The 144,179-nt window shown below is 39.7% G+C and overlaps 2 protein-coding genes across 3 annotated transcripts; one reads left to right on the plus strand and one right to left on the minus strand.

Moving 5' to 3' along the window:
• Positions 1–8,187: 8,187 nt before the first annotated feature.
• On the minus strand, positions 8,188–19,043 carry MMGT1 (membrane magnesium transporter 1). Its single transcript, XM_036919148.2, has 4 exons — positions 18,706–19,043; positions 14,848–14,900; positions 12,755–12,858; positions 8,188–11,200 (listed from the first exon to the last, which is right to left on the minus strand). The coding sequence occupies exons 1-4, from the start codon at positions 18,782–18,784 to the stop codon at positions 11,041–11,043; spliced, it is 396 nt and encodes a 131-aa protein (XP_036775043.1). The 5' UTR covers positions 18,785–19,043; the 3' UTR covers positions 8,188–11,040.
• A 10,148-nt stretch (positions 19,044–29,191) lies between these two features.
• SLC9A6 (solute carrier family 9 member A6) lies at positions 29,192–99,331 on the plus strand. 2 transcript variants are annotated; one of them, XM_057495745.1, is made up of 16 exons: positions 29,192–29,584; positions 38,593–38,696; positions 41,017–41,094; positions 41,370–41,446; positions 42,077–42,189; positions 49,222–49,327; positions 55,412–55,553; positions 57,033–57,138; positions 57,434–57,522; positions 65,889–66,002; positions 70,914–71,025; positions 71,963–72,116; positions 77,521–77,551; positions 79,794–79,873; positions 84,978–85,083; positions 96,629–99,331. In XM_057495745.1, exons 1-16 carry the CDS (start codon positions 29,257–29,259, stop codon positions 96,899–96,901), a joined length of 2,013 nt encoding a protein of 670 aa, XP_057351728.1. In that variant the 5' UTR covers positions 29,192–29,256; the 3' UTR covers positions 96,902–99,331. The 2 variants fall into 2 exon arrangements, with proteins under 2 accessions (XP_057351728.1, XP_036775040.1); XM_036919145.2 differs by having other exon boundaries at positions 29,193–29,584; positions 38,593–38,792.
• Positions 99,332–144,179: the final 44,848 nt, after the last annotated feature.

Genomic DNA, 144,179 nt, shown 5'->3' on the forward strand with positions numbered 1-144,179 from the left:
AGGAATAGTCCTCCCCACCCCGTGGCTGATTTATAGTACCCAAGAAAGAGTGCCACTTCAGGGTTGAGCAGATCATCCAAGGAATAGCACCATCCCCTGGACTGAGAACACCCAAGGACGAGTCTCCTTCCAGGGCAGAGTACCCAAGGAAAAGCACTCCCACCCCAGGGGACTGAAATCCAGGACCTTATTGGAGGCAAGAAGCAACTCACAAAAGGGCAGTAAAATTATGGTGCCTCACTGCTGGAACTTTCTAGAAACACGCCCTCCGGGAGCCTCTGGGAATACGCCCCCTAGGACGTCTGGGGGCCACCTACAGGAGGAAGTGTCTTACCAGAGGCCAGCTGATGGATCACTGCCTGAGAGAGGCTTGAGGGAAGCTGCGGGCCAAAGAGCGCGTCTGGACACACCGCCCTGCAGCAGCCGGGCACCGGAGAGGCTGTGGGAGGGGCCCAGCCTCCTGCTAGAGCAGCCTCCTGCCCAGCAGGAGCCTCCTGGGCTAGCAACCCAGAACCGGGAGGCAAATATTTCCCCCTGCAATGTCTCTGGTACCCTCTACAGACAAACTTCAGTGACAAGTGCCACAAGGAAAAAATTACAGGAATCTTTTTCATAGGGCAACGCAAACAGGTAAATTTGGAGCTGAGAGGCAAGAAATCTATAACCAGCACAATGTGTTAATATAAGAGGAAAATCATACAATTATCCTAACCAATTCCGAAAACAAGCAATAAAATACAACTATTCATGAGGACAAAATTAAAAGCATTTGCTGAGAAGTGAATCTAGCAGAAATCTACAATGCACATCATTCCTAGTGGTGAAAAATGAGGAGTATTCTTTGTAAGATCAAGAACAAGACAAGGATGCCCACTATCACCACTTCTATACAACACTGCACTACAAGAATCCCTAACTGGCACCCTAAGACAATAAAAGATAAAAAAAGTTATTTGTCCAAACCAAAAATGCAGAATAGTCTGTAAATAAATAAAGAATTTAACAGGGAGGCTAGATATAAAGTCAACTCATAAAAATTAATTGTATTTCTATATAACAGTAATAAAAAATAAGGAAATAAAGTTTTTAAGCTGTTGTTAAAATTAGCGAAACTATATAAAGAACAAATATATAAACATATAGGAATATATATTGTATATGTGTAATATATATACACACTGTTCAGAATATATATATATGTATATATATACACATAAAGAGAGACTATATGTGTGTGTGTGTGTATGGAATGAATATAACTAAACATGTGCAAAACCAGTATGCAGACAATTATAAAATTGTATTGAAAGACATCAGAGAAGACTTAAAGAGAGGACTACACCATATACAGGAAGAGGTAGTGTTCCCTCCCTCCATCCCTCAATTTAATGTATAAAACTAGCGCAGTTACAATAAAAATCCCAACAGGGTTTTTCATGGAACTTGACAAGCTGATTCTAAAATTACTGTGGAAAAGTAAATGCCCAAAATAGCCAAGACAAACATGAAGAACAAAAAATTAAGGGGCTCTACTGTCTTATTTCAGGACTTATTAACCTTTAATAGTAAAGACAGTGTGATACAAATGCAGACATACAACAACTGAACACCGATACAGAATAGTAGGGCCCAGAAACAGTCTCATGCATATATGGAAATTTGGTACATTTCAGAGGTATCATTGAGGACCACTTGGGAAAGAACTTACACTTTCTTTCCACAGTATATTGTCCCATGGCACTGGGACAATTGTCAATCTATGTGAAAAATAATGCAACTGGATCTCTCCTTCACACCACATGAAAAAACTTTCAGACTGATTAAGTACTTAAGTATGAAAGAAAATTAAGACTTTAGAACAAATCATAGAAGAATATCTTTAATATTTCAAAACAGGAAAAGATTTCCTAAAGAGGACACAAAAATGCTAAACATAATATAAAAGGTTGATGCAACAATATTGGTCATACTCTCATGTTTAAGTTTGATAGCAAATTTACAGAAATTCCTTTTATTCAGTTTCATCTTACATATAAGCTCCATGTATTTTTGTGTGAACCAAATATTACACTATAAAATGACTGCAAAAAGAAAGGCATATAAATTATAGCAGAGAAAGAGGTCAGTGCCCTTAATAACCATGGAAGTAGACCCAACTTATGGCAGAACTCTAGTCTTTACCAGTGAACCTGTGGTTTGAAGAAATTATTATAAAAGCAGGGTTAACATTAAAGGCAATCAAAACCAAAAATCCTAGCAAGCTGTTACTTTTAAAGAATACTTGCTTCATCCCATGAATGCAAAGATGTGTCAGCATTTGAACACCTATTTGCATAATTCACCATTTTAATACATAAAAGAAGAAAGTAAAACCATGATTATCTCAATAGACAGCAAAAATGCATTTGACAAAATTCAAGATGTATTCCTAAATTTAAAAAATAATGACAAGGAGTAAGATACAAGATTAATCAACTAAAGTCAATTGCTTTCCTAAATACCAACAATGATAATTGGAATTTGAAATTTAAAAGACAGTACCATTAAATAGCACCAAAATAATGAAATATGTACAAATCAAACCAAATATGTACAGAATATCTATGTGGACAACTACAAGATCTATATAAATGTAGAGATATTCCATGTTCACAGATTGGAAGATTCAGTATTACTAAGATGACAATTATTTCCAACATGATCATAGATTCTAAGCAATCCCATCCAAAATCCCAGCAAACTATTTTGGAGTTATTGACAAACTGATTCTAAAGATTATAGGGAAAGATGAAAGACCTTGAATAGTCAATGCAACACTGAAAAATAGGAACAAAGATGGAGGACTCATACTACCCAATTTCAACACTGACTATAAAGCTATAGTAATTAAGGAAGTATGGTATATACAAAAGTTTAGACATGTAGATCAATGGAATAGACAGCTCAGAAAAAGACCCATACATACACAGTCAACTGATTTTTGACAGAGGAGCAAAGGCAATTCAACGGAGAAAGTTTAGTCTTTTCAACAGTGTTGGAACAATTGGATGTCCATATGGGGAAAAAATGAACCTAGACACATATCTTTTGCAAAAGTCAACTCAAAATGGCTCATAGACCTAAATGTAAACTGAAAAACAAAATGTAAAACTTCTGTAAGTAAGTGTAGGAGGAAACCTAAAAGACCTTGGGCTTGGAAATGAACTTTTAAATTCAATACCAAAAGCATGATCCATGAAAGAGAAAGTTGATAAGTTGGACTTCACCAAAATTAAAAACTTCTCTGTGATAGATGGTGTTATGAGAATGAAAAGAAAAAGAATAGCCTGGGAGAAAATATTTGCAAAACACATATGCAAAGGACCTGTATTCAAAATATGAGAACTCTTAAAATTCAACAATAAGAAAACAAACAACCCAATTTGAAATTGAGCAAAAGATCTGAACAGATACTTCACCAAAAGAGAAATACGGGTGGCAAATAAGCATATAAGATGCTCGACATCATTTGTCATTAGGGAACTGCAAATTAAAACAAGATATCACTATACACCTATTAGAATAGCTAAAATTTTAAACCTGACAATGCCAATTACTGGTGAGGATGCAGACAACAGGAACTCTCATTCATTGCTGATGGGAATGCAAAATGGTACAGCCACTTTGGAAGAAAGCTTGGCAGTTTCTTATAAAGCTGAACGTAACCTTACCATATGGTCCAGAAATCATGCACCTTGGTATTTCTAACTAATTTGAAAAATTATATCCAAACAAAAGTGTGCAATTATATTTCAATTAAAAACTTCCTTACCAACACACACACACACACACACACACACACACACATGCACACACTCACTCACACAAAACTCCCTGCATACAAGTGTTTAGAGCAGTTTCATTCATAACCATGAAAAAATGGAGATGTCCTTCAATAGGAGATGGATAAACAAACCGTGGGATATCCATACAATGGACTATTATTCAGAGATTTTAAAAATGGCTTATGAAGTCACAGAGAGATACAGAGGAATCCTAAATAGAAATTGTTAAGCATGATTCCAATTATAAGACATTCTGAAAAAGGCAAAACTATAGAGACAGTAAAAAGATCAGTGGTTACCAGGGGCTCAGGGGAAGAGGACAGAGTTGAACAGGTGAAACACAATGGATTTTTAGGGCTGTGAAATTATTCTATATGATAATGCAGTTGTGGATATGTCACATTATGGATTTGTCAAAACCCGTTGAACTTAAGGGCACAAAAAATGAACCTTGATGTCTCTTTTTAAAGATACAAATCTTTAAAAAACCGTTTAGGAGATCAGGTGAAACCCAGGATAGAATGCAGAATGTGACAAAACAATCTACTGTATTTAAAAATCTATGAAACGAACAGCCCTGGAGGTGGAGGTGCAGGAGGTGCTGAGCTAAGTAACTTTGGAAATGAGTGGAGTCTGTAAAACTAATGACAAAAAAAACAACTATATAATCACTGTGCTCTAGCTGAAAGTTGTTTCCCATGGGAGTGTGGGTTAACAATTCTGAAACCATGTAGAGTATACTGGAATTAAACAATTCAAGTAAATGGGTAGCAGGGGTGGGAACGAGGATCCTTAGTGTTGGAGTGTGAGTTTACAGATAAACAAGGGGAGGAGTTTAGAACAATTTATAGTAGCGATGGATCAAACATAGGCATAAACTCGTATCACTTAATAGAAATATCGGTTACATATAGAAATATCTACACATATGTGGATATGCACAGGATAGTATACACACATCAATTTCCTTGCTCTGTCAGCTGAAAGGGCCTCAAATCAACATAAGCTCAGCAGCACTGAGCCCAAAGAGGCCCCAAATCTTGGTTTCTAATGCAATTCTTCAAGCAAAGGAGCCAGGTTCTTTAGAGAAAAGGCTGATCCTAGGACTAGGGAGGAAACATACAGGATGAGGCCAGAACGGCTTGTAGTGCCAGAAAGGAAGTGCTCCCCCCTCAAAAGAAAATCCACAGTAATGGGAGTATGTCAAAGTGCACAGAAGCCAAATGAAAGAGCCACTGATGTCCACAACTGACACAATTCCAACAACAAAATAAAGTATATTGCATGACAACCCAAAGTATAAAACAAATATCCATGAGCTTGAATTCATATAAACAAATTATTGAATAAATAAGTAGGGGAGAAGAAACTTATCTCCCCTGCAGAAATCCAAATAATTGATGTAGATACTCTATCTCCAAGGGGGTGGAGCATAACTCCCCACTCCTTAAGTGTGAGCTATGTGTAGTGGCTTCCTTCCAAAGAGTACAATGTGGAAAGGGATGAAAAAAAGTCACTTAAAAGTAGAGAAACCTGACAAACACTACTTAGGTGATCAAGAATAACATCAACAGTGGTTAAGTGCATGTTAATAAATATGCACCCTTGATATAACCATGGCACAGGTAATCCTGGTCTAATAATGGTAAAAGCATCAGACAAAATCCCAATGAGGAACATTCTACAAAATACCTGACCAGTATTCCTCAAAACTGTCAAGGTCATCAGAAACAAGGAAAGTCTAAGGAACTGTCACAGCCAAGAAAAGCCTAAGAAGACATCACAAGTAAATGTGATGCCATATGGATGGAATCCTGGAACACAAAAAGGACATTAGGTAAAAATGAAGGGAATCCAAACTGCAGTTAAAAATATGCATCAATATTGGTTCATTGATTTTATCAAATGTATCATGCTAACATAAGATGTTAATAACAGGGGAAAGCAAGTGTGGAGTATATGGGAGCTCTGTACTTTCTTCCAGTTTTTCTATACATCTGAAACAGTTGTAAAAAAGTTGGCTTAGAAAATGCCATTTTAAAAAGAAGGTAGAGTGACTGTTTAAAAGAGACCAGAGAGACACGCTAACCAGTGTCATTTGAACCTTGATAGGGGAAGCTATAAAAGTCATTATAGGGACATGTGGGGAAATCTGAATAGGAAATAATATTGGATGGTTCATCATTTTGTTAAGTGTGAGAATGGAACTGTGGTTAAATGGGAGAATGTCCTCACCGTTATTTAGAGATGTCGTGAAGTGCAATGATGACGTCTGCAACTTACCACAGACAGTTCAGGAAGGGAAAAAGCACATTTGGAGAGAAAAGCAGAAGTGGCAAAATGTTAGGAATGGTGAATCTAAATGAAAAGTGTACTGGCATTCATTATAGGATTCTTTCACTATTTTCTGTAAGTTTGAAATTTTTCAAAATAAGATTTTAGAGAAAATATCAATACAATTTTAGAATTGCACAAGATGATACTAAGGTTCCTCTGGAAATATAAACATTCAAGAATGACTAGGAAAAATCCTGAAAATAATCATGAGGTATGAAATAGCAATGCCAAATACAAAAATGTCTAACAACTTAAAATATTAAAAGACTGGTAACTTTTGCAACAGACTGTAGAGCTCAGAAACAGATCTAAATATATATATATGGAAATTCAATGTATGAATGAGGATGGCTTTTCAAATCAGTGTGGAAAAGTCAATAAATGAGTTGGGAATAACCAGATAGCTATCGAGGAGAAAAATTCTAAGTCCTTACCTCACTCCCTCTACCTAAACAAATTCCAAATGAATCAAAGATTTAAAGGTTAAAAAAAAACTTTAAAGTTCTGGAAAAATACATTCAATTTATTCTTAAATGTAACGAAGGCCTTTGTAAGCAAGGCACAAATCCCAGAAGCCATAAAGACAGAAAGTTTAACTACATAAGTAAGTAAATAAATAAATGAAACTCAGGAAAATATTATTAAACATATAACAATTGACCAATTTTCTTAGCTTACAAAGAGTTCATACAAATAAATAAAAAACAAATCATCTGATAGAAAACAGAACATGACCATACAAGTTCACAGCAAATGAAATATAGGTAACCACTGAACATGAAAATATGTTCCATCTCCTTCAGTAAAATGCATAACTTCATTAAGATGCAAGATAACCATTTATTCACTGCCAGATGATAAATTTTCAAAACTTTCATACCCAGTACTGGCATGGACCTCATAAATAATTTTTCTTATACATATATGTGGGAGTATAACTGGATAAGTATTTCTAAAGAACAATTTGGCAATAATAACTGAACTGAAAATGAAAAATGTCCTTGGACCCAGCAATTTTATTGCTAGGAATTAACCCTGTTAGTATAATCTCATCATATGTACAAATATGTTTACTGCAATATGGTTTAGCAACAGTAAAATACTGGAAATAACCTGAAAGCTCATCAACATTTGAACATTTATAACACAGTCATACATTGGAATACCATGCAGTCATTAAAAAGAATGAGGTATTTCTGTATATACTGATACAGAAAGATCTTATAAGACACAGGTAGCAAAAAAAGCAAGGTACAGAAAAGTGTATACGTCTGATTCCATTAATGTAAAAAATTTTTAAGTATATATTTGTTGGCAAATAATTTTTTTCCTGAAATACAGAAGACACTTTAAGCTGGTTACTGTTAGAGAGAGGTATTAGGAACAGGAGGGAAGGAGGCATGTTTTAATTTCATGTCATTCTGTTCTATCTGATTTTTTTTTTGCCATGTGCATATATTATCTTTCTTTGTTCCTTTTAAAAAAATACTTAATTAGTAGGTTATTTTGAGATATTCCTATGTAGATATGAATACCAGGAGTGCTATTTTTCAAAATACTGCAGTTAAGTGCCAACTTTTGCAAAGCAGAACCTCCTCTTGGATTTATATTAAACTTAAGATTTGCCTCCCTGATGCTTTATTCATAATGGTTTTCTGCTAAGTATAAGGTGACATTTTGTAATGGCAGTTTGGCTATATAACAAATTTGTGAAGGAATGATCAAACACTGCTACTTAAGGACTGAAATTCTTTTACCCAAAGGGTATTTGAAAATTTATAAATATAAATGAGATTACACATTGCATTTTGACTCTTAAAAAATGGAAAATTGCAGTAAGACTTTATATGTACAATAAAAAGTAAAGGATTATATTATATTAACAGAAAAGGAATTTAGTAAACTAGTATCACACTGGAAAAAATACAGTCATAAAATTAACTTACATTTTTCTAGTGACAAAGAAGCAGAAGAAAATGAAATTAAAAGTAAAAAACAAAAACAAAAGCAAAAAACCACTACCAAAAAACTGGGTGAGACAATCATTTATTTATTGGACAGGGCAAGGTCATTTAAAGAGAGGAAACATGTCCAAAAGAAGGTGTTTAGCTTGGTGATACAGGCATCAAAGCTCACAACAAACAACACTACTCAATACATCATGGAAATAGGCCACATACAACCAGGAAGGTGCTGTCATGCCTCTCAGAAATAAGCCACAGTGCTTAGGAACCAATCATGAGGGAGTTACACAGCATCAGTCTCCAATTTGCCCATCTGCGTTCTCTGCATTAGCCCTTAGCATTTGGCTGGTTCCCTGATTATTAAGAAGTGTCTTCCTGTATTCTAGAGAGCCTCCAACAGTACACACTTCTGAATGTCACTGAACTCATAGTCAACTGCAGGCTTAACTAGCCTACATCACCACATGTTTTTGGACTATCCTAGGTAGTCATTGACTCATAGTGTTACAAATAAAATTCTGAACTTAATCCATTTAGCACTGTTATGATGCATCTAAATCACCTTTAGTCCTATGCTACATACTTGAAAAAGTCAGGAATTCGCGGGAAGAAATTAAAAGAAATTTGAGAAGCTCACCTAGCCCTAGCTTTATAAGCTGCTAGCAAAGTTAAACATGCCTGAAAACTGAAATGCCAACTATTTGCCAAATTATTTAGCATCATTTTTAGCAGGACCTTCCTGACTTGGCAGGCAAAGATTTCAATATCCATTCTAGAAACTAGCCAAAATGTTATAAGCAGTAGTAGATCATGAGTGCTTGGTTATAAGGGAAAACTATTCAGCATTAAGATTGACTGAGAAACCTGTTAGGTATCTGACCCTCCCTGCTTATATCTACTGATTTTACCAACCACTTCCTTCCATAGCAATCACAGATCTCAAGATGAGAAGTTCTCACTCCATGTAGAACAAAACCGTATTTAGGAAGCCAGTCAATAAAGACCAGATATTGTATGAATCCATTCATATTAAATGACCAGAATAGGTAAATCTGTAGAGATAGAAAGTAGATTAGTGGTGCCTGGGGCCAGGAGGCTTTGGGGAGAACGAGAGGTGTCTGCTAAAGGGTACAGAGTGTCTTTTTGGGGTGATGGAAATGTTCTAAATTGATGGAAATGTCATGGTTGCACAACAATATTACAAAACCACTGAACTGTACCCCTTAAATAGGTGAATTGCAAGATATGTGAATTATTTCTCAATAAAGTTGTTACAAAGACATATCAGGAAAGGAAGAGAGCCCCAAAAGAGAAGAAAACAAGTCTCTTGCAAATCAAGTCATTCCTGAGGAAAGTAGACAAGCCTGACGTAAGAAGCTTGTTTTTCACACAATACTTGATTTAATTTTTAACACTTTAACCCCTGACCTCACATTTCTAACTCATTTCTAAATTATTTTAGATTCTCAGGTTTCTAACTTTATTCTCCTTAGAAAGCAGAGTCAGTGTTTCACAGACAGACTGGGTTGGCCAAAGCTAAACACTAAAACCCCAATGTGAAAATAATCTCGTGCTTTGGGGCCATGTGTTACCAGGCAGAATAGAAGAGCTGAGGTTCCTTTCTAATGGGAACGATGCCATCAAGCAAAAGGGCATCTTAGGACTCTGGCCTACAGCACATTTCCTTTTCACATCTGCATAGTTATTCCGTTTACACCTATACAATTCAACAAAGGCAATCTTTTCAAACCTGTGCAATTCAACAAAAGCAGCATAAATGTTTAGCTTCCTGCAGATCAAGCAGCTAGCCAAATTCCCCTAAAACTTAGAATAACTGTTTCTAGAAAAATTCTACTCTGTACCCTCATCTTCACCTTCAGCAACACGTAATGAAGATGGAAAAACTCTAAGCCTGCTACAAATCAGAAGCTAAGAAACAATTTCTTAAATGACCTTAATTTTTAAAAAAATTAAATATATTAGTTCCAAATATTTAGAACATATTTGGCCCAATTTCTTTGAAGTCTACCTTTAACAAGAAGTTTCCTTTATTTTTACTAATCCACTAGCTTAATATGCAATAAAATAAGAGATTTCAAATAAGTTAAACTGCCTAATGATAAGTAATCAGTTCTCCTTAGTGATTACCATTCTTCTACATAGGCAGGATCATTGAATCATGAATGGCCTTTTTGGTCTATCTTCAACTATTCTTACACTAATAACCAATTAAGGAAACTACAGATAAATGAAGAGAACACAAGTTGGGTCTATTAAATACATTTGTGACAAACTCTGACACAAAAATTGCTCACTGCATACCCAGAAAAGTGATGGAACCAGACAGCTGATGTTAGAAGGTATATGGGAGCCGGGTGGTAAAAGAAGTCATGGATAAATTAAAAACTGGCCAGTATCTCCTGAAGCAGAGCCACTTTTTTAGGGATTATAAGAAAAACTTGTAAGTCACCATTTTGGTCTCTTTAGAGAAGTCCATTTGTTGTTAGAACTGAAGACCATTTTACTATCGTTCATGCTGCAAACTGCAGTAGTCACACTAGTTCCAAAATGACCCTAAAAACTCTAGTGCAAAAGAAATCTAAGAAAATAAATAATTACAAAACCATCAACATTTTTAAAGAAACATGATCAAAAGAGTGACTTTTACAAAAGATGTGAATTTGTTTTAAATGAAGAAAAGAATTCTCTATGAAAGATCATCAAAGACTCATTTCATACATAATTTACACTACATTAAGAATTTGATTAACAGTGCACAAACAAGGGCCATAGACTTTTTAAAATTAGGTCCAAAAGATCAATATAATATAAATACTGATGGGGGGGAGTGTTTTATATCCCAAACTCCAATATCCAGCTCTGTGTCCTGTCCTGTTATTATAATTGTAAAAATCTTAACGACGCAGTGACTCAAGTTTTCGTAACTTCAATGATGTGTTAGAGGACAATGCATCTTGGTTTGAAGAATTTGTTGTATCCGAAGGCCGGAACAGTACTCGACCACGATGATTAAATACGTAAAATGATGGGTGATTCCTTAATGTGTCAAATGTCCTTAAAAGAAAAAAAGCATCAATTTTAGAGAAACCTTTATAAAAGTTTATTTGAAAATAAGCAGGCTTCTAATGAATTATGAATTTGATATGGGTTATATTTTTAACTAAATTTAAATCCAGAAAATCAGATTACAAATGGTAATCATACTGTATCTCATTTTTCTCCTGTAAAAGGAAAATAAGAAATGTGGAAATGAAACATAAAGCCCTTGAACTTTTATTTTTATTCAGCCATTCCTTCCAGGATGCCTATGAATGCTAACAAATAATCGCTCAACCTAATCACTTCTATAACTCTAACATGAGCACATGCCAATCTTTAAAAAATAGTACATGGACTATATCTTTGGTTACTTTCGTTTGGCCCTCACTACTCCAGCCATATGATCATTTCACGGACCATTTTCCAAGAATCTTTCAAGCATATGAAAAATGCCTTTTGGCCCTTCTGTACCTGCTCTTGTCCACACTCATATATTTTGCTACCGCCTACAGAATTCATACATTTTGCTACTGCCTACTTAATCCCACTCTGTTTTCTTTCTTTCTTTCCTGGCCCCTTGCCTGTGATTCTTGGTAGACTCTGAAGGAGCAGTAGTGGGTGGTGATAGTAGAGAATCCTTTCTTCTTTTCCAGTCTAAAAAAAGCTCACAAACACCTAAGTGTATCGCTTTTAGTGTTGGTTTGTTTTTAAGTATCATTTTCCTGGAAAAAAAAATTCTTCCTTTCATAAAAACTCAAATCTCAAAGTCAGCCAACCTAAAAAATCCAAGCATACGCCCACATAAACAAGAAGCTTGAGATGTGACTATTTAAAATGCAAATTAAAAAGCAAAAGTAAAAAGGGGGTGAATTTCCTCTAACACAAATGTTTATTGGAATCCTTCTAAGGAAATATTGCAAAGGGTTAAAATTTCTAGGATCAAGAAGGTGGGTAAAGTCCAGAAATGGCATTGAAAAAAGCTAAAGGCTGACTATATGAAAATAAGAAGTATGGGAAAGAAAAGTGAGCAAAGCTCATGAAAGTAGCTTAAAAATAAAGGAGATAAAAGAAAGCAGAATAACAAATATACTTTAGTCCAGGGATTTTTTTAAAAATGGCCTGAGAGCACAGTTTACATCACAGACTAGGTTCAAGTGATAGAGGAAACAGAAAACCCTTTATTCTTCCAAGGACTAAGCTGGGACAAGAGGATAAAAAGAAAAAAGAAAGGCAGGGAGGGAGGGAGAGAGGGAAGGAAGGAAAAAAGTTCTGAGGGAATATCTTCCTATGTATCTATTTCTATCCGTCCACCCATCCAACCAACCAACAAATAATTTTAAGCAACCATAACATAACATCTTACTCTTAACGTCAATGATGTTTCATTCAACTTCCATTTTTCGCATAATATCAAACACTGCCTCAGTATTTTTACCTCATTACTCAAACACCATAATCAAAATGTAAAGATAAAACCAACTTTTATGTACCAGAAAACATACATCTTAACTTATATAAATGAAGCAAAACCCCATGAAATTAAATGCCTATGTAAAGGGAAAGACTTACTTATTTTTTAGTTCTGAAGTGGCATCCATGTCTTTAAACTCCCCTGCAATATGAACTATACCGTAACAGGTAACTGCAAAGGCCAGAAGTGTCTGAAGAACTATCTGTGAGTATAAAGATTGAGATTACTAAATAACACACAAATATTATAATAAAATTTTTCAATTTTCTCTTTATCTCTTTTTAGCCTCTAACAGGTATTTCTCCCAGATCCTATGAAGCAATCAATCCTCACTTTAAATTATTTGGACTCAGCCACAATAAAATCTTCTATAAATTCTGTGGATTGGCTGCAAAAATATTTCTGGGTTTTGCTCAAATAGCAAAAACAAGTACTAAGCCATTAAGAACTCAATTATCAACTATTCCCTGCTTCCAAGAGCAACTAAGAACTTTTAACATATTGTTGTTAAAGATTATAGAGTATAAAAAGAATACCCCTTGCCCACCACCCAGTTTAAGAAACAGAACATTACTTGTATATCAATTAAAAAAAAAGAAATAGGATATTACCAGTAACTTCAAGTCCTATGTGTCCCTCTCCAATTATATCCTTCACCCTCCCTCTCAAAGTTAACTATTGTCTCAAATTGTGTATTTATCAGTTCCTTGATCTTCGTTATAATTTTACCAGCTATGTCTGTACCTCTAAAACACATATTACTTACTTTTTCCAATTTCAAACTTTTTGGGGAGATTTATCCCTATTGTAGTATACGGCTGTCTCTTCATTTTCATTGTGTTTTATATTTCATTATATGAGAATGCCACAATTTATCCATTCCCCTGTTGATGGCTTTGTGGGATGTTTCCTGTGTTTTACTTTTACAATGCCAATATGGATATCCTTGTGTATGTCTCCTGGTGCATGCAAGTAGCATCACTGGTGTAGAGTATATACATATTTAACTTTATTAGGTTAATACCAAACAGCTTTCCAAAGAGACTGTGCAAGCAAATACAGTGTTTGGTATTAACCAATATGGGATTACAGGCATATTTTATTTTTTGATTGTGATTTTCTGTATTTTTCAAAATTCTCAATTTGTAAACAGAAGAAAGTTATTTTAAATAGATATAAATGAATGTGTGTGTGTGTGTGTGTGTTTATCAACCACAAAGCAAACATGATGGAAGAATGAGTTAACAGCCACATCTGCCATAACTCTATGGACAACTAAAGTCAAAATTAGCCACGTTATTACTCTAACTTTCTACATTAAAACCTAATATCATATGTTATACCAGTTTATATTCCTGCCACCAGTGTACCAGGAGCTATTTCATACAATGCAATCATAGGCACTATTAACAAGAATGTTGTACATCTATGAGTTGTCATGAAAATCTGTGAAAATAAGTTATTAAATAATAAAAAGCTAATCACAACACTATACATTAATATACATGCATAATAACCTTCTTAAAGAAAAGCTGTGTGTATTTTAACTAGGTAAAACTATAATATATAAACAAAGACAATGCCATGTCTACATAGGAAGAAAACTGAACTACTGATACATTCTAAACTGTTGGGAGTAGAAGTCGAATTGCTGAGCAGTGGGGTTGGGCTTTTTTTTTTATTGCATGGGGACAGTTTTATTTTTTACACACTGATTCTTCTACAAAGAACTTACTATTCTTAAATTTAAAATCCAATAAAGATAAAAATTGTGAGTGAAGCTCACGTATCATTTCAGCTTAAAAAAGCACTTCCTGTTTTTCTTTAGTTTTACCACTTAAGCATACGTCCCTAAACAATGTTTTGCTAGTTTTACTTGTTGCTAAAATTTATATAAAAAGGAACTTTCTAAAAAATAAAGTCAAATAACCAACTTTTAAAGTCCATCTCAGACTATGGACAGAGCAACTTCTAAAAAGACTATTTGAAAGTACAATTCTAGAAACCAAACAGAGAAATCTTTTGTTTGAAAATCCTTGCATTTTACGAGTAACAAAAAGTAAAGTGTAGAAGAGATGTTATTTCATGCCTGGAAATTTTTAAGAGAACAAAAACCAGTGAAAATTATTATAAGCTAGTTACGTGGATAATTTTTAAAAATATTTTAATGGAATATAAATGACCAACTTACATCTATTGGCAGTGATTCATCTTCCTTTTCTGTTAATCGCATATAAGAACGATCTATAAACCAGAAGCATACATTAAGGAAATTGTAGCCCATTTTTCTTTCTTAAAATGCAAGCAAATCAATACACCAAAGAAGTGGCTGACTTACATGCTACATAAAGTAATACTAATCCCGGATTCCTCAATAACCTCTATCTTCTAAGGCAGTCAGTCTGATCTTGAACTATTTTGTTCTCATCATGACCTGCTCTGTCACCTTATAAAACAGAGTTAAGAGTGACAGATGAGCAAGTATGAGGAAGAAACAGCTGGACATAATTTTTCTTTCATTACTACAGGAAAATTAGAATCCTCTGAAACTGTGAAGAACAGTTTCTGAATTGTGAATAAATCACAATTATTTAAAAATTGTTTGACAGAAAATCTCAACTCTGAAATAGCACCACCGTCACATAGTATGGACAAGTAACACTGGTACAGAAATGTTTTTCCTGAGAGAATATGACAGGGCAGTGGTGGAATGGCAAAAATTCCACAACATCAATGTCTGTATCTATGATTAAATTATAATTCTGCTGCTGCCTTAGCCTCAGGAAGCAGCAAGGTATGAAGGAAAAGGATCAGGATTTGGAAGATGATAATCCTGGATCATAAAACCAGCTCTTCAATTTACTGCATTTGACTTTATCTCATTCATTGTAAGACATCCTCATGAATAGTAACATGTCTCAGTTTCCAAGTGCTAAAACGTAGGAGTGGGGCAGCGGGGGTTGGGGGAGAGGGGAGAATATCTTAGAATCAGAGAGGCACGGTATCTTTTCACTACCTACATTTTTGCAACCAAAAACCGAGAATGTGAGGCTTAACTGAGATACATGATAGGCGGCAGTCTGCCATAACAAAGTTCACTACTGAGAAGGGGAGCACGCCACCGCACCACAGGGTGCTATCTGCTGCCACAATCTGACCTGACACAATTAGCCCCAAAGGTAAATGTTAGTCTCTTTCCATGAGCATTACAAAGAGGTCCCACTGCACTGACAAATGCAAGAAGGCATTCTCATCTCACTGGAAACATAAAAAGACAAAATCCTAATTCTAGAGGAATTTTACAAAATCCCTCTTTAATAACGGACTACTGACTAAAAACACCAAATTGTTGTGAGGTACATGTACTGACCTTAAAAGAGAATGTGTTTAGAGACACTTCTGAAGTTTTATCTTAGAAGGTTTATCATGAGGACAGGTGTAAAAGAAAAGGCAAACCAATATCAAAAATAGGTTTGGGATGACTTCCTATTGTCTGTTCAATTCCCGGCTAGCTTTCTTCTTTGCAGAAAGCCTAATTTTACTCTAGCACTGCCTTTAACCAGGCATTTCCTCAACTGTAAAATGAAAGGGTTGGACTTACGCTATCACCTTGCTCTAGCGCTGTAAAATTTTACAGTTGAAGCCTATTGTAGAAAATGACTCAGGACTCCACAATATCCTAATCTCCTCTAGGGTGGTGCTTTTCTAACAAATTTGCATACAAATCCCCTGGGGGATCTTATTAAAATGCAGATTTGCGTTCTACAGATCTGGGGCGGGGCCTGACTTTTTGCATTTCTAAGTATCTCTGGGGGATTCCCACGGTGCTGGTCTGTTGGCCACACTTGAGCAGCAAGGCTCTTACCCCCTTGCCCGCCAGAAAAACAACTGTCCCCGTATCCATGCATCCTTACATACTTTAAGCACATATATCACTTCACTGTGATTATTTCTTGATACACTTGTTTCTCCACTTTTAACTCCCTCACGGCATCACTGTACCTCTAGCACCCAGGCACAGAGCCATTTCAACCCATCACCCAAGGCTGAGTTCTAAAAGCAGCATAGCACATAAGCTCTAGAGTCAAACTGCTTGCCTTTGGAGGCTGGCCCCACCACTTACCACCTCTGTAATTTTGTGCAAATTTCCTAGCTGTGTATGCCTCCATTTCCTTCCATTTCAGAGGTGATAACAACAATAACAGCTACCTGACAGGGCTTTTGGTAGGACTGAATTCTATAATACATGTAAAGTGCTTAGTTTAGCGCCTGGCAGATGGTAAGCACTTAATAAACGCTAGCTATTATTATTTTTATCATTAAAGATTGGAGCTTTGGAGAAACAGAACATAGAAGACTGGGTAAACATGACAACTAAATATGATACAATATCCTAGACTGATTCCTGAAACAGAAAAAGGTATTCATGGAAAAACTGGTGAAACCCAAATAAAAGCTAGACTTGAGTTAATAGTAATATACTACTGCCAGTTTCGTAGCTGTGACAACACACCATGGTAATGTAAGATGCTACCAATGGGGAAAACTGGGTGAGGGGTATACAGTAACTCTCTGTACTATCTTTTCAACTTCTCTGTGAATCTAAAATTTCAACATAAGGAATTTAAGAAATAAAGCTAAATTATTGTCAAATGTTAAAATACATATATGTAACAAGTAGTTAAAATAACTGGATCATTTTACCTATATAAAAACAAAGATTTGATCTTGAAAAAGAAACTGGAGCTTTCAAGGAATTCACATTTCATTTTCTACTTTATTCCTTAAGATGGAAAGTAATCTAGCAAATAAAGGAATAAAGTTCAACTCTGAATTCATTTCCTTCATTCAACAAGTTTGTTGAGTACCAACTGAGGGGAACATTGTGCTAGGCACAAAGTTTACAGCACTGAACAAAATATACATAGTCCCTGCCCTCATGGGCACTATGGGCTTAGACAGGGGTCAGCAAACTTTTCCTGTAAAGGACCGGGTGATAAATATTTAAGGCTTTGCAGGCCATACTACCTCTATCACAACTACTCAACTCTGTCCTTGGACAGCAACCAGACAATACCTACTGAATGGGCGTCGCGGTGTGCCACTAAAATTTCACTGATGGACACTGAAACTTGGATTTTATATAACTGTCATGGATCATAAAATGACATTCTTTTACTTTTTTACCCCAGCGGATTAGAATGTAAAAACATTCTTAGCTTCCTACAAAGACAGGAGGGAGGCTGCATTTGACTCACATGCCAGAGTTTGCTGACCCCTGCTCTAGGAGAGAAGGAAGACCTCAAAACACATCAGCTGTCTCAAGACAGCACTGCATCCTCTGCTGCACTCCAAGTTTCTTTTTAAAAATACAGTTATATTTGTATGATAAACTACTTTTACTTTTTAAATTTTCATTTAAACTTCTCAAACACTCTGTGACATAGAAAGGGCAAGGATTAAAATCCACCTCAGTGAAGCCTCAGAGAAGGGGCATGACTTGCCCAAGGTCACACCGACTTAGCAGTAAAGCAAGTTTTTAAGAACCAGCCTTCCAGACTCCCAGCCCAGTGCTCTGTCCCCTGTACCACAGTGCCTCCCTGAGGCAAACGGTCACTTCTCAGTCTCTGCCTGGACAGTCCAGGAGGGCTCAAGACGTTGTCCACCTAGTTGTCATGGGACCATGAGTACGCGAGTACTCAATCTGACACTTTGCCTGATGAGCCCCACGCTGGATCTGACATCACTTGTCCAGGATTCCCACACAGACTCCTCTGCCCACCCTGCAACACGCCGGTCGCGCTCTGAGCACTCTCCCAGACAGACACCCCCTTCCAACCTGGCTGCAATCTCAGATGTCCCACTTTCCTCAAACTCAGACTCCCAAGCTTTCCATCGGGGAGTCCCGCACCGCTCTCGTAGTCGCCCCCAAACTCTAAGGTCTCAAATCACCGTGCCTGGGACACTTGGTCCGACACTCCTCAGGGGTGCGCCCACACACCGCCCCCGGAGTCCCGCACGGGAGCGTTCCCCTTCCCCAGGCACTTACGCTGCGCAGCGGAAAAGGCCGCGTGGGCTAGGGCAAAGAGGCCGATGCCCACCAGCCCCTTCCACAGCGACGGCGTCATGACTCCGAAGAAGCAGCAGCCCAACAAAAGGAGCGAAGGGCGGCGGCGCTGTTCCTTCTTCCAGCAGCGGTTGTCAGCGCAGCGCAGAAAGATGACGTCACTGAACCCCCGGGCGCGAAGAGCCTCAGAGATGGAAAAACCGAAGAGCCTTAAGAAAGCGGAAGCGGGAATGCCGGGAAGAAGGGGAAACCGACAGGGAAAAAGGTCCGCGAGTGACCAGCGGCAGAGCCTTCGCTGCGCTGCCTCTCTGTGAGGGGCGGAGCTGAGCCAAGAACTGAAAAGAAGGGGCGAAAGCGGATCAATGGGGAAACACAGAGGAAGGGCGCCAGCAAATGAGCGCGGGCCGCGGGGCAAGGGGCGGGGCCTGCGTGGAGGCCCGGGCGGGGCTGGAGGTGGTGGTTAAAGGCCGCGCGAGTTGGGTCTCTATTCCTAGCAGGCGGTTTTGTTTGTTTGCTTTGCTTTTCCCCTCAAGCTGTGTCCTTTGTTTTTTGTCGGCCTTTCCTGTGCTTCCATCCCCTGGGAACCGGTGCTGCGAAAAGAAGCAAGGGTGTGAAAGCGAGGAGGCGGGTTGGGGTGTAAAGGAAAACGACCAGGGATTTGGAGTCCCACACTTAGCACGCGGAGGGATGCTCAGTAAAAGTTCCCTTCTCCTCACCTTAAAAAGGTCTTTAAGAAAGATTCTCGCCCCACGGGGTGTAGGGCAGCGGGAGTGTTTTGTCATGAAGACAACCAGTTTAGGGAGAAATGAAAGGAGAGGAATAAAAGGAAATGCTAACAGCGCAGGCCCATCTGGTCTCTGTCTCTATAATCTCTGATTAGAATAAACTGTACGGTCTTTTCTCGATTTTTCTTTGTCTTCATCCTCTAAAACGTAGACATTCATTAATAAGGTTCTCCTCTTTACATCTTTCCACTCTGCTCTCCTTTGGGGAGCTCACCCCTATTCATTCCCACCGCTTCAGCCATCGTGCATATTACAGTGATTCCAAAGCGACATCTCTATCTTAAATGTCTCTCCTTAGCTCCAGACCCGTATTTCCAACTACCTGCTGATCGTTTATTTCTATCCTGTGGTACTTCAAAGTTAATATGCCCAAAGTGGAATTCATACTTTTATCCAAACTCTGCATCAGCAACTCCAGAGCCACCTGACTGACTGGCACTGCGTTGTTAACTGCACATCACAAGGTAAATGCCCTCAACCCTGTGAGAATTCTACATTTTAGCTGCATGGACTTGTTCAGTTTCACGTGTGCAAAGATGCCTATTCTAACCAGCCCTTTTAAATTTGCAATCTTCCCTTTCCTGATCCCCTTAGTCTACTCTATTTCTGTATCTTCTAACATACTGTAATTAACCTATTTAGTATGTTTGTTGTGTTATTTTTGTTTACTGTCTCTCTTCCTCCACTGGAATGTAAGTTCCTGGAGGACAGAGATTTCTGTCTATGCCCAGAACATTGCCTGTCCCATGGTAGGCATTCAATAAATGTTTGCTGAACAAATGAATGAATGAATTATGGAAGGGAAGAGTGGTGGGATGTATCCCTGTTTGAAAGGATCTCTAAAGAGTCCTTCCATTATTTTGAATCAGTTTCAAAAACCCCTGTGGATTTGTATACCCTCTTAAATTTTGATAACCCTTTGATTGATGATATTACATTTTCTGATATAATTAAGCTTCCTTAAATCTGAAAAAAAAACAGAAAATAAAGAAAACATCAGATTTCCTCAACTTTACCTATATATAGTGTTTATCCTGGATCCCATTTTTCAAACCTTTAATTGTAGTAATTGTTTTTCTCTGGGCTCTCTCTAATTTCCTTACCTGTAAGCCGAGATTTGACACAGTACTGATCAATGTCAAGTACAGTATAATGTATTCCTTACAAAGGTAGTCCTCTTTCTAAACCTCACAATCAGGAAGAACCAGGAAATAATCTCTCTGTACGTGACAGGAAAGTACTTCCTTCTCCACCCCTGGGAGGTGGCAAGATAAAAACGATAGTTGACAAAAGAAATCTTAAAACTTTAACTTTGATAATGGTCAAATTGAAATTAACCTTTTTAGATATGAATGTATCTGAAACTGAAAATGATCAAAAGTTTCTTTAAAGAGCTGAAATCTGGTTCCTTTTTTTTTTTTAAATGAGGTTATAGAAAAAAGAGCCAGTAACGAATCTGGTGTTTGTGTAAGCCACCAATACAGAATCCTAGTGTGCAGGGAAGTGGCCTGTGTCCAGGCATTGAATTTTGTTTTCTCCCTTAACACTCTTAAATTGCATCCCCACTCTCTTCTTTTGAATCTCTTACCCATGTACTGAGTGCATAAGAAACTAGGCTAGTTTCACATTTTCTAGAAGTAAAGGGTTAACTCATATTCTTGGAGTGGGATTTTAATTGTCTTATGTGTAGATTCCAACCTGAAGGGAAGCCAAGGTATTCATAGCCACAGTTACCAAGGACTGCATTATTCAAATAAATACCTTGGGTCTACTCATAGGTTGTCTAGGTTGGAGTTATTCCCAAGGTGCATATGGCTAGTGGCAGCACTGTTTTCATGAGCTCTTCGGACAAAAGTCAAACCTCAAGAGAAAAAGCACCTGAATTCCTAAGTGACCCCAGAAGTGTCTTTAGTTTTCCCAAAGTAACAGCCATTTTTCATATACACAGTGGATAAGTGATCTGGGTATTATTAAAGGTGGGGATAAAGATCTCTAAGGCATTTCCTACGGTGATGTTACTTATGAAGACTCATCAAGTTTCTTCAGGATAGTCCATTGAATACAGAAAGCACTGTAATCCCCAAATTGTCTTCAAGCTAATTAACTTTGTTTTGTGCCACCCAACTAGATGAGTAGCTTCATACACCACTCATCCATGTCTCCATTTTCCATGCAGGTTTTCCCTCTATCTATAACACTGTCTTTTCCTACCTAGTTGAAAAATCCACTTTCCCTAGGAATATGTTCCTGACTGTTATAGGTATCTATAAAAGGTATACTTCTGTTGTAGGTACTAAACCTTTCTTCAAGTTATTTATATTTATTACAACCTCACTGAGTAACAAATTCTAGAAGTTTACTACCTGCTGGGTTAACTCATATTTTCAATATTTAAATTGAAATTGCATCTCTTAATTTTTTTCTTTACAAAAGTGATGTGTGTTCAGTGTAAGAAATTCAAACAACCGTTCCTGTGTGGTAACCTCCAACGAGTTCTACACAAGGGTACAAAGGGCATATAAAAGTGTAGGCAAAGGGTCTGTTTGTGTTTATACAGAGGATCAAAGCCTAATTGGGCTACCCCGAAAATGAACTAAGATACGATATGAAAAAGAACTTCCAACATCAGCACTCTTGGGAAGAATCATGCCAGAAGATGATCATCAAAAAAACCCAACAAAGATCCACGCACTGCTACAGCTGTAGATGTACTCATCCCACCAGTTCCTGGACTTGCCATGGGAATGAGGAAGGAGATATCTAAGCTGACCTGTGCATACAGTAAAACAACAAATTTGACTGGATCTATACTGTTGGAAATCAACCAAGAATTTGGAGAAGTGCAAATTGTAGCGCTCCAAACTCTTACAACTACAGACTATTTACTGTTAAAAGAACATATGGCATGTGAACAGTCCCCAGGAATGGGTTGTTTTAATTTGTCTGATTTCTCTCAGACTGTTCAAGTTCAGTTGGACAATATCCACCATATCATAGATAAGTTTTCACAAATGCCTAAGGTGCCTAACTGGTTTTCTTGGTTTCACTGGAGATGGCTGGTAATTACAGATATGCTTTGGTTATGTAACTATACTCCTATTATGTTAATGTGTGTGCGCAATTTAAGTAGTAGCTTAAAACCTATACATGCTGAAGTACTCTACAAGAAGATATGTCAAAGAAATAATCAATCTTCCCATGTTTTCTTCCGCCTGCTACTTCTATAGCTTTTCTTCTTCCTTCCTAATTACAACCCTTAAATAGAATTCGTGCCTCATATCAAATTTACCGAGTATCATAATTCTTCCAAGTGGTAAAGATACCTCAAGACAAATGCTGGACATAGAAGCCACAGGGCATAAATATGCAAAGAAGTAAAAAGCTAACCTTTTCAAACAATAAGGCTTCCCTCTCACTTACCAACTTCACATTTCCCTGTATGGCCCCGGAATATGACTGGTTAGCCAGAGACGGGTAAGATTCCTCAAGGGAGGAACAACCTAAGACAGGCACAGTCGCAGGGGGGCCATCAGGTGAGAAATTGGGGATCAACAGAGGTGAGGCTTAGAACCTCACCCCCCCTGTTCTGAGAGAAATCTTCTGCATACATGGATGTTTTATTGCCCTGGTCTAGCTTGGATTAACACATAGTCTACAGGCACACACCTGATCATCTACATTTGCTCTCTTACAACACTAAACTATGTTTTCTACCTTTATCTTGTATCTACCTACCACTTCAGCATTTTATTAAAAATAATAATAATAAAGAGAGAAATGTGGTATCCACATATAAATCAAGTATAAAAACCAAATGAGTATTCATATTTGAACTGACTGTTTATAGTTCATAATGCATGAGCAAAACCGAAAGTTTCTGTGATGACTGCCCTTGTACTGTTCACTATGTAACTTATTCATTATGTAAGAATTTGTTCTACATGTAAGAACTTGTTTGTTATGCCTCAGAAGATTGGAGACTGACGAAAATTAGGCTTGGGGTGGATTAATGATTGTGCATTGAGCATTGACTCCCCTATACAGAATTTTATTGTCGTTAACAACCATTTGATCAATAAATATGAGAGATGCCCTCACAAAAAAAAAAAAAAGAAATTCAAACAACAAAACAATGTACTCCTCTTAAAGCATTAAGTGGTGTCTTGATATTTGGAGTTTTGAATCTTAGTAAACAAGACTGTGGTTACTTGATTCATATCTTTGAGGTTTGTTTGCTGGAAGGGTTATACTACCATGGTTAAAAGTGTATGCTCTAAAATCAGATTGGGTTTCAATCCTGGCTTCTCCTTTACTACCTTTTGGAGATTGGACAAGTTACTTAATTTCACTATGCCTCCATTTCCTTTCTAAAGTAGGGATAATAATAGTACTTACCTGTTAAGATTGTTGTCTGGATTGAGTGAGATGATACATATAAGGTATTTAGAATAATCTCACACATAGTAAGCTCTCAATAAATGTTAGCATTATAATTGTTGTTGCCCCTGCTGTTGACTCTTCCTGCTATTTTTCCAGACTGGAGATTCTTCATCCCTTTAGTCTCTCCTAAAACTTCTCCCCTTTGATTATTTTAATTGCTCTTCTCTGGACCATTTCCAGACCTACTAATATCCCTCTTGGGGTTTCATTACCACATCTGCACAAAGTATCCTAGGTTACTTGTCTGAGGTTAATGTGATTATTCATTTCAAATAGCCTTGTCACTGAAAATTACACCAAAAATCTTTGCTTTCTTAGCACATTGAGCTGGTATGTTCGGGAAATAAACTGCAAACTCCAGCATAATTATACTGGCTTCTAACTGGTAGTTGTGACCTATTCTTTCTTCTACTCCTTGACTGTAGGCATTCCCTATACTACCACCCTAAGACTGGTCTCTTTCTACCCTCTCTTCTTTAAGGAACACATGACCTCCCACAGCTTCAGTATGGTGCATATAGCTCCCAAATCTATCATTGGTCCTGACCTCACCCCTGAACTCCAAACCCAAGCTTTAACTGCCTATTTTGATACCTACACTTGGATATCCCACCAGTCCCTTAAATCCAGTGTGTCCAGAGCAGAGCTCTACCTTCTGACTCCCATTTTAATACTATTAGCATTAAATAGCATCTTCCATTTATCCAGGTCAAAACCTTGGAGTAATCTTTCAATCTTCCTCAGGTGTACCTCATCTACCCACTAATCCATGCCAAGAGACTCTTGCATCCAGTCTCCCATTTCCATTCCAGCAGCATTTATTTTTTACAGTTACTCATTATACATTATTTTAAATAGATCGGTTTTCTTTCAAATGAACCAGAAGTTATGCATTTTTACCTATAAACGTGTTATCAATAGAGGGCAGTGGGTACCAGATTGCTTAGTTTTAATACTTTCTTCATAGAAAAGGTCTCATTGCTTTTCAAAAAGACTTTTTTGACCTCTTAACTGGCCTCCCCTACTGCCCATCCCTCTGTATTTCATTCACTTCTGGCCTTTCTGCTGCCAAATTAATATTGGGGAGGTTTTGGTGAGGGAAATGAATGAGGTTAAAATTTCTGTGGCATAAAGACCTTCCACAATATGGCCTCAGCTTAAGCTTTTCAACCTTACCCCCAATAAATGAATTAATTAGTTCAATGTTTGTCAGTCATCTCTGACGAACCATGGACTGTACTAAGCACTGGACTAAATTTACTTTCACTTAACAATTACCAAGTACTAACTGAACATTTACTATGTACCCAGTACTGGAAAGTCCTCTTTCAGTTTATCCTTGAACTGAATCTATGTCCCTAGGGGAATTTAATGTCATCTGCAAACAGGAAATTTCCTTGGGACTCAGTTAAATTTAAGGGACATTCACTGATACTCAGACATGTTTTATTGAGTACCTCTTCTGGTTACATTTGTGTGTGATGCTGTCAGTAAAGAAATAAGTGACACCTGGTTGTTGTCCTCAAGGTACTCGTGACCTATGGAATAGCAGACATGTAAATCAAACATGATAACACTTCAGGAGTGCTAAGAGAGAGATGTGCTGAGGGGGGCTATGGGAGCCTGTACAAGGGCTCCCTGACTCAGCCTGAGGGCACCCTGGAAATCTTGGCGACCTTTAAACTGAGTTTTGTCAGAGGAGTAGAAGTTAGTTGCTGAGGAAAGGGTTGAAGGACTGTCCAAGCAGAGAGACACTTGGAAAGGCCCATAGATGTATGAAACTACATGAAGCATTGAGGAAACTGCAAGGAGTTCAGAATGGCTGAAGCAAAATATATTTGGGGGAGGACAGGATACAGGGTAAAGAAACCATCTGTAGTCAGGATGTGTAGGGCATCGTGTGCCAGGCTAAGGAGACAGAACTGAAGGCAAAGGGGTCACTAGAGGGATTGGAGGATGGCTGTGCTACATTTATAATCGGATCTGTGCTTCAGAAAGGTCCCTCTGGTAGAAGTATGAAGGAATGATTGGTGGAGGCCAAGCAGAGGTCAGCAAACCTTTCCTGTAAAGAACCAGACAGTAAAAAGCTCAGGCTTCCCAGGCTAAACCATCTCTCTCTCAACTAGTCACCTCTGCCTTGGAGTGAAAAAGATGCCACAGAAAATACATAAACAAATAGGCATGGCCACGTCCAATAAACCTTTACTGTGGATACCGAAATATAAATTTCATATAATTTTCACGTGTCACAAATTGTTATTATCTCTCTGATTTTTTAAAACCATTAATAAATAGAAAACACATTCTTAGTTTCAGGCCATACCAAAACAGGTGGTGGGTGGGATTTAGCTTGTGGAACATTGCTAATACCTGGAGTAGTGGATGGGAGTGCAGAGAATGTATACAGCACTTTTGAGAAACTTGTTTCTGAAGATGAGGAGAGAAAATTGTGCAGTAGTAGAAGTGGGTGTAGACAAAGAGCTGTTTCTCAGAAGAGACCTGAAAGTGGTTTTAGAGAACAGAAAGAGATAGTGGAGACAGAGCCTTTGAAGACTGTGGACGGAGATGATTGTTGGAGTAGATCCTGCAAGAAGCAAGAAGGGTGTGATTAAGTGCAGAGTACAGAGTGAGGCATATGTTTCATAAGGGAGGAGGAAACATCTCTTCACCTGAGGCTGGAAGGGAGGAAGAAAGGCAGAAAGGCTGGGAGCTCTTGGCATATTTAGGTAGGTTGCAGGGTAAGGACATGAGGACTATTTTCTTGAGGATCTTGGTTTTCCCAGTGAAAAAGGACACAAGGCTCAAATTCCAGATGACTTACCTGTATGAGTATCAAAGTCACCCAGGATGAAGGCAGGGCTCGGGGAAGAAAGGGGAAGAGAGGAAGCTGTGGACCAGATGCCCATGTCCCCCATGAATGTGTGGGAATGACTAGGAAGTCATTAGGCAACAAGGAAAGAAGAGGGTGTTGGAGCTTCAGTGAAGGCTGGAGGAGTGATGAGTTTGGAACAACAGTGGGAGTGAGGCGAGTGCCAACTCCTCCTTTAGGCCACATGATACAGGACATGAGCTGTGTGGGTGCGTGTGTGTATGTGTGCATGGGACAGTGGGTTGGTGAGGAAATAAACAGCCTCTACTTAAAACAGCTTCAGAGCATGTGATGTCCTGGGCAAGATCCAGGCACTGGTAAAAGGAAGAGATGGAGGGGGCATCAATGCAGCAATTGAGAGAGTTGGGCAGTTTGTTCCTAATGGAGGGCACTCCGGAAAGCACACGACAAGGATTGGCGGGGAGAGGAGAAAGGCTGCGGGGGCGAGACTAGGAAAGCATAGCACCGTGTTGGCTTGAGAGAGAAGTACATTCTGAAGGGAGCCGGGGGCTCATGGGGATTGGCAGGCTTGGTAAAATCACTATCTCAAGATTCCTGCTGGAACTCTGACATAAAGAGGTTGCTAGGCATGGGGAGCATACTAAGTTGCTGGGGCCTTGTAAACAGAGGTAGATTCTGGGGCTTGAAGGCATTTACTGACTGTGGTCAGGCAAGCAGTCTGTAATTTTGTTTTTTCACGTTCCAAACACTAGGAAAATGAAAAATGGTTTTGTGCTGAGGCATCATAGTTTTGAATTGAGCGTTGGGGCTAAAGAAGCAGGTAAACTCGTTTGCTAGGTCTTCTGGGGTGGCCAAGACAGGTCTGAGGAGGAGGCAATGGGGAGACTGGGGAGGAGGCAGTGGGGAGACTGGGGAGGAGGCAGTGGGGAGACTGGGAAGGATCCTCACCTGGGTGTCTTGTCTCTACAAAGCCCAGCCCTGTGTGAACAAGGCATTGTGTTTACTTTAGAGTCAGGTAATAGGACACAGGCAGCCAGAACGTTTCTTGGGAAGGCACAGACTTCCTGGTAGTAAGAGGAGAGAATGGGCTCACAGACACTGGGACAGTTCCTGACCTGACAGGAACTGAATTGATTCCGAACACCATACTAGTGCTTTTTTTTTAAGCTTAGCATCTTCACAGAACTGAAAGAACTGGTTAGTGGTGGTGAATCTACACTGGGGGTGGCTTGGAGTCACCTGGATGTTGTGTGTCTTAGCAAGGAGGCTATAGGACCATGATATGAAACCGTTTGAGAATTATGACTTCTAGACAGAATGGAAGGAATTGGATTGATGGTGTGAAATTTTTGAGAGAGAGAATATGTGTTTGTAGGGGGGAATGAGCTCATTTTAAAACATGTTTAGTTTTTGAGATTGGTAGGATTCTCAACAGAATATGCCCAGCATCCAACAGATAGAGGCCCGAGGGGAAGGTGGTAGGTCAGGGCTTGGGATTTATTTAGCATTCTTGTGGAGCTGCAAATGAAAGTCTAGAGAAAACAAAAAGCCCATACAAACTAAGGAGTGATCAGAGCAATATGGAGAAAATAGCAATCCACTGTTCTCAAAGAGGTGAGAACTATAAAAATTCAGTGTGTGAGGTGAAGAGGCTGAGAACAAGAAAATACTGTTTGAGGAAGAGAGATAAGAGATGGTGTCAGAGGTGACTTCAGAGCTGGCGAGCTTTGCTTTATTAAGACAGCAGGAAAAAGGAGCAAGTGGAGAGGAAGAAACCCACTACTCTAAAGAGTGCTTGGAGCACGGGGAAATCTGAGTACAAAACGATGGACTCTTCTTTGTGAGATTGAGTTGTTTCTCTGTACAGGTTCCAGACATGAGAGATGACTTACGTGTTTACATGTAAAGATATCCGAATATGCAGACACGCGCATAAATTCTTGCTTTTGAGTCAATTCTTTTTGTGAACTACTCGTGTTGTTTTTTCCCAGGGAGGACAAAACAAGGAGAATCCGACTTAAATTACAGAGGTGGAGATTTGGATGCCTCCCTAGGGGACAACTTCTTATCCTGTCAAGAGACACAGAGGGAAAATACTGAGATGGGCTATGAACGACTGATTCACCTGAGAGCTCTAATAGGATCAAAGTAGATATAGCTCAATCTACCTCGGCTTGATTACGCTGAGCCGTAGTTTTTTTTTCCAGAAGGCAGTGGGCTAAATTCGACGGCCTTTCGTTCCGTGGCAGCGCCCGAGTGTGAGTGTCCCGGGCTGGGGGAAGCTGGTGTGCTGGGGGACAGAAGGGCAAAGGGAAGGAGCCAAACGAGCTGGGAGTGCCGCGTCCCCTTTAAGAGCGGAGGCGGCGGCGCGCGCTCCGCGGGCTTCCCTGCGGCCCCGCCCCTTTCCCGTGAGCCCTCGGGGAGTGTCCGACCGGGAGCGGCTGAGGGTGTGGAGTGGGGCGGGGGTCGGCGGGAGTCATGGCTCGGCGCGGCTGGCAGCGGGCGCTCCTCCGCCGGGCTGTCGGCGGCGAAGGTTTCCAGGCCCGCTGGCTCAAGCAGCCGCTGTGGCTGTTCCTCGCAGTGGGCGTCTTTGGCTGGGCCGGGGCTTCGGACGGCGCCGGCGGAGCGGCGAGAGCCATGGATGAGGAGATCGTGTCAGAGAAGCAGGCTGAAGAGAGCCACCGGCAGGATAGCGCCAACCTACTCATCTTCATCCTGCTTCTCACGCTCACAATTCTCACGATTTGGCTCTTCAAGCACCGCCGGGCCCGCTTCCTGCACGAAACCGGCCTGGCTATGATTTACGGTAAGTGCCTCAACCTGGTGCCCGCCCCCTGGCGTTCCCCCTTGCTCTGCCCTCCGGCCTCTTCGCCTCTTCAGGCCCTGCTCGGCCTACGTTCGGCTCCCCTTCTAATTTCTTCCATTTTCTGTCTCGCCTCGCCCCCCTTTTTCCTGCTACGCCCCCCTCCCCTTTCTCTGCCTCACCCCATTTCCTCCTCAGCCTCGCCCCCCATTTTCTCCTTCTCGCACCCCCGTTTTCTCTGCCTGTACAGATCTCTCTTTCCCTCCTGCCCCACCTCCTGTTTCTTCCGCACCCCCTGCCTCTGCCCACCAAGCTCGGGACCCGGGACTGGGGATGGGAAGGGAGTGGGTGGGGTGTCTCGGATTGGACTGGGGACTGGGGGAGGGGAAGACAGCATAGCGATCCATTTCTCTGGGTGTCAGTTTGTTTAAGGACCTTTGAAGCTGCAGGAGTATCTTCATTGCTCAGAATCTGGCGTTCTTTGGGAACCAGAATCCACCTTTATCCATCACCCAGCTCTTGCTACGCCCTGTCCTTTTGAGGCTGGGAGAAAACCTTTCTCCCATGTAGCCCAAGTGAAAACCCAAACGCGAAAGAATCTAAAGAAGGCTTAGGGCATTTTAAATGACGTCCTGATTTATTGTACTATGCATGTAATGTCTGGTGTATATATATATATATATATATATATATATATATATATATATATATATCATATGTAGATATCTATGGTTGACCCTCCTAATTCAGATGTACCCAGGTGTGGACAAGGAAGAGTTAAAGGCCTTCCAGCAGTGTGTTGTACTATACGATGATCAAGACAGTTCAGCCGAACAGTAATTAGGAACACCACGCTTATGCAGTATAGGTGACTTGCTGGTGTCATAAGGTTATTGTCGGATCATCGAATAAATGGCTTCAGTTCTTGTGTTTTAGTGTGCTTTCTTCTTGAGGTTTCTTGTTTACTTGTTTTTATTTTTTGGTCATGAGGAGGGAAGGGCAAATCAAACCATGAGCTCAGAGGCATTTTGGCCTGTGCTGGGGCCGCATGACAGGAAAAGACACGTATTGCTGACTGTCTTAATCTAAAATGACTGTGAGGCATATATGGCTGAAGAGATGAAGGAAGACGAACAGTCCTTTCTGTGCAGTACGTGAGTGAAGATTATCTTCATTTGGAACAGGCTGCAACTGATGAGCTTGTTGAGCTCTGTTTCCCAGACTTGCAGAAAAAGACATTTCTCCGTGGACCACCCTCCTCGCCCCACCCCTTTCCAGTAAATACAGACTTCCGGAATGTGCATCTCAAGGGTAGCAAGGAAAGGGTAGTTGTGTGCATAAGGAAAATGCATGAATTCAGGCTTATTTTTCATGTGTAAGGTAATAAAATTCTAAGTCTGTGTAGAAAATAACTCTGCTTCCTAAGATTCTTAGTTTTTAGACATACTAGGTGGTTTCCATATTTCATATGTTTGGTATTTTATTTACAGCATCCCTTAGGTTAAATTGGCCAGATAAGCTACACATCTCTGTATAACAATGTTGTTTACTATCCTCAACAAACATTTGCTAATTAGCCTATGTAGTATGCACAATAAATGCAAAGAAATATCAGACCCTCTTCAAGGAACATATCTTTCTTGGGTAGACAGATCATATAAAGAAAAGAATGGCATCTTAAATTTCGTTAAATGCCAAATGAGTGTGAAATGTCAGATTGTGGTGTGAAAATAAGGAACTCATCACAGAAACCTCTTTCCTATAGAGATAGTGTGATGTAGTGTTAAAAGTACAAGGCTTTTTAGACCAGATGTCTGCAAATTTTTTCTGTAAAGGGCCAGATACTAAATATTGCTGACTTTGTGGGTCACACAGGTCTCTTGTCTCTCTTGCATTTTCTTTTTGTTTTTTTTTCTTTTTACAAACCTTTAAAAACATTTTAAAAAGTTACTGGCTTTGAGCTGTACAAAAACAGACCATCATGGTAGTTTGCCAACCCCTGCTTTAGAGTCAGACCTTGGTTCCTGTCTCACTGTACCAACAGCTTTGTGATTTTAGGCAAGTCCTTTACTCTTTTTACACTGTCATCTGTAAATTGGGAACAACGATAGTAGGATTATTGTGAGACAGAAATGTTTTTAGCTTAGTACCTGACCCTTAAGTAAATGATCAATAAATGAAAGCTGTGATACTATTATTATTGCTGTTATAACTGCATTTTCTCAGGTTAGGCTAGGAACAGTTCCTTTAACTGATCAGTCTTGTAAGTTGAGAGGCAAACATAGCATTTTTTTAATCAGATAGGGATTTAGAATTGCCCTGAAAATATTTGCTTTTTGGTAGTTGATATCATTAACTTCATCTGACTCTTTGGCTGAAGTAGGAAAGTGGGATTACAGATTGCATTTCCTGCCATTTCTAAGTTAATAAAAAGTAATGGAGTACCTTAGTGTTAGTATCTTGTGCAGGAAAAGCAAGGGTATCTTTTGTGGAATATAAAGTAGAAGAGTGTTATCTGGGAGTCAAATCTGGGATTAATTTGCCACAACTTGCCATTCTTTAGCCTGTCCCATTTACTTACAGGTTAGGGGTGCTGTGGATAAACAGCCTCCTAACTCTCAAATACACTTTGAGAATAGAGGGGATTGGGTCAAAATGTTTTCAGTGCCATGGAAATTAACATTTTCTAATCCTAATTACTTTTTCTTACGACTCTTGTATCATTGTAACTATTATGTTAATATATTATTTTAAGACCTTTATTTTTCAGCTTGACTTACTTGCAGATGAAAAGGCATCTTACTCTGGGAATGTCCAGACGTCCAAGATTCACCCCACTGATGATTTTATTTCTCTGATGTCTGTTTGGCTACCTGAATCCTGGAAAAGTGCTACTTAAAATAAACCTTTCCGTTAACGGTTAAAAAAAAGATTAAATGGTCAATGTGGTCAATTTCTAGACTATGATATCGCCTAAGTGTGCCAGTTACAAATACAAACACAATATCAAAGCACCCCAGTGTTCTATTCACTGGGCTAACTTCCTTGCAAAGCTTAAAAGTGAATCACTATTGGTAAAAATTGTCAGTAGTTAATTAAATCTGAAAGTAATCACTCACTGCAGTGTGCTTAGATGGTATAAAAAGCAAAAGACAGAAAAGAAGTATTTATTTTTCCTTAAACTTAGAACATCCAGAGTCTTAGGCTTAACTAATGTGATTCATCTATAAGTATTTATTAAGTGTCTTTGATGTATGAGATATGATGGGAAATACAGGTGAGTCATCATCCCTGCTCACAAAGCACTTAGAATCTAGTGATTTAATAGGCAGTGTTTAATGGAGGATTATAATGTGTTAGACACTGATAGGTGGTTTAAAAGTATTTCATTTAAACCTCACAACAGCCCTGTGAGACAGGTACTATTATATTTCCCATTTTACAGATGAGGAAATTGGGCATAGAGAGGTTTAAAAACCTGCCTGAAGTCACATACCTTGTAAATATTGAGCCAAGATTCAAACCCAGTCAGTCTGGCTCAAAAACCCCATTCTCTTGGCCCCTAACCTTATTGCCTCATGTTGAAAGGATAAAACCAAATGATAAAGACAAAATGGGTTTGTATTATCATCACTACATATGAGAAAACAGGTTCAGTGAGAGGTTATCTACTCTAAGATCACAGACTAGAACTTGATGGAGTCAGAATTCATGCATCTATCTGAATTCTAAACTTGTGCTTCTCCTATACTGTAACTGTACTAAACTTCATTAGATTGGATATGTAGGTAATACTTAACATTGAAGGGGTTTGGGAGGTGGATCGAGAGGGAAGACTATGAGAGAATGGAGACCTAAACCACTGGAGAAAAAGTTGTTGGTGACATGAGAGTGAGGAGATGATTAGAAAGTTACAGAGGCTTTGCAATTAGGAAAAAACAGGTTTCAATTCTGGTTTTGTCACTCAATGCCAAATAATGTTGGCAAGTCATTTATCCCCCTGTTACAGATGAAGAAATAATAACTGAGAAATTTATAATAGTATGATATCCTAAGGTCATGAGGATCACATAATATATATAGAAACAATTAGGATAAGGATTGATGGGTTCAAGGTCCTAGGTGAAAAGACTCCCTTGGAAAAGAGGTTGCTCTTTCCTGAGAGGGGAGCTAAAGAGAAATGAGCATATACTGAGATGCATAAGCCTGGATTTGAGGCAGTTTTCATCAGATGGCCTCCACCTTCTAAGAAAAGTAGGCAGTGAAGTTGAGGACTTGAGAAGGAGGATAAAGGTTAGAAGAGCTAATTAGTAGGTAATGTACTAGGAGACAAAAGATGAATAAACACATGTAAAACTAACCAGAGGCCTGCAAAAGCCTTGACCTTTTTTTTTGCTGTCTTGAAGTTGAATTAGCTTTTAAGACAAAATCTAACAGTACTCTTCAAGAAGTAGATAATTGTTATATACATACATATATACGTACCTACGCATATATAAATATATATATATATATATACACACATACACTTTTTAATCTGTAGAAGTTTTATCAATTGTGGCCACACTTAATATTCCAGTGATGTTCCTTCCATATTGTTTATTATTAGAGGCTTCTAGTGTGATAAGCTGGGAAAATGTACTGAAATCCATTAGAAAATCAATTTCCACCAACTGTGAGACTCATACAATTGTGGGGCCTGGGGTGCTACTGGGTTCTTTATCCCTGATGGGGGGTTTCCAGCACAAGAGGGTCAGGAATGTGTAGGAGTGGTGGCACCTCTCTGTTTTGTGAAAAATGTCTCCTACTGGTTATATTCTTTGTTGCCTGTTAGTGGTCATTTTAAATTTCTTGATATCAATATTTTTTGTGCCTCTGTCTATGTAGGAGGCTATAAGTTTCTGCCTTATCCTTCAATGAAGCACTCTTTTTGTGTACTTTCTCTTCACTGAGAACTGCTTTAACTCCATGACTGGGATTTGACCTTTCACAGAACCCAAATTAACATGATCTGTTAACTTTATTCAAAGAAATTCCAAATTTTCAGATGTCTGATGTTGTAATGAAAGAATCTCGATTTTTTTCCAACTTAAGTAACTATTCTTCTTGCTGATGTTTTTAACTGTCAAGATGTGTGTTTCAAATTTGTCCAAGTGCTGAGTTATCCTCAGGGCACCCAGTGACATTTCAGCACTGAATTGGGACACAGTAGAATCAGTAAAACTGTTCCTTACGTGATGGGCTTGAGGACATGGAAAGAATTTGTGCTACTATTATTATTACTTGTAGTAGCTTAACTATGATTTTTGCACAATATAATAGGACAATTTTTACTGAGCCTCTTAATTAGGAGGTCTTATGGGATAGTAGAAAAAAGAGCTGTTTCTATGTCACGTAGGCAGGATGACTGTGGATATAGCTTTTTTCTCCCATGTTAAATGTTTACCAAACACAGCTGATACCCAGCCATCATTTTTAAATTTTGTTTTCCTAGAGGTGAGCTGTTTTCAAAGTGTGTCTTTCATTTACTTCATTTAAATTTTTAAATAGGTTTATACCCATTTCTCCCACTCCCCATCCCATCTCTGGCAACTTCCAATCTGTTATCTTTATCTATGAGGTTGGTGTTTTGTTTTTTAGATTCCACATTTAAGTGCGATGATATGGTTTTGTTTCTTTGTCTGACTTATTTCACTTACCATAGTACCCTCAAGGTGCATTTATGCTGTTGAAAATGGCAAGTTCCTTTTTTATGGCTGAGTAACATTCCATGTGTATGTGCACGCATGTGTGCATGACCACATCTTTATCCATTCATCAATCAGTGGATACTTATGTTGTTTCCATATCTTATCTATTGTAAATAAAGCTGCAAGGAACAAGGGGGGTATAGATATTTTTTCAGATTTGTGTTTCTGTTTTCTTCAGATAAATCCCAAAAAGTTGAATTGCTAGATCATACAGCAATTCTATTTTTAATTTTTTGAGGAACCTCCATACTGTTTTCCATAGTGGCTGCACCACTTCATATTCCCAGCAGCAACACACAAGGGTTCTCTTTTCTCCACATCCTTGTCAACACTTGTTATCTCCTGTCTTTTTGATGATAGCCATTCTAACAGGTATGAGCTAATATCTCATTCTGGTTTTGATTTGCATTTCCCTGACAATGATGTTGAGCATCTTTTCATGTACCTGTTGGCCATCTGTATGTCTTATTTGGAAAAATGTCTATTCAGATTTTCTGCCCATTTTTTGATTGGATTGCTTGTTTTTTTGTTACTGAGTTGTGTGAGTTCTTTATATATTTTGGATATTAGCCCCTTATCAGATATATGATTTGAAAGTATTTCTCTCATCTATTTTAAATCTGAACCTTTGTTAAAACTTTAAAAAAGTTGGTCATTGTACTGTTTACCAGTTACTCATTGCTGCTCACTTTCTAAAAAGTATGGTTCTAAGTTGACTTAGAAGGATTCCTTCATCTCTGCTCCCTCCCCACTTCCCAGCTAACTACTGCTCTTGCACCCCCCATTTCCACCTCATCACTTTCCACTCTGCTGGCTTCTATCCCCACTACACTGAAACTGCTCTTAACCAAGGTCACCTATGACCTCCCTGTTGCCAAACCCAGTGGACACTTCTTAGTGCCTGTCTTCCTTGACTTTGCTGTAGCATTTTCATTACTTCCTCCTCTTCTTCCTATTCCTGTGGCTTTCCCTTCTTAGAGTCCTTTATGAGCTCCTCCTGTACCAGCCCCTTAATGTTGGCCATTAAATGCTGGGTTAGAACTCTGGACGTATATCCATAGTCCTTTTCCCATTTTATTTGCTCCCCAGAGAATTTCACCTGCACCTGACTTCATGTTATGATTGCCTAGTATATATCTTCAGTTGAGACCCCCCACACATTCCTTGAGCTCCAGATCCCACATACTCAACTGTGCATGTGTCACAGGTACATCAAATGCAACATGTTCAAAATGGAACTGTGAGTTTCCCTCTGGAAATTAGTTCCCTGTCTCACTGAATGGCCCTGCTACCCACCTGGTTGCTCAAGTCAGCTTACACACCTAGTGGTCAAGTCAGTTTAGGCTTCTCTTACTCTTTCATCTCCCTTCCTCCCAGTCTACTCAGGCACCAAATCCTTCTAGAAGATAAGACCTTCTAAAAATATCTCTCTCTCCTATCTCTATCTCTCCCTATTCTCTACTCTTACATTAGACCCTAAACTCTGCAGTGGCCTTCTCTCTGGCCTTTTTGAAACTCTGTAGTGTAGACCAACCAGTCTTTCTAAAATAGAAATCTGATGTCAAGTCCCTGCTTATGACCTTCTATGACTTTTTTTAGCTTTTGGGATAAGATGTAAACTCCCTTCCCCAGCATGCAAGGTCTTTTATAATTCATCTCCTGCTGATCTTTCCTACCTCATCTCTGTCACTTTATAACCCAGCCATACTGAACTACTTGTGATACCCTGAATGGGCTGTGTTCTTTCTTCCTCAACTGGATATATGCTGCTGTTCCTCCTAGCTGGAAGACCTTTTCCTTTACTTTGTTACCTGCTTAGGTGACACCTCTGGAAAGACTTCCCTAATGCTCTACTCTCTCAGACTTGGTTAGGTACCTCTTTTCTGTTTTTATAATACCATGTATACATATTTATCATATATGATTGTTTATTCGGTCTGTTTTTGCTAACTGGACTAAGAGGTGTTTGAAGGAGGGACCTTGTTTTCATCTCTGAACCCTGGGGGCTTACTTAACACAGTGCTCCTTCCACATATATTAAAAAGAATGGCTGGTGGTTCAGTTGGAAGGAAACAAGAAGGTAATGATGGTCATATGTTGCACTTCTTGAAGTTAAGGAAAGTTCCAGAAGCTTGAGTTCAAATTTGCAGTTGAGATATATCCATACAATAGAATATTATTTGACCATAAAAAGAAATGAAATTCTGATGCATGCCACAAAATGGATAAACCTTGAGAACATTATGCTAAGTGAAAGAGGCCAAACATAAGTTACATTTTGTAGACTTCTATATATATGAAATGTCCAGTATAGGCAAATCTATATATAGAGAAAGCAGATCAGTCATTGCCAGAGCTGAAGTTGGGCAGAGGGAAATGGAGGGTGATTGCTAATAGGTATAGGGTTTCTTTTTAGAGCAATGAATATGTTTTGGAATTGGATAGTAGTAATCAATATACAACTTTGCAAATATACTAAAAGCCACAGAATTGTACAGTTTAAAAGGGTAAATTTTATGGCATGTGAATTATATCTCAATAAAGCCATTATAAAACAGTTTGATTGATATAGGTATATAGTACCTGGAACATTGTGCATACTTGAGTTATCAGTATGATAATCTGGGTAAAATTTTAGTGGTATGTCGATATCATACTACCAGATTCAATACTTCTATTCCATGTTTTGATTTGGAAGCATAAGCATATATTTTAAAATTAAAATCTGACCTTTTAGTAGTAGAAGAACTCAGTTGATCTACAAATGCTAATGTCTTTCCAGTTTGTCAAATGTGTATTATTTGGCCAGCCATGTGCTTTATGGAATAACTTGAGAAATAGGTGTGTTTAATAGTCTTATGAATTGATGGATGGAGATAGTAAACACATTTCTAACATGATTACACTGTCAGGTTGGGGCCCCTTGGAGCATATTCTTTGTACAGATGATTTGAAAGATATTTCCTCATTTTTTTATCTTCCTAATTACTTACTGATATCTTGATCTAGCAAGGCAATGATATGTGCTGTTACCCTAGGGAATATTATTCCCTCCTGTCCCACTGGATTATATGAATATTGGACTCTTAGATTTTTGAATTCAGTAATACTTTAAAATGTAACTGAATTTGGTCCAAAAATTGGTTCTGAACCACAGGTTCTAAGATATTTTCTGTTTTCAATACAAAGGTATGTGTGGGGTACAAAAGAAGTAGTCTCCATTTAAAAGAAGAGCTTATATTGTTCTTTTATTATTTTCAGGTCTTTTGGTGGGCCTTGTACTTCGATACGGTATTCATGTTCCAAGCGATGTAAATAATGTGACCCTGAGCTGTGAAGTGCAGTCAAGCCCAACTACCTTATTGGTAAATGTTAGTGGAAAATTTTACGAGTATACTCTGAAAGGAGAGATTAGTTCGCATGAACTCAATAACGTTCAAGATAATGAAATGCTTAGAAAGGTAAGTTCTTAGTTAAAGGGAATCTTTGGACTCTTTAAAAAATGTGTAACTAGCAGCGGAGTCATTCAGGGGAAAAATAACTAATTTTTAGTGATATTGAAAATAATTAGTCTTTTAAAATGGAGTAAAACAATGAATGAATGTAACGCTCAGGAAATGGACATGTCTGTACATTTCATTTTCTGATTGAGGCTAAGTACTATAACCTTTTTTGTTTCACTCGGATGTTTACAGTTGTAATAAATTGTGGCTGATATACTAAGTTAAGCAGAATTTACAAGCAATTCTTTACATTTGCAGATGGTCTTTAGAGTTTTATAGTACTTCACATTGAGTTTATTATATAATACCTAAAATATTCCATTAATATTTCTTTGAATTCTTTCTTGCCTTGATTGTTGTATTCTCTACTGAATACAATTTGATCTTTCTTTGAGTCATAATCTGGCACAACTTGAGTGTCTTTAGTCTTGAGTATCAGTTACTGTACCATGGTGTGCATAAAGCTTTATGTAGGAGGTTGGGTTGCAGTCTTACTCCCAGACATTCCTGGAGCTGTTTCTCCTGTCACCCTCATAGTTTCTTTTTTTTTTTAGGAGAGCCAGGGAGAGGCTTTTATTGAGAGATACAGTGAGAGGACAGAGCTCCTGGCTTGCATCAGGAGGGGACAAGAGAGCCTGGGGTGGTGCGTTGTCTAGGGGATATATAGGCATTTGAGGATTGGGAACTGATAAAGGGCTTGGGGTGTGGACTTGTTAAAAGTGGTTTTAGGATGTTTGTCCTTGATGAGACATTAAGTCCCTTTCAGCATGCTAAAGTGAATCTTACACATGATTATAAATGATTAGCATAAAAACATGGGCTTTGCTGAAATACTTTCCTTTATCTGGGGAATATTAACTGATCTCACTGAAGAATGACTCTAGAGCTTAATGTTTAACATGGAGTTTTGGTAGGGGGTTTCCTTGCATGTTGTTACACTACTATGACTGTAATTATCCTGCCTTGCTTTTTCCGGAGGCCCTCACTCTACTCTGACTACACCCATGGTCCCTGTCTCATCTCTACAGATAGAGACCATAGCTGCTTCTAGGGAAAGGGGGCAACGATGGCTCTGGCTGCTTCATGCTGAGAGGGGGCACAGTAAAGGGTGCAGTTAGATCTCCATCACTGGTCAGTTGAGAAGGCCTTGGAAGATGGGCACTTTTATTCCAGGTTCCATTACTATTTGCAGTTTTATGGCTTTGTAAGAAATCTGATCTGTGAGACGAGGTCAGGGGTCATCTGTGACTCTCGCATAGACAGCAGCCTAGCCGGAGGTTCTCTCAGTGCCATGGTATCAATAGGCCGGAGCCGAGATCCAGGACTACTGTCTGCTAGTACAGTCTGCCCTCGGAGTCCTCAGATTTGTCCGCCTCATAGTTTCTATCATGAAGTTTCTCAGGGCCTCTTTGCTTGTATCTGTCTGTTTTTACCTACCCTTGGCCATTTGCCTCTGCTTCTGTCTTCTACATTGTCATCTACTTGGCTTTTACAACTACTTGATTATGCTCCTGACCATCTTCAATGCTTTTAAAAATTTCATATGAATTTAAAATTTACTTTGCAACAAGAGTTCTTTCCACCTGTGGAAAATTCCAGTTCCTTAAAAGTTCTGGTAAATGAAATTTTAGCAAGGGTATGTGTGTAGCTGCTTTCATGTCAAATACTAACTATAGCCTTATGAACAGAAGGGGGCATCTATATTATTATAGGGAATCAGTATTGAAAGAAATAGGCTGCCCAAACTAGAAATTTGAGTTGTACAAAAACTTTACTATAATATTATGTTATATACCTATAGAGATGTTACCTATACAAGAAGTCTGTTTCCTCTTGCCAACAATAATGCCATACCCCCAAATTTGTGTTACCAGTTTTGGATCTCTTTTCTTTAAATCAAAGGTATGTTCATGCTTTCTCCAATTTTAAGGTTTTTTAAATTATAGTATTTTAACATGCTTTCCATAGATATGACTTGACTGATTCCTCCAATACTATCTCTTTGTTGTTTGGTGGAGAAATGGAACAGTAGCTATTCTATTTGAAATATTTTTCAGTTACCACCATAATATCCTTGCCTTTCACCAATTTAACATTAAATCTTTTTTCTTTTTGATAGTTTGGTAATGGAATATGAGGTCTTCTAAGGGAATTCATCTAAAAGAACTCTTTATTTTAACAGGTTACCTTTGATCCAGAAGTATTTTTCAACATATTACTTCCTCCTATCATATTTTATGCAGGATATAGTCTGAAAAGAGTAAGTGCTTTTGTATTTCATTTACTTTAAACAACCTTAAACTCCATGGACTTTATCATCTTTGACACTTCATAAAAAAGCAGTTCTTTCCATGTTTCCCTCCCTTTTCCTCCCCTTATCCTTTTTAGATGCTAAAATTTATGCCTGTACAAAATTCTTTATTGTATTTCATTTAATGAATAATGCATTTAATATTAACATAACACACTAGAATAAAAAATATTTTTCAAATAATTGGTAAGTATTCTAACACAGTGTAACTTCTTTTTTGTTAGAGACATTTCTTTCGAAACCTTGGGTCTATCCTAGCATATGCTTTTCTTGGAACAGCAATTTCTTGTTTCGTGATTGGGTAAGTACTTGAAGCTTAAAACACTTTTTAGCCGGCAAATTATAATTTTAAAATAATTCGTATTTGTTTTATGCAGTATTGTATTCCTGAATGTGTCTAAGGACTTATTGTATTCAAACAGATAATAGGTTGTTTGAATTTTCCTTAAGGCCAAGGTGTCAGCATATTTAAATTACATGAATTAAATTTGGGATTAGTCACAAAGTACTTTAGTAGACACATTTTATTTTATTTTACTTATTTTTATTTTTTTATTAAGGTATAATTGATATACACTCTTATGAAGGTTTCACATGAAAAACATTGTGGTTACTACATTCATCCATATTATCAATTCCCCCCCCACACCCATTGCAGTCACTGTCCATCAGCGTAGTTAGATGCCACAGTCACTACTTGTCTTCTCTGTGCTGCACTGTCTTCCCCGTGACCCCCACACACACCATGTGTGCCAATCATAATGCCCCTTAATCCCCTTCCCCTCCCACCCACCCTCCCTCACCCCTCCCCTTTGATAACTGCTAGCTAGTCCCTTCTTGGAGTGTAGTAGACACATTTTATTATTTTTACCATATTCTGACTTCTTTAACAGATTATTTGTTTTCTAAAAGAGAAATGTTTTTTGGGCAGGTCAATAATGTACGGCTGTGTGACACTGATGAAAGTAACTGGACAACTTGCAGGAGATTTTTACTTTACAGATTGCCTGCTGTTTGGTGCCATCGTATCAGCTACTGATCCAGGTATGTTTTACATGAGAGGGAAGCTAAAGTACTTAAGGTACATGTTTTCCGGGCAGAGCCCAAGGGACTAAGTCTTCCTTTGATGTGCAGAATTCATGATTAGGTACTTCCCATGGTGCTATGCTTTCCAGTTGTAGAGGGAAAAATAATAGTCATGGTTCCTTTGGGCTTAAGCACACATTCCTTTTCTTTTGTTACATTTGCCTCTCACTGGTCCACAGTTTGAAGCTCTTTAGACAAGAGCTATAAGGTATTTTTTTCAGGAATTCAGGTTGGTATGTATCCTTTGTAATTGGGTAAAGGAGAATATGAACTATATTAGTTAAAATGGGTAATAATTACTTCCTTTCAAGCTTCCAGAAAGCCAGTTCCCTAAAAACCTTCTTTTTTTACATTCAGCTATCTGCATTTAAGAGTAAGAAAAACACTTTTAAATGCTTGTTAGAAGGCAGTTGTACTACCACAAGTGTGATTTGGCATCATTCGTGGACTTTAATGTACATTAAAGAATTATTTTTATGTAACTGGCTTTATGATTATAAAATAGTTTTGATATTAGCACAGCTGGAGAATGAATTTAATTGTACTGAGTTAGGTTATAGTTTTCCTAATATTATTGGTGAGCTTCATACCTACATTCAAACTAGGAATTCAGAGAATATGTAGGCTGAAGACATAGGGATAAGAACATAGACTGCAGTTTTGAACTAAGGATACAACTTTTCTTTCACCACACTTAAGGATGTTGGTAGAAGTTTGTTCTGTTTTACCTTTTCTTTTTTTGTTTTTTTTTGTTTTTTGTTTTTTGTTTTTACTGTAAAACTGCTATTTGTATTTATTTATTTTGATCATATCCTGGTGACATTTCTACTTGTATGTTTATAATGTACATAATACAAATTTTAATTATATATACATGCATACACTATTGATAAACAAATATATATATATACACACACACACACACACACACACACACACACATAAGTGGTGCATATTCAAGATTTTTAATCGTGGGGTTCCAGATCAAAACATTTTCGATCTATAGTGTTTAGATGAGAACTAGAAATTTGACCAAGTCTAAAATAACAAGACTTCATTAAACACAGTTCAGTTTTTTTTTTTGAGAGGGCATATCTTATATTTATTGATCAAATGGTTGTTAACAACAATAAAATTCTGTATAGGGGACTCAATGCACAATCATTAATCAACCCCATGCCTACTTCTCAACAGTCTCCAATCTTCTAAAGTATAATGAACAAGTTCTTACATGGTGAACAAATTCTTACATAGTGAATAAGTTCTTACATGGTGAACAGTGCAAGGGCAGTCATCACAGAAACTTTCGGTTTTGATCACACATTATGAACTATAAACAATCAGGTCAAATATGAATATTCGTTTGATTTTTATATTTGATTTATATGTGGATCCCACATTTCTCCCTTTATTATTATTATTATTATTATTATTTTTTAATAAAATGCTGAAGTGGTAGGTAGATGTAAGATAAAGGTAGAAAACTTAGTTTAGTGTTGTAAGAGAGCAAATGTAGATGATCAGGTGTGTGCCTGTAGACTATGTGTTAATCCAAGCTATACAAGAGCAATAAAACATCCACGGATGCAGAAGATTTCTCTCAAAACAGGGGGGGAGAGGTTCTAAGCCTCACCTCTGTTGATCCCCAATTTCTCACCTGATGGCCCCCCTGCGACTGTGCCTGTCTTAGGTTGTTCCTCCCTTGAGGAATCTTACCCGTCTCTGGCTAATCAGTCATCTTCCGGGGCCATACAGGGAGATGTAAAATTGGTAAGTGAGAGAGAAGCCATGTTGTTTGAAAAGGTTAGCTTTTTACTTCTTTGCAGATTTATGCCCTGTGGCTTCTATGCCCAGCATTTGTCTTGAGGTATCTTTAGCACTTGGAGGAATTATGATCCATGTTGATGGATTTTCGAATGTTGTACTATCCTTGCATCCCTGGGATGAATCCCACTTGGTCATGGTGTATGATCCTTTTGATATACTTTTGAATTCAGTTTGCTAATATTTTATTAAGTATTTTTGCATCTACATTCATCAGGGATATTGGTCTGTAATTTTCTTTTTTGGCGGGGTCTTTGCCTGGTTTTGGTATTAGGGTGATGTTCGCTTCATAGAATGAGTTTGGGAGTATTCCCTCCTCTTCTATTTTTTGGAAAACTTTAAGGAGAATGGGTATTATGTCTTCTCTGTGTGTCTGATAAAATTCCGAGGTAAATCCGTCCGGCCCGGGTGTTTTGTTCTTGGGTAGTTTTTTGATTGCCGTTTCAATTTCTTAGCTCGTAATTGGTTTGTTTAACTTTTGTGTTTCTTCCTTGGTCAGTCTTGGAAGGTTGTATTTTTCTAGGAAGTTGTCCATTTCTTCTAGGTTTTCCAGCTTGTTGGCATATAGGTTTTCATAGTAGTCTTTAATAATTCTTTGTATTTCTGTGGAGTCTGTCATGATTTTTCCATTCTCATTTGTGATTCTGTTGATTTGTGTTGATTCTCTTTTTCTCTTAATAAGTTTGGCTAGAGGCTTATCTATTTTGTTTATTTTCTCAAAGAACCAGCTCTTGGTTTCATTGATTTATGCTATTGTTTTATTCTTTTCAATTTTGTTTATTTCTTCTCTGATCTTTATTATGTCCCTCCTTCTGCTGACTTTAGGCCTCATTTGTTATTCTTTTTCCAATTTTGATAATTGAGATGTTAGACTATTCATTTGGGATTGTTCTCGCTTCTTCAAGTGTGCCTGGATCGCTATATACTTTCCTCTTAAGACTGCTTTCGCTGCGTCCCACAGAAGTTGGGGCTTTGTGTTATTGTTGTCATTTGTTTGTATATATTCCCTGATCTCTATTTTAATTTGTTCGTTGATCCATTGATTATTTAGGAGCATGTTATTAAGCCTCCATGTGTTTGTGAGCCTTTTTGTTTTCTTTGTAGAATTTATTTCTAGTTTTATACCCTTGTGGTCTGAAAAGTTGGTTGGTAGAATTTCAGTATTTTGGATTTTGCTGAGGCTCTTTTTGTGGGCTAGTATGTGGTCTATTCTGGAGAATGTTCCATGTGCACTTGAGAAGAATGTATATCCTGTTGCTTTTGGATGTAGAGTTCTATAGATGTCTATTAGGTCCATCCACTCTACTGTGTTGTTCAGTGCTTCCGTGTCCTTACTTATTTTCTGCCCGGTGGATCTATCCTTTGGAGTGAGTGGTGTGTTGAAGTCTCCTAGAATGTATGCATTGCAGTCTATTTCCCCCTTTAGTTCTGCTAGTATTTGTTTCACATATGCTGGTGCTCCTGTGTTGGGTGCATATATATTTAGAATGGTTATATCCTCTTGTTGGACTAAGCCCTTTATCATTATGTAGTGTCCTTCTTTATCTGTTGTTACTTTCTTTGTTTTGAAGTCTATTTTGTCTGATATTAGTACTGCAACCCCTGCTTTCTTCTTGCTGTTGTTTGCCTGAAATATGTTTTTCCATCCCTTGACTTTTAGTCTGTACATGTCTTTGGGTTTGAGGTGAGTTTCTTGTAAGCAGCATATAGATGGGTCTTGCTTTTTAATCCATTCTATTACTCTGTGTCTTTTCATTGGTGCATTCAGTACATTTACATTTAGGGTGACTATTGAAAGATATGTACTTATTGCCATTGCAGGCTTTAAATTCGTGGTTACCAAAGGTTCAAGGTTAGCCTCTTTAGTATCTTACTGCCTAACTTAGCTCGCTTATTGAGCTGCTATATACACTGTCTGGAGATTCTTTTCTTCTCTCCCTTCTTATTCCTCCTCCTCCATTCTTCATATGTTGGGTGTTTTGTTCTGTGCTCTTTCTAGGAGTGCTCCCATCTAGAGCAGACCCTGTAAGATGTCCTGTAGAAGTGGTTTGTGGGAAGCAAATTCCCTCAGCTTTTGCTTGTCTGGGAATTGTTTAATCCCGCCATCATATTTAAATGATAGTCATGCTGGATACAGTATCCTTGGTTCAAGGCCCTTCTGTTTCATTGCATTAAAAATATCATGCCATTCTCTTCTGGCCTGTAGGGTTTCTGTCGAGAAGTCTGACGTTAGCCTGATGGGTTTTCCTTTATAGGTGACCTTTTTCTCTCTATCTGCCTTTAAAACTCTTCCCATGTCCTTGATCTTTGCCATTTTAATTATTATGTGTCTTGGTGGTGTCCTCCTTGGGTCCTTTCTGTTGGTAGTTCTGTGTATTTCTGTGGTCTGTTCGATTATTTCCTCCCCCAGTTCGGGGAAGTTTTCAGCAATTATTTCTTCCAAGATACTTTCCATCCCTTTTCCTCTCTCTTCTTCTTCTGGTACCCCTATAATACGGATATTGTTCCTTTTGGATTGGTCACACAGTTCTCTTAACATTGTTTCATTCCTGTAGATCCTTTTATCTCTATGTCAGCTTCTATGCGTTCCTGTTCTCTGGTTTCAATTCCATCAATGGCCTCTTGCATCCTATCCATTCTGCTTATAAACCCTTCCAGAGTTTGTTTCATTTCTGTAATCTCCTTTCTGGCATCTGTGATCTCCCTCCGGACTTCATCCCATATCTCTTGCGTATTTCTCTGCATCTCTGTCAGCATGTTTATGATTCTTATTTTGAATTCTTTGTCAGGAAGACTGGTTAGGTCTGTCTCCTTCTCTGGAGTCTCTGTTATCTTGGTTTGCCTGTAATTTTGTCTTTTCATGGTGAGAGGAATAGTTTGCAGAGCTGGGAAGAGTGACGGCTGGAAGAACTTCCCTTCTTGTTGGTTTGTGGCCCTCCTCTCCTGGGAGAACAGCGGCCTCTAGTGGCTTGTGCTGGGTAGCTGGCGCAGACAGGGCTTCTGCCTTCTGCCCTGCTGCTATGGAGTTTGTCTCTGCTGTTGCTGTGGGCGTGGCCTGGCTCAGGCTACTGCTCCAAAGTGGTGGAGTCGCGTTGGAGGGGGAGCAGCCGGGAGGCTATTTATCTCCGTGAGGGGCCTCCGTGCTCCCTGCAGCCCAGGGGATTAGGGTGCCCAGAGATCCCAGGATTCCCTACCTCTGGATTAAGTGTCCCGCCCTACCCCTCTAAGACTTCCCAAAAGCACCCGGCAAAACAAAACAGCGACCACAAAAAAAAAAAAATTTTTTTTAAATAAAAAATGGCCGCTCGTTTTTCTTTATTCTCCGGCGCCAGCCTATTCTCCGGTGCCAGCCTCAGGCATCTGCTCACTGGTCTAGCTGCCCTGTTTCCCTAGTATTGGGGTCCCTATCCCTTTAAGGCTTCCAAAAAGCGCTCGCCAAAAAAAAACCAAAATTGGCCGCTCACTTTTCTTTTGTTCTCCGGCGCCAGCCTCCGATACCTGCTCGCCAGTCTTGCTGCCCTGTTTCCCTAGTATTGGGTTCCCTGTCCCTTTAAGACTTCCAAAAAGCGTTCGCTAATACAAAACAAAACAAAACAAAAAATTGGCCTCTCGCTTTTCTATGTCCCCCAGCGCCAGGTCTCCGGTACCTGCTCACCATACTTGCTGCCCTGTTTCCTTAGTATTCAGGGCCCCCCGCGCACACACTGTGTCTGCGCTCTGGTCCGGATGGCTGGGGCTGGGTGTTCAGCAGTCCTGGGCTCCGTCTCCCTCCCGCTCTGCCTACTCTTCTCCCGCCGGGAGCTGGGGGGAGGGGCGCTCGGGTCCCGCAGGGCCGGAGCTTGTATCTTACCCCCTTCGCGAGGCGCGCTGGGTTCTCACAGGTGTGGATGTGGTCTGGCTGTTGTCCTGTGTTCTCTGGTCTCTATTCTAGGAAGAGTTGTCTTTGTTATATTTTCATAGATATATGTGGTTTTTGGAGGAGATTTCTGCTGCTCTACTCACGCCGCCATCTTGGCTCCGCCCCCTGTTTTACCTTTTGACCTTATAGGTTAGTTATCTTCTTTAATTTTCATCCAGCACAATTAAAGGTAGGATCCTAAGATTTTTCTCTGAATTCCTTTATTAACTCTCATAACACACAGCATTACAGGAAGTGGGAAAATATGTGCTCTACTTTATAAGAGATGATTTTAAAAGCTCAGAGGACACTTTACAGAGGTTTTTGTGTAGTTACGCATTTTTGAAACTGAGTATCAAATTCCTTCCTTAAAGACAAACAAGGCTGCCCCCTTATTGTTTGTAGCTGCTCCCATTATCAATATGAAGATAGGATGATTTGTGCAAGGGAACAATGTGATCTTTGTTTTTGTGTCCTCTCACTAGAAGCCAGGTCCTCGACTTTTCAGTCTGTGAGACATCTAAGGCAGTTGGACTGGCTACATTACTTCAACATTCTGGTTGTGTTTTAGTAGAAATATATTGCCTGAATGGCTCAAGTAAAACTCTTTTACTTATATAAATTTGGATGGTTATATTTCTTCTGAATTATATAGGCATTTGCTCCTATAATAATTCTATTATTGTACAATTGTTCACTTGATAGAAGGGTGAGCCATACGTTCTCTTTTCAAAATTCTGTAGCATTGTTCCTGCTCACCTTTTCTCCTTCTCTTGGATTAAGTTTTAGTATCAGTATATTCCAGGTGAAAAGCTTTGCAATAGAGACTGTATCTTTTAAACTGCAAGTTTCTTGGGCTTTTTGGTTAGCATTTCAAGAGGCTCTCCCTTTTCTGGTTCTTCATCAAAATTAATGATCACCTGGTTTATAAGAAGAAATTCATTATGGAAAAGAAATGTACAAGACAAGATTATTAGCATTTGCATGAAGAATGTAGGCCAAGTCAGCCTTCAAAGTTATTTTCAGCTGTTTATAAGATAGAGAAAGGAGTTATTGCAGATACACAATTAGGGAAAAGAAAAATATTGAAAAATTATTTCGACAGAAAAAATAAAATTATTGAATCTTTAACATGGTAAGCAAATGTTTATTAGGTTTGAATTCTAAGACAAAGAAATGAATTTCTGAATAACTTATAATCATCTACAGAGGGGAATATATTATATGTTTAATGTCTAAATATTCCTCTGGCTCTTTCTCTTTGCTAGTGACTGTTCTTGCCATATTCCATGAGCTTCAAGTTGATGTTGAACTCTATGCACTTCTTTTTGGTGAAAGTGTCCTCAATGATGCTGTTGCCATAGTGCTGTCTTCGTAAGTGTTTATTTTCTTATTATATTCTGTATATTGAATTTAGGGTAATAGAAATCAAAAGTTGCTTATTGAGTGAAGCACATTGTGAATGGATACAATGGAAAGAATGAGGCATTTTTTTCCTCTTGAAGAAATACATACCTATAGATAACATGGAAAATGAAGAGAAGATAAAGGAGGAAAATAAATATCTCCCCCTGACACCTAAAACCAATCACTGTAAACATTCTAAGACATTACCTTTTATTCTTTTTTCCACGCATGCTATTTTTACATAGCTGTGATTGTAGTGTATATATAATTTTGTATTCTGTTTTAACATTCTAAGATGATCATTTTATTTTTAATTAAATTTTTGGAATAGATAACATATTCACATGGTTCAAAAATCAAAACTATTTAGAAAGGTGTACATTGAAAATTCACATTCTTACTCCTATCTTCATTGACCTGTCCCACCAGCTTCTTACAGGTAACAATTTTTATTAGTTTCTTGTGTATCCTAGTATTTCTTTAGCCAAATGCAGGCACACATATGAATAAATACTTTTATTTGCCTCTTATTTCTTATTTTAAAAGTAGCATGCTATGTACTTATATACCTAGATTTCTCTCACATAACTGTATTCTAGAGATCTTTTCATATCAAGACAGTTTTCTCATTCTTTGTGTGCAGCTATATAGTATTCTATGTACTATACTGTGAACTGTACTATAGTCTCCTATGACTGGAAACATAAAGGGTTTTAAATCCTTTGCTGTTCCAAATAATGTTGCAGTGATTAACCCTGAGCTTACTTGTTTTATACATGAATAGGTATATTGGCAGGATCAGTTTCTGAAAGTGAGATTAGTGAAATAAAAAGTAAATACATTTGTAATTTTTTTAGACATTGCTAAATTGCCTGTTAGAGGGATTATGCCATTTTGCATTTTAACCACTAAATTACGGGAATGCCTGTTTCCTAATAGCTTTACCAACAAATATTTGTTAAACTTTTATATTTTTGCCAATTTGATGATTGAGAAATATCTCATTGTATTTTAATTTGTATTTCTCTTATTTAACATATCATTCAAGAAATATTTTTTAATTTTTAGAAGTGTTAAATAATATACCTTCTAAGACAGTTATTGAAATGAGCAATATTTTGATCTAATTATAGAAATTACATGTTTTTAGAAGATGTTTGCAGGTGAAAGAATGGGTCTGAACCTCTGAGGAATTCAGTTCTGCCAACCCACCCCTACTAAGCAAATATCCAACCCTGTAGACAGTTGCCTTTGTGCTATACCAGAACTTCCTATAAGAGAAAAGTAAAAGCCCTTCACATTTTCTCTTTTTAAAAATTTCTCTCCTTAATTTCTACTTTATTAACTGTAAAAGAGTAATCAGTCACTGATTCTGGTTTGTATAGCTTGCTTGCCCCCATTGCCTTACTGCAAAGTAGAAAATTATTCTTTCAAAGATGTACACTTAAATGTTGTGTATAAAGATATGCAAAAGGTCAGACCCTTTTTTGTGAATGCAATGCCTATAAATTCCACTCCCTCCACCATATTTATTTCCAGATTTTTTTGCAGCTGTCTACAACTAATGTAAATTTAACTTAAGGAATAAAGCCTAAAAGCTAGCACTAATATATAATGAACATATGTCCCTCCAATGGCGATAGGTGCAAAATAAAAGTTTTCTATTATTTGAAGGGAGGAAGAAATGGATAGTGTGGTTATAATTTATGTGTTATTAAAAAAAATGAAGCTACAAAGATTGTAGAAGCTTTCAGTATGTAGGAGCACATAAGATCACCAGAACATGTAAGATTACCAGATGAAGACAATAAGGTACAAGTAGTTATTTTAAGCATCAGTTTCCCATCCTAGATAATTATTATGCTACTTAATCATCTTACTGATAACTGTCCTTTCCTCATTGCACTAAATGATTTAGAGTCAGAAAAATCTCTGCTCTGGTCCTATCTTAAACTGATGTGCCCTTTGCCTTAGTTTTTCCATTAATAAAGTAACTTATTTCCTGTAACTTTAAGAACAGAGAATAGTGTTAAAGGAAAAAACCTCATTGAAAAATTTTGAGCTTGGAGGTGTACATATCAGTGTTGGGTCAAGTAAATGTGTTAGGAAGAGGGGCCACGCTCATCCTTTATTTCAGCCTTTTCTCAAATAAGGTTCTGTGAGACAATTAAGCTTTCTAGAGAATGATTTGAGTGTTCTTTTCTCAATTCTCTTAAGGATGGTACATAGCTAGTACTATTCTAGATTCACAGGGGATAAGTTAACTCATTACATAGTCAGGTAGAACTCTGCTGGAGAAAGACTGCATTCAGAGAGTATCATATCTCATATCAGGGAAATTTTTGGCTGAGTAGGTGTCTTAATGAAGGGGAGCAAATGAATTCCTGCCCAAAAGCTGAAGGGAAACCAGTTGTGTTGCTGGCTATGGGAGGTTACTAGCTGAAGTGCTCAGTGATATGTTTATTATTATCTTTCATTTGCTCTTAAAGTGTTAGATAGATGTGTTAAGTTCTGTTAGTCTGATGATTTTCTGATGTGTGTATTCTATAGAAGCAGCCTTGGAAAAAAGAGGGGAACCCCTTTCTGAAGGACTTCTGCTTGGCAATTAACAGGTTAAGGCAATCCTTCTTGAAATTAATGTTGGACGTTGTTTTTGTTTGGTTTTGACCTGTTAGCTAGCAGTATTTTTTTGTTAATGTTAATACTTTTAATCTGGCAAGGGTGAAGTGAAACTGGTTCCCTCATATGTTGCTGGATGAGGCAGATGTATATGTGCTGAAATAGTGTCATATGTATACCTAGTTAGAGATAATGTCTTAGTTGCATAGTATTCCACTGAATGGAGATACCATAATTAGCCTGGAGACCTTAATTCATACTAGTTTAAAATATGTTTCCTAAAATCACTTACATTTTATAAAAGAGGAATTACAGTGAGTAAACAAACATGACAAAGTGTTTAACCGTATTAGTTACCAGAGATATACATGTTAAAATAAGTGGCCACCTTTAGTCAGTTAACAAAAAAAATTTGTTAATGAAAATAGTTACTACTGGTAATGGTCTAGTGCAGTCATTCTTAACCTGGGGCAGTTTTGCTCCCTGTTCCCTGCAGGGATATTTGGCAATGTCTGGGGACATTTTGGTTGCCATGAACGGGAGCAGGTCGCTACTGGTTCTGGTGAGTGGAAGCCAGGGATGCTGCTACTTATCTTTTGATACACAGGACAGCACTCACCAACCAACAGATAATTATCTTGCCCCAAATGTCAATAATGCCAGGATTGAGAAACTCTGGTGTCATGAAACTGGATCCCATGTACATGGTTGTTAACATTAAAACTGGTATCACCCACTCTTCTTTTATTTTACCAAATGTTACTTATGGTAATAAAATTAATACGTGTTTGTAACAAAAATCCAAAGTATTTGACTTATAAAGTAGAAAATTTCTGAAATTTTATCCCTCAGAAATAATCACTAGTAAGGTTTTCATCCAGACTTTTTCCATTAGGGTATTAGCATGCATAAAAATATATTAATATTTTTTAAAAAATAAAGGCATAGCACTATCCATCCTTTCCTGTAACTTGCTTTTTTCTCACTTGGACATTGTACTACATCAATACCTCTATCATCCCATTCTACGGCTGCACTACAAATTTACCTCTCTAATCCCTTGTTGATTAATATTTAATATTTTCTAATACTGTATTGAATAGCACTGCAGTGAACATATTTATGTGTAAATCTCTATGTATCTTTGACAGAATTTCTGCAGGATATTTTTTAGAAGTAGAATTTCTAGGTCAATGGATATGATCACTAAAAAATTGAGAGGTATAGTCATATTTCCCTCCAAAAATAGAATACAGATCTATCTGGAAGCAGTTTTATAACATATAAAAAGAGCCACAGGTATAGTAATACCCTAATTTTAGAAATGTAGCACAAGGTCCAAAATTTGTAAAAAACACAAATATTTTTCACACTGTTATTTATAGTAGCAAAAATATTAGAAGCAACTTTTAAATACCTAACAAGAAGAAATGGTTAAATATGTTGTATCCATTTGGACCATTCTTGAAGTCTTAAAAACCATTGTTAGAGAGACTGTAGTAATATCTATTGTCATTGTCAGTTGAAGAAGTAAAATTCAAAACCATATGTTCACTATGATTACAACTGAATGTGAAATAGCATGCATGTCACAAAGAGAGGGGAGAGAAATACAGAAGGAGAATAAGGCAAATCTGTGAGAGTAGTCAAAGGATGGGGTGATTTTTTTCCCCTATAGTGTACATTGTATTACTCCCAGGATTTAAAAAAATGTACTCATAAAAATGTTGCCGCCTCAAGATAAAATGTTGATGGATGTGGAAAAGATGAGTTAAGATTTCAATCCAGAGACCAGCATTTGACTAAATAAGAAAACAAACCTTTTATATACTCTCAGCCCACCATGCTTTTCATGTGTTCTTGTAATTTTAGTGATCAAGGAATAAAATAATAATTAGTGTGAATCTTGAATTTACACGACCTAATCCAGGGAAAGCAGTCTCAGGAGGCCTGGTGTAGATATTTTGTTCCAGCCAGTATTTTGAAAACTACTGCCAGGGAGAAATAAGGTCATCATAGCAATAATTTTCTCCAGTCAGCTGCTATATTTTCATGTTATAATGTGGTCAGATCTCATTTAGGGTGGTGGGGCCATTTATGTGAAAGTAAGACAGCATGACATTAAAGAGCACTTCATATTTATTAAAACAATGTCAAATCTAATGGTTCCCTAAATGATTCTGGTCACTTTGAACATTTAAACTCAAATTTTTAAAATTTTCAATTCAGATTGAGTCTCAGAGATTTCTAGATGCCATTTATGTTACTGCTATATTTCAATTAAACAGATGAACTTAGGGAACTTTAGTTTGGATTTAGATGATTTTTTTTAACTTGGGAAGTATGAGAAGAACTTAGCAAGCCCATTTTTTCGCCTTGAACCAGAAAAAAACATTCCAGTAACCACAGGAAGAATTCATTATACTCTTAGAAATGTGTTTTTTCTCCCTCTTTTCTTTGACATGACTTGTATAATGTCTTTGAGTCTGGATGGTTTTGTAAAAACACTGATACCTCAATTAACTGAGATGAGAACTGATTTAGTAATGGTAGGCACTCTTGCCAGAGACCTGCTGGCCACAGTGATTTTCTCAGCCATTCCTGTTTCCTAGGGTGACTGTTTTAAAAGAAGCATTTTGAACCAGGTTTGGACTGTGAGTTCAAGATGGAGAATGTCTCTGGTAATTGCTTGTCTTGGCTTCTTACAGTGATTCTCTTTCAGAAGTTTGAGGTGGAGAATCCAGCTGGGTATGCTAAAAGTACTGTTGAGTGGATTCTAATTCCTTGGAAGGCCTTTTAAGCCTTTTTCCCTATAAAAGTCCATTTCAGTGAGTGAATAGATATTAGGCATTGGGCCCATTTCTGGTATTCTAAAAGTTGAAAAGGTACTTCAGTCATCTTTTTTTTCCCATAGGAAAAACAAAATGTGACCGGGTTTAGTATTGCACAATATTCTTTATATTCTTATGCCTTTTCTGGGAATAAGTGGAATTTTTCATTAGTTGTTCACATTAGTATGTTAGGGCTTGCAGGCGCTCAGTACTAGTAAGTCTTAAACAAAGTCACAAAAGAAAAGCATTGCACAGTATTTTGAGGTTGGAGAAAATGTCTCAGTACAGCTTCATGTAGAAGACCTTACAGTGTTCTGCCTCCTGAAATTGTCATTTAAGTAATAGCTGAGTTTTCTTGCTAGCTGAATCCACTGCAGGATGTTTGGGTGACCATTTGTCCTTAATTGTGGGCATTTACTAAACCATTACTAAATTAGTTCTCAGTCCAAATTCATAGGTTTTCTCCCTGCTGTGATTTCATCTCTGAAGCTATACTACACTAGATGTATTGACTGACTGATTGATTTTATTATTAGTTTTTTTGGGAGAATGTTTTTAAAGTAAAAGTTGCTCCTAGATGTAAGAATAATCTCTTTTGTAGCTCAATAGTGGCATACCAGCCAGCTGGAGACAACAGCCACACCTTTGATGTCACAGCCATGTTTAAGTCTATTGGGATTTTCCTTGGGATCTTCAGTGGATCTTTTGCAATGGGTGCTGCAACTGGAGTGGTGACAGCTTTAATATCCTTTTATTACATTTACCTTTTCTTGTTAACCTAACAAAGTAGTTGAATGTTGTGTTCCGGGTTTCTCCTAGTACCATTATTGGCACTGGTATAATTATTAACTTTATAACCAAGTACTTGGTATGAAAACATTAGGCAATCATCTTTACCAATAAATAAAAGAATTTCATTGTTTTGTATAGGGTTCCATGCCCTCAAACTTTCACTACAAAAGTCTAATTAGACACAGTGACCCTTTGATGGTAAATTTTAAGGTGGTAGACAAAATAGATACAAATGTAGACATATTCCAGTGAGCCTCGGGGTGTTCTATGCTGCTGTTCAGCCTGGCAGTCTTTTGCTCTTCAATAGGACAAATAAGAAATGTATGACCATCATGCCAACTGAACAAAATAGGGTTCCTGGATTAAGAGAGATGGGGGTTCATTTCTGTTCTCACTGATTTTAGCCTTCTGCTCTAGAGTCCAAGGCACTACCACTAGTTTGCTATTAAAAATATCAGCCAAGTCATCCTGGTAGTCCTTCAAAAAACATTTCTTGATTGCCTGCCTTAATTTCTTGATGCCAGATGCTATGCTATGCTATGCTCTGCTCTGGGTATCAAAGATAAACAAGACAGATATGGAGTCTGCGTTCCTGGAGCTTCCAGTATAGAAGTGCTGATACTTCACCTCATGGGACCTCAGTGTAGGAAGGTGGAGAGCGGCAACAGCGGGGAGGATGAGTGGGACTAGATGATCTCTGAAGAGACTTCAGCTTTGTGCTGGAAGAGACTATTCTCATGGCTTTTTACAGGCAAACTGAGGCATAAAGAGTCAGTAAAAAAGTTCTGAAGAAGGAGCCGGAACTGATAGTATCGCTCTCCCATTATGAGTTACTTGAGGGTAGGAAGTCTTGCTAATCTTTGTTGCAGTGTACATTTGTTGAAGTGAGTGTGCATTCCAGCCTGAGATTTGTCCCAGCTGGCCACAGGCCCTTCCACTGTCAACTGACAAATACATTTTAGACTAGAGTGACATGCCTCACTTTCTTCATCATGCAGTGCTCCATCAGAGAGGTGTTAGAGGAACAAGAAAATGTGAAATCTCATGGAAATGACCAATTTTTAATAAGTATAAATTGTATAATTATGGAAGCTGTCTTGCTTTGAGTCACATTAATAGAGTTGGCATGTTGTGTATCTGATCTGTTGCTCCTGTCTCTACCTGTGTGGTCTCTGGCAAGGTGCGTGATACCCATAAAACAATTGGATTGACTAAGCTGTAAGACATCCTCATAGAAGGGAAGTCTGTGTGACTTCTCAGTACAAAGCTCATTTGAAGAGTTTCTTCACTTTGGTGTCTCCCTATTCTATGACTTTTGTGTTAGGCTGGAGAACCCTTCTTTTGTTTTCATGGTTGCCTTTCTTTGAATATTATTTTTTCTAGTTGAATTCTGTATTATGAGATCTAGTTACCACCCTTGACAGTCTTACGTGACAAAATTCACCAAATTACGGGAGTTCCAGTTGTTGGAGACAGGCTTGTTCTTCTTGATGTCTTGGAGTACTTTCCTCTTGGCTGAAGCATGGGGTTTCACAGGTAAGTTACATTTTCCTGATTATAAACCTTTACAAGGAGTGACTTTACCAGTCATTTTTTCTATAAGTGGACCAACTCCTCTAGTATTTGAACATATTTGTTAGGGTTGGAATTTATGTTCTCATTTTAGAATGTAAAAAAGATTTTCAATGGAAGTGGTTCCTCTCAACAAAATAAGTCACAACTGAAAATTTCAACACTAAGCATATACTCTTCTGTAAAGTAACAAACAGCCTTGGTATAAAAGTCAGGACCTCTCCTGTGGATGTGAACTTGGAATTCCTTGTCTTTATAGGTGTGGTTGCAGTGTTGTTTTGTGGCATCACACAGGCCCATTATACATACAATAATTTGTCCACAGAGTCTCAGCATAGAACTAAACAGGTAAGAGAAACTTAATAGTTTTTGAATAGACTTCCTCCTTGAAGCAAAACAGGAGCCTTTTTTTTTAGCTTTATCATGTTTTTATTTTTTTATTTAATTAATTTTTAGAAATTGAAGTACAGAATCTTAATATTTTATAACAATGGATTTTAATTCTATCTCACTAATGTTGTCATGCTTTGACTGATAGCTCTACTTCACTCAGGGACCTAGGCTAACAGAGTATTTCACAATCTGGGGCATTGGCAATTTTGGTAAGGTGGTTATTTTGGCAAAGCCAGCAGTGCTTACTGTTGAAGAGCCCCTCCTTCCTGCCCTACAATAAGGGAGCTCCACAGCAAATGTTTGATTTATGCAGGAATAAAGCTCAGTGCTCTTGTCTCAAGATAAAGCATACTCTGCTGGGTAATTTAGTCTTGAAAGTTCCCTAAAATTTCCGGCTGAGACTGGGGCTTCATTTGAAACCACACCCTTGCTTATCTTTCCCCTCTTTCCTATACTGCTTCCCCCATTCCCATACCTGTTTCTTGTGGGTTTACTACCTTAATAAATCTCTTGTACCATATCTTCCCGTGATATGGGATACCTGACCTAAGTCCCAGAGCAAACGGGTAGAGGAAGGAGGATCTGTGGTCACTTATTAACTTCAGCCAGAAGAAAATTTTTGTTGGCCAAATAAAGTCTCATGGTCATATCTAATTCCAAGGTGGGTAAGGAAGGTGTATTCTTTTTTAATTTTTTTTATTTTGGTATCATTAATATACAATCACGTGAACAACATTGTGGTTACGAGATTCCCCCTCATTACCAAGTCCCCAACATACACCCCATTAAGTCACTGTCCATCAGCGTAGTAAGATAGTATAGAGTCACTACTTGTCTTCTCTGTGCAATACTGCCTTCCCTGTGCTCGCCCGCCATGTTATGTATGCTAATTGTAATGCCCCTTATTCCCCTTAACCCTTCCTTTCCACCCACCCTCACCAGTCCCTTTCCCTTTCATAACTGTTAGTCCATTCTTGGGTTCTGTGAGTCTGCTGCTGTTTTGTTCCTTCAGTTTTTTCTTTGTTCTTATACTCCACAGATAAGTGAAATCATTTGGTACTTGTCTTTCTCCACCTGGCTTATTTCACTGAGCATAATACCCTCTAGCTCCATCCATGTTGTTGCAAATGGTAGGATTTGTTTTCTTATGGCTGAATAATATTCCATTATGTATATGTACCACATCTTCTTTATCCATTCATCTACTGATGGACACTTAGGTTGCTTCCATTAAATAGTGCTGCAATAAACATAGGGGTGCATATGTCTTTTTCAAACTGGGCTGCTGCATTCTTAGGGTAAATTCCTAGAAGTGGAATTCCTGGATCAAATGGTATTTCTACTTTGAGTTTTTTGAGGAACCTCCATACTGCTTTCTACAATGGTTGAACTAGTTTACATTCCCACCAGCAGTGTAGGAGGGTTCCCTTCTCTGCATCCTTGTCAGCATCTGTTGTTCTTAGTCTTTTCGATGCTGGCCATCCTTACTGGTGTGAGGTGATATCTCATTGTGGTTTTAATTTGCATTTCCCTGATAATTAGCGATGTGGAACATCTTTTCATGTGCCTCTTGGCCATCTGAATTTCTTCTTTGGAGAATTCTCTCTTCAAATCCTCTGCCCAATTTTTAATCAAGTTATTTGCTTTTTGGGTGTTGAGGTGTGAGTTCTTTATATATTTTGGATGTTAACCCCTTGTCAGATATGTTATTTACAAATATGTTCTCCCATACTGTAGGATGCCTTTTTGCTCTGCTGATGGTGTCCTTCGCTGTACAGAAGCTTTTCAGCATGATGTAGTCCCACTTGTTCATTTTTGCTTTTGTTGCCCTTGCCCAAGGAGATGCGTTCAGGAAAAAGTTGCTCATGCTTATATTCAGGAGATTTTTGCCCATGTTGTCTTCTATGAGTTTTATGGTTTCATGACTTACATTCAGGTCTTTGATCCATTTGGATTTTGAATTTACTTCTGTGTATGGGGTTAGACAATAATGTAGTTTCATTCTCTTGCATGTAGCTGTCCAGTTTTGCCAACACCAGCTACTGAATAGGCTGTCATTTCCCTATTGTATGTCCATGGCTCCCTTATCGTATATTAATTGACCATATATGGTTGTGTTTATATCTGGGCTCTCCAGTCTGTTCCATTGGTCTATGGGTCTGCTCTTGTACCAGTGCCAAATTGTCTTGATTACTGTGGCGTTGTAGTAGAGCTTGAAGTCGGGGAGTGTAATCCCCCCAGCTTTATTCTTCCTTCTCAGGATTGCTTTGGCTATGTGGGGTCTTTTGTGGTTCCATATGAACCTTAGAATGATTTTCTCTAGTTCATTGAAGAATGCTGTTGGTATTTTGATAGGGATTGCATTGAATTTGTAGATTGCTTTAGGCAGGATGGCCATTTTGACAATATTAATTCTTTCTATCCATGAGCACGGGATGTGTTTCCATTTATTGGTATCTTCTTTTTAAAAAAATTTTTTTATTAAGGTATTATTGATATACACTCTTAAGAAGGTTTCACATGATAAAACAATGTGGTTACTACATTTACCTATATTATCAAGTCCCCACCCATACCCCAGTGCAGTCACTGTCCATCAGTGTAGTAACATGCCACAGATTCACTGTTTGCCTTCTCTGTGCTACACTGTTTTCCCCATGACCCCCCACACCATGTGTACTAAACATAATAACCCTCAATCCCCATCTCCTTCCCTGCTGACCTGCCCTCCCACACCCCTCCCCTTTGGTAACCACTAGTCCCTTCTTGGAGTCTGTGAATATGCTGCTATTTTATTCCTTCAGTTTTGCTTCATTGTTATACTCCACAAATGAGGGAAATCATTTGGCACTTGTCTTTCTCTGCCTGGCTTATTTCACTGAGCATAATGTCCTCCAGCTCCATCCATGTTGCTGCAAGTGGTAGGATTTGTTTCTTTCTTATGGCTGAATAGTATTCCATTGTGTATATGTACCACTTCTTCTTTATCCATTCATCTACTGATGGGCACTTAGGTTGCTTCCGTATCTTGGCTATTGTAAATAGTGCTACAATAAACATAGGGGTGCATATGTCTTTTTGAGTCTGAGAAGTTGTATTCTTTGGGTAAATTCCAAGGAGTGGGATTCCTGGGTCAAATGGTATTTCAATTTTTAGTTTTTTGAGGAACCTCCATACTGCTTTGCACAATGGTTGAACTAGCTCTCATTCCCACCAGCAGTGTAGGAGGGTTCCCCTTTCTCCGCATCCTTGCCAGCATTTGTTATTCTTAGTCTTTTCGATGCTGTCCATCCTTACTGGTGTGAGGGGATATCTCATTGTGGTTTTAATTTGCATTTCCCTGATGATTAGTGATGTGGAGCACCTGTTTATGTGTCTGTTGGCCATCTGAATTTCTGCTTTGGAGAAGTGTCTCTTCATATCCTCTGCCCATTTTTTAATCGGGTTATATGCTTTTTGGGTGTTGAGGTGTGAGTTCTTTATATATTTTGGATTTTAACCCCTTGTCAGATATGTCATTTACAAATATATTCTCCCATACTGTAGGATGCCTTTTTGTTCTGTTGATGGTGTCTTTTGCTTTACAGAAACTTTTTAGTTTGATGTAGTCCCATGTGTTCATTTTTGCTTTTGTTTCCCTTGCTTGAGGAGATGCATTCAGGAAGAAGTTGCTCATGCTTATATTCAGGAAATTTTTGCCTATGTTGTCTTCTACAAGTTTTATGGTTTCATGACTTACATTCAGGTCTTTGATCCATTTTGAGTTTACTTTTGTGTGTGGGGTTAAACAATAATCTAGTTTCATTCTCTTGCATGTAGCTGTCCAGTTTTGCCAACACCAGTTGTTGAACAGGCTGTCATTTGTCCATGGCTCCCTTATCATATATTAATTGACCATATGTGGTTAGGTTTATATCAGGGCTCTCTAGTCTGTTCCATTGGTCTATGGGTCTGTTCTTGTGCCAGTACCAAATTGTCTTGATAAGCATGGCTTTGTAGTAGAGCTTGAAGTTGGGGAGCATAATCCCCCCAGCTTTATTCTTCCTTCTCAGGATTGCTTTGGCTATTTGGGGTCTTTTGTGGTTCCATATGAATTTTAAAACTATTTTCTCTAGTTCACTGAAGAATGCTGTTGGTATTTTGATAGGAATTGCATTGAATCTGTAGATTGCTTTAGGCAGGATGGCTATTTTGACAATATTAATTCTTCCTATCCATGAGCACGGGATGTGTTTCCATTTATTGGTATCTTCTTTAATTTCTCTCATGAGTATCTTGTAGTTGTCAGAGTATAGGTGTTTTACTTACTTTGTTAGGTTTATTCCTAGTTATTTTATTCTTTTTGATGCAATTGTGAATGGAATTGTTTTCCTGATTTCTCTTTCTGCTAGTTCATCATTAGTGTATAGGAATGCAACAGATTTCTGTGTGTTAGTTTTGTAATCCTGCAACTTTGCTGAATTCAGATATTCTATTAGTTTTGGAGTCGATTCTTTAGGGGTTTTTTATGTACAATATCATGTCATCTGCAAACAGTGACAGTTTAAATTCTTCCTTGCCAATCTGGATACCTTTTATTTCTTTGTGTTGTCTGATTGCTGTGGCTAGCACCTCCAGAACTATGTTGAATAATAGTGGGGAGAGTGGGCATCCTTGTCTTGTTCCCAATATTAAAGGAAAAGCTTTCAGCTTCTCACTGTTAAGTATAATGTTGGCTGTGGGTTTGTCATATATGGTCTTTATTATGTTAAGGTACTTGCCCTCTATACCCATTTTGTTGAGAGTTTTTATCATGAATGGATGTTGAATTTTGTCAAATGCTTTTTCAGCATCTATGGAGATGATCATGTGGTTTTTGTTGATGTGAATGATGTTGACGGATTTTTTAATATTGCACCATCCTCGCACCCCTGGAATAAATCCTACTTGAGCATGATTCATGATCTTTTTGATGTATTTTTGAATTAGGTTTGCTAATATTTTGTTGACTTTTTTGCATCTATGTTCATCAGGGATATTGGTCTGTAATTTTCTCTTTTTGTGGTGTCTTTGCCTGGTTTTGTTATTCGAGTGATACTAGCCTCATAGAAGGAGTTTGGGAATATTGCCTCCTATTCTGCTTTTTGGAAAACTTTAAGGAGGATGAGTATTAGGTCTTCACTAAGTGTTTGATAAAATTCAGCAGTGAAACCATCTGGTCCAGGAGTTTTGTTCTTAGGTAGTTTTTTGATTACCAATTCAATTTCCTTGCTGGTAATTGGTCTATTCAGATTTTCTGTTTCTTCCTGGGTCAGCCTTGGAAGGTTGTATTTTTCTAGAAAGTTGTCCATTTCTTCTAGGTTATCCAGTTTGTTCCATATACTTTTTCATAGTATTCTCTCATAATTCTTTGTATTTCTGTGGTGTCTGTAGTGATTTTTCCTTTCTCATTTCTGATTCTGTTTATGTGTGTAGACTCTCTTCTTTTCTTGATAAGTCTAGCTAGGGGTTTATCTATTTTGTTTATTTTCTTGAAGAACCAGCTCCTGCTTTCATTGTTTCTTTCTATTGTTTTATTCTTCTCAATTTTATTTATTTCTGCTCTAATCTTTATTGTGTCCCTCCTTCTACTGACTTTGGGCCTCATTTGTTCTTCTTTTTATAGTTTCATTAATTGGGAGTTTAGACTGTTCATTTGGGATTGTTCTTCTCAGAAGCCATTTTTTACTGAAAAATAGTCTTGGCACTGTTCAAAACAATGCTACTCATTTCAGCTCCTTTTCCCTTGACTCCAGAAATAGATGGGATTGGTAGGTTAAAGGGTAAAAGCTTTTAGGGTACAGGCAGTTCAGTAGACTAGCCAGGGGCTATCATTGTGGCTCCAATTACCAGTCAGCTAGCTTTCTTTCCTTGTTTTCCTCATCTATTTGCTTTTAGGAGGAATGCTTTAGAGGCTCACTCAGGTCTGACTAGAACTACTATTTGTGCTATACATAAGATTAACTTCTGATCTGACTAGATCTACTGGGTGATACAGATTGACTTCCTTCAATCTTCCTTCAGGCACTTTGAAACCTGCTTTGCTTCCAGGAATGACAACTACATCAGTGATTTGGCTCCATATGATAGTGAGTGATCAGTTGTGCAGGGTACCTGAAGGCAATTGTAAAGGAAATAGGTGTAGCATTTTCTAGACTCATGAGGTAGATGGGACAAATATGTGAACAATATGTAATATGTGGAATATAAATAAATGCATATTTTATATTGAGAAATAGAAGTTTGACATTTTGCCAAATGATTAGTACACAGTGAGATTAGCCTAGAAAGGACCCAGGGTAACGCAGGAACAAGGGTAGTTTTTCTTTTCTTCTTTCTTTGTGGAGCCACAAATTTAGTGTATGACCTATATGTTTTTTCCCAACCTCTCAAAAGAGATTAGGCTTTTTTTCCCCAAGCATTTACATTAGGGTTATAGATCCCTTTTATGAATTAATTCGGTTCAATAAGTATAGAGAAGAAAATCAGCTGTGGGGGTTGGCATTTTTCTAGGCAGTGGGGAGGAACATTAAAAAAAAGTAGGAATTTCCAGTCTTGTTGATGATAATGAAGCTTCTATACATAAAAAAACAGACTCATAGAACTTATAGATTGTGTATTTCAGATTATATGTCATGTAAGAGGCCAGGGAAGTGGGGACATGGCTTGAGGCTTAAGGACCTGGAAAGCTACCATAGAGGAAATGGTGAGGCTAGAAAGATGGGAAGGATTCAGAAAAGCCTTGGGAAAAAAATACTGGTAAAGTCAGGAATAAAAAGGTAGCTGAGGTTCCAAAATGGAAGATAGTGAACTGTAGATCAGTGGTTGGCAAATAACAGCCAGGCCTCCCAGCAAAGTCTGTGAGCTAAGGATGGTTTTTACATTTCTAAATGGTTGGAAACAAATCAAAAGGAGAAGAGTATTTTGTGACATGTGAAAGTTTCTGAAATTCAGATTTCTGTGTCCATCTATAGTTTTATTGGCAGTTGAATGGTTGTGACAGGGACCATGTGCCCATAAAGCCTCAAATATTTACTCTCTGGCCCTTCACAGGAAAAGTTTGTAGACATATGGTGTTGTGGATTAAAGCAGGGACTCTGGAGTCACTGTATTGTTCCTAGTGCTGGTTCCACTACTTGCTGGCTGTGTGACTGGGGGCAAGTTACATAACTTCTCTGTGCTTCTGTTTTGTCATCTTTAAAATGAGGATAATAATAGTACCTACATCATGGAGTTGTAAGATCAAAATGAGATCATGCATATAAAGTCCTTAGTGTAATATTGAGCACATAGTAAAAACTGGATAAAGTTTAGCTATTATCATTATGTAAGTAATAATAGTATATTAAGTCATTTGGAGCGAATTAAACATATGCTTATTTATTTCCATTTTTATTCCCATTTTTCAGTAATGAAGCAACCCTGGTTTAGAAAGATTAGCTTGCCCAAAGCCATAAAGCTGGCAAGTAGGAAAAGCAGGATTCAAGCCAAGACATTTTGCTGCTGAGCCCATTGTTGTTACTTAACCACCACCCTGTTTTCTGGGGCAGAAGGCCTACATTAAAGAGCAGTGGTAGATGATTATGATGGACAGAGGGAAGATGAATTATGGAGGGCCTTGAATTCATTCACTGAACAATCTCATACCCCTGCTCTGTCGGTACCACGAAACAGTGATGCAAACTGGGAGGGGGCGGGTGTGGTGCAGAGCTCAAGGCTATAATGTGTATGTCCCAACTCCCTAAATGAGGGCTAAGACCCATGTAAAAGGAGAAATCACATGACAAGGCAACAATACAAGAGTTGTCATGAAGCATTCTGTGTCAGGGTAAAAGACTTTGAACTGGATCTTAGAGCCTGTGAAGAGGGAAGTGTCTTAAAACTGCCATACTGAAAGAGATTCACTGGTGAGGGTGTGGAAGATGGGGGGGGGGCAGGGATACCAGTTAAGATCCTTTTAAAAGCAACATTATGGGTGGGAATGATGAAAGCTAGACTAAGGCAGCAGCAGGGACAACAAGGACATCCAAAAGAAAATTGACAGGGTTTAGAGGAGGCTAAAAATGACTGAATATGGGGATTAGAGAAGGGAAACTGGGGGCAGTGAAGGAGCAACAGTTCTGGCTTGTTCTGTGGAACTAGAAATGTCATCTCTACATTTGCTTCCCTCTGAATCACATATTTTGGAGGATATTCATGAAATTTAAATATTGGAAGTGTTTGGTTTATTATCTTAGTAATACTAATGTTTTCAAATTACATGATTTTATTTACTGGACTAATCTTTTAAATTTTGTTTTCAGTTGTTTGAGCTTCTCAATTTCTTGGCAGAGAATTTCATCTTCTCCTACATGGGACTGACACTGTTCACCTTCCAGAACCATGTCTTTAACCCAACATTTGTAGTAGGAGCATTTGTATCCTTTACTATATGTTCTAGTTTGAAAACTTTTTTTTATTGATTGAGATTCACAAATGTTTTCTGGAGTGGTGGTTGGTAAGAATACATTAAATATATAAAACTTTTCTCTGAGTAAAACAGATAAGGATTTCAACTCTTTTTTGTATTCTATGTGATTTATTCTATTTTCATTTTGTTCATTGCACAAATAATATGGACAGATTGAAGTGACAGAAAAGTCTCCTACCATTCAGTCAACCCTAAAAGATAAAACTGTTTGTCCTCTATTACTAAAGGGAAGAAAGAGAGTAGATACTGGGGAGAGTTTACAGTCTATGCCACTAGTTGAAAGGGGATGAAAGGCTAAAGGAGACTGCCTTTTCTCCCTGTTCCTTACCCTCTCTTTCTCAATATCTCTCCTCCCCACCCGACTCCCACCTCATTGAGTCTTAAAACCCAGTTGAAATGGAGAAACTGAGTATATGAAAGAGAGTAATCAATAGGGCCAGCCTCATGAGAAGGCAGGAGGAGATGGAATCCAAAGCATGTGGGGAGGGATTGGCCTTCGGTGGGAGGAGGCACAGCTCCATCATTGTTTCAGGAGAGGATAGGGTATGTAGAGATGAAAGTTACGTTTGTAAGATGGAGCTTCTCTCTGATGGTTTCTATTTTTATCTGTAAAGTAGGTGAGATCATCTGTTGAGAGCGAGGTAGGAGCAGGTGGCCTATCAGTTATTTGCTGTGTAACAAATTACACTAAAATTTAGCAGCTTAAAACAACAAACATATAGTACATCACACACACACTGAGGGCCAGGAATCCAGGAAAAGCTTAGTTGGGTAGTTCTGGTTCAAGGCTCTCTCATGGGGTTGCAGTAGGCTGGGACTGCCTTCTCTCAGGTCAGAGCTGGGTCCGGAGAATCCACCCTAAGCTCACTCAGGGCTGTTAGCTGGAGGCTTCAGTTTTTTTACACATGGACCTCTCCATGGGGCCACTCACAATATAGCTTCCCCTAGAGGGAGTGAGCTGAGAGCACCAAGATGGAAGGGGAAGTGCCTTTTATAACCTGGTCTTGGAAGTGATAAACTGTTATCCCTTCTGCTGAATTCTGTTGGTGACACAAATGGACCCTGATACAGTGTGAGCAGGGACTACACAAAGGCATGAATACTAGGAGGCAGAGATCATTGGGAACCATCTTGGAGACTGGTTTCCACAGGTAATAGGAGTTTTGAAGAGAAGGTTTGGAAATAGTTGTTACAGAGAGTGTGAGAGTGAGTTGACCAAAGAAATGTGGTAGGATTGCTGAGCAGTATTAGGGACTCTTTTGAGTTTGAGGAATAGATATTAACAGTAGAATTGATCTGTTCTGTTATATGACTTTGCCCAGGAATACTTAACTACACGCATGGAGAAGAGATAGTTGGGTCCATCCAGGTTTGGAATTTTGTCAAGTGAGTGCAATGAAAACACAGAGAGGGGCAAGTGAATGTAGGGTATTGGGGAAGAGTATTAGGATGTGGCTAAGAAGGAAAGTGAAGAAGGGAGAGGAGTGACTGAGGGACAAATAGAGGGATCTTTGGGCTGGAGGTCCCAGTGACGTGGAAGAATGATCCAAGTGGGATAGATGAACAAGAAACATGGAAGGAGAGGTTGTGGTCAGAGAGAGGGATGTTTGAATTAGTGATTTTCAAAAGAGATACTTTTAGAAAACCACGTCAGAATGAAGATCAAAGAGATTAACATAGATGTTTTAAAATTAAAACTTTAAGTAGGGTCTTTGTTAGAAAATAATGTACTACTGAAACACCATTCTGCAGTCTTAGTCTTCCGTGAATGAACTTCAAGCAAAATGGTAAAGCCCTATTAAGCAGAGAAGAACCTTAGCTGGAAGACTCCCATGAGATCAATAACTTCATGTCCTGCTAGTCTTTGAGAAATTCTTGAGCAGTCCAGTGGCTGATCCTAACTTCATGTCCTGCTAGTCTTTGAGAAATTTTTGAGCAGTCCAGTGGCTGATCCACAGTACTTACCCAGCAACAAAGCTAAATATTCTCTATAGGTTTCTGAGTCTGTTAGGAATTGAAGTGCCTCACTACAAAATCCTACCATGAAAATTGATTCTTACCAGGAAAAACTTGTTGTCTTGCTGGCTATATTAATTAGGATATAGGTTTGGTTTCATGTGACAGTGACCCAAATTATCAGAGGTTCAAACAAGACAGAAGTTTATTTCTTTCTCATGTAAAAGTCTGAACTGGTATGGCATCTCTGCTCCACAAAGTCATTAGGGTCCCAAGCAGCCTTCTTGCAGCTATCCTTAGGGAATTGCCCTTGTTCTTAGGATCAAAAGTGGCTCTCCCCCGTGTTTGCCAATTCCCTATAAGGACACAATACCCAAAATATTCACACATCACTTCTGCTGAATATTCATTGGTTACACCTACTGCAGGGCGGCTGGGAATTACATTCTTTATCTAGATGGCTGTGTACTCAGATGAGAATTGGAGGTGAGAGGGGAAAGTGTCTACTACTATAGAGGAAGAGAAGAATAGATACTGGGGATATAACTAGCAATCACTGCCACATTATTAGCCCACATGTTTTGTTGTTATTGTTTTTTTTCCCAGGGGATCACTGTTTTTAATAACCTTTGTATTCTAGAATAGTTTTAAAGATACAGAAAAATTGTGAAGATAATACAGGAAGTTCTCATATACCCAACACCCAGGTTGTTCCCCTGTTATTCACATCCTACATTAGTATAATACATGTGTCACAATTAATGAACCAATGTTGATATATTATTATTAACTGAGGTTCATACTTTATTCAGATTCTCAGAGTTTTTCCCTAATGTCCTTTTTCTGGTCCAAAGTCCCATCCAGGACACCCCATTTCATTTAGTTGTCACTGCCTCCTTAGGTTCTGCTTGTCTGTGACAGTTTCTCAGACTTGTTTTTGATGACTCTTGATGGTTTTGAGGAGGTGCTAGTCAGGTATTTTACAGAATTTCCCACAATTGGAATTTGTCTGATATTTTCCCCATGATTAGATTGGGGTTGTGTGATCTTTGGGAAGAAGACCTCAGAAGTAAAGTGCTTGTCTCATCACATCATATCATATCAAGAGTACATTCTTACTAGCATGTTAATAAATGTTGCTATTACCCTTAATCTCTTGGCTGAGATAGTGTTTGTCAGATTACTCAGTTGTGAAGTTACTCATTTTTCCCCTTTCTATATTGTACTGCTTGGAAGGGAGTCAGAGCCACAGCCCCCCACATAGGGAGTTGGGAGTTAGGATCCCCCTCCTCAAGGACAGAGTATCTACAAAATTATTTGGAATTTTTTGCATGGAAGATTTAGCTATTCTCCCCCATTTATTGTTTTATGCCATTTATTCATATCAGTATGGACTCATTGATAACCTATTCTATTTATTATATGTTTAGGTTATAATACAGTAGTACTTTAAAAATTTTCGTTGCCCAAACTGTTACAGGTTTGGCCATTGGGAACTCTTTCAGTGGGTTCCTGAGTCCCTTTGCCACACCCCCATCATTGTGTTTTTGGAATTTTTTTTTTTGAGCACTTCTTACTTTGTGTAACTACAAGATGCTTCAGACTCATCTTGTGTATGTTCTGCCCCAGCTCTAGAATCAGCCATTTCTCCAAGGAACCCTATTTCCTTTTTGGGGGGAATGGTATTAGAAATGAAGATCTGGGCTCTAAGTGTGTTCAGTATTACTGGAGTGTCCTGGCTCAGCTGACAGAAGGAGGAAATATATATGTATATACTAACTCCTATATATATTTATATGTCAATAAATATTTCTGTATTCAACCATCTGTATCTCTATTAAGCTAAACGTGAATACATATCAATGTTTCCAGCTCTAACCATTACCACAGATATATCATTCTAGCCTCCTACCCTTACTGATCTGTGAACTCCCATTCCAGCAGTGAGAAATCTGGCTCCCACCATCCACCATCCATTTACTTAATTGTTCCATTCCAGCATACATAGCAGTATCAGAATTGTTAGCCAATACTCCATGGGAAACAACTTTATCAACAAGCATATAATACGTATGTGCAGTTCCTGTTGCCTTCAGTCTTACATACTACCCATTTCCAAAGTTACTTAGGATAGCACCATTTCCTCCTACCTTGTTTTGTTTTTAATCTTACCTTTTCCTTTATATTCCTTTCAGAAAATGAGGTGGAAACTATTGTGAGCCCTGAAATAAAAATTGTGATTGTAAAGCAGGAGCCTCTGTGGACAGTCAAGTGGGAAAAAAAGGACTGAAATTGGTTTCTAGTTAAAACCAGTCTGAATCCCCTTTAAGGCTTCCTTTTGAAGTAGGTTGGATGCATAGACTTGGAGGAACATCCTGGGGCTAGCAGGAAATTCAGTTGTATGTGGTATTTGAGCTCCCCTTTTCTTTGTTCTGAGGAAGAAAGGGCAAATTTAACCAGTATTACTCTTCCTCTTACCAACAGTGGCACCTAAAATGAATTAATCTGTTATATCAATAATCTTTTGGTTATACCTAAGAAGATCTGCTTTAAACATGTTCCTATTCATCTAATGAATTTCCTACGTGTTAGATTTGTATTGTCCAATTTGGTAGCAGCTAACCACATGTGATTATTTAAATTTAAATTAGTTTAAACGAAATAAAATTAAAATTGCATTTTCTCAGTCACACTGGCTGCATTTCAGGCACTCACCATGTTGAACAGTGCAGATATAGAACATTTCTGTTGTGGCTGAACGTTCTATTGGATGGTGCTGTATTAGCAGAATCAAAGGAATGTGTGTTGCAAACAAGCGCCCTAAGATAGTCTTTCACCATCTTGAATGTGTAGTCTGAATATTATTAATAGTAAAAACTTATCCTTAACCTATTAATTTTAGATTGCTATTTTCTTGGGAAGAGCTGCCAATATTTACCCTTTGTCCCTTTTACTTAATTTGGGTAGAAGAAGTAAGATTGGATCAAATTTTCAACACATGATGATGTTTGCTGGTAAGTTATAACTTTCCCTGTCTTTGCTCACACCAAAAACCCACTCATAACACTTATGCCAGCTTGATTTTAAGTGAAAATGATATGCTGGTAATATACAACTCCCTTAAACATTGAAGTTGCAACCTCCAATAGAAAATTCTTTTTATAGTGTCCCATTCCCTACTATGGGAATTTTTTCATGTTTTGGTTCCAAATTCCCAGTTCAGAAACATGTCACCCATAGTAGAGAAGATAAAAATTAATGCATTTTCATATAAAAACTGGTATGAATGTTCATGGCAATTCTATTCATAATTGTCAAAACCTGGAAGTAGCCCAATTATCTTTCTTCCAGTGGGTGAATGAATAAGCAAACTGTGGTTTGTACGTCCAAGCTATGGAGTACTGCTTAGCGCTACGAAGAACAAACTATTGATACAGCAACAGGGAGAAACTTCAGAGGCATTGTGCTAAGTGAAAGAAGCTAGTGTCAAAAGCTTACATACTGCACAATCCCATTTATATGACAGTCACACAAAGACAAAAACATAGCAATAGAGAGCAGATAAGTGGTTGCCAAGGGTTTGGCAGGGTGACAGAGAAGTTGGACCAAAAAGAGGCAGCACAAAGGAATTTGGGGGATGATGAAACTATTCTGTGTCTTGGTTGTGGTAGTGGTCGCACACTTCTATGCATTTGTCAAAACTCATGGACCTGCACACCAAAAAGAGTGAATTTTACTGCATGTAAATTTAAACATAATTTCAAAACATTGTTAAAAGATCAGTTCATGTCAGTATCTTGTTCTAATTCTCTATTTGTATATACTTATATTGTCAGTAGAATGTATTTGTCCACATGCTTCTAAGTGTTTAGAAAGTGCCTTATTTCTCTGGATTTATGAAGCTCACATTGGTAATGAGTTATTGAAGATACCTCTTCCATTCCCTCGTAGGCCTTCGTGGTGCAATGGCATTTGCCTTGGCCATTCGAGATACTGCCACTTATGCACGGCAAATGATGTTTAGCACCACACTTCTGATTGTGTTTTTTACTGTGTGGGTGTTTGGTGGTGGCACCACTGCCATGCTGTCATGCCTGCATATAAGGTAGGTAGTGCCTGGTTTCTTTTAATCATGAGAAAATTTTAAGCTTTGGCAAATATGTAATGTTTCATTTTTTTCCATTTCAAAAAGTATATAACATGGTACAGAAAAAATGGAAAATATACAAAAGAAAAATAAAAACCATTGTTACCACTTTGAGGGATGTCTTTCCACACCTCTTACTACGCATTATGTATATTTTTAACAAAAAGGGGGCAATGCTACAGGTACTCTTGTAAACTGATTTTTAAATGTGATATAGCATGAACATTTGTTAGTAGATATATTTACATAATAATTTTAATGGTTCCATATCTCATAATTTATTTACCCAAATCCCTATCATTGGACTTTTGCATTGTTTCTAGGATCTCGCTATTCCCATTAACGTTTGAGGATTTTGCTATTAGTATTACCATTAACATTGTGAACATTCATAAGTGCAAATACTACTGCGCACATGTTTGATTATTACCATAGGGTGCATTCCTAGAACTGGAATTGCTTGGTTAAAGGATATGCATATATTTAAAGCTCTTGATCCATACCAAATCAGATCAAAAGTTTTTCTTCTATCTACAGCATATGAGATAGTCCAGTTTATTCCAACCCTAATCAATATTTGATAGTATCATTCTTTCTCAACTATATAATCAGCACCGCTTCTAACCTGACAATCCACTGCCAAGATTGTGAGGTCCTAGTTTTAAATACATACTAATGTATTCAATGTGAAAGTGTCCTTGTATCTCAAGAGTTCTTCATTGTTTCCATGGATACAGTATCCTATGTTGCTAAAGCCTTTGTAGATTTTAGTTCTGTGTTTGACTGAAAGTTCATAAACCTTAAAAGATTTTCTGAGCTTACAGAATGTGTAGGGTTCATTAGAGAAAACAGTATTTCACATTTGATAGAAGCTGTTCTCCTTTTTTTCCCATTTATTATGCCTTACTTTTAACATTCTAAAGACAAGCCAGCCCGGAGTCACACTTTGAATGTTATTATTGTCTTTATTTCTCTTTACTATTCAAATCCCTTTCTTACAGTTTCTGTGCTGTTATTGTATATAGTCAAATATACATGGAAATAATGTTCTTATAACCCCGATTATTATTAGGTCAGGGAAGACCTGGCATTTGTTGAGCACCGGCTGTGTGCCAGGCATTCTGCTAAGTGCATTTTACATATTTATCTAATCACAATAGCTCCATTTTAAAAGTGAGGAAGTAAAAGCTTAAAAAGTTTCTAAGTTGTTCAAGGTCATACAGAGAACTAAATGGTAGACAAAGGAGCCTCTGGTCTCACCTAATTTCTCTTAGACTGTGATGCATAAAGAAATGAGGGTGTTAAATTTTGGAAAGATTAAATTCCTTTCTTTCCTCAAGAGCTTGTAAATGATTCTTCCTTACTCTACTAAGAAGAATAAAATTAAATGTAAGATAATTTAGGAAAAATAATAGTCTTCAGTGGAGTCTCAGTGTTTAAGTAGAATCAGTTCTCTTAACAAAGAAAGGAATACCCATGCCTACCAGCACCTCCAAACCCCACCTATTCACATAAAGTGGAACCCACCTTACCAGCTCTGCAAGCTCTTTGGCCCCACCTTGCCTGTCCTGTAGCATAGTTAGGCACTTAATTATATGCGTTGCCTTAAAGTCTTAGGCTAATTGTTGTTGGTGTGGGGTTTTTTGGTCTCTGCAAACTGTGGATTTTAAGTTTCTCATTCCTCCCCGCAAATTTGTCTAGTACAATTTTGAGAATACTGGTAAGTCTTTAAGGTTTAGGGTTCAAGCAGACTTAGACTTGACTTTGAGCTCTTTCTCTTTCATTTACCAATTCTGTGATCTTGGGCACATTCTTTAACCTTTTTAAGCCTCAGTTTCCTCAGTTGTAATGTGTGTGTGAGATATATCTACCACTTAGGGTTGTTTTAAGGATTCAGTGAACTAATGTCTATAAAGCTTTTAGCACAGCATTTCAAATGTGCCTTTTATTCATTCATTTGGTAAGTACTGATTGAGCACCAACCATGTGCCAACCACTGTTTTTTTTGGTATCATTAATCTACAATTACATGAGGAACATTATATTTACTAGGTTCCCCCTTCACCAAGTTCCCCCCACAACCCCCATTATAGTCACTGTCCATCAGCGTAGTAAGATGCTGTAGATTCACTACATGTCTTCTCTGTGCCAGCCACTGTTTTAAGCTTTAACTTAGTAGTTCTCAACTGGGGGTGATTTTGGCAGTGTCTGGAGACATTTCTGATTGTCACAATCAAAAAGAGGAGGCTGCTGCTGGCCTCTAGTGGGTGGAGGCCAAGGATGCTGGTAAATGCCCTACAGTGCACAGAGCAGCCCCCATGGCAGAGCCGTCTGGGCCAGATGTCAGTGACGGAAGGTCAGGAGGCCCTGCTCTTGGGAGGTGCACTGGTAGTGACGAGATGGAAAAGGTCCCTGCCCTCATAAAGTCTGCACTCCAGGGGGAGAAGACAGACAGTAAACTAGTAAATGAGTGATGGTGACAATTTTAGATGATATTAAATGCTATGACGATAGACAAGGTACTGTGATAGTGGGGAGGGGAGTAGTGTTTTATAGGCTGTGGTCAGGAAAGTTCTCTCAGGTTGCATTTGAGCTCAGTGCACATGAGTGATAAGATGTTGCCAGTTAAAAAGTGAGCAGGAAGAAGAGCAGTCCTGGCAGAAGGGAAAGCAGTGCAAACGCCCTGAGGTAGGAACAGACTTAGCCTGTTTAATGAACAGGAAAAAAGCCCACATAGCTGGAGTTTAGTGATGGAAAGTAAGTAGGAAATTAAGTGGGCAAGACCATGTAGGCAGAGGTTGACAAACATGTCCTGTAAAGGCCAGATGGTAAATATTTTAGGCTTTGCAGGTCATATGTCTCTGTCTCAACTACTCAGCTCTATCATGAAAGCAGCCATAGACAATACATAAATCAGTTGATGTGGCAATGTGCCAACAAGACTTTATTTACAAAGACACCAGGTGCACCAGATGTGGCCTGTGGGTCTTGTAGGCTCTGGTAGGGAGTTTGGACTTTAAAATCCAGTTAGAAATCTTACAGGATTTTAAAACAAGGGAGTGACATGATCAATTTTACAGTGTGAAAGAAAGGATTGTTCCAGTTGTGTGGACAGCAGATGCTCAGAGCCAGCTGGTCAGCTACTACTCCATCCTATCACACAGTTTGTGACCATCACATTTGGCTCCCTGTCATTTACCACACACACTTTGCACTTCTCTGTGTCCAAACCTTTGCTCATACTCTTTCCTCTGCCTGGAATTCTTTTTCACTCTCAGGAAATGACATGGCTCAAATGCCTCCTCCTTTTTGTCTTCTTTTCTATTGGAACCACATTTCTATTTGCTCAGCATTGGGTATCTTGATTACAGAACTTATTTCAATCAAACTTTTAATAATATGGTTATAAGAACTACCATTTAGTGAGTGTTAATGATGTGTCAGGCACTCTTTTAAAATCTTTAGATACATTTTCTCATTTAATCCGTGCAGCAACTCTTGTGGATATCCCCATTTTCCAGGTGAAAAATTGTGGTTCTTGGGACTGCATTACTTGACTAAGCTCACAGGCTAGAAAGGAGCTGAAGCCAGATTGGAACCCAGCTCTCCCCGATTGTGAAGTCCTTCGGGATTATGCTCTAGTAGTCTGTTTCCCCCGACTAGTCTGTGAGCTCCTTGAGGTCAGGGGCCACGTCTAATTCATGTCTATGCCCTGTGCCTAGCACAGTGCCTGGCAGATAATAAGTGCTCTATAAATGTTTATTACATTGAATTGGTAATATTCTCAGTATTAAAATGTGCTATCACCAAGACCACTAGATGTCACTTTAGATGCACAAAAGTGGTTAGAGTTTAATATGGTAAGAAGATATTAAACAGCTTCTGCCATTTTAACAAAGAAGAAATAAGCCTGTCTTTGAATTATGAATCTGGTCATGACCATCTGTTTTCAGATCCTTGATCATGATTCACTTGCCTTCCAGATGAGCTCTTGCATCATTTTTCTTCCTTAGGTGTTACTTGTATTCTGGGATGCTACTGCTACAGCTTCTCGCACTTTTTTCTGTGTTGTCTGTAGTAGTGACTAATTGATAAACATTTGAGCACCTATTGTGTGTTAGGTACTGTGCTAGACTCTGGGGATACAGAGATGAATTGAGACATGGCCTTTACCTTCAAGGAGTTCACAGTCTTTCTGGGGAGACTGACAGGTAAATAACTATAACTGACAGCTAAGTATTATAATACAGGAATCTAGAAAGTGCTGTAAAAGCACAGGAAAAAAATGATTCTGCCTCGGGGGGCAAGAGTCATAGAATGGTGCATTTGGAATGCAAAAAAGGAGTAAAAAAAATGAGGGACTAGTGCACTTCAGATAGAGGAACAGCTTGAGCAAAAGCATGGAGGCCCAAGAGAGGACAGGGATTTGGGGAAAGGTATAGACAGGTATGGCTAATACAGGGTATGGAGAAGAGAATGAGGAGAAATAGGGGTAGAAAGGTAGGTTGGAGTGGCAGGGGTTGCTAGTTGTAGAGTCTTGAATGCCACACGAAGGACTTTAGACTTGACCTTCTGGGTTATAAGCCACTCTCAGAGTCTTTGGTCAAGGGCATACCCAGTGAGTTCTGTGCATTAGACAGCTCACTCAAGGGGAGAGCCTGGCAGCTGGAAAACCTTACAGCCAACTGCTGCAGACCCCATGAGTTGAACTGGAAAGGAGAGATCAGAGAAACAGTTTAGAGAAGAATTAACAATCAGAGAGTGCTCATGTTGAGGAGATAGAGAGGATACAAAGAGCACTTCTTCATAATGAAACTGTTCCCAGGACACAGAAAGCAGGAATTTTAAGCAGATAAAAAACAATTATGAAGAAGCAAAGGTAATGTCTCTCCATTAGGCTATGAAAAACACTGTCATTGGACCCTTTTTTCAGTCATCATAACAGAATGTTGCCATGTGAGCTGAGAGGTTTGAAAACATACTCCTCCCTTGTGGAACTGCACTGTGCCAGCCTTGGTTCTGGAACTACCCAGTAGTTCTTATTCAGCAACTGGAGCAATGCTGCTTTCCCTGACCCTGCTTATAGTGGACTTATATTCAAAGAAAATGTTGTGTTTCTGAAACTGTTAAGTGGGATTGCAGGAAGAGAATCATTAATAGACCCTGCTAGCCTTAGGAACCAAGCTGTTGCTGAGGAAGTGGCAGGAGCCAAAAATCTATATCACCAACCACAGAGAAGCAAGAAAATATTAACCATTCTGTAACTTCTATGTTGAGAAAAGTAGTTGCCTGGCAGTGTACATATGTGAATAGACCTTCATTTGGCTCCAAGTTCTCATTGCCTTTTGTGTTTCTCCTTTAGGGTTGGTGTTGATTCGGACCAAGAACATTTGGTAAATATGTATTTGTGTTGTCTCTAGCATTTCTGTCAAATGTGCAGTCGTTTGGAAAGAAAATAATCTACTGTCAACTTGTCACTATTATTTAGATCTTGTCCTGTTTCATCAGCTTTTAACTGACATCATTCCTGGCTTTTCTCACTGCTCGATGGAGACAAAACCAAATTTTAGACAGCATGTGGTTATCAAGGGTGACAGTTCTCATATCTGTGGGCCAACCTGGGTTTTGGCCACAGAGGAGAACAGTCCCTTATGTACTCCTGGGTTTTCAAGTGACTGCTCTGGCACAGAGAGCCTTTTTCCACTTTGGTTTGCGCATGAAAGCTTGTCTCTGATGTAAATCCCACTCCAGCGGCTCTTCCTGTGAAACTTTCAAATTGGATGACCAGCAGTTGCCCTTGAGAACTGCCTAGAAGCTTTGGAATCTTCAGCCAGTCTTCCCTGTCTGTTCCAGGGAAGACTTTCTTACCCTATCCCTCAGCCTTGCCCACTTTTCCTTGCTCACTTCCTTGTGTCATTTTTTCAGTTGTTCCTCTGAACCTGAGCCTTTTAGACTGTGTGCAATGTAACTTGGTGCCCTCTCTAGACTGATCACTCTTTTCTGGTATTTTCCATCTGCTTTTTAATGATTTCTGAGCACCCCTGAAAAATGACTCTTTTGTCATTTTTGGGAAATCACAGAAACTAGGTTTTTGAAGATAGAAAGCATCTCTTTCAAAACACAACTCTTTTCTTGTCTGAAACAAGCTCTTGTCTACTGGTGTTCAGGGTGTGGTTAAAAAAAACATTTATCAGATTTGTTTCCTAAACACTAATTTTGTTAGCTGTTGAGTGATGAGTGTGTATATGATATAGTGATTACTTGACTCTCTTGTGGTCAGAACCTTATAGTTTCATGGGCTTGAAATACTCGTATAAACTGGGCAGGATAAATCCCCATGATGCTGAGCTTCTGGGGTAGTTCCCAAGGGATAATGGCTTCCCAGTGCCTCCACCTCTGTGTCCAAACAAGAATAAGGTTGTCATACAGCTCACCAGACAAATGCTTGATCACTGTCTGTATGTCACCACAGAGGAGAAATGGAGTGATGGGGGAGAACCAGTTAGATGAGTACCAACTGTGACATACAGAAGAAAAATAACATTATTCCCTGGCCCTCAAAACCCTGTGGATATCTTGGTTTGCTATATTGTTTACTTAGTAATGCAATTGTCCACTGGGAAGCACAGAGGAACATTACAGTAACTATGGAGCATGTGGGGCTTGAGTGTACAGGTGTTTGTGTGGTAAGGGAATCATGACATTTATAGATAAATTGCTTTTCAAAAAGTGGAGATACACAAACCTATCTATGCCTACTGCTGTGAAAGGAATTACAGGGGGTTTTCAGCTCTTCTAAACCCATACAGTGTTCTCAAACATTTTTATATTGTGTATGTTTTGATACATGCTGTGGAAGATTCACTTATTTTGAGGATCAGGAAGGATAGAAAGGAACTAAAACCCAGAATCCAAACTCTGTGCTCTTAGAAAATCATGGAACTAGAGAACATCTGGGCTAGAAAGACCTTTGAGAGTCTCTAACCCTCACGTTGTATACATGAAGAAATTCAGGCCCAGAGAGGGAAAGGGGCTTGCCCATCGGTTCAAGTCAGAGCTGAGACAAACCAGATTACCTAACTGCCCCATAACTGACTAAACCATATTACAAATGAGAGCTCAGCTTATGTTTTTGGAAGCTATTTTAGAAGAGTCCTGCTTGCTATGTTAGTTTTCCCTTCCTGCCAGCCAAGCTTATCATGGACGTTCCTTATCTGCTTTCATTTTGCTGGTGTTCTAAGAACATGGTAGCAACTTTGAAAATACCAGTTACTTTTGGGACCCATGACAACTCCCAGAGATAGGGATGTTGATATGATGTTTTCTACTTAAGATAAAATTCACATTGTGGGTGTAAGTCCTCCAGATTTAAGGGGTGAATTATCCCACATTGATTTTCTAAATGACGGTAGACTCATAAATCACCAAGCAGCCTGAGTAAATGTTCAGAAAAAAACATTTCAATTTTTTATTCCAAAGCTGCAATATACAAGCTGTTAAATGTCTAATGATAACCCATGTTAGAATGTGTCTTATATGAAGTAGGCTATATTTCTGAGTCTACAAAGAAATGACTCTAAATAGATATGTTTTCATCTTTGTGTATATATTGATTTCTTTATTATCTGTTTGCAGGGTATTCCTGAAAATGAAAGAAGAACTACCAAAGCAGAGAGTGCCTGGCTTTTCCGGATATGGTACAACTTTGATCATAAGTATCCTTTATTGAGGGGGAAAATGGTAGTATGGACACAGATGATTTCAGTTTAATGGAACAACTGTTCTGACCATGCCCGTCCTGAAGTGGAATATAAAACCTGCCTTTGGTCTTCCCATTCCCCTTTGATGTAGTGGAGAAGGTGATTAAAGGGACACACACAAATGAGTTCCCCTGAAAACCAATGATACCAGTAGGGACTGGTTAGTGCAGATGCTGGCTGTGTGAAGGGACTCAGGAGCCCTTGTGATAGACTTTCTTTGATGTATAGGTTTATTTATTGAGCAAACTAATATTTATTGCTCTTTAGCTAATTTAGTGAATCCTACAATCTGGTTCATCTCAGCTCTGACATGAACTTTGGGTTCTTGTCAGTGTATTTGCTGGGGTAAAAGAGGAGAGGCTGCCTTAGGAAAAAGCCTGAGAATAAGAATAAAATGCAGTAGTGTTAGATAGTCAGTGATACGGCTTTTTTCTCTGACCTTTCCAAAAACAGAGATTCTCCTCTCCATTCAGAATGCCAGTGTTTCATGGTCTACCAAGTTTCTTTCTCTTCCTATTGTAACAGTCTTCTTTGTAGCTACACATTGGGTCCTGTTTTATCCCATAACCTGTTTAAATCATGCCTTTTAGAAAACATTCTATCACTCTCTACTTATTCACATTAGTTTATTTGAAAATTGAAGTAGAAAAAGGGACCATGGAGTTCTCTTGGGCTGAGACTTATCAATAAATGAATCAGAACTTGGTTTATGTTCCACTGAATTAAATTTGGGACAACCATGTAAAAAAATTTTTTTCCTTGCTTTTGACATCCTGACATCCTGATCAAAGTCTTCCATACTTAAGAAAAATGCACTTGACACTTATCATTAGAAGCTACTAGTTACTATATTATGTTTGCTAGATTTTTACATTCACTTTTTGCAAGTGTTCAAAATTAAATAATTGTATGGAAACAAGAATGCAAACATATCTGTGGTATTAAGACTCCCATTAGAGAGAGAGATCCTGGCTCTTTAACATTTTTTAATGATTATGTCATTACTTTTGGCTCCCTTATCAGCATTTTGGGTGTAAGCCACTGCCATATCTCTTGGGGCTTTTTCATCTCTCTGATTAAACAAAAGTTGTTTAGTGTTTCCTGCATGAAATGTTTTGTACATTTTCTGCATAATACAAAACAATTAAATGATCCTAATGTAAAGAAAGAATAAAACATTAGCTTATTTTTCTGTATATTCTTATAGAAGTAAACACCAAGATTTGTTTAACTCAGTACTACCATATTAAGTACTATTAAGCCAAGGCCTGGTCATTTTAATACCCAGTGTTCTAGTAGAATTAATCATTCATCATTCTACATTTCAGTTCCTTTGTGTAGCCAGATTGTGATAATTGATATAAAACTTAAGTACAGTAATGTACACAAAAATTAAATGTACAGCTTAATTTTGACCTATGTCTACAACTGTGTGCCTGCTACCATATAAAGATACATAGGACATTTCCAGCACCCCAGAATGTGCTCTGTGTTCCCATACAGTCAGCAATGCCTTCCTTACTCCCTGAAAGGGCGACCACCACTCTGATTTCTAGCACATTGATTACTTTTACCTGTTTTTGATCTTCAGAAAAATGGAATCCTATATTATGTACTATTTTATGTCTTGCTTCTTTCATTCAACATTGTGTAATTTATCCATGTAGTGGCCTGTACCAGTTATTCATTCTTTTCATTGCTGTGTAGTGTTCCATAGTAGGAATATACTATAGGGGTTTGTTTGGTTTTTCAGTAATTCTACTGTTGATAAACATTTGGGTTGTTTCCAGCTTATGACTATTACAAACAAAACTCAACATTCATATATACATCTTTTGGTGAACACAGACACTCATTTCTTTTTCTTTTGGGTATATACCTAGGAGTGGCATTTAGGGCAAGTGTATGTTTAGCTTTAGTAGATTTTGCCAACCAGTTTTCCAGAGTGGTTGTAACCAATTTACATCCCCTTCAGCAAGTTCAGGGAGTTCCCGTTGTTACACATCTACACCAAAATTTGGTATTTGTCAGTCTTTTAAATTTTAGCCATTTTGATGGGCTAAATGGGTACTGATATCTTAGGTGGTTTAATTTGAATTTCTCTGATGACCAGTGAGGTCAAGCATCCTTTCATGTATTTTTTTTGCCATTTGGATGGATATCCTCTTTTACAGAATGTGTCTATTCAGTTCTTTTGCCCATTATTTAATTGAGTTTTCTTGTCTCCTTATTGACTTGTAGTTCTTTCTGCATTCCTGAATTGGGCCCTTTGTTGCTTATATATACTGTGAATATCTTCTCCCAATCTGTAACTTGCCTTTTCATTTTTTTAATCCTGTCTTTTGAGGAACAGAAATTCTTCATTTTAATAATAATGAATTTTCATATTCATAATAAAATGAAGTTTATTTAAGTAATCCTTTCTTTTGGTTGATTAATGCTTTTGGTGTCTTAAAATATTTCATATCCGAAGGTCATGAAGATATTTTCCTATGTTTTCTTCTAAAAATGTGTTTCAGCTAACACACTGAGGTCTTGGATCCACCACAAATTAATTTTTGTGTATGGTAGAGACATGGGTCAAAGCCTACTTTTTTCCATATGAATAGTCAACTGACCCAGCACCATTTGTTGAAAATGCCATCCTTACCCCACTGAACTGTACTGGGGCCTTTGTTGTAAATCACTTGGCCATATAAGTGGAGGTCTGTTTCTGGACTCTTCTGTTTGTCTATTTTTACATCAGTACCACACTCTCTTAATTATTGTACCTTATAATAAGTCTAGCTATCCAATAAGGGAAATCCTACAGGTTTAGGGGTTCAGAAGAGGGGAAATTCTTGAATATTGCCTTGGCTATTTTAGGTTCATTGCATTTTCATGTAAATTTTAGAAACAGCTTGTCATTTTCCATACATGCACACACAGACATACACACAACCCACCGGCAATTTTATTGTGTTTTTATTAAATCTGTTTATGAATTTAGAGAGAACTGTCATCTTAACAATATTGAATATTCCAATCCATGAACACAGTATATTTCTCTATTTATTTAGGTCTTTCTCTATTAATGTTTTATAGTTTTCAGTAAGAAGTCTTGCACCTCTTTCATTATACTTATCCTGAATATTTGATATTTTTTATGCTATTGCAAATTATTTATTTTATTTTCTACTTGTTTGCTTTTATATAGATATACAATTGGATTTTTATATATTGGCTTTGTATCCAGCGATCTTGTAAAGCTCATTTACTTTTTCTAATAGTTTGTAGATTCTCTTTGATTTTCTATACATATAATCAAGTGAACAATAATCCTTTAATTTTTCATTTCTAATGCCTTGAGTTTCTTTTTCATATCTTGTTACACTGGCTGAACCTCTCCAGTACCATGTTGAGTATAAGTGATGATAGTGGAGATTATTGTCTTATTCCTGACCTCAAGGGGAAATTTTTCAATATTTCACCATTAAATATTTTAACTTTGGTTTTGAGATACTCTTCATCAAGTTAAGAATATTCTCTTCTGTTTCTAGTCTGCTGAGAGTTTTTATCATGAACAGGTATTGAATATTATCAGATGCTTTTTCTGCATCAATTGAGACAGCCATGTGTTTATTTTTTCTCTTTTAATCTGTTGTGCTAATTTTCATGGGTTGTTTGAATGTTAAACCAATCTTGCATTGCTAGAACAAATCCCACTTGGTCATGTTGTGTTATCCCTTATGTATGTCATGGGATTTAATTTACTAATAAGCTGTATCTGATTTTTGTGTCCATTTTCATGGGAGATGCTGGTTTGTGGGGTTTTTTTCTTGTAATGTCTTTGTTAAATTTCCATAAAAATGTTATGCTGGTTTTATAAAATGAGTGAGGAAGAATTTTTCTCTTTCCTGGAGGATTGGTATTATTTCTTCCTTAAATACTAGATTTTACCAGTGAAGCCACCTGGGCCTGGAGTGTTTTGTATTAGAAGGTTTTAAATTTCTTTAATCAATATAGGACTATTCAGGGTTTTTTTTCCCTTTTGTCAATGTTTGGAAAGTTTGAGTTTTTAAGGAATTTATTCATGTAGAGTTAAACACCAAGACTTGTTAGCTTCAGTACTACCCTATGAAGTACCAGTAGACTAAGGTCTTGTAGTTTCTGTACTTAATGCACTAGTAGAATTCATCATTCCAGGTTTCCAGTGATTTTGTGTGGCCAGGTATTTATAAAATTAAATATAAAAATAAAGTATGTAAGTGCACTTATATAACATACTTTATTTAATCTTTACTTAGAATTTATAAATGTGGGAATTAATGATCTTTTCTCTTGACTGCCTCATTTTTAATTGAGAACAACCTTAGTTGTGTCTGATTTTTGAAAGTGGGAATTGTGTGTATGTTTCTTTCTCCCTTTCTTTGTACTTCTTATGATTCCCTCTTTTTTCCTTCTAAGTGTCTATATATTATAGCATTTGTTTTTACTTTTTGGAGAATAAATGAGTACTGAAATGAGGGCCTATTATAGTGGAACTCATGATACGTAATTCAGTTTCCTTTGATACTGAAGTTTTAACTGGCCAGCTGAATCCATAATAAATGATTGAAACCATTTTTATAACTGTATTCTACTACCAGAATGTTTAATCTCTTTTCTGACTGTTACCATTCTCTACTACTTCTGTATCTCCTTCAGTGCTAAATCAAGAGTGATTTTGTCTTCCTTTTGGTTTCAGTAAAATCAGAAAGATAGTATGTTACAAAGGGCACAGGATTTGGTATCAAATCAATCTGGATTTGAGCCTTGGTCCTCCCTTTACTTAATTGTGTGACTTCAGGTGGATCACTGACTTCTGTGTGCCTCAGTTTCCATATGTGTGTAATAGAGATCGTAACAAAATCTCCCTTTGCTGTATGTACATAAGGTGGTAATGAAATGAGACAACATATGTGAAAGCCGTTTGTTGTCCTCTGAAGAGAGATGCACACAGTGACTGCAGTTCTTACCAAATAAGTTGTTCTTTTAAATTTGTGAAGAAAGGAACGCACCTCTTCCTTAACCAGTACAGCTATCTGAAGCCCCTGCTGACACACAGTGGGCCTCCTCTCACAACAACACTCCCTGCCTGCTGTGGACCCATTGCGAGGTGCCTGACAAGCCCCCAGGCTTATGAGGTAAGTCGGTTTTATCCAAAATCTAAGGTTTTCATTAAGTTAAATTTATCTGGTTTAGATGTGTTTACTGGTTTGGTTTGGCTTGCCTTTAAGGTATAAAATCCATGAGAGGGAATATAAGCATATTTTGCTTAGCCAGAAAATACACTGAAATCTGAAAATATAATTCACAGCTTTTGAAGCATCATTTGAAAACATGTAGACTGGTACCTCATCTTACTGTCAGTGATTTTAATAACTAATCCTATTTCCATGCTGGTTTTCATTTATTTGTGGTTTGTGGCATGAGCTCAGAACTAAATGCATGTATTTTAATCTATAAACTAGGGTTGTCACAGTGATGCTGAGGGGTTTAATAAAACAATATTTGATGCCCCTAAAGTACAACAGGTGGTCATTTAGTTCACACCTACTGACTTTTGGATATTAGGGAAAATTTATCTACCTGTGTTTCATGTTGCTGGGTGGCATGGGCCTATCTAGATATAATCTAGATTCCATATTTTTTTCCTTTTCCACAACATATGATTGGTGATTCAGCAAGTATGGCAACAAAGAAAGGAATGACTAATGCTAACCAGCCTTTATTTTAAAGTATGAACATCTTTTTTTTCCTTCTAATTTTATTTAATTTTTATACAACTTTTTGATTAAGGTATTATTGATATACACTCTTATGAAGGTTTCACATTAAAAAAACAATGTGGTTACTACATTCACCCATATTATCGAGTCACTCCCCATACCCCATTGCAGTCACTGTCCATCAGTGTGGTAAGATGCCACAGAGTCCCTATTTGTCTTCTCTGAGCTACACTGTCTTCCCCATGACCCCACACACACCATGTGCACCAATCATGATACCCCACAATCCCCTTCTCCCTCCCTCCCCACCTGCCCTCCCCCACCCCACCCCTTTGGAAACCGCTACTCCGTTCCTGGAGTCTGAGTCTGCTGCTATTTTGTTCCTCCAGTTATGCTTCATTGTTATACTCCACAGTGAAAGAAATCATTTGGTACTTGTCTTTATCTGCCTGGCTTATTTCAATGAGCATAGTACTCTCCAGCTCCATCCATGTTGTTGCAAATGGTAGGATTTGTTTCTTATGGTTGAATAGTATTCCATTGTGTATATGTACCACTTCTTCTTTATTCATTCATCTACTGATGGACACTTAGGTTGCTTCCATATCTTGGCTATTGTAAATAGTGCTGCAATAAACATAGGGGTGCATATGTCTTTTTGAGTCTGAGAAGTTGTATTCTTTGGGTAAATTCCAAGGAGTGGGATTCCTGGGTCAAATGGTATTTCAATTTTTAGTTTTTTGAGGAACCTCCATACTGCTTTATACAATGGTTGAACTAATTTACATTCTCTCCAGCAATGTAGGAGGGTTCCCCATTCTCTGCAACCTCGCCAGCATTTGTTGTTTTTAGTCTTTTCGATGCTGGCCATCCTTACTGGTGTGAGGTGATATCTCATTGTGGTTTTAATTTGCATTTCCCTGATAATTAGCGATGTGGAACATCTTTTCATGTGCCTCTTGGCCATCTGAATTTCTTCTTTGGAGAATTCTCTCTTCAAATCCTCCACCCAATTTTTAATCAGGTTACTTGCTTTTTGGTTGTTGAGGTATATGAGTTCTTTATATAATTTGCATGTTAACCCCTTGTCAGATATGTCGTTTACAACTATATTCTCCCATACTGTAGGATGCCTTTTTGTTCTGCTGATGGTGTCCTTTACTGTACAGTAGCCTTTTAGCTTGATGTAGTCCCATTTGTTCATTTTTGCTTTGTTTCCTTTGCCTGAGTATATGCGTTCAGGAAAAGGTTGCTCATGTTTATATTCAGGAGATTTCTGTCTATGTTGTCTTCTAAGAGTTTTATGGTTTCTTGACTTACATTCAGGTCTTTGATCCATTTCAAGTTTACTTTTGTATGTGAGGTTAGACAGTAATCCAGTTTCATTCTCTTGCATGTAACTGTCCAGTTTTGCCAACATCAATTGATGAAGAGGCTGTCATTTCCCCATTGTATGTCCATGGCTCCTTTATTGAATATTAATTGACCATATATGCTTGGATTTATATCTGGGCTCTCTAGTCTTTTACATTGGTCTATGTGTCTGTTCTTGTGCCAGTACCAAATTGTCTTGATGACTGTGGCTTTGTAGTAGAGCTTGAAGCTGGGGAGCATAATCCCCCCAGCTTTATTCTTCCTTCTCAGGATTGCTTTGGCTATTTGGGGTCTTTTGTGGTTCCATATGAATTTTAGAACTATTTGTTTTAGTTCGGTGAAGAATGCTATTGGTATTTTGATAGGAATTGCATTGAATCTGTAGATTGCTTTAGGCAGGACGGCCATTTTGACAATATTAATTCTTCCTATCCATGAGCACAGGATGTATTTTTATTGATTGGTACCTTCCTTAATTTCTCTCATGAGTGTCTTACAGTTTTCAGGGTATAGGTCTTTCACTTACTTTGTTAGGTTTATTCCTAGTTATTTTACTCTTTTTGATGCAATTGTGAATGGAATTGTTTTCCTGATTTCTCTTTCTGCTAGTTCATCATTAGTGTGTAGGAATGCGACAGATTTCCGTATGTTAATTTTGTATCCTACAACTTTGCTGTATTCAGATATTAGTTCTAGTAGTTTTGGAGTTGATTCTTTAGGGGTTTTTTATGAACAATATCATGTCATCTGCAAACAGTGACAGTTTAAGTTCTTCTTTACCAATCTGGATGCCCTGTATTTCTTTGTGTTGTCTGATTGCCATGGCTGGGATCACCAGAACTATGTTGAATAAAAGTGGGGAGAGTGGGGATCCTTGTCTTGTTTCCAAACTTGAAGGAAAAGCTTGCAGCTTCTCACTGTTAAGTATGATGTTGACTGTGGGTTTGTCATATATGTCCTTTATTATGTTAAGGTACTTGCCCTTTATACCCATTTTGTTGAGAGTTTTTATCATGAATGGATGTTGAATTTTGTTGAATGCTTTTTCGGCATCTATGGAGATGATCATGTGGTTTTTGTCCTTTTTGTTGATGTGGTAGATGATGTTGATGGATTTTCGAATGTTGTACCATCCTTGCATCACTAGAATAAAATCCTACTTGATCATGATGGATGATCTTTTTGATGTATTTTTGAATTCCATTTGCTAATATTTTGTTGAGTATTTTTGCATCTATGTTCATCAGGGATATTGGTCTGTGATCTGTTTTTGTGGTGTCTTTGCCTGGTTTTGTTATTAGAGTGATGCTTGCCTCAGAGAATGAGTTTGGAAGTATTCCCTCCTCTTCTACTTTTTGGAAAACTTTAAGGAGGATGAGTATTAGAATGGGTATTAGGTCTCCACTAAATGTTTGATAAAATTCAGCAGTGAAACCATCTAGTCCAGGGGTTTTGTTCTTAGGTAGGTTTTTTATTACCAGTTCAATTTCGTTGCTGGTAATTGGTCTGTTCAGATTTTCTGTTTCTTCCTGGGTCAGCCTTGGAAGGTTGTATTTTTCTAGAAAGTTGTCCATTTCTTCTAGGTTACCCAGTTTGTTTGCATATAATTTTTCATAGTATTCCCTAATAATTCTTTGTGTTTCTGTGGTGTCTGTAGTGATTTTTCCTTTCTCATTTATAATTCTGTTTATGTGTGTAGACTCTCTTTTTTTCTTGATAAGTCTGGCTAGGGGTTTACCTATTTTGTTTATTTTCTTGAAGAACCAGCTCCTGCTTTCATTGATTCTTTCTATTGTTTTATTCTTCTCAATTTTATTTATTTATGCTCTAATCTTTATTATGTCCCTCCTTCTACTGACTTTGGGCCTCATTTGTTCTTCTTTTTCTAGTTTCATTAATTGTGAGTTTAGACTGTTCATATGGAATTGTTCTTCTTTCCTGAGGTAGGCCCTGTATTGCAATATACTTCCCTCTTAGCACAGCCTTGGCTGCATCCCACAGATTTTGCGGTGTTGAATTATTGTTGTCATGTGTCGCCATATATTGCTCGATCTCTATTTTTATTTGGTCATTGATCCATTGGTTATTTAGGAGCATGTTGTTAAGTCTCCATGTGTTTGTGGGGTTCTTTGTTTTCTCTGTGTAATATATTTCTAGTTTCATACCTTTGTAGTCTGTGAAGCTGGTTGGTACAATTTCAGTCTTTTTGATTTTACTGAGGCTCTTTTTGTGGCCTAATATATGACCTATTCTTGAAAATGTTCCATGTGCATGTGAGAAGAATGTGTATCTTGCTGCTTTTGGGTGGAGTGTTGTGTAGATGTCTGTTAGGTCCATCTGTTCTAATGTGTTGTTCAGTGCCTCTGTGTCCTTACTTATTTTCTCTCTGGTCGATCTGTCCTTTGGAGTGAGTGGAGTGTTGAAGTCTCCTAGAATGAATGCATTGCATTCTATTTCCCCTTTCAATTCTGTTAGTATTTGTTTCACACATGTAGGTGCTCCTGTGTTGGGTGCATAGATGTTTATAATGGTTATATCCTCTTGTTGGACTGACCCCTTTATCATTATGTAATGTCCTTTGTCTCTTGTGACTTTCTTTGATTTTTATTTATTTATTTATTATTTTGGTATCATTAATCTACAATTACAGAAAGAACATTATGTTTACTAGGTTCCCCCCTTCACCAAGTCCCCCCCACATACCCCTTCACAGTCACTGTCCATCTGTGTAGTAAGATGCTGTAAAATCACTACTTGTCTTCTCTGTGTTGCACAGCCCTCCCCCTGTCCCCCACGCACTATGCATGCTAATCGTAATGCCCTCTTTCTTTTTCCCCGCCCTTATCCCTCCCTTCCCACCCATCCTCCCCAGTCCCTTTCCCTTTGGTAACTATTAGTCCATTCTTGGGTTCTGTGATTCTGCTGCTGTTTTGTTCCTTCAGTTTTCCTTTGTTCTTATACTCCACATATGAGTGAAATCATTTGGTACTTGTCCTTTTCCGCTTGGCTTATTTCACTGAGCATAATACCCTCTAGCTCCATCCATGTTGTTGCGAATGGTAGGATCTGTTTTTTTCTTATGGCTGTGTAATATTCCATTGTGTATATGTACCACATCTTCCTTATCCATTCATCTACTGATGGACATTTAGGTTGCTTCCATATCTTGGCTATTGTAAACAGTGCAGCGATAAACAGGGGTGCATCTGTCTTTTTCAAACTGGAGTGCTGCATTCTTAAGGTGAATTCCTAGAAGTGGAAATCCTGGGTCAAATGTTATTTCTATTTTGAGCATTCTGAGGAACCTCCATACTGCTTTCCACAATGGTTGAACTAGTTTACATTCCCACCAGCAGTGTAGGAGGGTTCCCCTTTCTCCAAAACCTCGCCAACATTTGTTGTTGTTTGTCTTTTCGATGATGACAATCCTTACTGGTGTGAGGTGATATCTCATTGTGGTTTTAATTTGCATTTCTCTGATGATTAGCGATTTGGAGCATCTTTTCATGTGCCTGTTGGCCATCTGGATTTCTTCTTTAGAGAACTGTCTATTCAGCTCCTCTGCCCATTTTTAAATTGGATTATTTGCTTTTTGTTTGTTGAGGCATGTGAGCTCTTTATATATTTTGGATGTCAATCCTTTATGGGATCTGTCATTGATGAATATGTTCTCCCATACTGTAGGATACCTTTTTGTTCTATTGATGGTGTCCTTTGCTGTACAGAAGCTTTTAAGCTTGATATAGTCACAGTTCTTCATTTTTGCCTTTGTTTCCCTTGCCTGGGGAGATATGTTCATGAAGAAGTCACTCATGTTTATGTCCATGAGATTTTTGCCTATGTTTTTTTCTAAAAGTTTTATGGTTTCATGACTTACATTCAGGACTTTGATCCATTTCGAACTTTTGTGTATGGGGTTAGACAGTGATCCAGTTTCATTCTCTTACATGTAGCTGTCCAGTTTTGCCAGCACCATCTGTTGAAGAGACTGTCATTTCCCCATTGTATGTCCATGGCTCCTTTATCGAATACTAATTGACCATATATGTTTGGGTTAATGTCTGGAGTTTCTAATCTGTTCCACTGGTCTGTGGCTCTGTTCTTGTGCCAGTACCAAATTGTCTTGATTACTATGGCTTTGTAGTAGAGCTTGAAGTTGGGGAGTGAGATCCCCGCCACTTTATTCTTCTTTTTCAGGATTGCTTTGGCTATTTGGGGTCTTTGGTGTTTCCATATGAATTTTTGAACTATTTGTTCCAGTTTGTTGAAGAATGTTGTTGGTAATTTGATAGGGATTGCATCAAATCTGTATATGGCTTTGGGCAGGATAGCCATTTTGACGATATTAATTCTTCCTAGCCAAGAGCATGGAATGAGTTTCCATTTGTTAATGTCCTCTTTAACTTCTCTTAAGAGTTTCTTATAGTTTTCAGGGTATAGGTCTTTCACTTCTTTGCTTAGGTTTATTCCTAGGTATTTTATTCTTTTTGATGCAATTGTGAATGGAATTGTTTTCCTGATTTCTCTTTCTCTTGGCTCACTGTTAGTGTATAGGAAAGCCACAGATTTCTGTGTGTTAATTTTGTATCCTGAAACTTTGCTGTATTCCGGTATCAGTTCTAGTAGTTTTGGAGTGGAGTCTTTAGGGTTTTTTATGTACAATATCATGTCATCTGCAAATAGTGACAGTTTAACTTCTTCTTTACCAATCTGGATTCCTTGTATTTCTTTGTTTTGTCTGATTGCCGTGGCTAGGACCTCCAGTACTATGTTAAATAACAGTGGGGAGAGTGGGCATCCCTGTCTTGTTCCCGATCTCAGAGGGAAAGCTTTCGGCTTCTCGCTGTTAAGTATGATGTTGGCTGTAGGTTTAGCATATATGGCCTTTATTATGTTGAGGTACTTGCCCTCTATACCCATTTTGCTGAGAGTTTTTATCATGAAGGGATGTTGAATTTTGTTGAATGCTTTTTCAGCATCTATGGAGATGATCATGTGGTTTTTGTCTTTCTTTTTGTTGATGTGGTGGATGATGTTCATGGATTTTCGAATGTTGTACCATCCTTGCATCCCTGGGATGAATCCCACTTGGTCGTGGTGTATGATCCTTTTGATATATTTTTGATTTCGGTTTGCTAATATTTTATTGAGTATTTTTGCATCTATGTTCATCAGGGATATTGGTCTGTAATTTTCTTTTTTGGTGGGGTCTTTGCCTGGTTTTGGTATTAGGGTGATGTTGGCTTCATAGAATGAGTTTGGGAGTATTCCCTCCTCTTCTATTTTTTGGAAAACTTTAAGGAGAATGGGTATTATATCTTCTCTGTATGTCTGATAAAATTCCGAGGTAAATCCATCTGGCCCAGGGGTTTTTTTCTTGGGTAGTTTTTTGATTACCACTTCAATTTCTTTGCTGGTAATTGGTTTGTTTAGATTTTCTGTTTCTTCCTTGGTTAGTCTTGGAAGGTTGTATTTTTCTAGGAAGTTGTCCATTTCTTCTAGGTTTTCCAGCTTCTTAGCATATAGGTTTTCATAGTAGTCTCTAATAATTCTTTGTATTTCTGTTGGGTCCATCGTGATGTTTCCTTTCTCATTTCTGATTCTGTTGATGTGTGTTGATTCTCTTTTTCTCTTCATCAGTTTGGCTAGAGGCTTATCTATTTTGTTTATTTTCTCAAAGAATCAGCTCTTGGTTTCATTGATTTTTTTCTATTGTTTTATTCTTCTCAATTTTTTAAATTTCTTCTCTGATCTTTATTATGTCCCTCCTTCTGCTGACTTTAGGCCTCATTTGTTCTTCTTTTTCCAATTTTGATAACTGTGACGTTAGACTATTCATTTGGGTTTGTTCTTCCTTCTTTAAATATGCCTGGATTGCTATATACTTTCCTCTTAAGACTGCTTTTGCTGCGTCCCACAGAAGTTGGGGCTTTGTGTTGTTGTTTTCATTTATTTCCATATATTGCTGGATCTCCATTTTAATTTGGTCATTGATCTATTGACTATTTAGAAGCATGTTGTTAAGCCTCCATGTGTTTGTGAGCCTTTTTGCTTTCTTGGTACAATTTATTTCTAGTTTTATACCTTTGTGGTCTGAAAAGTTGGTTGGTAGGATTTCAATCTTTTGGAATTTACTGAGGCTCTTTTTGTGGCCTAGTATGTTGTCTATTCTGGAGAATGTTCCATGTACACTTGAGAAGAATGTGTATCCTGTTGCTTTTGGATGTAGAGTTCTATAGATGTCTATTAGGTCCATCTGTTCTAGTGTGTTGTTCAGTGCCTCTTTGTCCTTACTTATTTTCTGTCTGGTGGATCTGTCCTTTGGAGTGAATGGTGTGTTGAAGTCTCCTAATGAAAGGAAAGGAGCGACACACAGCAGCAATTCACCAGAGAATTCCGCTTTATTGGGGAAAGGTGCTGGGTTATATAGGAAGGGGCATGGGGTGATTGTGGTGTTACTTCTACGGGGCTGGTGGCTATTGGCTAGGTGCTGGGAGTGGGAGTGGGAGAGAGGTGATTGGGCTTCAGGTGGCGCCGTCGGGAACTGAGGACCCGGAAGAGAAGCCGGAAGTTCGCCATCTTACTGGTGGGGGCCCTTCACCTAAAATGAATGTATTGCAGTCTATTTCCTCCTTTAGTTCTGTTAGTATTTGTTTCACATATGCTGGTGCTCCTGTGTTGGGTGCTTATATATTTATGATGGTTATATCCTCTTGTTGGACTGAGCCCTTTATCATTATATAATGTCCTTCTTTATCTCTTGTTACTTTCTTTGTTTTGAAGTCTATTTTGTCTGATACTAGTACTGCAACTCCTCCTTTTTTCTCCCTACTGTTTGCATGAAATATGTTTTTCCATCCCTTGACTTTTAGTCTGTGCATGTCTTTGGGTTTGAGGTGAGTCTCTTGTAAGCAGCATATAGATGGGTCTTGTTTTTTATTCATTCACTGACTCTATGTCTTTTGATTGGTGCATTCAGTCCATTTACATTTAGGGTGATTATCGATAAGTATGTACTTATTGCCATTTCAGGCTTTAGATTCGTGGTTACCAAAGGTTCCAGGTTACTTTCCTTACTATCTCAGAGTCTAACTTAACTCACTTAGTGTGCTGTTGCAAACACAATCTAAAGGTTCTTTTCTATTTCTCCTCCTTTTTCTTCCTCCTTCATTCTTTATATATTGGGTGTCAGATTCTATACTTTTTCTCTATCCCTTGATTGGCTTTGGGGATAGTCAATTTAATTTTGCATTTGCCTCGCAATCAGCTGCTCCACCCTCCCTACCATGATTTTACTCCCTCTGGTGACAGCTATCCAACCCTAGGAACACTTCCATCTGTAGCAGTCCCTCCAAAATAGAATGCAGAGATGGTTTGTGGGAGGTAAACTCTCTCAGCTTTTGCTTATCTGGAAATTGTTTAATCCCTCATTCAAATTTAAATGATAATCTCACCAGATAAAGTAATCTTGGTTCCAGGCCCTTCTGCTTCATGGCATTAAATACATCATGCCACTCCCTTCTGGCCTGTAAGGTTTTTGCTGAGAAGTCTGTGGTTAGTCTGATGGGCTTTCCTTTGTATGTGATCTTCTTTCTGCCTCTGGCTGCTTTTAACAGTCTGTCCTTATCCTTGATCTTTCCCATTTTAATTACTATGTATCTTGGTGTTGTCTTCCTTGGGTCCCTTGTGTAGGGGGAATCTGTGGATCTCCATGGCCTGAGAGACTATCTCCTTCCCCAGATTGGGGAAGTTTTCAGCAACTACCTCCTCAAAGACACTTTCTATCCCTTTTTCTCTCTTCTTCTTCTTCTGGTATCCCTATAATGCGAATATTGTTCTGCTTCGATTGGTCACATAGTTCTCTCAATATTCTTTCATTTTTAGAGATCCTTTTTTCTCTCTGTGCCTCGGCTTCTTTGTATTCCTCTTCTCTAGTTTCTATTTCATTTATTGTCTCCTCCACCTTATCCAACCTGCTTTTAATACCCTCCATCGTGTTCTTTAATGATTGGATCTCTGACCTGAATTCATTCCTGAGTTCTTGGATGTCCTTCCTTACCTCCATTAGGATGTTGATTATTTTTATTTTGAACTCCCTTTCAGGAAGAGTCACGAGGTCCATATCATTTAAATCTTTCTTGGGAGTTATATTAATAATTTTACTCTGGACAAGGTTCCTTTGGCATTTCATGTTTGTTTATGGCGCCCTCTAGTGTCCCAAAGCTCTATTCTGGAGCTGCTGAGCCCCTGAAGCAATGTCAGGGGTCACAGGGGAGCAGTACTGGGGGTAGGAAAGAGCTGTTCCCTGCCTCCTGGCTCCTGTTCCTGTCTCCATTGCCTGAGCCAGTGGGCCGGGCACACAGGTATAAGTTTTTTGTCCCAGAGCAGCCAGATATGGATCCCTGCTTTCCACAAGCAGCCGGAATCCCAGTCTCCCCAGGAACTCTGCCTGTATTAACTTTCCAACCCGGTAGTCATGCGAGTCTCATGAAAGCACCATGAAAGGTAGGTTTGTGCTCCCAACGCAGATCTCCGGAGCTAGGTATTCAGCAGTCCCAAGCCTTCCACTCCCTCCCTGTTCCGTTTCTCTTCCTCCCACTGGTGAGCTGGCGTGGGGCAGGGATTCGGGTCCCGTGGAGCCACAGCTCTGGTACGTTACCCCGTTCGCTGAGGTCTGCTCTTTTCTCCAGGTGTGTGCAGTCTGACGCATCCTCTTTCCTGTTGCTCTCAGGATTAGTTGTACCAATTAAATTTTCTAATTGTACCCAGTTTTAGGAGGAAGCTTCTGTCTCTCCTCTCACGCCGCCATCTTTAATCCCCTCACATATCCTTTTTTTAATTTACCAGAATGACATTATATGTGCTTGAGTTTTTTCTCTTTTGTAGAACTTTATTTAATTATATTCTTTTGGCCACAAAGTTTCCATTAGAACTAAAGCTTATCAAACTGGGAGACAAGTATGCAGTGACAGTTCAGTATATTTGAGGGGCAATATATTTCTAGGCATTGTTAATACAATCATAAAGGCTTCATTTATATAAATCTATTCAATAATCAATTGAACTCCCATTTAGTGAATACTTTCTTTGTACCCCAAACTGTTAATGGTTGAACCATAGCCCTGAAGGAACTTAGAGTCTAGTGGTGGGGGCAGGTGTGTAGAGCAGACCAGTGCACATGCAATTGTGATACAATGGTAAGTGCCTCTTTAGGGAGGCAGATCAGTACAGGGAGACTGGGAGAGAGCACAGGAGGGACTGCTAAGCTAGCCTTGGAAGATCAAGGAAGAACTCTGGGTAGAAGTGACTTTTAAGCTGAGACCTTGGTGATAAGTAGGCTGTAGTCACATGAAGGCAGGCACACAGGGGGCTGTTGGGGTGGCAGAAGCAGGTTGTGCTAGGAGTTGAAGCTGAAAGGCCTAAGTTACACAGTGTCTTTTAAGCCAAGGTAAGGACTTTAGTCTTATCCTGAGGGCAGCAGGCCAGACCCAAAGGGTTTTATGTAGGAAATCCTTGAAAATTCTCCTATTGAAAATGTTTCTTGCATTACGTAACGATTTTTAAAATTTATTTTATTTGCATTTAGAACCAGGAACAATTGAAAGATGATGACTCGGATCTTATTCTCAATGATGGTGATATTAGTTTGACGTATGGGGATTCTACTGTGAACACTGAATCAGCAACATCCGCTACACCTAGGAGATTTATGGGGAACAGTTCTGAAGATGCCTTGGATCGGGAGCTTGCATTTGGGGACCATGAACTGGTCATTCGGGGAACACGTCTGGTTCTTCCTATGGATGATTCTGAGCCCCCATTAAATTTATTAGATAATACAAGACATGGTCCAGCCTAAGCTTACTAATACTCACTTAGTGATTTGTAAAATTTGCACATGTGATTGTGAAGAAATTCGTACTACCTAAAAAGTCCCAGTGCATGTCTCTGAATGTTTAAGCTATATAAATGGTATTTATATGGCATCGAAAGAATATAAATATCCTGTACAAGGCAGATTGTGAGCAAACTATTCTTTTACATTTTATTGGCTGCACTATGTAGACTGGATCTGTTTTAGAAAGTATTTTCACAGTGATATTGTGTGTTCTGTTAGCTTTACGTCTCAATTAAAGTATAAAAAGTGACAGATTTACTCTTTCTTATATTTACCTGACACTTAACCAGAGTACCAAGTTCTTGTGATGTAAATTAATTTTGTTTTATGGGAGGGGAGCGAGTGCAAAGAGGGAGTGTTGTTCCCCAGGGGGCCCATGGAGGAGCGGTTCCTTTGTGGGGAAACTTGTGTTGACTGCTGCTGCCTCTGTTATGACCTTTTTCTTTCCTTTTTCTCTGGTGACTTGTTTGGTGCAAGAGGCTCACGGCTTCAGATCTTGCCCCTTATGGGTTGGGGAGTGAAGTGCGGGGGCCCTTCCTCCCCCTTGCTGTGAAAGAACATATTCGTTGACTGCAGGACACTGCTATTCAGAAAAGAAGGCTGCAGTTGACTTCCAAGACAGGTTCTTTTCTTCCAGTCCAAGATGGTAGACCGGAGTCACATCATCCAGCCAGCTTAGCCAAAGTACAGGTGTATATACTTCAGAGCACTTGGTTTCCATTTGGAGGGGCTGGGGCGGATGGAAAGTGGGCAGAGAGGGCAGGAGGGAAGTAAAGAGAATGGTGGTTTTAGAGGTCTCTCTTCCCAAATATGTAAATATTCTGTGCCAGATAAGTTTAATTAAATTCAATTGCTGCTTACTTTTTGATCATGTACTTTATCTGTATAGCAAGCTTTGTGGTCAGAAATTTTTATATGAATTTAAATTGCTGCTCTTTAGCAGCCAAACAGGAGCAAAATGTAAAATTTTTGAACTTACTGTGTCTAATTGTCACTCGTTAGTCTGTAGTTGATGTCAAAAGTTAATTTATAATCCATGATTGTCCCACACTACACTGAAGTCAGTCATGAGAGACTGCAATGCTGTGGAGAGCTCACTGTAAAGGACGGCAGCTCCTTCATGTGCACTGGGTGTAGTTGTCTTCATTTTCATGTTACTTTTTAATATGAAATATGTAAGCTGCCATGTGTTTTTTTTACAGTCTTCAAGGAAGAGTACATAACAACAACAACTTCCCATTTCATATTCAGAGTATGAAAGTGGATTCTATTTTGTATTGTTGAAAATACCTAAAGGTGCATTGAACACTTAGAAGGCGGATACTTTCTGATTGTGACTCTGACCTGGTAATGTTTCAGAAGAAAAATAACAACATTTTTGGTTATTTTCCCCCTCAGGTCTGAGTAGCCTTGCCTTAAATCTTATCCAATTCAAAAATTGACTTGTTTGCATGATGCTCAAATTCTCCAACGAAAAAGATCCTTCCAAACAAAAGATGTACTTATTCTCCCAAAGTATCTGTGTTGTTGCAAACACTCCTTGAGAATTTAAGGGAATTCTACTGTTGTACCCCTGAGTGGCAGCTCTAACTGTTGGCATAGCCATTTGTTATGTAGTGGTAGCAAATTTCCTGCTATGCAGGAACCCCGTGAAGTGTGCATTTTATATGATGTGTGCCTCTTCATGCAGTCAATAATTTCTTGTTAATGTATGTTTCAGGGGCTTTGAACTTCAGCATCATCTACCCATGAAATTATTCAAGTTGTAAAAGGTTATACAAGAAATCCACAACTACCTTTTTTATTCTGTCAGGTTACTGAGCTCTCTTTATGAAAATGCCTGTAAATACTTAGCATGACAAATTCAGTAACTCGTCTGTTTCAGCATGCATAAAGACTTCTTCCTTAGGGAAACTGATAAAGCTTCAGTCAACTGAATCTGCCTTCGTACTTTGTGAAAGGGTAACCAAGCCTGCTGTGCTTACATCAGCATCTAGAAGATTCTCCTCTCCTCTAATCTGTGTGCACATCTCCAAGCAAAGAAGAAAAAACAAACTCTTCTCAAACATCTGTTGGCTTTAGACAACTGAACGAACTTGGATGAAGTACAGTCTGTTACCACCACATACAAGTAGAACTGCTCTCGGACTTGTTTTTCTGTTCTTTGTGGACCCTACACATTTGAATGACTTGAACGTTGCATCTTTTGAAGTTATTTTTTAAGGTTCCTTGGCATTTTATCCTAGTTGTCCGTGTTTGGCAATCTGCTGTTAAAGTAATAGACATTTACTCTTTATGTATCTTTGTTTTCCCGTGGAGTACTTGGACAGATGTCGTAGTAGTTTCTTTTAGGACAATCTGTCATTAAAAAACTTCTAGCCTTGCAAATAACCACTCACCGTATTTGAGTCACAGTTTATTCTCGTGAGAAGTAAAGAGTGCTGACTTCATTTATTTTTCTACCTATATGCCTACTGGGAAAGGGGGGTGACTGATGTTTTTAAAAGAAACAGAAACCTAACAGAACATGACTTATGGGGTGGCAAATTTTTGGTGTTTATGTGTAAGGCTGAATGTATTTGCTTAAGGTCACAATTGGGCCATTTAAGGGATATGACTCAAAGCAGTTGAATTATGCACATTGATTTGTAGCCTGTTAGCTCAGTAATGGATAATGTCATGAAAATGTTAGTTCCATTATATGGGGAGATTATATTCTGTATCTAGTTAGAGAGAAAGGCAATTCCAAGTTTGGTTAAAAATGTGATCACACAAATAGTTCTTTTTCCAAGTTGAAGATAGGCCTTTCTTTTTGTACATGAATTTTATGGAGCTTGCTGACAGCAACCTTGTCTAGTCTAGTAATGGCACCGATCACACTATTGTGTTTTGTTGCCATTGATACCAGTTTCCTTGTTCATAGGGCCCAGTGAGAGACATGGATGGTGGGCCTACACACCGCAGACTCTTTTCTTGAATAAACCGATGTTTCCTAATTCACAAATGAAACCCTACAGTAGATTTGAGTAAGTACATTTGTTAACTTGACTTAATGCAGGAGTGTAAGGAGGTGGAAGTATAGAGGTTTTAACTTAATCAGAAATCCTTTGAAAGGAAATACCCCACACAGGTGATGCAGTATGAGGTATGAGGCCTGAAATAAATTGAAAATAATAACAGTAGTAGTTCCCATTTTTTTAGCCCCTCTTAAATATAGGCAATGTATATATGAGGTATTTTTAAGTCTACATTTTAATTTAATCTTAATCATGCTGTGAGGGCACATTCTATTATACTCATTTCACAGATGAGGAAACTTGAGGGGCAGGGAAGCTATCACACTGCTAGTAAGTGACAGATCAGGACTCCAATCCAGTCTTGATTCAAAATCTAGATTGCTAAGCACTACACTACTGGCTCCAGTGGCAGGCTATGGGCTAGTCCATCTTGAGTATAACTGGAAGTGTGATGAAAGGAATTGCAGACTTCTGCTGCCCACTGTCTGTCATCATCAGTCCAGGGTAGGACGGGAAGTGTCAGCTCTGTCCGTCTATTTGCTGCACTGTTGGATGGAAGACATGAGTTCCCTGGCTGGGAATTTTCTCAAGTTCTTAGTGAAGTGCCCTCCTGTGTGTCTTTGACTCCGTGGGCAAGGCAACCTGGCTAGCACCATGCCTTCACACTGCCTTCCAACATTTTCACCAATGGCCCATCTTTTATGGCAGAGCTTGTCCTGAGCAGTGCCTCTGTGCCTACATACTTCGATGTAGTAGAGAAAAAAAAAACAGGCTTTGGAGTTACACAAACCTGGCATCAAATTCAAACTCTGCTACTTGCTTATTGTGTAACATTGGCCAGTTACTTGACTTTGCTGAACCTTTCCATTTCCTTAGCTATAAAGTTTAATTCATTCAAGAAATATTTGAGTGCTTATTTGTGCCACACACAGTGGATATAGCAGCAAACAACTCAACAAGAGCCCCTTTTCTCACAGAGCATGTTCTCCGGGAGGCACTGACAACTGTCTCCCAGGGTTCATTGGAATCACAGGCTCATAGGAACCATTCATGCAAGGAGGACTGATTGCCTTGTGGTAGGGGGATATCTAAAATAATCAGCAAGTAACACCAAATACAATGATCATAAAGGCTATGATGGAAACGTGTGAGAGACTCAGAGAGGGGACTGTCTAGTGGTCGGGGAATAGGGAAGATTTTCCTGATATAGTGGTATTTCAACTTAGACCTCAATAGTCAGCCGAGCATCAGGCAGGTGAAGGAGGACGAGAATGAGCATTCCAGGCAGAGTGAACAGTGACAACTCTCCACCTATAACTGATCTTCTACACAACAATCATCCAATCAAATACTTAGTAACAAGTATACCAGGTACTGTGCTGTATATGTGTAGTGAAGAGTAAAATAGATGCAGACTACCCTCATGGTGATGCCAGGTTCTTGTTTGCAGAGTTGAAGAATGAACTTAGCAAACACCCAAGGTAGGAGAGCCAGGGAGAGGCTTTTATTGAGAGAGACAGTGAGAGGACAGAGCTCCTGGCTCATGCCAGGAGGGGACAAGAGAGCCCCAGGTGGTGCATTGTCTAGGGGATTTATAGGCAGTTGAGAATTTTGGGGAACTGATAAAGGGCTTAGGGTGTGGACTTGTACAACCTGCCCTGCCCCCAAGGTGAGATGGGTTGTTGTCTGTTTGCTAGGGCTGTTTACAGTGAAGTCACGGGTTATGCTGAGATATCCTTCTTTATTTGCAGAACACTCAAACATTCCAGGCCAAGTTGCTCCTGGCCTTTTGAGCTTTAACTGATCTCACTGAAGATGTCTGTATTCCTAGTCTGGTATCTTTACCATAGAGAATTAGTGTGACCTTGACTTTGCATAATGCTTAACACAGAGTTTCGATAGGGACTTCTTTGCACATTGTTACATTGCTCTGACTAAATATCCTGCCTTTTTCAGGAGGCCCTCATCCTACTCTGACTACACCCACGGTCCCTGCCTCAATGGCACTTCCTTAGTGTGGAAGACAGTAAATACCCAACAATCACAAGTAGGAGCACCTTGAATCCAAACCTGCCCTGCAACTTTCTCCCCTTTCTCCCCCTCCCACTGTACCCCTAAGGCAAGTCCACAGCCCTCTTCTGGGTTGCAGCCTTCAGACATTTGTGAAGAGGATCTGGTATGTCTCCCTTGGGTCTTCCCACCCCCAGGCTAACAACCCCATTCCCTTCCTATCTTTTAGACATGCACCAGAAGTCCATTGTCCTAGACATTTTGGAGAATGTGACTGAGGCCACACAGGCTTTTTGTTTCAGTGGCCACACCCTCCTCATCTTACAATGGGCTGACTCTTACCGGAAAGTCTGGACCAGCCCCCTACCCTCACAGAGCTTAAGGTGCAGTTGGGGAACACCAACCATAAATAAACAAATGTGCAAATAAAATAGAGATAGGGTAAGTGACAAGTAGGGAATTTGTAGAGGGTAAAGGGTATGAGGAAGCAGTGGAGGAAGGGAGGGCTAGTGGGGAGGCCTTGCTCATGAGGTAATATTAAAAGCAAGACTTGAAGGAGCCAGCCAGCAGAGAACAAGGGAAGAGTGGTGAAAAGGGCTGGTTTAAGGTAGATGCTCAAGGAGTGTTTTTGGAAAAGGAGAAAAGTGTCACCTCTGACCTTTATTGAGTTGGATTTGAAAGGTCACCATGATGGAATAGAAGTGATAGGCCAGAGTCCTAGCCCAGCCTGCCACTGGGTGCTCTTCAGAATCCACTTAAACCTCTCTGAGCCTGTTTCTTCCTTAATAGAATGATGACAGTTCACTGACTCACTGAACATTTACGGAGCTGCTGTCATGTGCCAGCACTGTGGTAGGTACTGAATTATGATGCCAGGCCTATTCAGGGGATCAGATGAAGTGATGTACACTGAAACATTTTGACCAGGATTCAGAAGACTGAAACTGAGGGTGAATATTGGGTAAGGTTTTGCTGATGAGGTGTTACATGAGTAAAATATGAACACTCTTTGCAGACTGTGCTTCTGCTCTGAGCTTCTTTCATTTGGAATCTCCTGTTCAGCAAGTTGGAGGTGTCCCAAGTAGTTGCCGTAGTGAGGGCTGAACTCTGAGAATTGGCTTAGCTGGGGCTGTCATGGCTGGAGCCTGAACTCCATGAGACCTGACAATTTCTGGACAATTCCGTTGCCTAGTGAAAGAGCCCCTGTCCTTTACCATACACCCATAGTGCAATTGTATCCTGGGTGTCCTGCTTGAACACCAGCTTTGTTCATTTTCCGCTTGGTGCCGTCTGATGGCACTGGGTCCCACTAAAGAGATGCAGCTCAGTTGTGTAAGTTATTTCTTTTGCAGTGATGGAAAATGCACTAAAGACTCTGAGTGGTTCTTGGAAACAAGGTTTAATTTCTCCAGATTTGTTGGAACTGAAGTGGTTCACTGTGTGTCTAAATACTAATCCTACAAAAATTGAGAAGTATTCAATTCTTGGTTGCTTTGGGAGTCACGAGGCCTTGTTGCATGATTTTTTTCTTTTCTTCATCTGAATTTCCTATACAGCTGTGTTCCCATGTGGACTAGGCAAAAAGCATGTGAGCTGTTTTTTCATCTGAAAAATCTGGAAGACTTCTGTCAGATAATGGAAGATGTCTGTTTTTCCAATCTTAGAGCTGGTTTAGTGTGAGAAAGGAAGATAATGGCAATTGGGTCCCCTGGGTGTGCTAAAAATTGCTTTTTAAACACTTTCTTGAACCTCAACAATCAAAGCTCCATTTTTTAAGAACCAAGGGGTTGATATTTAAACATACTAGCCAACCAATATTTTGCTTCTTAACTTCCAGTCAACAAACACTGAACACTCCATGTGGACTGAACCCGAGGCCAGGCACTGGGGACACAGAGGTGACTAAGTCATGGTTTCAATCTAATGGCGACTGTGGCCAATTAGGTAAAAGCATTGCAATTGTGTGAAAACCATTAGAAAGGGGCTGCTGTATGGAATTCAGGTCCCTCACCCATTGCTGCTTATGGTGGGCAGAATGAGGGTCCCTAAAGATGTCCACCCCCTAATCCCTGGAACCTGTAAATATGTTAGGTTACATGAGAAAGAGAATTAAGATTATAGATGGAATTAAGGTTGCCAATCAGCTGACCTCGAGATGGGGAGGTTATCCTGGATTATCTAGTTATGCCCAATCTAATCACACTGCTCTCAAAACTAGAGAAACTTTCCTGGCTGTGTTCTGAGAAAGATGTGACAGCAGAAGCAGGGTCAGAGATGCTGTGTTGTTGGCTTTCAACGAGAAAGGTGGTCTCTAGAAGCTGGAAAAGACAAGGAAATGGACTCTCCCCTAGAGCCTCCAGAAGGAACACAGCCCTGCCGACACCTTGATTTTAGCCCAGCGATACCTAAGACTGTGTCAGACTTCTGACCTACAGAATCAGCAAATGACAAGTGGGTATTGTTTTAAGCCACTAAATTTGCAGTAATTTGTTATGGAGCAATAGGTAACAAACACACTGCCTTTGAGAGAAAGGGGGTTGTGTTACTGTTCAGTTTTGAATGTCTGCTCTGTGCCAGGCACTGTGCCTGATTCTGCAGGTACAGAAGTGAGCACTGTCCAGACTCCACAGCCCAGTGAGGGAGACTAGCAAGTATACAGACAACATGGCACCACGATGAAGGAAAGTCTGGATGATAAGTGCATAGCCAGGGAAAGGATCTGGAGGCTGGGGAAGACCCTGCCATTTTTAACACTTCCACATTACTCACTGGTGTAAGGAATTTCCCCAGGCTGCCATGCCCACTAGATTACCAGGGAGTGGTAGTGTTATGGAAGACATCATCATCCTTGGGTTCCAGAAAGGTCATTCTCGTGATGGCTGCAGTGGGAAGGATGGATTATTCAGACAGGGGCAATAGTGGCCACGGAGATGCTGGTTAGAAGACTTGGCCAGGTGATAGAGTGCAGCCTGGGCTAGAGAAATATCAGTGGGGATGGGGAGGACTGGCAGGAGACATGTAGTTGGTAGGCTCAACAAGACTTGGAGAGTAAATGTAATGAATGAGTGAGAAGGGAGAGTTTACAAAGATTCCCAGCAATCTAGGTTGGGCAAATGGGTTGGGGGGAATCGTAGTAAGTACAATTTTAGAAAATACTTTTTATGACAAAGAAGTTAAGACATGTAGCAGTAAAGGTACAAATCTAAATTTGCCTCTGGATCACTTTAGGTAAGGGAAGATGGAGCTCAGTTGGGGAAAGAGGGATAGGAGAAGGGGACTAAGGGCCCCAAATGAGAAAGTTGGGAGAGGATACAAGTTTGAAAAACACCAGGATGTAATTCATTCTTCCATTATAACCTAAGAACATCTGGAACTTTCTGCTATGGGTTGTGTCTGGGGAAAATAATTGCTCTAACCAAAGTACAATAGATGGAGGAAAAAATTAATTATCTTCCCTCCTTACAAAAAGCAGAAGGCTTCCAAAGTTCTCAGGGAATGATGGGTGGTGTTATTAGAAACTAAAAATGTGTCACTCCGGATTTTGGTGTATCCTCCACTGGTCTGGCCAGAAGAATGAAAATAAATGTTGTGGGCTCTCTAAAATGCAGTTCTTAGCATTTTCCAGGAGGGTCAGGGGCCAAGGAATGAATACTGTATCTGGACAGGAAGCCACCGCTAGTTGGACAGACCCTTTCTCATTCTGTGGAGGTTTACATGAAAGCAAGGGGACTGCTTAACTTGGTGTTTTTCCCCAAAGGCTGTTGCGAGAGTTCTCTAGCAAACGCAGTCTAGCATTCAGTCCTCTGGTGCGCTCTTAAACACACTGCGCCAGTAGCTTGCCAAAATAGTCAGTGCCTGAGCAGCAGTCTTTGCAGATGTTTGGGCCAAATAGCACCTGTTGGGGCAGAGTTCATGAAATATGCAAGGATTCACACTTCTGAAAAATTGATTTTTTGTGTCAATAGAAGAAAATCAGCGATTGACAGCATAACTGACAAAAGACAGCATAGAGACCCATATTAAAATGAAGGAAACATCTGGTTTTTGTTTTCTTAACTTTTATTAATTCAGCTGAGGTGGAGCTTACCCAGCCAATGTTTCCAAAATGAAGTCTCTATTGCCTCCAGCATCATTGGGAAAAGTCATTTCAGAACTACCTTGAAAGATGATCCACAGAGAGGTGTCATTTTTATCAAATGTAATTTTGGTTCTGATAGGTATTTCTTATAGTTGCTTTTATGTTTCCTTCCACAGCAGGATTTTATTCCCCCCTCCAAAAATTGTAGGACTGATGTACTGACCTAAAAATGTATATTAAACTCAGACCCTCACAAAGTATGCCCTTCACCTATAAAGCAAAGGAAACTTTTTGGCTCCACTTAGTCTTTTCCGGTAGAGGGCAGGTTTAGCTGTGTAGCGCCTAGGGACACTATGGAAGGAGAAAAGTCTCCTCTCCCTCTCCCCATGGTCTTCTTGAACCAAAGGGCACTCAGGTGGAGATACTAATGAGAGAGGAAGATTACTTGCTGGGGCTGGACCCTACCACCACTTGGGTTAGTGATTCTGTGCTCTTACCCACTCCTCTTGATAATTCAACATCACATTTTCAAGATAGCTGGTCAGAGTTCACAGTTGGCCTATGGTTACTGTCCAGGAAAAAGCTGACTGGTCTGTGTAATGATGGAGCCAGCAACTTTGCTCTCATGACACTGTATTCTACCCAGCTAAGCTGTACTTTTTCTGACTCATTGGTAGGGATGTCATTGGTGGGATTAAAACCCCTACCTTTCATAGAAGACTGATTACTTGATTTTACTGTTCATTCATTCATTCATTCAACAGACTTTGTCTGAGTGCCTACCCTAGGTACTGGGAATTCAGAGGTGAATAAGGCATGGTTCCTGCCCTCAAGGAGCTCACAGTCTAACAGTAGAAACAGACTTGTAATTGAATGAATTATTATTCCATGGTTCCTAAACCAGGTGGTGTTGAATTGAGCCTTAAAGGGTCAGGCAGATATATTAAGCCTGAAGCATGAGAGAGACAGAGAGACAGAGACTTTGGGAGTGGGTGAGATCATTAAGTGTATAATAGAAAAAGTCCTAGAAAAAAATACAAAATAATCCAAAAACAAAAGTGAAACATGCAAAACCAGTGACATTTAAAGGGAAATAAAATAAAATAAAATAAAAGAAGACTAAGAAGGAATAACCAGAGAGGTTGGTGGAAAACAAGAAGGGAGTGGTGTTAGAGATATCAAGGGAAAAAGGGAATTTTCATAAGGAAGGGATGGTCAGTAATGTCAAAACCAGTAAAGAGATCAAGTAATGCAAAGACAGAAGAGCAAAGACAGAAGAATACGGAGACATCACTAAGCAATGGTGACAGTAAGGGAATGCAAAAGCAGGCTTAGGGGAGACCTATTGACTCCTTGGATATGGGAGGTGAGGGAGTGTGGGATGTTAAGGATGCCTACCAGGTTTCTGGACCAAGTGGCTGGTGAGTAGTGGTTCCATTCACCAAGATGTAGAACCCAGGAAGAGCAGATCAGGAGAGTTCAGGTTTGGACACATTGACCATGAGGTACCTGTGGGATATCCAATGGGAGACGTCCGGTAGCCCATTGGCTGTGTGGGTCTAAGAGCTCAAAATTTCTAGTCTGTAAACAAAGTAGACTAACATGGCAATTTTTTTCTGTAGACAACTCCATGCCACTTTTTTATTATGTCCTTTACCAGGATCAATCACTTAGATATTTTCAAATTTTCATTATTTCTCTGTGATTTCTCAACTTACTTTATTTGAACCAAAAGCATCTGTACAGGTAGTTTCTCTACCATACATTTGGAACCACTTGTAAGGTGAAACAGAAGAATTTACTGGTAAGTTGAAAAATGGAACAGTTCTTCTCTCTGTATTGAGCCAGTTGCCCACCTCCTTTCCATAACACTCATCTATGGTAGAACTTTCTCTTGTTAACCTAAGGAAGAAACCAAAAGGCAGCTCAGATTCTACTTTAATTATACAGCATCTAACATCAGTATTTATGTACAATGTCTGATTCTACATTAAATAAAGCACAAATCAATCTCAAATATTTAAATGACATGACTGAATTTGATAAACAGTGTCTACCCTGGTAACTGCATAGGGATTGTAGCACCTGTCCCAATACAATAGACACAGTAGGCCGTCAAGTCCTTTTATGTGAAGGAGGGTCTATGTCTAGGTATTGCTCTTTCCTTCTATAGATAATCTTAATTTTTTTTCACAAGTAATAGAAGACTTTACTACACCAATCTCAGGACAAGACAGATTAAATGAACAAAAAATATAATGCTTAAACAATATAATTAATAAGTAGACCATATATGTGTGCATCTATCCATCTATCTACGTGTATAAAAATTTACATCCTGGTAATAGAGAATATTATGTCTTTTCTCAGACAAAAATAAAATCTTTGCTAAAGGTTAATGATACATTAACTCATAAAGAAAACATCAGTAAGCCTCATGAAGTGGAATTATTATAAGGAAAATACTGGTCACAATGCAACAAAATCTTAAAAAACCCATAAAGGCCCTCATATGTGGATTTTTTTTCAAGATTGAGATTCTATTTATTTATCTAAGTATAGTTGACATACAATATTGTATTAGTATCAGGTGTATAACATAGTGACTCAGCATTTACATACATTATGAAATGCTCATCATCATAAGTGTAGTTACCATCTGTCACTATCAATATTATTGCAACAATATTGACTATATTCCTATACTGTACTTTTCATTTCCATGACTTATTTACTTTATAAAAAGAGGTACAAAGTTTGTACCTCTATCCCCTTCCCCTATTTCACCTGTCCCCCCCAGCCACTCCCCTCTGCCAACCACCTGTTTGTTCTCTATATTTATGAGTGTTTCTGTTTTTTGTTTGTTCATTTATTTTGTTTTTTAGATTCCACTTGTAAGTGAAATCAGATGGTATTTGTCTTTCTCTGTCTGACTTATTTCATTTAACATAATACTGTCTATCTCTGTTGTCTCAAATGGCAAGATTTCAGTCTTTCTGGTGGCTGAATAATATCCCATTGCGTATATGTGCCACATCTTTATCTACTCATATACTGATAGACACTTAGGTTGCCTCCATATCTTGGCTACTGTAAATAATGCTTCACTGAACATAGGGTTTCAGTTATCTTTTTGAATTAGTGATTTTGTTTAATTCAGGTAAATACGCTAAACTGGAAATACTGGAGTGTATTGGTATTTCTGTTTTTAATTTTTTGAGGAACCTCCATATCCTTTCCACAGTGGCTGCACCAGTTTACATTCTCACCAACAGTGCACAAGGGGTTCCTTTTCTCCACATCCTTGCCAACACATTATTTCTTGTGTTTTTGATACTGGCCATTCTGATAGGTGTGAGGTGACATTTCATTTGCATTTCCCTGGTGATTAGTGATGTTAAGCATCTTTTCATGTGTCTGTTGGCCATCTGTATGTCTTCTTTGGGAAAATGTCTATTCAGGTCCCCTGCCCATTTTTTTATTGGATTATTTGGTTCTTGGTGTTGAGTTCTGTGAGTTCTTTATATATTTTGAATATTTACCCTCTATGGGATATGTCATTTGCAAATATCTTTTCCCAGTCATTGGGTTGCATTTTCATTTTGATTGCTTCCTTCGCTGTGCAGCTTTTTAATTTGATGTCAGATAATCTTAATTTCTTGCCAGATTCTGGCTCGTGTAGTTCCCTACTCTAAGATAATCTTTATGTTGTATCCCTTGCAGCAAATGAAAACCCCAATCTTCACAAAGAAAATGATGTCATTGGCTTGCCCTTTTCCCGAGTCCCCATCAGATTGAATATAGGTATGATACTGGCAGGAGCAAGAGGATAAATGATCAATTGTGATATGTCTGATTCAAGGGGGACTATTTTGATAGTCTGTTCAAATCATGCAAGCGACGTTTCCAATAAAAAGTTTTATTAGGTGTTGTCACAGATGTAAATGTTTTATAAATACATCACTCAAGTTGTAAGTCAGTTACTTGAATTCATACTAAAGTCACCTCATTAAATACAAGAAAAACCATGTCTTTCACATAAATCCTGGTCTCTAGTGGCTTTTAAAAAAAAAGAAAAGAACAAAAAACAAAACGCAAGCCCCAGCCATCTAGAGTTGAATTTAAAGAGAGTGACAGGAATATGAAAATTTCCTTTATCTGTTTCCTTAATCTTCCTTTGGAGATCATGCAGTCGAAAATTTTCATTATCTCGCTAGGTCCATCAGATTCTCCAGAGATAATAGGACTGGAGAAGTGATCCAGCCTCTACCTTAAAAAAGAAAAAGGTTTAAAAAATAAAATAACTTATTGAGAAATGATTTATATATGGTAAAATGTAACCTTTTTAGTGTACCGTTCTGTGAGTTTTGAAAAACATACACAGTCAGGTAACTATCACCACATGCAAGATCGGAACATTTCCATCTCTCCAAAAAATTTCTGTGTCCCTTTGTAATCAGCCCCTTCCCCTCCCAGGCTCCTGGCAACCGCTGACCTCTGTTCTGTCCCTAGAGTCTTGCCTTTTGCAGAATGTCATATAAAGAGAATCATACAGCATGCAGCCTTTTGCAGAATCTTCACTTTTAAAGCCAACATTATTTTGAAAGTAATAAAGATTAATACATGTTCGTCGGGGAAAATTTAAAATATTTAATTAAGAAATGAGAAGGGATGAAAATGCTTCCCAAAGATAACGACTGCTCATGTTCAGGGGGGTTCCTTCCGGTCTTTCTACTGTATGTGCATGTGCACTCCCACATACAGAAACAAAATGTATACAACTGGAATCCTGCCTACAGGATTTTGTATTTTGTCAGTTAATCTTGTGAGCATTTTCTGAAGGATTCGCTTTCTTGAGGCTTGGAGGCAAGAGCCTATTCAGCAGGTTCAGGGACGGACAAGCAATAGAAGCAGAATCAGCATGACCCGCAGGACCAAGAGCCAGAGCTGCCTTTGCGGGCTCCATGCCCTCTGCTCTTGCTTTCCTGGGATGCTCAGTCCACTTGTTTGCATCAAAGCCTTTTTTTGTTGTCATTGCTTGGCTTTTTCTCACCCTAAAACAAACACACTCCCAGGATGAGTTTGCTGCCCATTCCTCTGGGCCTGACGGCACCCTGTGCTCCTCTCCCGCAGAGAGCTTTTCACACCATGTTAGAATCACCAGGTTGTTTTGTCCACCTCCCTGGTGGGAGGGTGAGTCCTCAGCAACAGGCACCCTTGTCTTCCTCGGCTCAGTGTTCCCCATGCCTGTGGCACAGTGCTTGGCGAAGGGTAAACACTAAGAATGTGATGAGAGAAGAAGCGAACACACCAAGACGCAGCTTTCCCCTCCCTGGCCTGGCTGCTGCCACTCCTTTTGTTTTCTCTCTGCTTTACCCTAAGAAGAAGGGACAAAATGCCTTTTGGGGCATTGGTGGTGGTGGCCATCACAGAGGGGGTGGATTTGGCTTTCACATGCCTGCCTTGGCATTTCTGCCTCACAGCTACAGAGCCTGGCAAAGTAGCCAACGGATGCCCTTTCTCACTGTTCCGGCCTGCCCCACGAGTTGCCCTGTGGAGCCAGGCCAGTATTGCACTGTCAGAGAGATGCTCAAAGCAGAGAATGGGCCTGGCAGGAGGAAGAGAATGGCAGTGTGTTCAGAGTTGCTCTTGATGGACACACAGACCTGTGAGGGAGTGCTTTGTGTTTCTCAATGGCCAGGCCAGCTCTTGCCTTGCCTGCCCCTCTCAGGGCTGGGAGGGAAATGAGAGGGTCTGTGTTGAAGAGCCAGGGTAAGGTGGGCAGAGTGAGGCTGAGGGAGGGCCGAAGTCAGAGGTAAGACGGTTCTCATTTTCCCCTCTGATCCTCTCACTTGATATTTTTCACATGGAATAACAGTAATAATAGTTGCCCCCTATTGAGTACCTCCTTAGGGCCAGGGGCAGAGTTAAGCCCTTCACATGCATGCATTTCTTCATTGAATGCTCACTGCATCTCTCTGAGCTAAGCACAGTTATTATCCGTCCTTTACAGATAAGCAGGAAATCGAGGCTCAGAGAGGCTCAGTGAATGTTCAAAGCCACACAGCTACTCAATACAGGGCCTGTGCTCCTGTGAACACACTGCCGATGGTAGCTATTATGGATGCTATCACTACTGCTGATCATAAGGAATGGCTGGTGCCATGGGCTCAAAGGCCCAAAGCAGACTCTGAGATGCAGATGCCTGTAGGCCACCTAGAATGTACAGAGACTGGTTCAGTGCACCATGAGGCCCCCGACTTCCCTTTCTGCTTCATCAAGATTTGGGAAGGTGGCTCCTTGGGTGGTGGAAGAAATGAAGCTGTGCTTGTGTTTGGCTCCTTCTTGGTTCCCACAAATGCCCTTAACATTTTCCATTTTCTGAGTGCTTTTGTGCAACAGCTATGATGTGGTTGACAGTATGCGTAGTCAGAGCCAAGTCAAGCCTTCCTCTGGAGGAAAGCTGGAACCCTTTAAGGGTCTTGTCAGTGCTCACATAGCCCACTTTTCAGTGGCGCCCAAGGCTGAGGCTTTCCGGGCAGGCAGCTGCTGAGCACAGTGAGCTCATTGATCCCTGCGCTGCCTCTTTTGGGGGGGGGGGGACCACCACCGTATCAGCCTGCCTTGGCCTCGCTGGGGACTTCCTCCAGGGAGGGTTCTGCTGGAGCCTCTAATCTGCCCGTGATGCTCTTCGTGGTTTAGGGACTGCTCTGGACAGCTCAAGATGATTTCCCTTCTGTGTTTTCTGCAGCTTTTTTTCCCCAGGACCCAGCAGAAACTTTGAAACTTAAAATTACCTGCATGCAAGGAATCTCCACAGCCTTGTTGTGAGGGGTAGATGAGCACCATATGCTGTTTATATTAAAAAAAATGCCCCCCCCCCATGAAGCACACAGGCCTGAGTCACTGGCTAACCCCTCTTTTATCTTAGCAGCTGGAGCACTGGCCCTCTGGATGAAGATGCATATGCAGAGAGCAATTTGGCTTGAAGAAACCCCAAACAGTTTGTGGGACAGCTGGGTCTCCTAGAGGACAGGAGGCAGGCAGGCCCACAGCCCCTGCGGGACCAGTTGAAGAAGGCAGACAGGCAGTGCTGTGCACGGACCTTCTTCCTTCCCAGATGGACTTTCAAAGGGGTCCCCCTCATCCTAATGCCTCCCCAGCATCATGTGCCCTGGGGATGGGGGAGAAGGGGATCTCTTTTCTTGAACTTCAAACATCATAGGGCTTGCCTTGAGCAATAGCTGTTCATTCATTCATTTGTCAAGCAATTATTGAGCACACACTGCATGCACATCTTGACATTGCACAAAGTCCAGCCCCAACCACTAGTCCCCATTGACGACCCAACCAGGACACTGGCCAAAATGCAAAGTCTGCAAGTGAGGCAGGCTGAAACTCAGCAGCCTGGGCAGCTAGTGAGTGAAGGCATCAGTTACTGCAGTTCAGTGGGCTTTCATTCATTCATGCACTCATTCATTCACTCATTCATTCATTTATTCAACAAACAACTCATGAGGGTCTACTGTGTACTAGACACTGTGCTGGGCTCCAAAGTTATCAGAAGGGAGATTCCAAGCTCTAATCGAAGGGAATTTCAGGTAGCAGTAGCTAACATGTATTGAGTGCTTCCTATACATGCCAAGAACTACAGAGTGCTCTCATGCCTTATCTTTTTGAGCCCTCATTCCAGAGCTGGCAGAGAGATTCATACAGATAGGGAACCTAAGGCTCAGAGGTTTTACTGACTTGCTCAAGGTCACCTAGCCAAAAAAGTGGCAGAAGTAAGGTTGAAAAATCCAAGTGAGTCCACAGGCCTGAGGCTGCATTCTTTGTACCTCACCACCTCCTGCAAGGGTGTCAGTCACCCGCAGCCGGCAGTCCACATCTGGCCCCCTGCCTGTTTCATACTGCTCAAGAGCTAAGGATGACTTTAGCATTTTTACATGGTTGAAAAAATCAAAATAAGACTATTTCGTGGCAAGTGAAAATAATATGAGGTTCAAATTTCACTTTCCATCAGTAAAGTTTTGTTGAGGCATGGCCACACCCATTCACTTGCAGTTGGTCTAAGGCTTTTCCAGTACAAGGACAGAACTGAGGAGTCATGACAGAGGACTTACATGGCCCAGAGAGTTGAAAATGCTATCTAGCTCTTTACAGGAAGGGTTTGCTGACCCCCCAGACTCGTAGGTCATAGACAAAAAATGAAGGAGGTCTCAGCCCATGTCTGAACTCACGTGGCTGCCAGAACCCTGTGCTCCTGTTCCAGCCTCTTCCTCAGCAACCCAGCGAGACTCCTGGGAGCCTTGAGTGAGCATGTCCATCATGGCCCCATTTAAGTTATTTTCGCTTCTTGAAAACACTTCTTTAAGAGTCTTAGAGGCCTGAGATGTTTGGGGCGGTATTAGGTTTTTCCTCAAATGTTTAGATGAAAATGTAGACAGCAGTTCCGGGGTTATTTGTGAACAAAGTCCTGAAAGCAATCCTGTTGGTCTTTGCTGAGAGGTGCCAAATTCTCTTGGGCTCCACTGGGAGCTGCCTGCAGGGCCTTATATGGACATAATCTCCTAACCCGGGCTTGTCTCACTCTGCAGTATGGTCAGATCCACTTTTAAGGTTATGTGTGAACATTTCTGGTCTTTCCATTTGTTCAAGCTGTGGGGAACTTAGCTTCTGCTGCACTCAAAGGAGACATCAGTTCTGTCAACTTCTGCAAGCATCCTATTTGTCCATGAAAGACGGCAGTCGCCTTCCTCTGGGCATTCATTTCTCTTTACATCTGCCTATAGGTGGAGGGAAGCGTTTTGGTAAGCGCTGCAGTGGGGGAAATACAGTTTCATTATCCTAAGTGTTTCCTGAGATTCGTGTGTTTGAAGAGATGTTGCTGATGAAAACATTTGCAGTGTGCCTAAAGGCAGCGGGGGCTGTATGAGGCACGCCAGGTGTGCTGTGCCACGCAGACCTCCCCACATTCATTCGTTCAACAGATATTCACCAAATGCCTACTAAATGCCACATCCTGTGCAAGGCCAGGGCTACAACAGAGACTGAGATAAACAGCGCCTATCCTCATGGAGCCAACCCTCTAATGTGAGAAGCAGATAATCAATAAAGAAATACCACAAATCATTACAGTTGTGATGGGTGGTATAAAGCAAAAGGACAGTGTGCCAAGACAGAGTAGTGGGGTGACCTACCTGACACTGGGGACATGGAAAGCCTCTCAGAACAGGAGACATTTAAGATGAGACCTGAAGGACAAGAAGGAGCCAGCCAGGAGGCTCAGTCATTGGTGTGGAAGTCTGGGTAATAAGAGTTTAGTTAAGAATGTTGAGAGCGATGCCAGTGGCTCAGTTGACTGGAGCCTCATGCTGATGGTTGTGTTCTATAGACCTTAGCCTGGTGCCCTAACCTAGGCAGCCCTGCTTCCAAAGGGAGCACCTGAGCAATAAGGTGCCCACCCTATTGGATCTCTAGTTCCACCAATGTTTATGGAGCTCTTCCCATGAGCCCAGCACCATCTAGGCTCAGGGATCCAGAGACAAACCAGACCACAAGGAGTTCACGCTCTAGTGGACAATATCAGACATATAACCCAATACCTGCCTCAACAGTGTGGTACGTCTAACAGGAGAAATATGTTCAAGATCCCAAGGTAGCACTGAAGAGGGGGTGCTGAACACCTTTGGGAGGGAACAGCCAAAGGAGGCTGAGTTTTGAAGGGCTGGAAGGGCCTGTTAGAACAAGGAACCCCAACGAGCAAAGGCCCAGAGGTGTGAAGCCACGTTGCCCTGGGCCTTCGGGGGATTAGAAGTCATCCTGCTACATATTTTTGAGCCTGGAGTACCAGGTAGAGAGTGGGGGTGCTGAGGTTGGAGATTTCAGCAAGGGTAGGTCACGGGAAGGCTTTGCGTGTCAGTGTTGCGGATAGGAGTTGCACTAAAGTTATGTAAACACAAGAAACAGATCTCTCTGTTGACTTGCCTTGATAAGGCCCCTCTTGTTACCTAATCCCACTGGCTTAGACACAATTTTCTAGGAAGCTATGGTATTTCAAAGAAACTGCCTGATCCTTTTCTAGACAGATTTCATGCATTTGGAAGTAGCCTTTTCCCTCTAAGTACTTTATACTTTTCTTACAAATTTTCAAAGCATCTACCATATGGTATTTCTCCCAAGTGAGAGATTATTACCCTGTTATTTGGGGGGGGAGCTAAAATGAAGTCATCTGTCCACTGGAGTGACAGCTGCGAGCGGGGATGTGGCCCCAGGGCAGAGGGCCTGCACCCAAGCCCGGCGCAGCGTGTCTCCTCTCTGAGTGGCTCTCCCTGCTCGGCTGCCCACTGCTTCCTCTGCTTTCTCCTTGCTTCACATTATATAAGAGCATTTTTGCAGAGATGAGCTCTAGGCTTGTTCTGAATATTTTAGGTGTCAAACATCCTGTTTTCCTCTGAGTAATGTGACCCTGTCAATGACCCACTGCATTTCAGAATGACATCATGGGATTAAACTGAGACTGCTTGAAGAGAAGTGATTATGGGAGCCTGGGGACCTCTGCTTGTCCCTTTACCTGTCAACAGGGCATTTGGACACACTGAAGGCGGACCCTGCACATTTGTGTTTACTTCACAGACAGCAGGGTCACAGACCATGGCCAGTGGGCCAAACCCAGCCCATAGAGAAAATCTGGTCTGCCTGCTTTTGCAAATAAAGTTTTATTGGCACACAGCCATGCTCATTGGTCTGCATATTGTCTATGGCTGCTTTCGCACTGCAGAGGCAGAGTTGAGCCTTTGTGATAGAGCTCATATGGCCCACAGACAGCTGAAAATATCTACTGTCTGGCCGGTACAGAAAAAGTCTGCCAAGCCCTGCTCTGGGGCCTTCGCCCTCCCCCACAGGAAGGGAGCGTGTGAATTCAGTGGCATCCCCCATTTCCTTCCCCTCCTCCCCAAACACATGGCACAACAAAAAAGTAGGCACTGATTTTTTAACAAGCATATCAGAGCTTTCATGCTTACTAAGTGACATCAGAACTTATACATGTAGTAAATGAGTGCTGCCCTCCCAAGAAGTTCCCCTGGGAGACTGCACACTTAGCCAAAGTGTGCGGGACCCTGCGGGGCTGCTTCTCCGAGCTAAGTTACGTGACACCTGAGAAAAGCCCCTTTGCCTTCTTTCTGGACCCAAACTACTGCTGCCATGTTAGAACATCAGCCCAGCGGCCATGGGTCAAATATTGGCCAATTTCTAAAAATTCAATCTAGCACTCAGTTTATCACAAGTAGTTGGCTGCAAGGTGCTACAAGCACCTCCCTAAAAGGCACTCCACACAGGGTTTCTTTAGAACACAGGCTAGCCTCTTCCAAGGAAATGGGAGTCAACGTCATATTTTGGAATCACCTTTTGGGATTTTCACGCATGTTTTCAGCATTTGGGCCACTTGATTTCTCACAAAATGAAATTCTCAGCGTGTGGCTTCCTCCTCCCTGTTTAGGGACTCCTTCCTTTCTTCATCCCTCCTGCGTTTCCCCATCTCTGTACAGCTGCTGGCAGTGCGTTTGCGGGTGCTGGGTGCATTGTACCCATTTGGCTAAAAACAGCATGGGCTAAGGGGTGAGGGGACCTTTGCTCAGTTCCCCTTCTCACAGCCAAGTTTGCGTGGGGAAGAGTTCCCTAGGAGCTAGCCTGTGGGCTGCTGTTGGGAGAGTGGACACAGTGGGCGTGTCAACACTTGGTGGCCGCTCTTGTCTCACGGACCTCTGTGTGCTCTGGACCGGTGGGGTGGAGGGGGTCTGCAGTTTGGTGGTTTCTGAGAACCACACAATACCTACTTACTGCTCCACATTTCTGCTTTCTCATTTTCCTTAAACTCATTCTGCAATGGCAGTATCGCGTGGCCAGCCTGGAAGCAAAATGAAACCAGTTAAGCAAGTGGCTTTTTCCTTTTTTGTCCTTCCTTTCTTTTTTTCCCAGGAGCCACCACCTTCCACACAAAATGTCTACATTTCACCAGTCCACAGTTGCTTCACTGATTTCTGCTCTGCCTGCCTCAGACACGGGCCTCTGGGGGAGTTTCTCAGATCCACGTCTGTACTTAGACTTCCCACTGAAGTAAATGTGCCGGCGTGAGGGAATAGAATCAAGCGGATGACTGAGAAGCAAGAAGGATTAGGACTGGAGCCACAGGTGTAAGTTCCTCCCGTGTGCTGGATTCGCACCCACCTGGCTCTGGGGGGTGGCGCTGGCACTTGCCAATGGACTCTTCATTAGCAAAGAATCAACGGCGGGGTGGGGGGGTAGCTTCAGTTGAGAGAACTTTTCACTCTTCAGAGATTTTCTTGCTCCAGGGACCAGAATGTAAACTCGGGTGAAGAGAGGGTCCTGGTCCTGATGTTCTGAAGCCACAGGCCTTTCGTGTCATGGGGCCCCAAGGGAAGCTGAGAGCCCCAGACCACTCACCAGAGGGGGTGTAGAGAGCAAATGCTGGCCACACCATATGTGCCTGTGCTACCTGTTTCTTCATTATCACATACGTCTGTTCACATATGGTGATCTGCTCCCACTGGACCCTTTCAAGGGTAGGAATTTTGTCTTCTATTATTTGGGCAATGCCACGCTGGCTTTCTTGGATCAGAGGACACATCATGTGCTGAATTGTCTACAACAATATGTAAACTAGCAAGCAAATAGGACTTTGGGACATTTGGTTTTATATTTTTAGCTTAATGCCTATTCTGGAAGTACTTAGTAATCAAGCAGCCGGGTGTGAATCCTCTAAGAGTCGAGTCCCACAGGACGTCCGTCAATCAGGCAGCATTTGAGAGAACTTGTATTTTGTTCATTAAAAGTCTGGTCCTTGGGAGATGTCCCAACTGGCTTGGCTTTCCACTAAAGGGAGAGGTGGAGGTGAGGCTCTTTGCGAAAGAGCTCTGTAGTGTGCAGTTTTAACAAAGGAAAGCGGGTGGCTTCAGAAATGTTTGTTGGAAAGCTCAAAACCTCGATTTTGATGCTGAGCAAGGGAGAAGTTATGTTGGCAAGGGCTCCATTTAGGTTCACTTCTCAGTATGCACAGGAACACAGAGGTGGATTTAGCAGGTTGGACCCATTCCTGTGGGCATAGCTTCTGGAGATGGAATGGTGACTTTCTGTTCTTGCTGTTGGTGATATGGAGGTGGGGGCTGTGCCAGGGAGGGGGAGGGGAGGGGGAGGCAGGGGGGTCAAAGAGAGTTAGAGTCAGGGCAGCAATGGAATGTGAGAGCTATTGTCAATATTCCACTTCACTGCCCTTCAGAAAAGCCGATACTGTTCAAGGGGGCCGTTAGACATCTGGCTAGCTCAGTCCTGTCCTGTCTCATCCACCAGCCAATGGTATGCTGGTTTTCATGAGTGTTCATGGGATATCTGTGTCCCAGGCCTTGCCAGTCACAGATTAATCAGTCTCCAGCACCCATTGAAAGTTCTGAGAAGCCACCCTCTGCCAGCTGGTCATGGGGAGATATTTTTTCTTCTTTCCATCTCAAGGGTCTGCCCCATTCAGGAATTAAAAAAAGAACCCTCCCCTGTGTCCTTTCATGAGTGAAAGTGAAGGTGAGGTGGGGAGAAGAAGGGACAGTTTCCATGAAGGGCCACCGCTCACTACACATATCTGAGGGACCAAGGGAAGTTCACACCAGAATTCAAGGAAGGGGAAGGAGACGTGGGAGGGGAGACTGGAAAGGTAGACGCGCATGTGGAGGAGTTGGGATTCATATTCTGATGACAACGGAAGATCCAATGAGCAGTGTGAAGTAGGGGAAAGACACAATCCCCTTTATGTTCAGAAAAGACCATGGCTCTGGGTGCTATGGGGAGATTGGCGTGTAGGGGAGTAAGAACAGAGGCAGGAGGAACAGTTGGGAGACAAGGCCGGTGTCCAGGTGAGAGGGGACATTGCCTTGGCTCAGGGTGGTGGGTGGAGACAAAGATAAGTGGACAGATTCACAAGAAACTTAGAAGGTAAGACTGACAGGGCTTGATGAGGGATTTGTAAGTGGAGGTGAGTGAAGGAGAGGGGGGGTCAACAATGCCTCCTAGGTTTGGGGCCTAAGCACCTGGATGTACGCTGGCGCCATTTAAAGAGATAGGAGAGACAGAGTATGAGATTTGGTGAAGGGATGGGGGCAGGAGGAACAGCTCTGTTCTGGACATTTTGAATTTGAGATGTTCACTCGGCAGATGGAAATTCTGGAGCCTGGAGCCCAGAGAAGCATTCTGGCAAAAGAAGAACTGTCAGTAGATAGATGTGAGTTGGGGCAGCTGAAGCCATGGGAGCGGAGAGGCAATGCCAAGCGGAAGACACAGAAACAGAGTGAAGGCAGAGAAAGGGGAGGACCAGGGACTGAACGCTGAGACCCAATCGCCACATTTAGAGGCTGAGCAGCGGAGGAGGAGGAGCCAGTGAGATGCGGGGAAACCTGAGGTTTCTTCACGGCAGTGGAGAAGAGAACCTCGTGTTTCAAGGCAGGCAGTGTTCCCGCTGTCGATGTGTCTAATGCTACTGCTGAGCCTCTAGGCGGGGACAATGGAATGACTGTTGAATTGGGTGCAGAAGGTCACTGGTATCCTTGACAAGAGCTATTTCAGTAGAGGTGAGGGGGCGTGGAAGCCTGATTGGGGCCGGTGTAGGAAAGAATGGGTGGTGAGAATCTGGAGAAAGAGGCCGGGAGGAAAGGCAACATTTTACAGTTTGGAACCAAGACTGAATCCTCAATGGGCTGTCAGGTGAAGTCTATGTGCATTCAACACGTAACACCCAAGACTCTCCGGAGGGCAAACAAGTGGCCACACTTTAAGGAAATTGAAGGCTCATAATTCCGCACATCACGAACAGGCCCTCCACGTAGCCTCCCATCACCAGCGGACACAGGCTCACCCTTCCTGTACACTGAGAAGGCAGCCCACCCGTGATGAAATGCATTCACTCTTTTTTTCATCACTTTGTAACTGCTTATTATTAAGCGCAATGTATAGGCCCAGGAGTAAAGCACTGGAGAAGACAAATTCACGGAATTCGTATTCTAGTGGAAGAGGCAGACAATAAGGAAGAAAATAACTAAGTATGATATTTTCAGACAGTGGTGAGTGCACTAAAGAAAACAAAATAGAGTTATGGGCTGCACAGTGATGGGAAGGGAAGAAGGCAGGGTATGAGGGAGCTTCATTTAACCAGGATGTTCAGAGAAGGGTCCTCTAGGCATCCATCAAAAGGTGAATGGATAAAGGAGATGTGGTAATTACACTTGTGGTGAGCATTTCATAATGCATATAACTGTTGAATCAATATGTTATACACCTGGAACTAATATAGTATTTTTTGTCAGCTATACTTCAATTTAAAGGAAAAGAGTTCTCTGAAGGGGAGACATCTGCTCTCCCTACAGAGCTGCACTTCTCTGCCTCTTCCCCATAGCGACACATCTGCTGGGCTTCCACCACAACCACAACCTCTTCCACTACCACCAGCACGACCACTTCGGTATTCATGAGGAAGAGCCTTCCGTCCCTAGCCAGCCTCTCAGCAGCTTGACCTCCTTCCCTCCAATAATCTTGTCTGCTCCTGGCCCCACTCAATTCCATCTAGACCTGGTCATTACCAATTTTTCTACACAAACTTCCAATATCCCCTTGCAAGGCTAGGTAGGAAACTAGCATCTACTATCTGTCCAGCTCACTACCACTAGTGACCCCAACTATCTTTTGACCCCATGAGACTTCCCATCCGTTGATCTACTTTCCAACTGCCCCCCACCCCATTGATGTCCTCTCTCCCCTCCTTACTGAGCTTGCATTCCATATGCAGTCATTGTAATCACTCCTTGGCACACACTCCAACTCGATGCCCTTCTCACATCTGCACACTTACTTAGCAAAACCCCAAACCTGGTTAAGTTCACCCATCTCCCTGCTCTACACCTGCAGCTGAAATGTGGCTGAAGGAAAAAACAAAACCATGATATCTGGTCTCACTTTAAATTCATGACCACTAACCAGTGGATCCTTGCAGTTGCCTGGCAACCAAACTACTTCCCCAGATATTCACTCTCCAGCTCCCACTGAAAACTCTGTCACACCTACTCCTGTCTCCTCAAGCCTCTAACGCCTCTTCATGCGTTTTCACTCTCAGTAGTGATTTAGTTTCCAAATTAATTGAGAAAATAGAAGCAAGCAGAAGAGAAAAAGAACTTCCCAAAATTCCCACAATCAAATCTGTTGCAATGGAAGAGGTGTCTGTTTCCCATCTAAGGACAACTTTCCTGCTTCTTCACTAGATTCCCATCCCTGTTGACAAAGCTATAACAATTCTCCCCTTTCTCTTCTAAATCATTCATTTTTCCTGCTCTACCAGATCCCTTTAATGAACAAACATGTCTCTGACTCACTTTCCTCTCTAGCAACTGCTCCATTTTTTTCATTTTTCTCTTTCCTTTTACACTAAAGCTCCTTAAGAGAGTTGTCTATACTCATTGCCACCAAATTCTCTCTCCGTCCCCCCTTCCCTCTCTCTCTCTGTCATGATTTATCATATCTATGTGGAAAAGAGGTGGAATGATGGTTAGCAGGGAATGCACAGAGTTCTCTAAGGCAGTGGAAATGGAAGCCTTACAAAGTTATCACCAAAAGAGGCATCCCTGGAACAGTGGTTCAGTTCTAGTGTCCAAGAGGAATATAAGAACATCAGAATAAAACGTCTGATCTTGACAATTCCTCAGAACTGTAATTGTATGAATGTGATGAGACTTCCTAAGATGTACAGTAAGAATACCAGTTGTACCTACAAAAATTTCTAGACACCATGGATACAGAAAAGTATAAGGCAATGTATTAAGAGTCTCCTATTGGAATTTTTAAAAGACTATTTTTTTACAGCAGTTTTGGGTTCACAGCAAACTAAAGAGGAGGATACAGAGTTCCCATATGCCCACACATGCACAGCCTCCCCCATTATCAACATCCCCCACAAGAGTGGGACATCTGTTACAATTAATGAATTGACTTCGTTGCATCATTGTCACTCAAAGTTTATAGTTTACATGAGAGCTCACTCATGGTGTGGCTTGGACAAATGTATAATGACGTGTATCCACCATTACAGTATCATACAGAGTATTTTCACTACCCTAAACATCCTCTGTGTTCTGCCCGTTCATCACTACCCACCCCCAATCCCTAGCAACCACTGATCTTTTCACTGTCTCCATAGTTTTGCTTTTTCCAGAATATCATATAGTTGGAATCATGCAGCATGTAGCCTTTCCAGACTGGCTTCTTTCACTTAGTAATCTGAATTTAAGGTTCCTCCATGTCTGTTCATGGCTTGATTAGCTCATTTCTTTTTAGCACTGAATAATAGTCCATTGTCTGGATGTACCACAGTTTATTTATCCATTCACCTACTGAAGGACATCTTGGTTGCTTCCAAATTTTGGCAATTATTAAATAAAACTGCTATAAACATGTATGTGTTGCTATTTTTTTGTTAAGGTATCATTGATATACAGTCTTATGAAGGTTTCACAAGAAAAACAATGTTACTACATTCACCCATATTACCGAGTCCCCCCCATACCCCATTGCAGTCTCTGTCCATCAGTGTAGTAAGATTATGTGCAGGTTTTTACATGATATAAGTTTTCAGGTCTTTTGTGTGAAATACCAAGGAGTGTGATGGCTGGGTCTTAATGGTAACAGTATGTTTAGTTTTGTAAGAAACCATCAAGCTGTCTTCCAAAGTGGCTGTGTCATTGTAAATCCTCACGAGCAATGAGTGAGACTCCCTGCTGCTCCACACCCTTGTCGGCACTTGGTGCTGTCAGTGTTCCAGATATTGGACATTTAAATTGGTGTGTAATGGTATCTCACTGTTGTTTTAGTTCTCATTTGCCTAATAACATATGATATGAACCATCTTTTCATATGCTTTTTGCCATCTGTCTTATCTTCTTTGGTGAGGTGTCTGTTAAGGTTTTCAGCTCATCTTTTAATCAAATTGTTTGCTTGCTTTTGAGTTTTAAGAGTTCTTTGTATATTTTGGATAATCTCCTTTATCAGATATGTCTTTTGTATTTTCTTCCAGTTTGTGGCTTGTCTTCTCATTCTTTTGACATTTGTCTTTTGCAGAGCACAAGTTTTTATTTTAATACAGTCCAGTTTATCCATTACTTTTTTCACAGATTATGACTTTGGCGTTGTGTCTAAAAAGTCATAGAAATACCCAAGGTCATCTAGGTTTCTCCTTTACTATCTTCTAGGAGTTTTATAGTTTTGAATTTTATGTTTAGGTCTATGGTCCATTTTGAGTTAATTTTTGCGAAGGGTGTAAGTTCTATATCTAGATTCATTTTTTAAATATGTGGCTGTCCAATTGTTCTAACACCTTTTATGGAAAAGACTTTATCTGCTCCATTTTATTGCCTTTTTTGCTCCCTTATCAAAGATCAGTTGACTTTATTTAGCTTCCTGTGCTCTCTATGCTCTTCCATTGATCTATCTGTCTATTCTTTCCCTAGTATCGCACTGTTTTGTATACTATAGCTTTATAGCAAGTCTTGAAGTCAGGTAGTATCGGTCCTCCAACTTTTTTCTCCTTCAATATTGTTTCGGCTATTCTGGGTCTTTTGCCTCTCCATCTAAACTTTAGAATCATTTTGTCAATATCCAAAAATTAACTTGTTGAGATTTTGATTAGCATTGTATTGAATCTATATAGATCAATTTGGGAAGAACCAACATCCTAACAATATTTAGTCATCCTATCCACAAACATGGAATACCTCTCCATTTATTTAGCTCTCCTTTGATTTTTTTCCCCTCCATCTGTGTTTTACCCTTAACATTTATTTGTTGGAAAAAACTCATTGTTTATCCTGTAAAATTCCCCATATTCTCTAGTTTACTGACTGCATCCTGTGATTTCATTTAACATGCTCCTCTGCCGCCTGTATTCTATGTATATTGGTATTTGAATCTAGAAGCTTAATCAGATTTGGTGTGTTTGTTTGCTTGTTTAACAAGACCACTTTATTGGTGTGTGCTTCATTAGGAGGTAGGAAAATGTGATAACATCTCTTTGTGTGATGCTAGCAGCTATTTCTAATATTGCTAACATAGTACATAGATTTCCACTGAGGATTGCTGAGTGGTGATAATAAAATTCTATCACCCCATCTTCACATATTACCTAGAAATACTTCTATAAAGAGAAATGTCCCCTCACCTACTCTATGGTTTTATAGTTGTGCCATTTCTATAGAAAGGTAGGAGAGATGCTTGATTCTAACTCATTTACCAGTTTTCAAAATAACGAGTTGGATCCCTAGCATCCTCCAACAGTGACCAATCAGGTTTTTCCCCATTGCATTCTAGTCAAGTTTTCACCTGCATTATTCCACCTAAATGGCTCTTATTAAGGTCATCCATGATCTTCATGATACTAAATCTAATGATACAGCCTCAACCTAGATTAAATTTCAACAGTATTTGACACACTCCCATGGGAACATTTTTTCTCTCTATCCTTTCTGGACAACCCACTCTCCTGGCTTTGTTACCTCACTGACCACTCCTTTACCTGCTTTGTTGTTCTTTCTCAGCTCTCTGACTTCTTTTTATAAAATTGAGATATATTCACATACCCTAAAATTTACCTTTATATCATGTACAATTAAATGGTTTTTAGTAGACTCACAGACTTGGTAATCATCACAATTATCTAATTCCTGAACATTTTCATCATCCCCGAAAGTAACCCTTTATCCATGAACAGTTACTCTCCATCCCTATGCTCCAGTCCCTGAGAACCATGAGCCTTATTTTCCAGCTCTATGGATTTGCCTATTCTTCTCCCTGACTTCTTAACATTGGAGTGCTCCAGAGCTCAGCTCCTCTCCTCTTCATCTATCCTTACTCCTTGGTGATCCCATCCAGTTCCATGGCTTTAAATGCAATCCGTACTCTGGTAACACCAGCATGGAACTCACCCCTGAATTCCAGACTTGGATATCCAAATTCCTAGTCAACGTTTCCACATGGATGTCTAACAGACATCTCAAACCTAACATGGTCAGAGCAAGATTCTGATATCCCAGCACCTGCTCCACCTGTATGGTCTCCATCTCAGATTATGACAATCTATCCTTTCAGTTGCTCAGGCACCAAAATCTTGCAGTCATCTTTGGCTCCTCCCTTTCACTCACACCCCACATTTATTATATCGGGAAATCCTGTTGGCTCTAACTTCAAAATATATCCAGAATCTGACCATGTCTCACAACCTCCACTGCTGTTACTCTTGTCCAAGCCACTATTATCTCTCATCTGGTTATTTCAATAATCACCCTACTACCACCCTTGTGCCTTCTATAGTTTTCAACCCAGAAAAGGATGATTCTTTAAATATTTCAGTTTGGTGATGATGATGATGGCATGATATAATAATACTTATTACATATATAGTACCTGCTACCTGCCAGGCACTACAAGGCCTTACATGATCTAGCCCTCATTGCTTCTCTGACCTCATTTGCTACTACTCCCCCTTTCATTCATACCACTCTACACTGGCTTCCCTACTGTTGTGAACACTCAACTAATGCTTTAGTTTCAAGCCTTATAAGTTGCTATTCCCTCTGCCTGAAACATACTTCTTCCAGGTAGCCTCATGGCTCATGGCTCACTCATTCACTTCCTTCAGGTCTTTGCTTACATGTCATCACCTTAGGTGACCACCCCGTCTAAACCTGTAACCACACACTCAATCCCAGCACTCCCCATTTCCCTTCCCTGAAATATTTTTCTCCATAACAATTATCATCTTTGGACAATCTACATGTATTACTTACTTATTTTGTTTGCAGTTTGTTTCTCTTCAGTAGACTTAAGATCTATTAGTGAAGGGATTTTGAATTCTTTACCCACTTCTATATTCCCAGCACCCAAAACAGTGCTTGGCAAATAGGTGTTCAATAAATATTCAGTCATTGTTAAGTGACTGAATAATAGTACCAGGTACCGATTCACAGACACAAACTGTGCAGCTGGACATCTTATATACATGACATCACCAAGTTTTCGTAACAACTCTAGGAAGTTGTATTGTATCCATATTTTGAGATGAGGAGACTGAAGAGTGAAGTGCTCAAATTCACACACATGGTAAGTGCTAGACCTCTAGATCCAGCTTCCATAGGGTCACAGTGTGGCTGGTCTTGCCTCCTCTCAATGGGCCTTGTCTCAAAGAGTATTATTCTCTGTACTCAATGCAAACATGTAAATGGGACCCAAATAATGACATTTACATTTTAGAAGTTGTCCAAAAGCAGGCTGTGCTTTGTGGGTTTATTTTTCATAGCTTTGGAGCTATATCCACAAAGGACAAACTTGGACCTGCTCAGACTCTAGAAATGATGGAAATGACACATGCATCAGTGGGAAAGAACAATGTGATAGGAATAGGAGATGAATTATTTTCTGGAGTGAAAATTGTGTACAGCAGAGGCAATTTATCATGTCATTTCATCGTTGAAATTATCTCCCTGCTGCTTGCCAGCTAATCAGAAGCTTTGCTTCAGTGATTTCCTTAGTGTCATTTAAGCAAATGAAATATGCTTGCTTCTAGCTTAGTTTATGTAATTCTTTTGTACTGCTTTAGTATGGTAATGTGTTTTAATAACTTTATGTACTTCATAGATAGTCAAAGATAGTAGTTGCAATATTTTTTGCAGTCACATAATAAAATAAGCATTGCATTATGGACAGGGTCAGATTGACCAACACTTGCTGGCACAATCCCTTATATTTGATGCCAACTCTACTAAATTAAATACAGTTTAAGGCAAAAATCACTTTATTAAGAGCATAAAGATCTGGTGGGTTTTCCACATAGCTGGACTTTAGTTTTAGAGGGCCAAAGGGAATGTACTTGAAGAGGATATTTTTTAAAGGGTCATAATAAGGTGTTTTCAATGCCACTTGACAGAGGCAAGATTTTGAAATGAGTGGTCCCATAAATGGACTTGAGAGTCTAGAAAGCATTTGAAACTGGTCTTTCTCTTCTGAAAACATAACACTGGGGATTGATACTAGCTCTATTTTATAGAGGCACCCTGGGGAAGTTTCAACAGGCTTATCTTCTATTTCTGGTCCATTTCCAGTCAAAAATGTTTAGTGCTTTACCTTCGCAGGCATCCCCATTGACCATTTTTCAGGCAAACAGATAGTAATGATTTAACATAGGTATTAGCATGTGTCCTTTCTCATTATCTTTGAGAGTCCACCTTCTTTCCCCTTGGCCCGTTTCTTTGCTTCTTCACATCTGGAAAGAGGCAGTATGCAGCAGGAGTCCTCTGAGTACTATCCAGCGTGTGGTCATTCAGCAACTGCTTAAATCTTCCGTAATGACCAGCTCTCTTTTCCGAGGCCCCGGGTATTAGGAGATTCCTTCTTAATACAGAACCCAATTCACCTTCACTATCACACCTACCTGCAAGTTTAGCTCTGCGCCTGGGTATGAATGGATATGCCATCTTCCATATGCCAGCCCTTCCAATATTCAAAATAAAAAACCTTCCATGTCTCTCCTTAGTCTTTTGTCTCAAGCTTCTCCATATATGGCAGAGTTACTTCTTATTACCATCCTAACTCTAGACTTCTGGCTCCTCTTAAATTTGTCAACAACTTTCCAAAAGTGTTGCATTTTGTCTCTGAATTCCAAGTATAAAAAAACCAACTCATTAGACTTTTGCTCAGCATTAAAAATGGTTGTCTTCATTAGAAAAATAGTTACAAGGCTTCAGTTTATCTTCCTAGTTAGTAGTTCCTTCTACAACCCCATTCTTTCCTACATGATGAAAATAAGGTCTGAGCAGATTTGAAAATGATGGGCTGGAACCAACAAGATGAAATTGAATAGAAACGTTGCATGTGCCAAAGCAGCTTCAATTACATACACCTCTCAAGTAGCCAGTCCACATGGTTGACTCAAGGGGTCAACTGAAGCCCCTAAGTCCTTTTCCGTGTGGCAAATCAGGTCTTCCTCACGCTCTGAAATTGTTAGGCATCAGAGATCACCTTGTTGGTTTCAATTCATTCTTCTAGCCTGTCTGGATCTGTTTATTACTGTTAAAAATTTTTTAAGGTATAACAAGTATAGTGTAAAGGTCTTATGTGTATAGCTTGATTGATTTCCACACACACACACACACACACACACCCTGTAATCACCACTCAGATGAAGAAAAAAAACATTACCAGCACCAAGAAGTCTCCCTTTGCCTCTTTTCCATCCATGACTCCCACTGCAAGGTAGCTTCTATCCTGATTTCTAACACCGTGGATTATTTTTCCCGGTTTTTGAGCTTCAGAAAAATAGAATTATACAAAATGTACTCATTTGGGAATGGCTTTTTTGCTCAACCATTATGTCTGTGAGATTAATTTATATTGCTGAATATAGCAGTAGTTTGTTCCTTTTCATTACTAAGTAGTAGTCCATTGAAAGGTATATTGTGATTTGTTTATCCATTCTCCTTTTGATGGAAATAAGTGTTGTTTACAATTTCAGACTAATACAAACAAATGCTGTTATGAACATTCTTTTACATGACTTTTGGTGGATATGTGGATTTATATCAGGTGTAAATCTGGAAGGATACTTGCTGGGTCACAGAGCACATTTATGGTTAGCTTTATTATACGCTGTTATACAGTTTTAAAAGGTGATTTTTAAAATTTATATTCTGTGATTGCTAGTTTTATGTGTCCTTAACTAAACTACAGTCTTCAGTTATTCAATGAAAAATTAATCTAGGTGCTGCTATGAAAGTATTTTGTTGATGTGATAAAAGTCCATGATCTGTTGAATTTAAGTAAGGGACATTATCCTAAATAATCTCAGTGGTTTTATTCAATCCGGTGAAGGCCTTAAGAGTAGAACTGAGGTGTCCCTGAATAAGAAATTTTGCCTGTGGATAGATAGTAGCTTTAGTTCATGACTAAGACCACCAGATTACCTTTCTTGTTGCTCTGTGGATTTCTGGCTTGCCTAGTCAGCTCCCACAACTGCAGAAGCCAATTTCTTACAATAAACTTCAATATATATTTCATACTAATCCTGTTTCTCTGGTTGAACATGACTGATACTGGTTTTGTACCAAAAGAATGCTGCTGTAACAAACACCTAAATATATGGAAGTGACTTTGGAATTGGTATTTAGTAGAGGATGGGAGAATTTTGAAAAGCATGATAGAAAATTCCTACATTGGCTTGGGCAGAATGTTAATAGAAAAATGGATGTTAGATATTTTGCCAGGGAGGGATCAAGAGGAAGTCAGGAGCGTGGTAAAGTATGACTGTCAACTCAGAGAACTCATATGTCACCATAAAGAAAATGTTGGTAGGATACTTTATTCTTTCCATTTTTCAAATATGGATAAAATAAAAATTTAATTCTAAGAAATGTTCAAGTGATCCACAGGAAGGCAGGGAAAAAGAAACAGAGAGAACAAAGAGAAAACAAGTAATAAAATGGCAGACTTAAATCCTGACATATCAATAATTATATTAAATGTAAATTGTCTAAATATATGGATTAAAAGAAGGAGAATGGTACAGTGAATTAAAAAAGCATAACCCAACTATATGCTCTTTACAAAAAACCCACTTTGAAAAAATAAGTAGGTTGAGAGTAAAAGGATAGGAAAAAATATATTGTGCATTCATTAACTTTTTTAAGTAGGTGTGGCTATAGTTACATCATATAGAATAGACTTCATACCAAAAGCAAAAACATGCCAGATAAAAGGGGGAAGTTACCTAATGATAAAAGGACCAGTCTACCAAGAAGACATAATGACCATAATGACCCTAAATGTGTATGCATCAAACAAGAGAACTTTAACATACATGAAGCAAAAACTGATAGAGTTGAAAGGAGAAATAGAAAATCCACAATTATAGCAGGGGACTTCAACATCCTACTCTCAGCAATTGGTAGAACAATTAGACAGAAAATCAGCCAGGACACAGAAGATCTCAACAACGCTATTAACCAACAGTATCTAATCAACATTTATAGAATACTCCACTCAATAACAACAGAATACATATTCTTTTCAAGCAACCATGAAACATTCACCAAGACAGACTCTAACTTGGGCCATGAAACAAACCTCAGTGCATTTAAAAGCATTCAAATCATACAGAGTTTGTTCTCCAGCCACAATGGAATCAAACTAGAAACCAACTAGGAACTAGTAACTAACAACACAAAGGTAACAGAAAAGTCTCCTAACACTTAGAAACTAAGCAACACACTTCTAAATAATTCAGAGTCAAAGAAAGAGGCTCAAGGGAAATCAAAAGAACAAATTGAACAGAATGGTAATGAAAGTACAACACATCAAAATTTGTGGGATGCAACTACAGCCGTGCTGAAGGGAAATTAGAGCACTGAATTCATACATTAGAAAAGAGGAAATCTCTCACCAATAATATAAGTGCTCATTTGAATTGAAAGGGAAAGACAAGAATTTAGAATAGCTTAAAACAACTTTGAAGAAGAAGAATGAAGTGGGAGGGATCATTCCATCCAGTGAAAGACTTACTGTATGTAGAGCTATGGGAACCAAGAAAGTGGAGTAATGGTGGAGGGAAAGACACACGGCTGGTTTTTAGATGAAGTAGGGCAGGTTCTGTCAAAAAGCGTATTCCATCAGGCCACCCTTTCCCTGCTCCTTTGGGTAGGGACAGCAGGTCCTTCTTGGAGCTTTTTTTATGTGTATCTGTTTGTGGTTCTAGGTTGCAGGCTTCTACAACACCTTGTTCTGGATATATAGGAGGAAAAGGGAAACCCAGAGGACTCACCGCCATGTTGTTCCTGAAGTCCCAAGGTCCCTGGCCAAGTGTGCCTTCTTTCCACTGTCTATGACCTTCATATATTTATTAGTTGTTATGTCCAGGGTCTTTTTGGTTGTAGGAGGGGCTTTTCCATCTTGATCAGACCAGGAAGTCAAGATTTCTTTCTGTTTTTTTTAACCCTGTTCTATCGTGTATGATACTTAACCATCCCTTCCAAGCTAACTGCCACTTCCTAATGCAATTAATTTGCCTTCTAGTCTTTATTCCAGTTACTGAGAGGAAATGTTGAGCAGAACAAGAGGATAAGGGGTCTGCCCCCTGTTTTCTTTCATTTGTGCTTTGTTCTCAGTTTCCCTCTGGCCTATGACAGTTGATTGACACTCCCAATCCTACATATTGGCTCCAATTTGTCTATTTAATGATTATTCTGTTTCTATAGATTTATTCCTAGTCCATAACAAAATAACCCTGCCAAGTAACTTTCATTTACAGGTAAAATATATTAAAGAGTCTTGTTTACAAAAATAATCTCATAATAGTGGCTATATACAGCAACATATGGGAACACTATTTGACCTAGAGGAATTTTTTTTTCCTCCTCACCCTTCTTTTCTCTAATCCAGTCAGACCTGGAGCATAGAAGCAGTCCAGACTGACAAGGGATGCTCACAATGGGTTGCATCTTTTTTCTGTCTACAATTTTTTTCAAAATCTGTCATTAATGATGAAATTACCATATGCCAGACAGTGTGCTAAGAATTTTGCATATACTCTCATTAATCTTCACAGTAGTACTATGAAGTAGAAACTAGTACAATCTGAAAACATTTTTCAGAGAATGAAACTAAGGCCCCAAAAGAACAAGTAACTTTCCTGAAGTCACACAAGATTTGAGCCCAGGTCTCTATAACTAGGTATCCAAAACTGTCAGCCACGATGTTGTATTGCTTTCCCTAAAGACTTTGCAAGAAAGGGATTTAATCCTTGACTTGGCATAACCAACTGGCCTAACTAGCTATCCTAATTCACACTAAGCCATTGCTTTTCATTGCTATTTTGGCATGAATTCTTTTTTCAGGTCAGGCCAAACATGGAGCAGTGCCATAGGGGACAGGGAGAAGGTTTGGGGAACTTTGGTTAGGAAGAGCAAGGGGCTATGGTGCCACAGGCATAGTAGAAGCCTGGATTAGGAGGCACAATCCTGAGGCAGTGGGACTAGCAGGGCTCTGTAAGGCAAGTGCAGCCTCCAGATAAAGGTGGGAAGAGGACTGGGCAGAGAGTGAGCAGAGCTCAGCATCAGTCTCAGCCGTCAGTAACAAGCTGTTTGACTTTGGGCGAATCATTTGGCCTCTCTGAATCTCAATTTTGTCACCTGTCATTGAGATGGCTGGAATATCAGAGGGGTCTCACAGGTGTCTTGTGGGCTGAATAAGGCCAGCAGTTGTGTGTTGTTCAGGTAGTTTTATGTTATGACTTTCAGTCAAGATATGTGCTTTCCAGACCAGTACAGGCTCCATCACACTGTTTCACCCCAAGGGCCGTTGTCCTCTTAGTTCACCTCAAGGCTCCTGAAGGCGTTTGTGTTTTGACCACTGTCTTTGGTCCTCCACTCAGCCTAATCTTTTGTTTATTGCAAAGTAAACTTAAGTCCACCCTAGCAGACCCAGCCTGATACAGTGGGATGAGTACTGGACCAGGAATCAAAACGGCCCTAGGCCCACATCTGAAATACCCAACCGAGCGATCTCAGGCAAATCAGCTAACTTCTCTGATTTTGCTTGTTCATCTGTGAATAACATGCCCTGCTCTGCTCACAGAGTAATTGTGGAAACCAAATAGCATAAATAATATGAAAAGCACTTGGAAAGCCGAGAAACTCCCCAGGCGTGAGGGACTAGTCATTAGTTATTCTTGCTCTCATGCCAAAAGATAACAGCATAGAAGTGCCTGTTGTTTAAGGTGGTCACCATCCTGATGGGCTGCAGTGTCCGTTCGGATGGGTTAGTACCTGCACCAGGTCAGCTGCCATATATTTTGAGTATCACCCCAGTGGTTGTGTGGAATGAGAGACAAGCACACTGTTGTCTAAATACAAACTTGTCAGATATATTTCATAGTACAGCAGTGCAAGAGTTTACTAGCAGAATTTGACTTGGTTTCTATTTCCCCTTTGTAAGGTCTGAGGCATTTGAGAAGGGCTAGAATTCAGGAGAAGTTTGGGGACCCAAATGTGGTTGGGACGGTCACAGGAAGACTATGAATTTCTTAAGGTCATGTCACCAAATGTAGTGGATTAAGTGGTGGCCCTGCACAAGCTATGTCTACTTCTAACCTTTAGAAACCGTGAGTGTGGCCTTATTTGGGAAAAGGCTCTTTGCAGATGTAATTAAGTTAAAGTTTGCAAGATGAGATCATCCTGGATTACCTGGGTGGATCCTAAATCTAATGACAACTACCTTTATGGAAGACAGGTGAGAAGACACAGATCTGGGGAGAAGAGGAAAAAGCCATGTGCATATGGAGGCAGAGACCGGAGTGACACAGCCACAAGCCAAGAAATGGCTGAAGCCACCAGACACCTTGATGCTGGGTTTCTGGCCTCCAGAACACAATAAATTTTCTGCTGTTTTGCACCAAGTTTGCGGTAAGTTGTTACAGCAGCCACAGGAATCTAATACACCACCCTTCACTTCTCATCCAGAATATATGTTCACCAGAGTCTATGTTCTTTCTGCTTAGAATACCCTGTATCACATTCTTGGCAATTCTTGTATTTCTAAGCTTTCAACTGTATGCTGTGAGCTTTTTTTTTTTAACCACTCAAGCTATGAGAAAGCTTCATTTCACATCCCAAAAGAGGTTTTGGTATTATTTGGTACTGTTTCCTTAACTGTAGGGCTTCCTCAGGACATCTACACAAGTGGCACAGGCTTTGCAGTCAGACAGATCCAGGTCCCAGTTCCTCCTGTCTTACCTACTAGCTGAGGGACCTTTGGCAAATCACTCAGCCTCAGTCCCTTCACGTGGACAACTGGGTAAACACCTCCCTGGCAGCGTTATCATGAATGGTAAAGAGAATGAGCCTATGGCAGGGGTACAGTAAACAACAGTTCTTGATACTCATGAAATCTTATTCCATGTTGGGTGTTGAACATGTGCAAAGCCCCATGTCTTCCCAAGTCTGTGATCTTGTATGTTTTTGAAGGTGGTCCTGCTCCCAGGTACAGCAATGCCCCTCACCACTCTCCTTACTCACACTGTCCCAGCCACTCTGGGTTCTGCGCTATTCCTCAAAAATGTCCAGCACGTTCCATTCTCATAGCCTGTTTGCTGTTCCCTCTGTCTAGAACACTCCCAGATACCTGCATGGCTTGCTCCCTTATCATTCAGGTGTCTGCTGTTTAAGGTGGTCACCATCCAGAATGAATTCAGAACTGTCCCTTGCTTCTTGGGAACAAAACAGTGTTGCAAAGTCCTATAGACCCAAGGTTTCAGAAATTTCAGATAGTTGGGTGTGACAGAAAGGAAGAACTGAGGAGGAAGGAAGGGAGGATAGAGGGAAGAGGGAAAGGAAGAAGGAAGGAAATCTATGCTTTCAAGGAACTGACTAGTTCTGGGGAATAATCACGTAAACAATCAAAATGCAGTTTGTTAATACTGGTGGTAGAGGTATTTCCATGTTACTGTGGGAACACAAAGGAAGCCGTCTTCCTTCCATGAAGGGAGCAGGAGCTGTGGAGGGAAAGAAAAGGCTTAGCAGGGAATAGCTCACCAGGCAGACAGAGGGGAGTAAGGCCCAGAAGAAGTGCTAACAAGACTTGGAAAGCCATAGAGCCGGGAGCCGCACAGCACCGAGGGAAGGCTGGAGCGCAGGACGCTTACAGGTGAGTGCTGTCTGCAGGCTCCTAGGCATAGGGGACTTCGTGGGAGGTAGGGAGTCTGGACTGTATTCTAAGAACAATGGGAGCCCCGGGGAATTTAAGTGGAGAGAGGCGAGAAGAATGTTACAGATCCAGCTTTCGCTTCTAAACCAATCATTCCTACCTTCTCTGTGATCAACTGAAAATAAGATCAAGCCTGGAGACGGGAGACAGGTTAGAAGGCTGCTGTAAATATCCGGGTGAGACCTGTCATGGTGGCCTAGACCCTGGTGACTCAAAGCCTGGTGCCAGGCAAGGGGTGCATGCAGCAACGGGAGCTTAGCCCACACGCAGCCCCTGGGGCTCCACACACACCTGCTGAATTGGAAGCCGCATTCTAACAAGATCCCGAGGTGACTGGTGCCCGTGTTAAAACTGGAGAAGCTTGGCCAAGACTAAAAGGGGATGGGCAGGAGGGTCTAGCTATGAGAGACCTACTAAGGTGAGCTGACAGGATTCAGCCTCAGATGTAATGATCCTTTAAAAATGAACTTAGTTCTCATCTGCTGACATGTCCGTTTTGTTGTCCACCAGAGTTCCAGCTGACCGCACACGCTCCTGGACTGGGCCACAGCACAGCCGAGGAGCTGGCCTTCCTTCTGGGTTTGGAGCAATCTGTGGACAGAAAGTTGGTTTCTTTTCAGGAGCTCCAGTAGATGGCCCCTTGGGCAGCTCAAAATCAATAAAATGTAAAATAGAACAGTGAAGGATAATTCCACATTTTTTTTCAAAGCAGATTTAGACTCCAGCTGTTTCAATAATTTCCTTAGGTCTCGTCAAAGACAACAGTTGACTTTCATTTAAAAGCACTGGAGGGGAAGGAGGAACTGAATTATCCTGAGAAATTTTGAAAAGTAAAATGCAATCTCTGTATTCTACTTGCAAAGGATAAAAGGTATCCTTGCTTTCAGTGTGGATACATATCTTGAAACCAGGAATTCACATGTTTCTGTAACTGCAGTTTAAAATATGGGGAATGTTGGATGGGTTAATTTGGAGCATCATTAAATACCAGAGGATCCAGAGAAGAAGTCTCCCCATGATTAATAATTCCCATATGCCATTTTTAGAAGGAAACTGACTTCACCCATGAGTCAGTCTGTTTATTCCTGTTAGATTAGGATGACAGTTACTTCAGCTGCTGACCTCTTGGTTCTCTACTCCAAGGAAAGCTGCCAATTAAAAAAGTGTATTTGCCATCAGACCACAGCAGCCATGGTGGAAAAGCATGGGGCTCCTTACTGAGGAATTTCAAGTTAGGAGGAAACCTATTCAGACACTTATTCATCAAATATTTGTTGAATGCTTACCAAGTTCAAGGCATTGTGCTTGAAGTTCTCGGTTGCAATCAACAGAAACCAGCTCTGGAGGAAAAGGAGTTCACTGGCAGGAAATCAGGCAGCAAAGAGAACTGAGAAGAGGGCTGGGGAACGAGGCTTGGAAAGAGTCTGAGACTGAGCAAAGCTCGGAGGTCATAGTACCAGAGGCGCCGACTAAGTGCACTGGCAGGTGCCTCTGTCATCCCCACTGGACACTGAATACAGATAGTGTCACCACCAACCACTGCTAAAGACCACTTGGCCGTTGCAGCTCTTGCTATCAGAATGAATTCAGAACTGTCCCTTGCTTCTTGGGAACATTGGCTCCAGATTCAAAGACCTAGATAGGAGTCCCATGTTGGCTGAGCCTGGGTCACATGCCCATGCCCAGGCCATCAGGGAGTCAGGGAAAGTGTCTGGCATTTTCAGTTTCCTCAGTGGCAGGCGGGCCCTGCCTCTCATCATGGCTCGCGCAATGGGGATTCCCCAATACACTCTCTCCCTAAGTGATCTCATCCTGCCCCTTGGCTTGAAATACTACAACCTATTAATGGCTCCCAATCTTCTATCTTCAGCCAACATGTCTATTGAGCTCCAGACTTTATGTCTACATGCCTACAAGACATCTCCATTCTGATGTCTAATCTACAACTCAAGTTGTCATAGATGTTTAATCAACAACTCAAATTATCAAAGCAGACAAACATTCTTGATTCCCCCATCTCCACGTCTTACAAGACTTCATTGCCCTCAGACTTCCCACCTTCGTAAATAGCACCACCACTCACTCAAGCCCAAATCCTAGGAATTTCCCTCTATTCTTTTCTCTTCCATCCTTCGCTTCCAATCCGTAAGGACATCCTTTGGTTTCTACTTCCAAAATGTGTCTCAAATTGGCCGTCTTCTCACCACCAAAAACCCTACTACTGTCATTCAAGTCATTGGCATCTTTTTGCCTACAACAGCCAACCACCTGTGCCATTTGGGGTGCAAGCAGGAAACAGATGTCACACTCAAACAGATTAACCAAAGAGAGTCCAGTGACTATTAACTATAAACCATTATATATTATTACTCTATATATTCTAAACTATTACTATAAACTCTTTGACTATCAGCCAGGGTGTGGGCAGACTTAAGAAACAGCCAGAAAATGGTGAAGCACCAGGAGCTGCAGGAACACACCCACAGCCAGGACCTGGTTGAGGAAGGAAGGAAATGAGGTGGCATGAGTGGTAATGAATATTCTGATCTCTCTTCTCCCACCTTCTGATCTCCTGCCAGTGCCTCCCATGGGCTAAATGCAGCCAGAAACGAGCCTGCATAGGAGCTCAGGAGATGCTCTCCTCAGGGGTCAGGTTTCAGAGTCAGAGAAGAGCAGGTAATATAATGGGGCAAGAGATAAAGAGGTTAAAGAGAATAACCAACATACCTCCTGACTAGTCACTTTGCTTCTACTCTTCCCAATATATATTTCATTTGATATATTTGTCTGTCTGTATGCCAGCACAACACAGTAGCTTTAGAATAAGCATTAATTTAGATAGTATGCATCAACCAAATTTTTTCTTTTCCAAGACTGTTTTGGCTAGATCCTCTGCATTTTCATATGAACTTTAGAATCAGCTTGTCAGTTTCTACAGGAGAAATTTCCTGGGATTATAAACGGGACTGCATTAAGCCCACATCAATCGGGGAGAACAGACATTCTTACAATATTGATTGTTCCAATCCATCAACATGTATTTTCCAATATGTCAGCAATGTATCTCTCCATTTATTTAGATCTTCTTTAATTTCTTTCAGCAATGTGTTTTATTTTTCCATCTAAAGGTATTGAATGTCTTTTATTAGGCTTTTGTTTCTGGGTGTTTGACATTTTTTGATGCTATCATAAAGAATAATGTGTCTTACCTCAAGACAAATGCTGGGCATAGAAGCCACAGGGCATAAATATGCAAAGAAGTAAAAAGCTAACCTTTTCAAACGATAAGGCTTCTCTCTCACTTACCAACTTAACATTTCCCTGTATGGCCCCGGAAGATGACTGGTTAGCCAGAGACGGGTAAGATTCCTCAAGGGAGGAACAACCTAAGACAGGCACAGTCGCAGGGGGGGCATCAGGTGAGAAATTGGGGATCAACAGAGGTGAGGCTTAGAACCTCACCCCCCCTGTTCTGAGAGAAATCTTCTGCATACGTGGATGTTTTATTGCCCTTGTCTAGCTTGGATTAACACATAGTCTACAGGCACACACCTGATCATCTACATTTGCTCTCTTACAACACTAAACTCTGTTTTCTACCTTTATCTTGTATCTACCTACCACTTCAGCATTTTATTAAAAATAATAATAATAGAGAAATGTGGTATCCACATATAAATCAGGTTTAAAATCAAATGAATATTCATATTTGAACTGACTGTGTATAGTTCATAATGCATTAACAAAACCGAAAGCTTCTGTGATGACTGCCCTTGCACTGTTCACCATGTAACTTATTCACTATGTAAGAATTTGTACTCCATGTAAGAATTTGTTCGTTATGCATCAGAAGATTGGAGACTGACGAAAATTGGGCTTGGGGTGGATTAATGATTGTGCATTGAGTATTGACCCCCCTATACAGAGATTTGTTGTGGTTAACAACTATTTGATCAATAAATATGAGAGATGCCCTCACAAAAAAAAAAAAAAAAAAAAAAAGAATAATGTGTCTTAATTTTTCATTTCCCAATTTTTCATTGCTAGTATGTAGAAATACAGTTAGTTTTGTATATTGATCTTGTATCCTGCGACCTTGAATAATTTGCCTATTAGCTCTAATGTAGTTTTTTTCTGTATATTCCTTAGATTTATTTTTCTATATACAGTTATGTTATTGGAATCAAAAGTCTTACTTCTTCCATTCCAATTTGTACACCTTTTATTTCTTTTTCTTGACTTATTACACTGGACCTCCAGTATGATATTGAGTTAAAGTGGTAAGAGTGGACATCCTTGCCTTGTTACCAATCCTAAGGGAAAAGTGCTCAATATTTCACCACTAAATATGCTGACATATAGGATTCAAAAAGAATACTCAGCTTCTGTGTAGAAAAAGGGCTCAGTGGGTAAGAAAAGCTAGAGATAGAAATGTGTGATTCATAATTATATAGATAGTATTTAAAGTATGAGTCCTGAGGAATAATGAAATTTAGAGGTTCGTAATGACTTAAATAAGAATAAATCTATAGCAGGACTGGAAAAATGAAAAAGATGCCACCAGAAGACCAAAATTAATAATAAATATTATTTAGTGAGTGCTTACTATTTACCATGAACTATTCTGAGCACTTTTTGTGTATTAACCTAAGTATTGTTTGCATGAGTAGAGGAAGAGGGGGATCTAGCAAAAAACACTGGAGGGGAAGACTGAAGAAAGCCAGGATGTGGGATATCACAGAAACCAAGGAAAGAGATTGTCCTAAGAAGGAATGCCTGCCTTCTGGATATTGCTGAGAAGCTAAGTAATAGAGACAGAAGAATGTTCCTTTGATTTGCCAACATGGAAGCTGGCTGCCTTGGCAACAGTGGTTTCAATAAAGCAGAGAGTCTGGAAAATTGGAGTGTATTAAGGAGCAGATGGGGGCTAAGGAGAAAGAGGCAGTATAAATAGATGACTCTTTGGAAAAGTTGGGCTGTGAAGGGGGCAGAAAGAAAGAACATCAGATGGAGAGGACTGTGGTGCCAACAGAGGAATGTTCATGCCTCCAGTGGTCTTGCTACCCTGTCTTTCTCAGAGTCCTTCCCAACTTGCCTTTGTCTGTACTGTTCTCTCCACCGGCTAAGTTCTGTCTCCACCCTTTTCCATCTGACAAGGTCTTCTCCTTGAAGATCCATCTCAGATGTCCGCTCCTCTGTGAGGACTTCATTAAGTCAAGATACAGTAAGCCACTTTCTCCACTGTGCCCCTAGGTACCATGTACATGGACTTCTATTAGAGCACTCGGCACATGGCTGCAGCACAGAGAGCAAGTCTTACCAGTTTTTGCTCATTCCTTTGCTAAAAATCCCTCATTGGAAATGGGTAACTGGTTACACAGGTATAGTCATCTTGTGAAAATTCACCAAGCTGCACACCTACACTCAACAACAGTATTTTTTTAACACACAAAAATAAGGAAATAAAAAACTGTTCCCCACCCCATTATCTTCAGGCTAAAAACCAATTACTGAGCACTTACTTTATTCCCAGCCCTGCACTAGGTTCTTAGATGATCCCGGGAAGCACCTCTTGACCTCCCTGTCCTTCAGTTCTTTGTTTATGCTGGCTGGAGTCTGGAGGGATCATAAACATGTCCTGCTCTAGGACTGTGGGCTCCGGAATGGTCAAACCCTTGCCTGGCTTTGTTGAGTACTTTACAAGGAGTTCAAAACGGGTGGATAAACAAAGAGGATGGATTTACAAATGTTTTGGACTGCATGTTATAGTTCTGTTAATATATTCTGGAAAATAGCAAGGTCTTTTGCAATAATAACTTCCTATTTCACATGCTGCTTGTGACCAATTATCTATACATTCCTGTTGGGCCACATGTCATTAGCCGACAATACCAAAATTCTGAGAAATTGATTTTTGGACCAATGAGATGGAATGTTTACCTGCTTTTTTTTACAGTTTCAAATCAATTTTCCATATGTTTCTCCAAAAATAAACAAGCAAACATTTCTTCATTTATAGCATTGGAGTGTATTACCCACACTTAATCTGTGTTTAGCAATCTCAAATGGGACCTTAAGGGTGTTTGAATTCCTGGAGCTCTTTCACATTTCCGGAGTTCAATTGAGTGAGATGAACACACTGCAAGAGCAGCCATCTGTAAACAGGGAAAATCAACCCATATTAAGCAATTGGAATCAGAACATGGCTTGTGTAATGGTCCAGTTTTGAAGCCTAGCCCTGTCTAAATGTCTGACTTCAGCTAAATTGTTCAATCTCCCTGTTCCTTGGGCTCACCATCTTATAAAATGGAACTCATATTAAAATCCTCAAGATTAGTAATCAGAAGAAGTAGGCTAACAATTATAGTGCTGTTTGTGGGGAGAAAGTATGCTTACCCATATGAATCATTTGATCTGGAGGAAAGACAATAGTTTTGTGCTCCAATGACAAGACCTCGTTAGGTGTTGTTATGTAGAAATCTGTAAGGAGTCATAGGAACATAAGGAATTGTTACACTTAAAACAGGTGAATTTTATGGTATGTAAATGATATCTCAGTAAAGTTGATTTTTAAAAAAGATCTAGGTCCACTTGAGCACAATATCCCCAATCTAGTAGGACCCATGAGACATTTCCCTCAGGCTTCAGAAGAAGCTGCACTTATCCTGAGCAAACTGTGGTTTAATCTTAGAGACAACATGAACTTGGTCTTGTTCCTTTCTTTCCTTTGTCCACCAGGCAGCTCATATCTAGGCTTGTGATCCATATTTTCCCTTGGTCACAAACTTTATCTATTGACCTTTTGTTAACCTGCTATGTTACAGGGATTTATGTGACCCACTTCATATCCTCTTTGGAAGGTGGCAGTATATGACTGGGCACACTACTAACTTAGTTACTTATTAACCGGGAAGGCAGTACGCACAGAACAAATAATACTCTGTGTTAAAAACACCATCCCTGCTAACCACCGGAGAGAAAATGAACAGGGAATGGATTCAAACCCACAGGGCTTACCAGGTTACTTGATCATAATGATCTGCAAGAATAGGTCTGCATAGGAACCCTGTATTCAAATATTCAGTTGGATATCTGTGAGATTTTTAAAGCCAAGGCTAACTTACTAACTTCCTGTGCTTCCAGACAGTGCACATTTCTCACCAACAGCCTGTACCCAACTGCTCAGTGAAAGTTTACAGAGGAAGAGCCAGCCTGGAACAGAAGGCCAAGGAACAGCAGGCAGCTTTTGCATGTTCTCGGTGCGATTAGGAGAGACGCACTCCTCACATGGGCTGGGGCCGGCCTTTGCCCTCGTTTCCTTCCAATCTGCCTTCTGTTCACTAGGCCACACTGGCCTCCGTTCTGGAAATGAGCAGCTTCTTCCCATCTTGGAGGCTTTAGATTTTCTGTTGCCGCTGCTTGGAATGATTTTCTTTTCCCAGCTCTGGGCTTAGCTAGTGCCTTCTCATCCAAGAGGCCTCAGCTGAAATAGTGCCTCCTGGGAGAGGCCTTCTCTGACCACCCTGTGTTCCTTTGCTTCTTTCTTTCATCATAACCCACAATTAGGTTAATTTTTGTGTTTACTTGGTTTTAGTCTGTCTCCCTCACTAGACAGAAAACTTCTCGGGCCAAGGCTGTCTTATTCATAGGAAAAGAGCAGAAACCCCACAGTAGCATCCCCCAGCGTCCCTCCTGTTTGTTTCCATCGTGGCTCCGCTCACAACCTGAAACTTTGTTTTCTTGTTTATGTTCTTGAGGCTGTTCCTACTCAACTGTGAGCCCCGTGCTGACAGGGAGCGGGCCCGTCTGACTCGCTCCCATATCCACAGTGGCCTCTTCCTGAGTAGACACCACCTGCTTTTCACTGTCTCGTGTGGGATGATGATGGTGTGGGCTGCTGAGTCCAAAGGTGGCTTCATCCGATTCGGCTACAGTGGCTTATAAACAACAGAAACTTATTTCTCATGGCTCTGAAAGCTGGAAGTCCAAGATCAAGATACCAACAGATTTGGAGTCTGGTGGGAGCCCACTTCTTGGTTCTTAGACAGCCGTCTTCTGGCTGTGTATTCACATGGTGGAAGGGGTGAGGGAGCTCTCTGGGGTCTCGCTTATAAAAGCACTGATCCCATTCACGAAGGCTCCACTCACATGACCTCATCACCTTCTGAAGGCCCACCTCCTAATACCATCACACTGAGGGCTAGAATTTCCACATGTGAATTTATGAATTTGGTGGCAGGGTTGGGGGGACGTAAACATTCAGTCTAGAGGAAAAGAAATAAAAGCAAATGAG

This window comes from Manis pentadactyla, chromosome X (genome assembly GCF_030020395.1).
Source record: "Manis pentadactyla isolate mManPen7 chromosome X, mManPen7.hap1, whole genome shotgun sequence".
NCBI lineage: Eukaryota > Metazoa > Chordata > Mammalia > Pholidota > Manidae > Manis > Manis pentadactyla.

Bases quoted from the DNA above. Each gene is read 5' to 3' on its own strand.
- SLC9A6 (XM_036919145.2), top strand. From the start codon at position 29,257: ATGGCTCGGCGCGGCTGGCAGCGGGCGCTCCTCCGCCGGGCTGTCGGC. The intron at 41,447-42,076 runs GTAAGTACTTGA...TTTTTTGGGCAG, and splicing joins ATTTCTTGTTTCGTGATTGG to GTCAATAATGTACGGCTGTG. The intron at 55,554-57,032 runs ATATCCTTTTAT...TGACAGTCTTAC, and splicing joins CTGGAGTGGTGACAGCTTTA to GTGACAAAATTCACCAAATT.
- MMGT1 (XM_036919148.2), bottom strand. From the start codon at position 18,784: ATGACGCCGTCGCTGTGGAAGGGGCTGGTGGGCATCGGCCTCTTTGCC. The intron at 14,901-18,705 runs GTAAGTGCCTGG...TCTGGTTTATAG, and splicing joins GGCCTTTTCCGCTGCGCAGC to ATCGTTCTTATATGCGATTA. The intron at 11,201-12,754 runs GTAAGTCTTTCC...TTTTCTTTTAAG, and splicing joins ACTTCAGAACTAAAAAATAA to GACATTTGACACATTAAGGA.